The sequence below is a fragment of the Hibiscus syriacus genome, unplaced genomic scaffold (assembly GCF_006381635.1).
Source record: "Hibiscus syriacus cultivar Baekdansim isolate YM2019G1 unplaced genomic scaffold, ASM638163v2 tig00110299_pilon, whole genome shotgun sequence".
In the NCBI taxonomy this organism is placed as follows: domain Eukaryota; kingdom Viridiplantae; phylum Streptophyta; class Magnoliopsida; order Malvales; family Malvaceae; genus Hibiscus; species Hibiscus syriacus.
Window position 1 is genome coordinate 2,785,710 of NW_024062668.1, and position 144,179 is coordinate 2,929,888.

At 35.4% G+C, this 144,179-nt stretch overlaps 3 protein-coding genes, 2 long non-coding RNA genes and 3 pseudogenes across 5 annotated transcripts; 5 read left to right on the top strand and 3 right to left on the bottom strand.

Annotated features, from left to right (window-relative positions):
• Window positions 1-23,908: 23,908 nt before the first annotated feature.
• Window positions 23,909-26,879, top strand: LOC120116627 (histone H2A variant 1-like). Its single transcript, XM_039137052.1, has 2 exons — window positions 23,909-24,004; window positions 26,583-26,879. Exons 1-2 carry the CDS (start codon window positions 23,909-23,911, stop codon window positions 26,877-26,879), a joined length of 393 nt encoding a protein of 130 aa, XP_038992983.1.
• A 1,265-nt stretch (window positions 26,880-28,144) lies between these two features.
• LOC120116549 lies at window positions 28,145-33,121 on the top strand (annotated as a pseudogene).
• LOC120116553 lies at window positions 28,579-39,411 on the bottom strand. The gene is made up of 3 exons (XR_005515567.1): window positions 39,130-39,411; window positions 36,626-36,635; window positions 28,579-28,589 (listed from the first exon to the last, which is right to left on the bottom strand). It is a non-coding gene; the product is annotated as an uncharacterized LOC120116553 (long non-coding RNA).
• On the top strand, window positions 33,173-33,772 carry LOC120116552. Its single transcript, XR_005515566.1, has 2 exons — window positions 33,173-33,272; window positions 33,631-33,772. It is a non-coding gene; the product is annotated as an uncharacterized LOC120116552 (long non-coding RNA).
• LOC120116550 (AT-hook motif nuclear-localized protein 17-like) lies at window positions 35,518-36,420 on the top strand. Its single transcript, XM_039137014.1, has one exon. It carries the CDS (start codon window positions 35,518-35,520, stop codon window positions 36,418-36,420), a length of 903 nt encoding a protein of 300 aa, XP_038992945.1.
• Window positions 37,119-38,460, bottom strand: LOC120116551 (annotated as a pseudogene).
• A 20,698-nt stretch (window positions 39,412-60,109) lies between the features above and the next one.
• Window positions 60,110-65,223, bottom strand: LOC120116628 (annotated as a pseudogene).
• A 32,646-nt stretch (window positions 65,224-97,869) lies between these two features.
• Window positions 97,870-102,658, top strand: LOC120116563 (cysteine desulfurase 1, chloroplastic-like). Its single transcript, XM_039137018.1, has 10 exons — window positions 97,870-98,116; window positions 98,188-98,321; window positions 98,782-98,941; window positions 99,047-99,233; window positions 99,820-99,965; window positions 100,042-100,114; window positions 100,250-100,313; window positions 100,918-101,017; window positions 101,569-101,727; window positions 102,338-102,658. The coding sequence occupies exons 1-10, from the start codon at window positions 97,922-97,924 to the stop codon at window positions 102,506-102,508; spliced, it is 1,389 nt and encodes a 462-aa protein (XP_038992949.1). The 5' UTR covers window positions 97,870-97,921; the 3' UTR covers window positions 102,509-102,658.
• Window positions 102,659-144,179: the final 41,521 nt, after the last annotated feature.

Here is a 144,179-nt window from a genome sequence, read left to right on the forward strand (position 1 = left end):
AATAAAATCCTGACTGAAGCACTTTTGTTGTTGTTCTCATCCCACCAAAATGCCCTCCATATGGTGACGAGTGGCATTGGAGTAGGATATCTTACTGCTCTTCTTCTGGAATGCACCTTTGGATTATTTGGTCTCCGCACAGCTTGAATAGAAATGGTTTGTCCTAGTAGTAGTGTCGCACATCGTGTCGAAATTTCCGTTTGCCCTGGCTAGATAAATCAAGAGGAACAATACCACTAACAAGAAAATTAACGATGTCAGTATACCACGGTGCAGCCGTGACAAATAATATTTTTTCATCAGGGAAATCCTCTTTAATATATGTAATGTCAGAACAATCAGGTTTGTTATCTAGCCTAGATAAATGGTCTGCTACTTGATTTTCTTTACCTTTTCTATCCTTGATATCTAAATCAAATTCCTGCAGTAATAATATCCACCGAATTAGTCTAAACTTTGCATCTTTTTTATTAATCAGATATTTAATAGCTGAGTGATCTGTGTGCATAATTACCTTAGTGCCTATTAGATATGGCCTAAACTTATCGAATGTAAATACTACTGCTAAGAGTTCCTTTTCAGTGGTGGTGGTATAGTTCACTTGAGCATCATTAAGCGTTCGGCTTGCATAGTAGATAACATGAAAAATTTTAATTTTTCGTTGCCCTAGCACTGCTCCGACTGTATAATCACTAGCGTTGCACATAAGCTCAAATGGTTCGTTCCAGTCTGGTGGGATAACTATTGGCGCTGCTGAAAGCTTTTTCTTCAAATCTGTGAAGGCATTCAAACAATCATTAGTAAACTTAAATGGTTGATTTTGTTGAAGCAAAAGACATAAGGGTTTAGAGATTTGAGAAAATTCTTTTATCAATCGCCTATAGAATTCTGCATGTCCAAGGAAACTGCATACACCTCGCACATTAGTGGGTGGGAGAAGATTTGTAATTACATGCACCTTGTCTTTGTCGACTTCGATGCCATGGCATGAAATTTTGTGTCCCAACACTATTCCTTCAGTTACCATAAAATGGCATTTTCCCAATTCAGTACTAGGTTGGCTTCTTCACAACTTTTCAACACCTTGGATAAATTGTCGAGGAATCGGTCAAAGTCATCACTCGAAACGGAGACGCCATCGATAAATATTTCCATGCACTCTTTCACTATTTCTGAAAAGATTGCCATCATGTATCATTGGAATGTAGCTAGAGCATTAAACAGTCCAAACGGTATTCGCCTAAATACATAGGTATCATACGGCATGTGAATGCTGTTTTCTCTTGGTCTTCGGGTGCTATGGAAATTTGATTATACCCGAGTATCTATCGAGGAAGTAATAAAATGCCTTTGCTGCTAATATATCCAACATTTGATCGATGAAACGGAGGGGAAAATGATCATTCTTTATGGCTTTTTTGAGCTTCCTATAATCCATGCATATGCGCCAGCTCGTGATTGTTCTCGTGGTGATTGACTCATCATGCTCGCTTTTAACCAAGGTTACACCACCTTTCTTTGGCACGCATTGTACTGCGATGCTGTGCAAAATTGTTGAGATGGTTTTACAACATCCATTGAATCATCAGGTGAAGAATGGAGAACCTTCTAGAATGTGTAGCTAGAACAAGTCAGCTATCAAGGGAACTAAAAGCACCTGAAATGTGGAGAAAAATCATTAGTTGAGGGTCCATTTTTGCAACCTAGAAATAGAAATGTTTTCTTCGCCACTGGATCATCAATTTCTTCATTTCTAATATTTTTCTCAACCTTTTCTCTGTGATGGTAGCCTAATCCATTTGTTGGGAGTGCACCAACAACATTTGAGAAGATGTGTAGTAGTGGTGGTCGATTGGGGTTCAATATTTCATTTGTGATATGAACGTGAGAGGGGAAATACACTTTGCTATGTTGAATGATTGATTTTTCTATTTTATTTAGTACCAAACATAATGTGTTCGGTTAAATTCTTGGATGATGATTCCTTCTATAAAAATTATTTTATGAGTTGCATTCTTAATAGATGTTTTATTAGAGATAATAACATCTTATAATATGTTGTCTTGATTATTATTATAGATAAGCGTAATTAAGATTGCATGATATCTATGCCCCATCATTGGTGTTTTATGTGAGTAAACAATTTCATAGAGAGATATAGGAAACCAATGTTATGCCTAATGATAGTTAAAAATGATTAGGTCGAGTGTTACTTGTTGCATAACTCATAACATATAGTGCTACAGCATGATCATTTTTAGCAGCCAAGTAGAAAAGCATCATAGGTCCATCGGTCTAATTGCTCCTTCGTTTATTGCAGCATTCCCCTACTTTCATCATCATGATATTCTTATTTTTCTACTTAATTGTTAATCTTCAAATTTATCTTTTTCTTACACCTAGACTATATTGTAACAAGTTTTTATCTTTGTGGGTTTCGACACTCGTAACATTATTGTTACCATTTTATTACTTGGACGATAATATATGCTTGAACTTTTGCTATATCATTTACTTAGCATCAAGTGTCAAACAATGGTAGTTTTATGTCATCCTAGATGTTATTTTTTCTAACTGTTCTAACTTTATTATTGTTCACACTTGAGTTTTATTTCATGGCATTCTGGTGTTATTGGTTCCCTCAAAACTATCCCTTAAAACTCTTGGGTTTCTTACACAAAACAATTTGTGGGTACCGATACTACTGACTTATTGAAGACTGATAACAAAAGGCTGGTATAGATACTCTAGTTTGAGTATCGATACTTTCCTAAGTATTGGTATCAAATTTGGCTTTGATGTTTTGAAAAATACCTAAGTAACGGTACCCCTATTGGGGAGTAATAATACTATACCCTTAGTATCAATATTCCCATGAGTATTGAAACCAAAAATGGCTATTGGAATCTACTAAGTTAAGTCCATACCAATACCACCCTACGAGTATTGATACCTTATCTATAGTATCGATACCCATTGTATGAGTACTGATACTTCTAGCCCAAAAACCATTTTTTTTAGTATCTAAAAAAAATTATATCAGTACTATTCTTTCTGTACCAATACTAGTCCCATAAATACCTTATTTTGGGCAAAAAAATGCATCTCTTCAACATTCCCAAACATCCTACTGAGGTCCCCCAAATGTTATTAGAGTGATAAGTCTGATAATAGGGATCATAATAGGTTCGTAAACATGTTGAAAAACTCCAAACATTGAATTCTACCATGGACATGTTTCATGACTCATGCAAGCTAACAAAATCACCTAGTGATCTACATTACAGTAGAGTTGAGTTAGATGTGAGTTACCTTGAGTCCTAAGTTGCTGAGAGTTCTTTCAAATCAACCAAGGGTGAGCTTTTCAATTCCATTGCACTTGGAGCTTTCTTTAACTTATTTCATTAAGAAATAAATCAAAACAAGGGTTACTAATGTTGTTGGGAAGCTTAAGGAAAAGTTTGGAACATCGTTTGAGCTCAAATCCTTCCGAAAACATGATGAAACACCACGGGTTTCTATACCCCCACTAAAACCCATGTATGGCCACTATCACCAAAACTTGTTCTTGAAGGATAGAATCGAAGCACTAAGAGAGGTGATTTTGTTTCTTAACTTATCTAAACTAAACTAGAATTGTAGACCAACAAAGCTTCCACATTTGTTCAAGTTTCTAAGGGAATGAGATGAAGTTTGAAGGAAGAATAAAATGACAAAGGAGAGTTGAGAAATATCATCATTCATCAAAGGATTTCATCTTTTTAAAATAAAAAAGATATAATTACTCCCTTGGTTACTCTAGCTTTGCCCAATATTTAAAAATGCCCTTTTTATCCTAGTTGGGCGAAAACAAAGCCCAACCCAATTCCCAATTGGGCCAAGCTTTCCAATAAGGTTTTTAGGTTAATTTAAAAACTTCCAATTTAACCTGAAACTACTAACCCATAATTTGGGGCATTACAAAGTTCGGAAAAAAAACTCCACCACATGTATGATTAATGTAACTAAATGAGACTAAATGAACTTAAATGGCCTTTGAAAACAAAAAATAACCTAAGTAAAAAATGTATAAAATATAGCCTTTTACGAGGTTATCATGCATCCTAACAACTTAAATCGCACAAGCATAACTACCCCACCCATGATTTAGAGCTTGCAGTCATGGTCTTTGCACTAAAGATTTAGAGACAATACCTGTTCAGAGAGAAGCGTTACATCTACATAGACCACATAAGCCTTAAGTATTTGTTTACCCATAAAAAATTGAATTTGAGACAACATCATTGGGTCAATCTACTAAAAGATTATGATTGTGTTATGACTACCGTCCGAGTAAAGCTAATGTAGTGTCCGACGCTTTGAATCACAAGTTAATGACTTCATATGAAGGGCTGATAGCAGAATTACGAGTTGAATCAGAGATAGTTAAGGAAGTAAAAGAGTTGAAATGGACCTATGGGAACTTTATGGCTAGAAAAGAATGAGTTCATCAAGGCGAGTTACCTGAATTTGAGTTAAAGGATGAAAGTATGTTGTATTTTCAAAATCGATTATGTGTGTTGGCCAGTGGGGAATTAAGGGAAAAAATACTTGGTGTGGCCCATTTTAGTCCACTCTTAGTGCATAACATGAGTGAAAAAAATACTTGGGGAATTATATGTTAGTCAGATATGAAGAAGAAGGTATCTGAATTTGTATCTAAGTGTCTGGTGTTCCAACAGGTTAAGGCAGAACACCAAGTCTCCTGAGTTTACTTCAACCAATTTAGATACCATAATAAAAATGGGATAGGATGACCATGAACTTTTTGATGAGTTTACCAATGATGTGCCAGAGATATGATGTTGTTTGGGTAGTAGTGCATCAACTTACCAAGACAGCCTATTTTCTACCTGTACAAATGAATTTCACCTAGGAAAAGCTAGCTCAGTTATACATTAGAGAGATTGTAAGACTTCATGAACTACCCACATCGATCATTTTCGACATATTTTTGTGGTTCACTTCCAAGTTTTAAAATGTGTTGGACGAAGCTTTGGGCACTCCGTTACATTTTATTACCACCTTTCACCCACAGACGGATGATAAATCTAAGAGAGTGATTTAGATTCTTGAGGAAATGCTTCAATTTTACATCATTGATTTCATTGGCAGTTGGGAGAATTATCTCCCATTAGTTGAATTTGTTTAGAAAAATATCTACCAAACTAGTATTCAGATTGCTCCCTTTGAGGCGTTTTATGGGTAAAAATGTAGGAATCCCTTGTGTTGGATAGAACTTAGTGAGAGAAAGTTACTTGGGCCGAATTTGATCTAAGTGGAAGAAGATAAGGTTCACTTGATTCAAAGTCAGTTAAAGCAAGCATTCGATAGGTAGAGGTCTTATGCTAATCTGATGCAGAAAGACATAGAGTTCATTGTGGGTGACAAGGTGTTCCTTAAGGTGTCTCAATGGAGGCAAGTTATCTGATTTGGAAAAAAAAGGAAAATTGACCCTGTGTTTTATTGGACATTATGAAATTCTTAAGAATGTTGGTCCCGATGCTTACCAACTAGCTTTATCATCTAACATGGAATGCATCCACAATGTATTCTATATGTCTACCCTTAGGAGATATTGTTCTGACCCATCTTATGTCATTCTGCTAGAACATATTCAAGTTATTCAGATTTTTCCAACGTTGAAAAATTGTTAAGGATTTTTTCTCATGAGGCCAAGGAGCTACAAAATAAGAGGATTAAGTTGGCTAAGGTTCTATGGAGAAATCATTACGTCGAGGAAGCAATGTGAGAAATCAATGAAGTTATACAAATGTGTACCCTTACTTATTTGGATAAAGTAAATTTCAAGGATGAAATTCTTTTTCAAATTGGAGAGTTATAAAACCCCAAAAATCGAGTTAGTATTTTCAAGTAAACCTTTTTGGAGTTGTAAAACCCAAAAAATTTCGGTTAGCCACTATAGTGGTCCTGTGTGACATCATGATCCAGCGATCTTTGGGTTCAACTGGATTAGGGTGTTACATTTAATGGTATCAAAATGTTAGGTTTATTTATTCCTAGTACCCGTGGATTAGAGTCAGTCGGCTTCTATAAATGTACATGCCTTTAGAGAGTCAAAAGTACTTTAAAGACTAGAATGACAATAATAACCTCCATTTATTTCTAATTTCAGAGTAAACTCATGGTAGACGATCCAACATATAGTTAAGAATGTAGGGATGAGAGTCATACATTCTCAGTAGCTGACACTAGTGATGAATTTGTCTCGAATATAGACCAATAAGAGGTACCCATAGACACAAGGGTTGATGAGGCGACTTTCTTTAGGGACCTTATCTCTTCCTTTAGGAAGATGTTCAAGTCTATACCCAGAACCTCAACTGTACCACCTCCCCCATCAGCACCTCCAGTCCAACCTGCACTAACGCATTAAGAGTCCCTAGTAGAGAGACTTTATAGATACAAGACCATTAATTTCCACGATTCAATGGATTATGATCCCATCACAGTAGACTAGTGGCTCTAGGAGACTCTTTACACCCTCTGACAGCTACACCTTACCCTTAATGGTAAGCTCGAGTGTGTCACTACTCTACTCAAAGGTGACGCTATAGATTGGTGGGAAACCATAGAGTTGGCTCTAAAGCTGGAGAGGTCATCTTGGTAGTAGTTCCTAGTAGAGTTTCATCATAAATAAATCGATGAGGCTCACACTGATGTCTTGAGGGAAAAGTTCCTACACTTGACTTAGGGGAAAAGGAATGTGATGGAGTACGAGAGAGATTTCCTCAAGTTGAGTAGATACGTCCCCGTAGTTAGTATCGATCGAAGTGCACCAGTGTCGTAGGTTTATAGAGGACATGTGCCTCAATATTCTTTCTTACGTTGCAACCATCCCTCCTAGGGCCTTTGTCTAATTGTATCAGTAAGAAAAAGCATAGAGAGAGTCCTGAGAAAGAGGTCTCAATAGTCGAGCAAGGTTGTTGGACAATCTAAGAGGGTTACCAAGCCAACGAGGCCATCTCAGACTCTGGACAAGAAGGCCAGAAATAGTCAGGGTTCATGGAGGCACCCAATAATGTAGTCAATGAGAGTTTGGTAGAATTAGAATCAAGGAGGAATATTCGAGTATAGGAGGAGACCTCTGAATTTAGTCTCTAGAGCTAGTTCCAGTGATTCAACGATAGTCTTCACTCATCATATTTGAATCAGTATAGGATAAGACACTTGAGGCTATTCCATCAGGGATCTAGGGTTGTTTTAATTACGGGACTTTAGACCACTTCATCTGAGACTATCCAGGGACTCAGGGAGTAACTCCAACGGTGACTCAGAGGTCAACACCGTACGTGTAGAGAGGTTGGTGACTGATGAGAGGTGGTTGTACTACATCTAAATAGTAAAGCAGAGGGACAACTAGATTAGTAGTTGGTACAGAGCTGATGGTAGCCTCTAGATATCACACAGTGAGAACCCACGAGGAGTGTGATATAGTCGACGTGATCTTAAGTACTTTCATAGTATTTTCCCTTGCAATTACTACTTTGATAGATCCTAGTTCCACCCACTCCTATATCTGCTTTGACCTAGTTTAAGAGATAGAAATCCAACAAAAGACTTAGAGGTATGAGTTGGAGTATCAAGCCCTCTAGGTTTTGATGTTCTAGTAGACAAAATTTATAGACGATTCCTAGTAGAAATTCAGGGCCAGATATTCCTAGCAGACTGAATGGAGTTATCCTTTTAAGAGTTCAACATGATGTGTTCCCAGAGGAGTTATCGGGTTTACCTCCCAATTGTGAACTAGAGCTTGGCATTGAGTTAATTTCGGGTATAGCTTTAGTGTCCATTTCTCCCTACTGCATCACACTGACAGAATTGAAATAGTTAAAGGCTCAGATTCAGGAGTTACTAGAGAAAGTCTTTATTTGACCGAGCATCTCTCCATGGGGAGCATCGGACTTGTTTTTCAAGAATAAATAAGGGTCAATAAGGTTGTACATCAACTACAAAAAGTTGAAAATGTTTACCATAAAGAATTTTTACCCACTTCCTAGAATATATTACCTCTTTGACCAGCTGAAGAGAGCGTGTGCGTTCTCCAAGATTAACTTATAGTAAGGTTATTATCAGTTGAAGGTAAAAGATATTGATGTAGAGAAGAAAGCTTTTATAACAAGATATGGTCATTATGAGTTCTTGATAATGCCGTTTGGATTCACCAAGGCCCGGTGGTATTCATGGACTTGACGAACTAAGTCTTTCATCCCTACTTAGATCAATTTGTAGTGGTGTTTATAATCGATATCCTAGTGTCCTCTAGATCAGAGGAAAAACATGATCAGCACCTCTGCATCATCCTTGAGACACTCCGAGATCAAAATTTGTATGCTAAATTTGGGAAATATATGTTTTATTTGTCAGAGGTTTCATTTCTAGGTCATGTCTTGTTAGCAAACGGCATCCAAGTCGACCCTCAAAAGATTCAAACCATAATTGAGTGGGATCCACCTAAAAATGTGTCAGATGTAGGAAGTTTCCTAGGTTTAGGGTACTATCATCGATTCGTTCAGGCCTTCTTGATGATAGTTACCCCCACTGACCAAGTTACTTCAGAAGGGAGTTCCCTTTTGTGGGATGAGAAGCGATAGAAGAGCTTCAAACACCTAAATATCATTCTAAATCATGCCCTAGTATTGACACAATCAGATTCGGGTAAAGACTTCATAATTTTTAATGACGCTTCGTTGAATGGTATTGGAGGCATCTTAATGTAAAAAGGTAAGGTCATAGTTCATGCTTCTCGCTAGCTTAAACCTCATGAGTGTAATTACTCCACCCATAATCCTGAGCTAGTAGCACTGGTGTTTACCTTAAAGATTTGATAGCATTACCTATTCGATGAGAAATGTCACATCTTTACAGATCACAAAAGTCGTAAGTATCTACTCACTCTTAAACAGTTGAACTTGAGGCAACATAGGTGGGTAGAGTTGCTGAAGGACTATGACTATGTGATAGCTATTATTCGGGTAAAGTTAATATTATCGTAGACGACTTGAGAAGAAAGTTGATGTCAGAGTTGTGAGCTCTCCTAGCATGGTTGAGCTTATTAATAAAGGTGGGTTGTTAGCTGAGTTACAGATTGAGCCAGAGTTAGTAGGTAAGACAAAAAGGTTATAGAGTTTAGATGATCATTTAAAGGCTCGGGTTGAGCAGGTTCACCTAGGCGAAGCACCGAGTTTTGAGTTACCTAGGCAAAGTACCTAGGTTGAGCATGGATGTACTGTATTTTAGGGGTCGATTGTGTGTACTAAAAAATGCTCGGTTGTGTAGTAAGATCTTTTATGTGGTACATTGTAGTCCACTCTTAGTTCATCCAAGAAGTAACATGATATATTAGGAGCTCTGCCAGTTGTACTAATGGCTGAGCATGAAAAGGGAAGTGTCAGAGTTTGTCGCTATATGTTTAGTGTGACAATAGGTTAAAGCAGAACACCAGTTTCCTTCAGGTTTACTTCAGCCCATTCAGATTCCTTAGTGGAAATGGAATATGGTAACCATGGATTTCGTGATCGGGTTACCTATGACTAGAAAGAGACATGATGTTGTTTAGGTCATAGTTGACCATTTAACCAAATCAACCCATTTTCTCCCAGTTAAGATGGATTATACCATAGACATGTTATCTCAATTATACATCTGTGAGATAGTGAGGTTGTACGATTTATTGATTTTCTTCATATCCAATAGAGATCCTCGATTCAATTCCCAATTTTAGAAAGCCCTTCATGAATCTCAAGGCACTAAACTCAACTTCAGTATCGCTTTCTACCCTCAGACATATAGCCAATCAGAATATGTCATCCAGATCTTAAAGGGCATGCTTAGGTGCACCATCATAAATTATAAGGGTAATTGGGAGACCATCTGCCATTAGTGGAGTTTGCATACAATAATAGTTACCAGTCAAGCATTCAGATGGCTCCGTATGAGGTCTCATATGGGTGCAAGTGTAGAACTCCACTATGTTGGATAGAGCGCAGTTAGGGTAAGATGTAGGTTCAGACTTGTTAAAGAAATCTAGGAAAATTATGATTGATTCAGATTCGGTTGAAGGAAGCTTCGGTTAGACAGAGATCCTATGTGATTTTAAAATACAAAGATGTAAAGTTTACAGTGAGGGACAAAGTGTTCCTCAAGGTTTCCCCATGGAAGAAAGTACTTCACTTTGGGAGCAAAGAAAAGTTGACCCCATGCTTCATAAGGCCTTACAAGGTACTAAAGAGAGTTGGACTAGTAGCTTATTGGTTACCTTTACTGCCATAATTAGAGGGCATCCACAATGTGTTCCATGTATCCATGCTCAGAAGATATTGTTCTGATTCTTCTCAAGTCATACCCCAAGAACAGATTGAGGTGATCCCAAACATGACCTATGATGAAGAATAGATCATAATCTTAGCTAGTGATGTAAAGGAGCTAAAGAACAAGAGGATTCCTTTAGTAAATGTACTATGGAGGATAACATGTAGCTTTAGTACGCTTACCTCTTCTATCTAGGTAAATTTTGAGCATGAAATTTCTTTCTAGGAGATGAAAGTTGTAATGTCCTAAATCCCAGGTTAGGAGTTTTTGGGTTAACCTGAGTGGGCCTTAAAATAAATCTATAAACATTTTAAGAAGCCTTGGACTAAGTGGGCATTGGTTTGGGTTTATTTGGGCCGAATAGTTGGGAAAATGGGTGTTTTTAAACTACAACCAAAGCTAGAGTGGCCAAGGGAGTAATTATACCATTTAGAAATTCAAAGACTAAAAATCCTTAATGGTTGATGATATCATGTTGTCTCTCATTCCCCTTTTTTCTCATTCTCCCTTGTCTTCTTCCTTCTCCTCATTCTTCCTCTCCAAGAACCAAGAAAATGTTAGAACTTGTTAGCCAGTAATTTGATTCCATCCCATTGAAGGTAAGAATTCTAACTAGCACCTTTAGAGCTTCCATTTGAGACCACAAGATCAAGTTTTGTTCATGGTGTCCAAAAATGGGTTTTATGGTGGATTATGGAAGTTGAGTATTTTAATCTGCTTTTTAGAGTTTTAGCCTTAGGAATAATTCTTAAACCCTTTTCAACCTTTAAAATCAAACTAGTAACTCAAGTGTTTGATTTCTTAGTTAGTGAGAGAAGTTGGATAAAGCTCCAAGAACAAAGGGAAAGAGAGGTTGACTCATAGGTGAGTTTTTGGTGCTCCAACAGCTTAGGAAAATCAAGGTAACTCACTTCTAACTCAACTCTAGCACATGTAGATCACTAGGTTTATTTTTGTAGGTTGCATGAGTTATGAAGCATGTCCATGGTGGATTTCATCTTTTGATGTTTTCAGTATGTTTAAAGACCTATTATAATCTCTTTTAACACACATAACATTTTAATAACATTTAGGAACCTCAATAGGATATTTTGGAGTGTTGGGGAGACACTTTCATTACCAAATTAATAAGTTCATAATTCACAAAGCATAACATAGGCATCTTATATCTCTATATAGATATGTTACTCTCGTAATCACATATGTTGTAACAAAGCTAGCATGCAATCCTAATAAATTTTATCTCTAAAAATAACAAACAAATCACATACATAAGATGTTATTATCTCTAATCAACACCATATTAAAACCACAACTTATAAATATAGTTCCAACAAAAAAACCATCATACAAGTATTTAATCGAACACTTTATGTTCGATACCCAATAAAACAATATTTAAACATTTACCATTCACAATGATGTTTTTCCCTTTCTAAATTTTGAAACAGAAAAGCTAAGTTAAACTAAAATCAGACACTGATGCACACGGCTGCTCTAATGCTACTACTGCATTCCCCGACAAATGGATTAGGCTTCCATGAATGGTGAAGAAAATATATAAGATGAAGAAAATTCTCTAAAAAGTTTGAATGGAGACCCTATTTATAAGCCCACAAGGTCAAAGGATCCTCAAATAGAAAAATATGATTTTTTCCTATATTTTCCAATCATTTAACAATTGTATTGGACAATTTTCTTAATCCAAAATATTCAATAACTACATACCGAGTCAGCAGTTGCTACAAGTTCTGTTCAGCAATTCGGTGCAGCATCACAGCACGACATCACCTGCAGCTTCAAGCAATGCCACAACATTAGCATACCTATTTTCAAAAAAAAAACATTAAAATCAACCCAAATTCCACCAACTTACTCTCATGATGCAAATGAAGTAACTTATGATAAAATAGACCTAAAATGATCCTAATATGATCCTAATGATGCTAAACTTCAAGCTCAACCTAGGTAAAAAATATTAAATAATAAATTTTTTGGAGAGTTATCATACCCCCAAACCTAAGTGTTTGCTTGTCCTCAAGCAACTACATGCATGACTGCTAAAACTAAAAGCAATGCCATAGAAAAACATATCATTAAACCAAATGGCAATTTTCTATAATTTCATTTTTTATCCCTCAGAGAACAACAGTTGCAGCAGTGCATATAGCATATATGATCTTAAATTAAGAAAAGCAATTTCAACTTAGTAAATTCAGAATTCACAAAGTGCAGTAGTGTGCATACTAGGTGTATCCAATCAAAACTTAGCTAAGTTAGAAAAAAATATTCCTACTCAGTTTATGATTTTCAATGCTATAATAATCTATCTTGATCTATGTTGGAGCTATTACCAGCTTTTCCAACTTATTCCTATTTTTTTTCTTTTTTCTTTGAACAAAAATCACTGCAGCATCTAATAAAGATATAGGATTTAAAGTTCAAAATTTTCTAACATCTCCAAGTATTGAGAACATACACCTAAAGTGTTGCAAATTTTCTATGAACTTTAATTCTACTAAGTCTTTATAGCATTCTCTCAACATTTCACAGTACAAGATTTTTCATCATTAAGCATCATCAAAATTTACTAAAATAAAATAAATATCATTGATTTCCTAATATTAATCTTTCAACATCACAAATGCATTTCCTATATGCAATAACAAAATACTGAAAACATGTAATTAAAACTAGACAATATGCATTCCTAATCATAAAAAGAAACAAAACACAAACTAGACAACACACCCCCAAACCTAAGGGATTATTTTTCGCAATGCATGCATAAAATAAGAAAAGAAAAGTCATGAGAAAGGGAGAATGAAACTCCCCTAAGTTGGCTTGCTCAAGCTTTTGCGGGGGTTGATTGTACTTTGACAACTCTTAAAAATTACCCTCCTCCGGTTTTCTAATACTGCTAATATCGGTAAAGATGTTATGCAATAATGAAAGTATGGAATTTAGGAAGATGATGGGTAGCAATGGTTGTTTTTAAATCCAACTCATGCTGTGAAGCAAAGGTAGCATTTTGACGACTGATGGTATGATGATTGATGTGAGAACCTGACTTTAAAAGAAAAACAATCTCAAGCGTAAATTGTTAAATAAAACTAATATAATGTCATAAATGACTTATTGAAAGCAAGTAGAAAAATGATTTCACATAGTGAAATGGAAGTTTGCGGTAACTTCGCCTGGGTCCTAATAAAATGATTCTCCATTATATTTGTTGATGGTTGTTGAGGCCTCATCACAATACCCTAGGTTCTTTAGGCTTTTGGGATAGCAACATTGTTCACAGTAAAACTCTTTCTTGCTAGAATCAGTCATGAAGTGCACTTCTTCATTGCCACCATAGAGTTATTGTAGCTTTACGGGGTGAAATTTTAGAGACGAGCTTCCATATTTAAAGCCTTATAAGATTTTCCTTGTTGCCTTCATTGATGTTGTATCATTATGCACTATAGTAGCATTTACAGTTTTCCTTAGGTGCTCATGTTGTGGCTTTGTAGTCGGTATTTGCGATGCATAACTACTGTTGATGTCATGATCAATGTGGAAGCATTGGTTCCTCTCTAGGTCATCTGATTTTTCTTTTGTCGCAATAATATTAAAAAGTCCTTCAATGCTCCCACATTCATCTAATTGTTCTTGTACTATTGCTTTAACAATGTCAACAACATGACATTTGTCTTCTTCATTGTACGATAATGGGTTGAATATATTAAATGTAATTTGTTTTTCATTAAGACGCAATGTGTGTTTCCTTTTTCAACATCAATCAATGTTCGTCCAGTAGAAAGGAATGGTCTCCCAAGTATTATAGGTAACTTTTTTTAGATTCGCAGTCTAAGACAATAAAATCTACTAGATAGATACAATTTTCCACTCGTATTAGCACATTATCAATGTTACCTTCGAAATAGACGGTGGGTTTATCAGCAAGTTGAAGTGTAACCGTTGTGGGTTGTGCTTTACCAATCCCAAGTTTCCTGAAAATGGACAAGGGCATTAAGTTAATGTTAGAGCCTAAGTCACAATTCTTTTCCTATAAAACTATCATCAATAACACAAGGAATAGTGAAACTTCCTGAATCTTTGAGTTTTGGTGGTAATATACTCGTGGTCATGGCATTACATCCTTAGTAAGAGAAACGATCTCAAAATCACCAATTCTACATTTCTTAGAAAGCACCTCCTTTATAAATTTAACATAGTTTGGTATTTACTCAAATGCTTCCAGCAATGGTATATTAACGCGCAATTTTTGTAGCATATCAATGAATTTTCTAAATTTTTGGTCCTCCTTACTTTTTTGGAATCGTTAAGTAAATGGAGATGAAGGTATTGGATTATGTTGTGGCACCATTGGATGGATCACAGACGGCATTGCTATAGGTATTGTTGCTGGAAATGGTTTTGAATTATTGTATTGTCCTCTTTCCCTTGTTGTGACATTAACAGTGGGCGTATTAAGGTTGACTTCCATGATTTATCCCTTGTCCTATTTTTTAACTCCCTCATCAACAATCCTCTTAGGGTCTTCAACATATTTCCCAATATGGAGACCACTTTGATTAGTAATGGCCTTGGAATGCTCATTATATTGAGCTTTCCTTTACTGCTTTGGATTCTCTGTATTACTGGGTAACGTCCCTTGTAGTTTATTGCTCAAAGCATTTTTCATTTGGCCTATTTGATTCTCCAAAGCCCTTAATGATGTTGATTGACTTGCCATGTACTCTCTCATTAAGTTTTCGATAGATGACAGATTGGACATTTTAGTTAAAGATTGTCATTGATAGTTTTGCCTTTACTGGGGTTTTGTGTCTGATGTTGTAACAGAGGTTATGGCCTCGTCTATTGCTGATTATACTGTTGTAGTTGATTTTAGTGTTGTTTTTATGGATTGACAACATTTTGGCTCCTCAAAGAAAAATTAGGATGGTTACAGAAGCTGACATTGTAAGTGTTGTCATAGGAATTATCATTCCTATTGTAATTATTCACATAGTAGACGGAGATAGGATTTTGAGGGCATTTCTCATAGTTATGGTCATCTCCACGATAGACACATGAGATAGGGATGGCAAGCGGGTACAATTTCATGGATTCCGCACCGTATCCGCTCCAATTGGGGCGGGGATGGGTATAATTTTAGTGGGTAGTGGGCGAGTGTGGATTTAGAAAGTGGTACCCGTCGCGGGTAGTGGGCGGGTAATGGGTTTGAGACCTTACCCGCCCCGCATCCGTACCACATCCACCCGCCTTGCATCCGCCCTCCCCACATCCGCCCGCCCAACTAAATATCCATTAAATTTTGGACCATTCTGAATTTAGGTGTAATTTTAAGAGACTAATTTATAAATCCTAATATTGTATAAGATATAACTTGTAATTTAACCAAGTATTAGGGATAAGTTTATGCATAAATTTTTTTCTTTCAAACCTCTTGTCTTCACTCTCCAGCTTATTCATGTATGTTTCTTCCCTTTTTACTTGAAATTTAATTTTTGTAAGAGTCATTTCCGTAGTCATTTCGTTTTAAGCTCCTCTGCATTTAGTTTTAAGAGTTTAATTTTTATTTGCTCGTACTGATTTTTAATTATTTTTTAGATTCATCTTAATGTTTGTTTTAAGCTTAATTTCTTAATGTTCTACAAATCAATATCTTGTGACTGAGCACCCACGTTTTTGGCTAACAGAGTCAGATAGTTGCTTCTCAAATCTCTATTTTTAACGCCACTGAATAGAATTAAGTGTTTCACATGTGCTTCACAAACCTCCATTTTTAACGCCATTGAAATTGACTTTTTCAAATTCAAATTTCAACCGAGTATTTTGCAATACTGGTGTTTTATTATGGTGTTTTATGAGAATGATGATTGTAATACTGGAGTATCAGATGTCACAAGTATTGCTTGAAATTTTAGAATGTTGTGCCAAAGAACAAAAACATTATGTGTTTGTCATTTATGTTTCTAGACTTTAATTATGTCTTTTATTATGATGTTTTATGTACTTTAAGATCTATATTAACACTTAACTCAGATAATCATTAGTTTATTTTATTATGTTTCTTAATAGATGTGTTTGTTTTATGTTTGTTGCTTATGTATAACTTAAGTTTGTTGTCAGGCGAGTCTAGCCGGGTACTTCTCCAGTGGGTAGTGGGTGTGGGGATGGATTTAAGAATGTACCCGCGTGGGTGGGTGTGGATTTGAAAATTTTTACCCATCATGGGTGGTGGGCGGGTGGTGGATTGAAAAATATTAGGTGGGTATGGGGATGGGGGAGGGGGTATCCTCACCCAACCCGCTCGTTTGCCATCCCTAACATGAGAAATGGGATGTTTTATTTACCTTGTACATACCTCCTGACTTTTTAGCTTCTTCACCATGTCCGTCAATGTTGTATTTTGGGAAGCCATGGATTTGAAAGCACAGAATCCACTACTACAGCATTACGTCTACCAAACATGTTCCTCGTGTTGTGGTATTGATAATCATTATTTGATATTCTTTCCAAAATATCATATGCCTCATTATATTTCTTTTCCAACAATGTTCTATTTGCTGAAGTATCAACTCCAATATGAGTATGCATGTTCAACCCATTATATAACATTTTCATTTACGTCCAATGTAGAAATCCATGCATTGGATATTTTCACAGCAGATCCTTAAATCTTTCCCATGCATCATACAAAATCTTTTCGCAGCGAATGAAGTAAGTCGTTTCACAGCTTTACATTCATATTTGGTGGATTGAATCACAACAAAAACTTTGGTGCTAGCTCGTCCCAAGACCAAGTGGCAGCGATGTCAACCATACTCTAGCTTTATCTCGTAAATAATAAAATGAATAGCTTCAGCTTTAATGCCTCTTTAAGAATTCCTTGTTGAACAAATGAATCGCATACTTCTATAAAAGCTCAAAGATGTGCTCACGGATCTTCGGTAAATGACCCACAATATTATACATGGACTACAACATTTGAAACATCACCAATTTCAGCTCAAAGTTGGCAACATGTATTACTGGTCATACAAGGTTAGGATATAGATCGTCAAGTGTTGGCACTACATTCTCTCAGATAGGTTGATTGCGATCATCTATATTGTAGAATTGTTGTGGCCCAGCTCCATTGCTAACTGGGAATTCATCATCATATTTATGTTGTAGCGGAGGTAGAACAACATTCCCTCATCCAATAATAGTTGTTCGGTTCTTTGCAGCTTCGCAAAAAAGTCTCCTAAAAGTATTTTCAATCTCTGGATCAAACGACTTTAATTCATCGTCACTGTAGGGGATAAACTAATAGAAATAAAAACTAAAAAGTATCTACGAAATAAAATAAAAAATGATTAAATTAAAGAAAACTCTAAATCAAATCAATACTCAACCGATAATGGCGCCAAAAACTTGATGCTATGAAAATACTACAGCAAAGTGCAACCATACACTAGCAAACAAGTAATAAAATGGTAGCAAAGAATGCTACGATGTCAAACTCACAGGGAGCAAATGTTTACAGTAGAGTTCAAGTTTAGAAAAGAAGAGTTGGAGTTGGTGATTAACAAACACAAAATAAAAAGAGAAAAATCAATATTAATATAATAAAGAAGTGTTACAGCAAACAAAGGGGCATTCAGACTGACAGACCTAAGAAGTTGTCATACTAGGCTGCTATAGCATAATGACCATGTTGTAGCACTATGTTTCATGAGTCATGCAATGATTAATTTACAACCTATTAATTTCAAACTTTCATTACCAAATTAATAAGTTCATAATTAACAAAGCATAACATAAGCATCTTATATCTCTATACGAATATGTTACTCTCATAATCACATATGTTATAACAAAGCTAGCATGCAATCCTAATTAATTTTATTTCTAAAATTAACCAAAAATCACATGCATAAGGTGTTTTTATCTCTAATCAACATCATATTAAAACCAAAGCTCATAGACATAGTTCAAACAGCAAAACCATCATTCAAGCATTTAATCGAATATTTTATGTTTGATACCCAGTAAAACAATATTTAAACATTTAACATTCACAATGATGTTTTCCCTTTCTCAAGTTCGAAACATAAAAGCTAAGTTGAACCCCAATCGAACACCGCTACTCAGGGTTACTCTGATGATGATGTTGCACTCCCTCACATATAGATTAGGCATCCATCAATAGTGGAGAAAATATAAGAGATGAAGAAAAACTTCTAAAACGTGTGAATGGAGACCATATTTATAAGCCCACAAGGTCAAAGCATCCTTTAATAGAAAAAAACATTTCCTATATTTTTCAGCCATTTTAAAGTTATATTAGACAGCTATCTGAATCTAGAAAGTTCTATAACTACCTACTAAGTCACTAGTTGTTGCAGGTTTTGTTCAGTAATTCGACACAGCACGACATCACATGTAGCTTCAAGTAATGCCACAACATCAGCGTACCAGTTTTTAGCATAAAACATTAAAATCAACCCAAAATCCACCAATTTACTCTCATGATGCAAATGATGTAAAATATGATAGAATGGACCTAAAATGATCCTAATATGATCCTATTGATGCTAAAGTTCAAACTCAACCTAGGTAAAAAGATCCTAAATAATAACTTTTTTGGAGAGTTATCAGTAGCCAAATTTGTATCGATGCTTATGGGAGTATCGATACCAAGGGTATAGTACCAATACTCCACAATAAGGGTATCAATACTTAGATCATTTTCAAAAAATAAAAGCCAAATTTGGTATCAATACTCAGGAAATTATCAATACCCCAAACCAAAAGTATCGATACTCTAACTAGAGTATCGATACTAGCCCTGTGTTATCAACCTTCAATAAGTCAATAGTTTTGATACCCAGAGGTTAGTATTGATACCCAGAGGCTAGTATCGATACTAAGGAGCTTAATATCGATACCCACGAACAGTTTTGGGTGAGAACCCAAGGGTTTAAGGGTTAGAATTAAGGGACCTAATAACTCCAGGATAAATTCAGGACACTCGAGTTACTTTAGCATATACAATCGTACAATTGAATATCACAGTCAGTACCAAGGCACTTAGCCGCCAGTTGGGCACAGATGCCCTAAGACTCGACGGAGTAAGTTGACTAGGTCTACGTTTTGATGCAGCTCTGGATCACACCTAAATACCAAGATTATTTTAGAAAGTCTAAAGGGGTGTGTGAGCTCTGAGATGCAGAACCCTTAGCCATAACATGATTTCTATATAAACATGTTAGATCAACATTTTTATGTTTTTATGCATATTCCAATAGCATGCACATGTAGTGATTACATTTAGTATATTATAGTTATTAGTGAGGTACTGAGCTCATAAGCTCAACGTTTGGAATGTGTTTCCGTGCGTAGGTTCTTAGGAGAATGTCCGAGGAGCGTTATCGTTACCAGATATTCCATTATAGCCGAGGCACTAGAGAACGTCTTGATTTAGTTTAAAGGGCATGTACTATTGTAGACCTTTTGTATTCAGATGTAACTCTATTTTGATTTTAAACTTAGTGTATTAATTTTGGATGATTTGGGAGCTCCCCATATATTGTAAACTTTGAATTATCACGTTTTATTTTATTTTGATTGGGATGGACTTTATATGGTATTTTATAGTTGTTTTAAAGAAAAATTTTGGGTTAGCTACTTTGGTGGTACCGTGTGACATCATGATCTAATGATCTTCGGGCCAGACTAGATTAAGGTGTTACAGATTTGGTTGAACAAGTATCGAGCTAATCTCGATTATGAGACCAAGAGAGTTGTTTTGAAGACTCTTCATGACAGGAAAATAATGATGATTGAGGAATGTCGTGGGTTCCTAAAGAATGTTATGTATGCTTTGGTAGTTGAAAAGAAGATTAAAAAAAGTTCCAAGGCATTTCTTACTTATATTCTAGATAACAAAGGTTCTAGATCTGACATAGAGACAATCTAGATCATTAAGGAATTTCCTGATGCCTTCCCCGAGAAGTTGTTTGGTTACCACTAGCTAGAGAAGTTGAGTTTGAGATTAAAGTCTATTTTAATTTGACACCAGTTACGATGGCTTCTTATCGTACAGCCTCTAAGGAGCTTAAAGAACTAAAAGTCCAACTCTATGAGTTATTGGATATGGGATCCATTTGACCAAGTATTTCGCTGTATGGAGCTCCAGTTCTCTTTACCAAGAATAAATATAGGACATTGAGACTTTTTATTAACTATCAGAAGTTGAACAAGCTCACAATCAAAAAAAATATCCCCTACCCAAAATCGATGATATGTTTGACCAGTTTCGATGGGTTACAATCTTTTATTCGATAGACTTAAGGTTTGGTTAATACCAACTCAATGTGGAAGATTTTGACATCCCAAAGACTACTTTTTGTACTCGATATGGGCATTACGAGTTTCTAGTGATGTCATTTGGGTTAACTAATGCCCCTGTTGTATTTATGGATATGATGAATTGGGTGTTTCGACCCAATCTAGATCAATTTATGGTTGTGTTCATTAACGATATATTGGCGTAATCTCAAAATGAAATAAAACTCGATGAGCATTTGAGGACCATCTTGTAGACATTAAAAGAGCACAAGTTGTATGACAAATTGAGAAAATGTGAGTTCTGGCTCAATGAGGTGGCTTTTCTGTGGCAAAGCATATTTGATGAGGGTATTAAGGTAGACCCAAGTAAAGTGGAGATTATTCTGAATTGGAAGCAACAAAAGAACGTCTTAGAGATTCATAGCTTCTTGGGCTTAATTGGATAATATCATAGTTTTGTTGAGGGTTTCTCCATCATTATAACTCCTTTGACAAAGCTCTTGAGGAAGGATACTCCGTTTTCTGGTCTAAGGATCAGTAATCTAGTTTTAAGAAACTGAAGACTTTTCTAACAGAATCCCCAATATTGATTGCGCCTGAGTCTAGGAAGGATTTTTCTGTATACAGAGATGCTTCACATTTTAAACAAGGATGTATTCTGATGCAGGATAAAAAGGTTGTAGCTTATGCATCCTTCTAGTTAAAGTCACATGAGCATAATTATCCCACCCACGATATGGAGTTAGTTACAGTGGTCTTTACTGTAAAGATTTGGAGACATTATCTCTATGGAGAGAAGTGTTATATTTATATCGACCATAATAGTCTAAGTATATGCTTACTTTGAAATAGTTGAATCTGAGACAACGTTATTGGTTAGAGATTCTGAAGGGTTATGATTTTGAGATAACGTATCATCCGGGCTAAGCCAATGTTGTGGCCAATGCCTTAAGCCGTAAGGCAGTATCTTATCTGAGAGCATTGTTTGTTAGGCTTAATTTTTATGATTATGGTAGTTTTTTGGTATAGTTACAGGTAAAATCGACCTTAGCTGAGGAGATCAATGTCAAACAGCTTCTAGATAGCTCATTGGTTTCCATTATTGAGCAGGTTGAGTAGGTATCGAGCTCAAGTTATACTTTTGATCGGGATGATATTTTATACTTTCATGGTCGCTATTGCATTCCTATAGAATATGAATTAAAGTAGACTATTCTTTAAGAGGCCCATAGTAGTCCTTACGCCATGCATCCTCAATGGTTAATTCTATAAAATTGTTACAACATTCAGCGTAAGTGCATGTGTCTTATATCAAGTAATAAAGTGAAAACTAAAAGAGTTTCGGATGTTGAACCCACAAAGAGCAAGGAATTACAACTTAGAATTGTTGATTCTTTGCAAAAGATAAGTTTGGAATGAAATACTGATAGATTTATAGCAAAAGAAAAAATTCATAATATTAAAGGCAAGGAATGCAGTAGTAATTAGGAGAGCAAATAGACCACTCGACCAATGAATGTTGTTGTCATTTGGAAATTGACAGTATGATTATGTTGTGGTAATATTTTTATGCATCATGTGATGATTATCACATTAATCCCCTTTTAAAGATTAAACACTTAACCAATGAGAATTAATTTTCACCAACTCCATCAATCAAGTAGTTAACAAAGCAACAATAATCGATAGCATATATCTTCATATACTTAAACTCACTTTCGCAAATACCGATGTTGTACATAAGTAACATGCAACCTCAATGATTTTTATCTCTAAAAATAACCAAGATTGACATAGATAAAGATATTTTTATTTCTAAAAATATCAAATGAAGTTCCAACACATAAAAGTATCATTTCAAGAAAAGATCATAAAACAAACATTTCATCAAACACTTTATGTTTGAATCCAAACAACACCATAAAAATAAATCATTCAAACGTAACAAAGTTCTTATCTTTTTCAAGTAAAAGCACTATAGAAAGATTGAACCCCCAAATGGTCACCGCTACTATGATAACGTTGATGCACCAGCTGCTGCTACACTCCTCGGTGGATTCAAACCTCTATGGTTGGTAGAGGAAAGAAGAAAATAAAATGGAAATGAAGAAAGGTTGAGGAAGAGTGAGAAAAGTGTGAAGGGAGGCCTTATTTATAATCCACAAAGGTCAAAGCATCTATCAATAAGAAAAATATGATTTTTCCTATATTTTCCAATCATTTCACAAGAATCTTAAAAGAGCATTAATATTGGGTTGGTATGAAGAATGATATTTTTATTATGTGGCGAGATGTCTGACTTGTCAGCAAGTCAAGGTAGAACATCAAAATCCGTCTGGTTTGTTACAGTCTATTAAGATTCCTAAGTGGAAGTGGGAGTGCAATATGATGGATTTAGTTACTGATTTACCTTTGACTCCTTCTAAAAAGGATTTTATCTGAGTGATTGTTGACAGACTCACCAAGTCAACTCACTTTATTCCAGTGAGAGTTAATTATTCTCTAGACAAGCTGGCTAGGTTGTATATCTTTGAGATCGTTAGACTTAATGGTGTTTCATTGTCTATCATTTCTAACTGAAATTCGAGATTCACTTCTAGACTTTGGAAGAATCTCATAAGGATCTAGGTACCCGTCTGAACTTTAGTATGATTTTACATCTGTAGATTGATGGTTAGTCAGAACGAGTAATTCCAATTCTGGAGGACATGTTAAGGGGTTGTGTGATTGAATTTTGTGGTAGTTGGGAAGATTTCATGCACTTAGCCAAGTTCTCTTACAATAACAACTATCATGCTAGCATCTGCATGGCACCGTATGAGGCATTGTATAGAGGGAAATGTCGTCTCCTATCTGTTTGAATAAGTTGCATGATAAGAAGACTTTGGAATTAGAGTTAGTCCGAAGGACTGAGGATACTATCAGACTGATTCGTGATCGCCTAAGAGATGCATTTGATAAACAAAAATCATATGATGATTAGAGAATGAAGGATATTGATTCTGAAGTTATGGATCATGTTTTTTTGAAGGTATCTCCGTGAAATAAGGTGTAGAGATTTATACGCAAGGGTAAATTGAGTCTGAGATTTATTGGGTCGTATCATATTTTGAAGAGAGTCAGACATATTGTGTATCAACTTGAGTTACCTCCTCATCTTAGTCATATTCATGACATTTTTCATGTATCTATGCTGAGGCAACACCATCTGGATCTGAGTCACATCATTTATATTGAGGATGTGGATTTGAGGCTTGATTTGTCTTATAAGGAGAAACTTGTTCAGGTTTTATCGGAATAAGAGAGTTCTTCAAAATAAGCAGATTCTGATGATCAAGGTTCTGTGGAGTAACAACAGTCCCGCATAAGCTACTGGGAGACATTAGAGTCAATGGAAAACTCAGTTTTGGCATCTATTCAGACCAAGTAAATTTTAATGAAGAAATTTCTTTTAAGGGGCTAGAGTTGTCACACCCTAATTTAGGGGCTAATTTTTTCTTAAACTAATTTTGGGGATTAAGTTGAACTTTTATTTAAATTTGAAGACCAAAGTGAACTTTTAATTAAACTTGGATCAGATTTAGAAAGCATTACAAATTGAATGACCTAAAGAGAAATGTTCCCATTTTTTAATACGATTGGCTTTAAACCCCTAACCTAAAACTTTCCATTTTTGGGAAGTCCAAATCTCTCTCTCTTAAAGTTTCCTCTTTTAGAAACTTTTTATCCAAGAAGCTTTGAACGATGTTTTGTCACCAATCGTAACTCTGTTTAGTGCATTGCCCATACCATTGTAATCCTTATGTCACCCCTAGTCTATAGGTGTCCGCTTTGTAGCTATTGTTGTTGGCATATGGAGGGGGTGAGGAATAACAAGTTTCTGACGAGTCGATTTGAGCTCTCCGTTGTTCACCGTTGTAAACCGGACTAGGAAAATGTCTCAAAACACCTTAAAATGAATTGTATATTTTTTTAACTTTTTTGACCTCAAAATCCATCGCACGTGCCCCTACGCAGCATCGCTGCACGTGGGACTTGTCCACCGCTTACTAGACCTTGTAGAAATAGGTCAACCCGATCCTGTGACCCATCTAACTTTACCTAACTGATCGTTCAGCCCATTTCCTTCGAGCTAAAAACTCGCTCGGTCTTATTCCCTTCGGCCCAAATTGACCCGACCAGACAGGCATAATTAAACCAGACCAAACTGATCTAATCGAGCCGAGTCGATTCGAGCCAAACCAAGTCACCATTGATTGTCACCGTTTACCGTTTACTGCCTCCATTAACCATTGACCGAAATTAACTTTTCTCTGAAACCATACCTCTTGATATTTTTCGACATCATGAGTTTTTTTTTCAAACAATTTTACCAAATTTTGACTCGAATACTATGAAATAAGCCCATTAACCTGAAAATCTTAGTATTTTTAACATTTATGCATGATTAATTGGGTATTGAATATAGAATTGATTTGTGAATATATTTTTGTGATCGTACCTGAGTTTACCCTAGTGAGAGTCGACTAGCTCAAGTGTTTCCCGTCCAGAATATTCGTACAGTCCACATTCTTCGAGAGCTACTAGTAGGTTTTCGTTATTTTTTTAAGTGTAGTTTATTATTTATTATATTAGGATTTTGATATAGTTCTTCCTATTCATAGGATCTAGCACTATGCTAACCATGATAGGTAGGCCCAACAGTAGGCTACCCTATCAGGGTTCTCAAACCAATACAAGTGTGTTGAATTACCTATCTGAATTGTATTGAAATTATGATGATATCAAATATTTTATTTTCATGATATTTGATTTACCGTATACTTCTAACATATCTCTGGTTATCGTAGTTTTGTATCTGATTTTAGAATATTGTATCTTTTCATGTTTTAATGAATTAAACTATCATTTTTTCACTCAAATACATGTATATTTACTATCATTGGGGGTATGATTGGAGGAAGAATCTCAGGCTTGGTCTATGACTTGTAAAACTTTACTGCATGACCCTCTACTTTGTGAACATGGTAAGTCCTTACCGCAGGTCCTTATGCTATAAGTATAAGGTCCTTACCGGGTGTTTAGGTAGGTGTATGGTTTAGGGAACCTACACATTCTGGTATTCGGATGGGGTAATGTTCATGTTTTAAAAACATGTTTTATAAATATTTTTTATCGAAGTATTTATCTGAATGTTTTTATACATTGCAAGGAGCAAACTGGGTTTTTTAGCTCACTCTTTAATTTTTAAGTTTTCAAATGTTACCAGACAGTGGGCTAGCAGACTTGACATCGAGAGGGTAGACTGTTCTCCTTTTTTGTACCACTGTGAATTTCTATATGCTCATTTTTGTTATATTTTGGTAACATTGTTTTTACTATTGTCTTTATGTATTTGTATTACCGATATTTTGTTGATAAGAGTAGCTGATACTGGGTTATGATTTTTGCTTCCAAGAAGAAGATGAAGCTCTTACTATGATTCTTGATAGCAATTTAGAACAACAAGATAATAATCATCATTATATGCATGCAAATTGGAACTCAGTCTTGTTGTTCTTCTTTATTCTTCAGATTCTTGCTTCTTTTGGGTTATGAAAGCACGTTCATCCATAAAAAATTGATGCAACTTAGTCAGCGAAGTATCTATACCTATGGTGTAGTTTTTAATCTTTAACCAGTTCAAATTGTTTCTTTATTATGAGTTAAACAAATTTATCAGGATTCTATGTCCTAGGTTCAATCTGTTTATAATTGTAGTCTTTGTTGTTTGCCTAGTAAGACCATATAAAAATGAGGGTTTTCTTTCCACCTGGTATTTGTCATATGGTTCCTCAGTATGCTTCAGTGTTTCTTATTATTAGTTCCCAGTGGGTCGTATCCACCGTCATCTTAAGTCTAGGGCTTCTGCAAATGGGAGAGTTGGGGCAACAGCTGCTGTTTACTTGGCCTCAATCCTTGAAAACCTGACCGTTGAGGTTCTCGAGTTGGCCAGAAACGCGAGCAAGGATCTGAAAGTGAAAAGAATCACCCCAAGGCATCTGCAGCTGGCTATTAGGGGAGACGAAGAGCTTGACACCCTTATCAAGGGCACCATTGCTGGAGGTGGTGTGATCCCTCACATTCACAAGTCTCTCATCAACAAGACCACCAAAGAATAGTAATACCTGATTTCAACTAGGTTTGGCTTTCCAGTACTTTAATCTGTTGTGTCTTCAGTGTTATTTGTAGGCTTTGTTTAATCTGTCTAGAACATCTGATTAGCATATATGATGGTAGTAACTCTCAAGGTTTGTTCCTTTGAACTTATGAATTATGATCTTTGTTAGAGTATGAGAGGTTCCTATTGGGTACTTTTAACTACTGTTTCCTTGGAAATCTGGCTCTAAAGTTCTAATATGCTCATTTGACAAGATTTATGGTAAAATATAAATATATTAAAGATTTTGAATAAAAATAAACAAATGAATAAATTTATATTAATTAGTTATAAAGAAATCGGGCCCGTTCTTATCCAATTTGAAGTGCTGCTTGTCTTTACTCCTTGAAGAGGTATAAGCATTCAGCCGGCTTGCATTCTTTACCAAGATTCCACATTTGCCATTGGTCTTTTTTAAAGTTTATAAATTTAAAATTAATTAAAATTTTAAATATGAATTTAAATTAACTCAAATAATTCTAACAATTTAAATTTAACTATAATTTAAAAAAATACTTGTATTAGTGGTGGCTTTATTGACTACAATATACTTTAAATAATGTTATTAGCCTAACATTAACAGGCAATTGATTTGGCTAGGTGGTTAGACATTAAGATTTTTATCCCTTGGACCTAGGTTTAAATCCCATATGTTGCAAAATTTTGTGGAGGTTTAATCCTTCCTTTTTTTTAATTTAATAAAAAATTTATGTGCCACATGACAACATCTTATTCGTTGTTATTAATTTAATAAAAAATAATTATTTACTATTAATTTTTTTTAAAAAAAATTGTTGACATAGAATCACACGTGGACATGTAACGTCAGCATTTAGTCTACGTGGATCTGTCACGTCATCATCTACTATGATATGGACATGCCACATCAACATCTCCCTCTACATATTCTTACTAAGTCAGTTTCAGGCGTTGACCGTTAATTGACTAACGATTTTCATCTAACGAAGATATTTTTTGACCTAAAATGAAACGTAGTAATCAAATGTTAAAAAAAACAATAGGGGGAAAATTATATATATTATCAAACTTTAGAGGTATTTGTTTCCCTTTTTCTTTTGGGATTTAAATTTAAATCCCAAAAAAAACACACACACACAACGATAATTGAAACGGCAACGTTCGCAGATCAATTCTCTGAGCAGTTAACGGTTGATCAAGAAACAAATTAAATATATATATATATATATAATTGAAATTGAAAATGTTGAAATTCAAGCCTCAACCCAAGTTAGACCAAAATCAATACAATCTCTCTTCTTCATCTACTACCAAACCCTAATCATCAACTCTTTTATTTCTCTTTAATTCTTTTAGTGATGATTTAGTTTGGGGTTTCTCTTCAGATCCGATCAACCTCAGGTGAGTTCCCCCTTTTTTCCTTTTCATTTTATTTTGATTTTTATATTATTTTTCCATTCCATTTTTCTGGTGTCTTTGGGGAATTGATCGACGCAATTTTAGTAGTCATCTTGTTTGGTGATCAGTTCTGTTTATTTTTCCCTTTTTTGGTTAAGTAATCTATTTTTGTGTAATTAATGTAATTTTGTTTGGGATTTTCCCCAGATAGAATGGAAAGAAGACCAAAAAAATGTAAATATACCTCCGAAATTGATTTGAGATAATGAGAGAGGGGATGATTTTCCCTTGTTTTCTCGGTCCAAGGGGAGCTTAACTATTAGAAATACTATGCTTCTGAGGATTTTTAATTATTTCATGTGTATTTAGTTAGTGTTTGAATATTGTTGATCCTTTAATGATCTGTAAAATGTTTGGGGCTGCTAATTATTTTGAAGTACAGAAACAATGTCTGGTTTTGCTATTGTGTTTTTAGTATATTAGGCTTGGGCTAATATTAATTCTAGGATGTTATTTCCATTCGGAAGAAGCTCCGGTACTACCTTAGATTTTGCAATAATTAAATAACAATCTTTAATTGATCATGACTTCATGAGAGGATCAGCAAAGCATGGTTTTGGAAGGAAATTAAATTTTTGTGTGTTTTTGGATTGAATGAAGCACTTTGAAGTTTATTCAAGGAAGACATTCTAGTTTAAGAGATTTAATTGTACTTTTTAGAGGACTGTTATGTTTTGCAAGAGTTTACTCTAAATTCTTTGATGATTTTGTCAATATTTGTCTGGATGCCTTTTTATTTGAGATGCACTCTGATCCTCTTCTTATTTATATCCTGGCTCTTAGAAATTTAAACCTATGGTTGATATGATAATCTTCTTTAATTTTCATCTTATTGGTGTTGCAGTTTGATGAATATAGTAACTTATCGTAATTTTGGAAGATTAGTTTCTTTCCCTGCCACCTATCATTATAAGTTATAATTTATTGTAATTAATTGAATTTTGTGTCCAATAACATATGTTTTAGTTTGTATTCCTGGTGATGTGTGCATTGTGCAGATTTAATGCATTTTCACGAAGTACCTCACATGGATGATGATAGTTGAGATGGATAAAATGTCTGCTCCTTCATCAAGAGAGCGCACACAGCGTCTTTATGAGAAGGTATATGTTTTATTATTTAGAAATGAGGTTCCATTTTAGATTCTTGTCATGATGTTATTTGGTACTCTCTGCAGAATATAGAGTTGGAAAATAATCGTAGGAGATCAGCTCGGGCACGAGTGCCTTCAGATCCTAACGCCTGGTAGCAGATGTGTGAGAACTATGAGGCTATAATTCTTGAGGACCATGCTTTTTCTGAGCAGCATAATATTGAATATGCTTTGTGGCTGTTACATTACAAGCGGATTGAGGAACTACGGGCACATTATAGTGCTGTACTAGCTTCTGGAGGATCCGACGCATCTCAGGGTGTGAAAGTTCCTCCACGACCTGACCGACTTGCAAAGATAAGACTACAATTTAAGACTTCCCTTTCAGAGGCGACAGAATTTTATCATGATCTAATTTTGAAAATCAGTGCACAATATGGACTTCCATTTGGATACTTCTCTGATGATTCAGAAAGCCAAATTGTTATGGACAAAGATGGGAAGAAATCCACTGACATAATAAAAGGTTTGGTGTCTTGTCACCGTTGTTTGATATACTTGGGAGACCTAGCTCGTTACAAAGGATTATATGGAGATGGAGACTCTAAATCATGCGAGTATGCAGCGGCTTCGAGTTACTACTTGCAAGCTGCATCAATTTGGCCGTCCAGTGGGAATCCACGACATCGGGTTTTTCTTTATTTTCCTTCGCTGTTAATTGGTTATCCTTGACTTTTATGCTCCAGTAATCTTTTTGCAAGTGCCTTAATTTTTTTCTTTTAAACTATATTCTGGTTTCTAATATGGACTATGATCTCTTTATTCAGCTAGCTATATTGGCTTCATATTCTGGAGATGAGCTAGTGGCTGTTTATCGATACTTCCGGAGTTTGGCACTGGATAATCCCTTTACTACTTCAAGGGATAACTTGATTGTGGCCTTTGAGAAGGTATGCGAGCAGATTTTAGTTTATATTTTGCAAGGGATAACTTGATCGTGGCCTTACATTCCATGGTTGTATGGATCTGTATTGTGATTGGTTAATGTATGTTTTTGCATCTGGCTATGACATTAAGTTGCTGGATTAGTTGAACACTTAGGTGTTTGTATTACCATCTTAAGCATTATTTTATAGTTCTCAGATGATCTTCTGCTAAGGTGCTCATTCATGCTGTGTATTGATTAGCTAAACCTACAATGTGAAATAATGTCAAACAGTTACCTTACAAGATTTATTGAGCATATCCAGTTTCTGACACGGTAATACAACATTGAAATTTACTACTCTTGATCTCATTAGAGCTCTGCAATTTTTGTCAAGAGTGTGATTAGTAATTTTATATTGAATGTTACCTTCTTGAAAGCAGCGTTGTTAGTGGATTTATAATTTATATGCTAGTGTTTATGTATATAACTATAGAGAATTTGTTAAATATGTACACTTTTCTTTGCAGAACCGTCATAATTACTCACAACTTCCTGGGGATTTGAAAGCTCCCCTGGTCAAGGAGCCCACTGTACAGTTATCAAGAAAAGGTAGAGGGGAAATGGAAGCAAAACTTTCACCCAGAGATACCAACATGGAAATGAACACTGCTAGGGAGAAAGTATCTGGTGTCCAGGATACTTCTAGTCCTTTTGCACTCGATTTGTCCGTCTAAATGGCATTCTTTTTACACGCACAAGGTATACTTTCTCAGAAGTTTGTTCTCTTTTGTTGATGATCAAGTTTTGTTGGTTTCTGTTTTTATTGAAGCTTACTTTGTGCAGCCTGGAGACTTTTGCTGATGTTCTCTCTCTAGTTAGTTGTGATTTATGTGAACTTCTCTCATCTGGGCCAGAAGAGGAACTTAAGTTTGGCGCAGGTGCTGCTCAAAATGCACTTTTCCTTGTTAGGCTTGTTTCCATTCTCATATTTACAGTTCACAATCTGAAAAGGGAGAGTGATGGTCAAACATATGCTGAAATTGTGCAACGCGCTGCCCTACTTCAAAATGCATTTACTGCATTTTTTGAGTTGATGCGACATGTAGTAGAGAGATGTTCACAGTTCCAGGATGTTTCTTCAAGCTACACCTTACCTGCTATTCTTGTTTTTGTAGAATGGCTTGCTTGCTGCCTAGATGTTGCAGTTGTTGGCAGTGATGAGGATGAGAAACAGTCGATTACTATATCACTTTTCTGGGAGCAATGCATATCATTTCTGAATAAGATATTGTCAATTACCCCAACGGGCATTGATGATGGTGAAGATGAGACCTGCTTTTCAAATATGAGCAGGTATGAAGAAGGCGAAACTGAAAACTGTCTTGCATCGTGGGAAGACTTTGAGTTGCGAGGGTTGTTGCCACTTGTTCCAGCACACTCTATTTTGGACTTCTCAAAAAAACTTTCCTTTTTAAGTGATGGGGACAAGGAAAAGAAAGCCCGTGTCAAGAGAGTATTAGCAGCTGGGAAGGCTCTAGCTAATGTCATAAGAGTTGATCAGAAAAATGTTTGTTTTGATTCAAAAGCCAAGAAATTTCTTATTGGTGCTGAGGCTTCCAAAAATGTAACAGTCAGCTCTTCTACGTCTCTGTCAACAAATGTTGTGGGGCATGAAACCCCTTCTGAAAAGACGATTAATGTTGGAAATATGCAGCCAATCCCACAACCTAGAATGATTGAAGAGGACGATGATGATGATGAATTGATTGTTTTCCAGCCAGCTGTGAGCGCAAAGAGAAATGAAGTGATTGGTCCAAACCAGCCACTCTCTGACTCTTTGAAGCTTGTTCAAAGTGGCTCTGCTGACGATGTCAAATTTTATGGCAGTTCCATGTCTGCTTCTCTTGCTAATCTTCATCAGCATAATACATTTGAGGCTAGTTCTCTGCTGACTGTATCTGTTGGTAGTATTGCCCCGCAGCTTCCCCAGGCTGTTCAGATGCAACCATCTAGGTTGTCAGTGTGAGAAGCTACTTCTCTGGTTAATAGCTTCAAAGGTTTGACAATGGAGAATGGTCATTTAACAGAACATGGTATGCAAGATAATCCAATCCTTTCACATCCTGCTGCATATTCAGTCGGTATCCAAAAACTACACATCGGTGCCGGTGCTGGCAGTATGTACTACAGTCAAACGAAAGTGGCAGATACTGTGCTGACATCCAGAATTGATGCTGTTGTGTCATCTGGAGTTACTGCTGATCCTTTAGATGCTAAAACTTCCTCTGCTTTGCAAGTTGGAACATGGAAGAACCCGGTTAGCCGCCCAGTTAGGCATCTTGGACCTCCACCTGGTTTTAGCCATGTTCCTTCAAAGCCACTGAGTGAATCTGTTTCTACTTCACAATTGGAGAACCCCTTGATGGATGATTATAGTTGGTTGGATGGATATCAGTTAGCTTCATCATTGAAAAACTCTGGGCTTGATAATTCCCTCAATCATGCTGATGTGCAGAATGGAACTGTAAGTTTTCCTTACCCTGGGAAACAGGGTCCAGTAGTGCAGTTTCAAATGGAAATGCAGAAAGGCTGGCAGGATTACCATATGCTTGAGCATCTGAAAAATCGACATGAACCGAAGTTACAGCCACAGCAACTCATGAATGGAAACCAGCAGTTTACCGTATAGCCCGAACAGTATCAAGGACAATCGGTCTGGAATGGTCGTTATTTTGTGTGAGATCAATCGGGTAACTACACTTTTTTACACATTTTCTGCCTCCTGATTTTATAAATTATTTTATTTATTGCTAAACATCTTTGAAGCATTTTCGGTATTGAGTTTTTGTTGGAGCATGGCTGGCCTTGGCTTCGAGTGGCCACTTGCTGCTAAACAAGTGATTACGCACTCTGCTACTTTCTTTGATCATTTACCAATTATTCTCCTCTCCTTTTTGTTTCTGTTCATATGTAGTCAAGTATTTTTCGTAGATGGTATCTCTCTCTCGATCTCATGTTTGTGTATACATTGAGCACTTAGTGACAATAATGATCTTAAGCCGTTCCTAACAGTAATGCACAGAGAAATATCTGTCTGCATCCACTTGGTTACAATCCATTCTATATAGAATTTCCTTCTTGACAGATTTGATGCACACATTGATACCATGGAAAGAAATAGGGTGCTATAGAGATGCATACATGTTTTCCTGTTTATCTCAATAGAAGTGGTTCTTAAAGTTGATTGTTTTGCAGATTTCAGGGAAGCTTAAGGAAACCATATCTTTGATGCAAAACTTGTGAGGAGTAAATGCCTTAAATGGTTACTTGGGACGGAGATAAATCGTATTAATAAGATCATCTATCAGTTTTGGGGCTATATCTTGCGTTAGTTGGAGGGAAAAAAACTTGGTTTACTATCCTATTAACTATCCAATGCTCTCTGCCTCTACCGCTGTTAAAAGTCGGCAACCAGAAGTTGAGACTAAGCATGTGATGTCTGCACGACCCGGTTAGAGGATGAACCTCAGAGGTGTCTGTGGGTTGTGCCTTGTGTATTTTCTGTATACAGTCGTTGGACATTTGGATTGGGGTTTGGATTGTTGGTGGTGCTTTTGAGTGGCAGAATGTGCAATCTATGCATGTTTGATAAATACATACATACATATATATACTATGTGTTTATGGATGGGAGATATTTAGGTTCATCGTATTCATAGTGATATTAAGAATTTGTTGGCTTGGTATGAATGGTGGTGGAACACATGCTATTGTCTTCCCCCCTTAGGGTTTCACACTCTACTTTCAATGTAACGAATAAATCTATGAAGAATTTGTTACTTAATAATGATTGGGGTTTTTTATTGTCTCAATCCTGATATAAAAATATGATTTATGAACAGGTAAAATATCGGTATTAAGTCATACAAACATTCACTTAACAGTGAATTTTTATGGAAGACTATTAAAATATCTACTTAATAATTCAACATGGGTAGGTTGGATTTCTTTGTCATCTAGGTGGTTAAAAGAATAGTTATTTTTTTTAGAGGGATAAGTAAACTACAGCATATAGTAAGTAATTAAACATTTATTATCAAATAATTGAGAATATTTAGAAAATATTTTAACTTAATGAAAAAAATATGAAATTCATACATATATTCACTTAACAATGAATTTTTATGGAAGAAAATAGTAAAATATCCACTTAATAGTCCGTTGGAATGGTAACGGACGAGGTAGGTTGGATCTGAATCCTGATATAAAAATATGATTTAGTAACAAATAAAAGGTAACCTCATTTAAGATTAAACTTGTCAAAAACAAAAAACAGCATGGAGTATAAATGTTTTTAATGAGAGGAGAGGAGAGGAGAGGAGGGCCACATCAAAAGTTTCAAATAAGGAAATAATGGACAACCAAATATGTATTTATACATATTATACCAATTATAGAGAATACGTTAATATCAAAGAAAAAAGCCGACCGGATCGAGTCGTTAAATCGGCTTAGTGTAAAAATAGAGGTTTCATCGGTTTGGTACGAGTCGAAAAAACTAATGGATTATCAAAAAAATATTACATATTAAATTGAACAAGATTAAATTTATAAAAGTATATTTTAGAGTTTAAAGTTTAAAATTTATGATTTAAGGTCTAATGCTTAAGATTAAAATATAGCGATCGTACAAAATAAATAATCTTACACACATCTACATACATGTCAGATAATAACCCTTAAAATGTTAACCTCTTTAGGCTATATTTTAATGAATAATAAACAGCACTATACTAATGAAAACAAATTCATAGTTTCATCAAATAACTATTATATGTAATGATTAATATAATTCTATTTTAACTAAACAAACCGAATCAATCAATTCGTTTCAAGGTTGAGCCGATATAAACCGATTCACTTCCTGGTTCGGTTTCTTAATCATTAATTAAAACAGAATTTTCAAACATTCTTCGAAATTGTGGACCCACAAAATCCCAAAGTCAGTCAAAGCCAAGGCCCCACACACATGTGGACCCACCAATACTATGGTGTTTGCCCATATTCAGATGGGTCCCACTGTAATTTTTACCTTCATTGTCTATAAATATGAAAACTTTGGTAAGGCGTTACCCAATTCAAATGGCGGATAATAGCGGTGTTGTCTCTCTTTCTCAAGCTCCCACCGCCAAGAATGACTCGTCGGAGCACACCCTTCTGAGTATCCCAACACTCTCCGCCTCCGAAAGTGGAGGTGGCGGTGGCTCTTCCAAGTCTAATACTCTCATATATAATCAATATCGTCAACAACACCTATTACTTCCTCCGTCTTGGGGAACCCCCGCTAGGAAGCTCAGAGGAAGACCTCCGGGATCGAAGAACAAGCCCAGGCCACCGATGGTGATAACCAGAGACAGTGACTCGGTTATGAAGACGGTGATTCTAAAGATATCCGCTGGCTGTGACATTATCGATACCATTACCAACTTTGCTCGAAGACACCATGTTGGTGTTACGATAATCAGTGCCACCGGCTCAGTATCAAACGTTACGCTCCAGAATCCTGTTCCTCACCCGCCGTCGATCTTTCTCTCTGGATCCTATGAGCTACTCTCTTTATCCGGTTCGTTCATTGCCTCTATCCCTAGTCTCTCTTCTGGCAGAACACCCCAACCATCTTTGTCTTGTTCTGTTGGGGTAACGCTTGCCGGGGCGCAAGGGCAAGTGTTTGGAGGGATAGTGGGTGGGAAAGTAATGGTGGCGACGGAGGCGACTCTGGTGGCGGCTACTTTCGTAAACCCTTCTTTCCACCGTCTGCCATGTGAAGTTGCTGATAACCAAGTTCATCGTCAAGAAACCACGCCTAGTGGTTTTCATGCTAACAATGGCGGTGGAAATAGCGGAGGTGGAGGTGGTGGAATCGAATCTTGCTCTTTTACCGGCGTGTCTATGCCTGCTTATGGTGTCGCAGTACCTGCACCGCTTAATTATCAAACATCTCCCGATGTTATGAAATGGGGTCCTCCTTCCCCTCGTCCTTATTGAGTACATGTGTAAAACATGTTGAAATTTCCAATACACCTTACCTATAAATTATCCTCATTCAACTTTGAGGCTAGTTTTCATATCTAGTTTATCTCATCATAAAAGTTAATGTTTCATCAATGAATGACTTGTACTTTTTTTCTTCTTTTAGTTCCTTTGTTACTTTATTTTTGTTTTAATTTAACTTAGAAAGTTTCAGTATAACTCATTTAAAACTACAGCATAACCCGTTTAATAAAAATATGAAAAATTTGATGAGATAATAATTTTTAAAAAAAATTGAATGGAATATTAGATAAATTATATTTTTAATTAGAATAGAATAAACAGTGCATAAGGAAAGACGCCAAATTACTTGGTGCTGTTAAGTTCTTATAAAATACCAATTCAGAAAACGTTGTTAATAGAATACCAATTCAGAAATCGTTACGTCTTCTTCAAGATGTCAAGTGATTCAACTGTCTTTTTCTCAAAGACTGTTCATTCCCTAGTTGAAATAATAATTTCCCCTATACCCCATATAAGTCATTTTTTCTCACCGGAATTTTGCCGAAGAAATGTACAATCTACCATTTCATAAAAATAGTGAGTACTTTAGATCATTACAAATCATGTAGTGAATTTCATGTCTCAGTTCTCATTTTAAGTTTTTTCACGCAATGCAAATGAAATGCTCAACATACTTCAAAGTCAACAGAACAGAAATAAAAGTAATTTATTTTATATATGAACGTAAACTTTTTGGCTGAAATGCTATACAAGACTTAGAATGTAATTTGTCAGTAACTAAGTTATCAAATCTACAAACAAATCCTCCCCTAGAAGTCACCAAGGATACAAGACAATGATCAGAAATAAGGGAAGAAATTACAATGCCGAGAATGAATCTCCGATTTACCTTTACCCAATGTCACCTCTCAGAGATGACTTACATAAATCAACAGATTCGGACCCAACAATGTCGTTATTTTGTTGCAGAGAAAGAAAAGGGATATTGTACAATAAGACACCCATATACAGGGCTTCTGGTTTATCATGTACCTTCTTTGGTGTTAAGGCTTTATTAAAACACTTTTATGTCAGAAGAAAGTCACTTAGGCGTCCTACTCATCAAATGCTCTTGATGTTTTTCTGCAGCAGCCTTATTGGCGGCCTCACGCTTGAGTTTCCTCTTTGCCCGTCTCCCCATTGTGCTTTTCACGGCTTCTTTCTTTTTAGGCTCACGTGAGGACCCGGCACCTGTGTCCTGGAAGTTGGATCGTTGAACAGGCCTGGCTTCTTGGCGCCCTGACCTTACATATCCACTATCACCCCATCTCCTATTGCCGATACAAAGACTTGGAGAATAGGTGTAATAAACTTCATCCTCTTCATCATCCTCATCTTCGTATGGATAATAATCATAATAAACTTCCAGATTATCATACATCTCTTCCCGATCCTCCATGCGATACTCCGATCAATTGTTTAAACCATGTGGCTCTAAGAAGCAGGCAGACACTTTCCTCAAACATGTAGTCATGGATCCTGATAGAGTGAAAGCTGAAAAGTCAACTACTGGTATATGGGATGACAACCATAAATGAACCGAACTTCCTTTCTACTACCTCCAAGTAGAGAGCATATCGCTTGTGAAAAAGGGGGGAAGATAGAGGATTTGAAATTACCTGCCATCGAGCAAAAGATGAACATTGAGGAACTCAAATGGATGTTTACACTGAGGGCATGTAGGCATCTGATTGTATGTTGCCCATTGTAGGATGCACATCACGCTGCAAGAACACATGCAAATACAAATAAGAGCTAAAATCCCATCCCGATCCACTGTAATATAGAATATGTTAAGCATGCCGAATGTGAAGCACACTGCAACGCATAAAGACAAGAAAAGAAATAAATTGCCAACTTGATCCTGCACCCAATTGGTTAATCTACAAACCATAATAACCCATAATTTCAAACATCAATACTCTTGAGAAATTGAGAACAGAGCTCCACAAATGAAAAGAAAAATTATGATAGCATGTTTGCAATCAGAGAAAGAAAACCCAGATCTCATCCACATTGAATAAGTAGAATGATTACCAAGGATCGGCTTTGATAAGTAAATGAATGACAACAACTCGAATTTTCTAACCAAATAGTGAAGGCTCCAAGGTATAAAAGAAGCATGGAAACAGAAATAAATCAAGAAAAAAACAAAAAAGCAGTAATTATGAATATTGGAAAGAGATAGGATGGAGAAACCAGTGAGCATGCCGCAACCTTTAACGAGTGCAGTTTCCTGAAGCTATCTAAATAATCCACTGTGAATTTCGCAGCTATCCTCGGCAACAACTCCTTTGATAATTAAAGCAATAGATCCAATAAAAATCGAGGTCTCACAAGAAAACTTGTATTAAATTACCAAAAATATCATGGTAAAATTACATATACATATTTTTAAAAAGTTCCATAAGCAATCAAATGGAACAACAACAAAAGGATCAAATTACTACACAGTTAAATAACCATCGCAAAAATAAAATTACCTATCGTAAAAAAGTTACATAAGCAATCAAATGAAAACTTCTATTTTTCTTTCAGTTTTCTCAGCAACCAAACAACAAAATTAGGTTGGGGAAAAATCTTAACCTATCGTAGAACGTAAAATCCAAAATAGATCTGATTCCAAACCTATAAAAAAGGATGAGGAAGAAGAAAAAGTACCTGATCTTGAATCGATAGATTGGGAAGAGCGTGAACAAGGTGTTCACCGTCGATCTTGACGATTGAAGTCATGATTTTGATTTTGAATTTTGTTTTTCTATTTTGCTTCTGAACTAATCTATGACTTTGCTACAAATTTACAGTAAGCTAAGCTAACAAATGAATTTTTAGTTTTATACGACAACAAATAGTAAGAAAAAAGAAGAAAAAAAGTTTTGAGATGCCGAAGAATTATTCTTCTGATTCCAGCCAGAGAGAGAGAGAGAATCCTCTTTGGAGGAAAGTATTAAGCTGTTTATTATAATAAAGATAAAATAACCTCACTGTCCAAAAATACCTTATAATATATAATTTTAATAAAAAAAATTAGATTTGTTAAAATGACCAACTAAATCGTAATGCGATCTATAATTCGTAACGCGATCTCCGGTATCGCAAATCAGTTTCCAGATTCGTAACGCGATTCTGACTATCGCATTGCGATTTTCCAAATTCGTATTGCGATTTTTCGACTATCGCAATGCGAATATGTAAATCGCAATGCGAGTATGACTATCGCAACGCGATTCTGACTATCGCAACGCGATTCTGACTATCGCAACGAGATTCTGACTATCGCAACGCGATTCTGACTGTCGCAACGCGATTCTGACTGTCGCAACGCGATTCTGACTGTCGCAACGCGATACTGACTATCGCAATGCGATTTTCAAAGCGTCATTATTATCGCAACGCGTATTTTTTTCAAATTCCAAACACGAATATTAATATATCGGAACACTGAATCGTCCACAGTATATCCCGTAATCGTAACTCATAACCTAAAACCCTAAATCACAACTCAATCTCATCTCCATCTCTCACTCTCTAATGCGACATCCGTCCCCATCTCCGACGAAATCAGTCTCCTTCTCCGGCGAAATCCGTCTATCTCCATCTCTCAGAGCCACCCTCACAATCATTCACGGTCAGAAATGGAAAATCAACCAAATCAACCACCGAGGGTTAGTTTTTTAAATTATTTTTATTTTAAAATTTTTACATTATTATTAGGTTTTTCATATTGAAATTGATGATAAGTTTACTGGTAATTTCAATAATAGATTAATCATTTCATTTAGATTGCTTATTAAATTCATTCGATTGCTGCCAATACTGCTAAATTGTTTAATCTTTAAACTCTGTGAATTTAGTATTTGTTTTTGTTTTATCTTTTGGTTGAAGTAATGCAATTCATTCAAGTTTCAATTTTAGTATTTGAAACCGAGAATCGCAACGCGAAATGAAAATCGCAACGACGGAATCGCAATGCGATTTTAGTTTCGCGTTGCAATTTTCATTTCGCGTTGCGATTCTTGCATTGCGATAGTCAAATTCGCGTTGCGATAGTCATTTTCGTGTTGCAATTTTCTTTTTCGTGTTGCGATTTTAAGTTTCAGAAACTATTCTTCTTCTGCAAATTGAAACTTGAATGAATTGCATTACTTCAACAAAAAAACAAAGACAAATACTAAATTCACAATGTTGCAAATTTAAGTTTGAAGAATAAACTACTACTTTTTATGTTTATTGTTCTTGGTATATCTTCACAGTGTAGTTTTTGGTATATCTAACTTGGTATGTTTATTGTTTTTGTAGAACTTTTATTCGTCTCAATTGACCTTAAGAAATAAATTAAGCCTGGCCAAAATAATTGTGTCGAAGCTTTCACCTGCACAAAGAAAAATATTTGAGGATACTTGCTTCGGGCCATGGCTGAAAGTACAGCATCTGGGTGGAGATGCTATGTTGACCCATCTGTTTCTTCAAACCATGACTAGCGATCTACCAGAGATTATACAACGTCGTGATGAAGAGATATGGTTTGATTTTTCACCGGCGTATACGTGTTTTGGGCGGGAGGAGTTTTGCTTAATCACCGGTCTACGCTTCGGACACGATGATGTAAGTCGGTACACTAGACATATTACCCGCCTATCATGGTTATCCCGGGTTTTTCCTGAGCTGTCAATGGAGAAGTCGAATTTACACGTGGAAGACTTGACGAGATTATTGAATAAGAAATATGGTTTTACTCGGATGGATGACGTCGATGTTGTCCGAGTATGCCTTCTAATACTTTTACATGCCGGCTTTTTAGGCAGAGAGGTCAGACAACCTATTCCTAATGATCTAATTAAATTGGTAGAGGACCTAAATGCATGGACACTATTTCCGTGGGGTTCGTGTCTATGGAAAGCTACATAGAATAAGTTGTCGTCTTCCTTTGATGATAGAAAAAAGTTTGCGTGGCGATGGTTCCAAATGCACTTTGTCAGGCTTTATTTGGGCCTTTAAGGTAAGAATTTTTATATAATGTTTCTAAAATTATAATTAATTATTATTTAACAATTACTAATGTTTGTTATTATATTATTTGTAGATTTGGATATTTGAGGCCTTTCCCGCCATACAGACATATGCATTAAAAACTTCTAATGATATTCCTAGGGCTATTTCCTGGAAGAGGAAACGGACCTTGCAGCAATGAGAAGATTTACTACCGTATACGACAATAAATAATGTAAGTTAACACAAATACTACCATATGTTTATAAACAAGTTATTACTAGTACACGTTTAACTTTGTTTGAGCTTTTATATTGTTAGGAGTCCAACACTCCATTACAGAGGCTGACACCCACGGAAGCTGAGCTTGCCACTGATTAGTGGCAAGCTAGTAAGCATTTTTTTGATGGCACGGATGATGAGCAGCCTCCACTTCGAGAGCCATCACCTCACCCAGAGCCATCACCTGATCGACCCGACTATATACCTCCACAACGAGAGCCATCACCTATTCTGTCACATCATCGAGCCTCTTCTCCACCATCACCTCATGATAGGCGACTGACAAAGATGCCACGACGTTTATCTCCCTGTTCTCCACCTCCACCTCCAAGGGATGAGTTAGGGGAGTTACATGATGAGGTCAATGCCTTGCGTGAGGAGGTCGGTACTTTACGCGATGACAATGGTGCATGGCGTGTTGAGGTGTCTACTTTACGTGGTGAGGTAGCCGCTCTATGTGAGATGGTAGCATCGTTGCAGAATGAGGTTCACACTCTACGCAACGAGGTAAGTTTAATATTTTTCATATTTAACTTGATGATAAATTTACTCGTAATTTCACTTAGATTAACCATTTCACTTAGATTGCTTAGTAAATTCATTCGGTTGCTGCCAATACTGCTAAACTGTTTATTCTTTAACCCTGTGAAGTTAGTATTTATTTTTGGTTGTCTTTTGGTTGAAGTAATGCAATCCATTCAAGTTTCAATTTGCAGAAAAATAATAGTTTACTTTCGCAACGCGAAAATGACTATCGCAATGCGAAAATGACTATCGCAACGCGAATTTGACTATCGCAACGAGAGAATCGCAATGCGAAATGAAAATCGCATTGCGATTCTCTCATTGCGATAGTCATTTTCGCGTTGCGATAGTCATTTTCGGGTTGCGATAGTCATTCGTGTTGCGATTTTAAGTTTCAGATTCTATTCTTCTTCTGCAAATTGAAACTTGAATGAATTGCATTACTTCAACTAAAAGACAAAGACAAATAATAACTTCACAGTGTTGAAAATTTAAGTTTCAAGAATAAACTACTACTCTTTATGTTGTCATTGAACCTTCACTAAACCTATATGTTGTCCTTTTAAATGTTTATATAAGTGATTACTTCAGGAATGTTATCTGATGCATTTTGTGAACAATGATAGAATAATGACTTGGGTGAATACCGTGCAAGTTTGAAATATATTTGTCTTTGTTTTCACTGTTTAATATCATGTATGTTTATTTACTGATTTATGTATTAATTTATTTTTAGCGGCCCACTAAGGTGGATGCTCTACGTCAGGTTTTTCTTGCAAGATGGAGTTCACGCATCAGACGGCGTGCACATGCCATTAAGTCTCCGTTCACCCCAATAGTGTGAAGAATCCGTAAGAAAAAGCCCGACTCACCTGTCATCGTTCAAGAGGCCTCCCCTATCGTTCAAGAGGCCTCCCCTATCGTTCAAGAGGCCCCTATCATCCCTCAAGAGTCCCCTCCCACCGTTCAAGAGGCCACTGTCATCGTTGAAGAGGTCCCTCCCAACATTCTAGAGCCCGATTCACACGACATAATATATCGAATTATTGAGAAACCCCCTCACATATCGGACATGATGGATGACTGTTGGCTTTCGTATAAGTTGCCGGCCAGTACCATTCCGGTAGATGAAATGGAGAGGAAACAACTACCGGAAACAATTCTGGATAATACCCTTTGGGCTAAGACCACAGTTGATTTTTATCTACATGAGCGGAGCCAAGGGTGTTACGCTGACATATACAAACTCAACGATAATATGCATTTGTTGATTGAACGGTCTTGGTGGGGTGTGTTATTAGGGGTTGAAGACAATGGCTATTTCGATGGGGGGTAAGTCTTATATTTCTTCTTATATTTCATTTTGATTAATTTTTTTTAAAATTTATGTAATTCACTAATATATGTCTTTTTTTGTAAAACATCATATTGATGCATGGGTGTCACATCTTCTAATAGTAAGGGTTTTGAAGAAAAAAAAATATGTGATATACAATTATGCCGACGTCTTTTCACGTAGTTCACTTGAAGAATCAACGACAGGAATCATATGTGTTGGCTAATGGACAAGCTAAACTTTATCCTGCATGGTGGGAGGTCGATAAGGTTAGTATTTATTTTTTTAAATATTTTAAAGGTGTTCATAAATAAGTGCGCAATTTGAATTATTACTTATGATTGCAGGTGTTTATCCCTGTTTTGGAACGTACTCATTGGCTTCTCGTCGAGCTTCAGCTCCCATCCTTGAAGACAATAGTATATGACAGCATGATAAATTACATATCATTGTCTGATTTGAGAGATATTATTAAGGGATGGAGCTCTCATTTGGCTAAATTCTTGGATGCGATTAATTATTGGACTTATTCTGGAAACAAGAAGCCAAAGAAGTTCAATGTTACAGTTATCAGAGACATCGCGCCACAACAAATACCGGAAGCCATAGGGGATTGTGGTCCTCTCGTATGCATGTGCTTGGAGCGTTTGACGACAAGAAGTACACAGTTTCTACCTCCCACCGATAGAGATAGAGGTGCAGTAGGCTTGTGGTTTCGGTATTTTATGGCTAGAGCGATATATTCGAGACGCTGCCTACCTGCATCCGCGTTATGAAAGTGTCCATAAACAATTTGTAAGTCAAATGCAAGTGTTGTTAAGTACCTAGAATTCAATAATAATTTCTTGTTTGTTGGTTTTAGATATGTAGAAAGTGTTATTTGAGCAAATGTTTGGTTTCTGCAGGTTAATCCTGAAGTGAGCTGCGTGAAATTGATGTATGGGTGCATAAACAACTGTCTGGGGTACACTTTTTTTGATTGTTTAATTGTTTCTTAAAAGTTTGATTTGTTTAATTGATGAGGAAAATAAGAATTATTATAATTTTTTGCTTGTTTAATTGATTTATAAAAGCTGATTTGTAAAAGTTGATTTGTTTAATATTGATGTGTAAATAATTATTATTTGTGCTTGTTTAATTGATTGAAATGTAAAAGTTGATTTGTTGATTTCAATCTGCATCATATTGAAGGCAAAAGACATGTTGGAGGTACACTTTCGCAACACTAAACTCAAAATCGCAATGCGAAAGACAAAATCACAACGTGAAAGTCAATTCACGTTGCGATAGTCTAATACGCTTTGCGATTTTCTCGTTGAGATAGTCAAATACCCGTTACGATAATCAAATTCGCGTTGCGATACTCAAATTCGCGTTGCGATAGTAAAATTCGCGTTGCGATTTTATCATTGTGATAGTCAAATAGCCGTTGCGATAGTCAAATTCGCGTTGCGATAGACAAATTCGCGTTGCGATTTTTGCGTTGCGATAGTCATATTCGTGTTGCGATAGTCAAATTCGCGTTGCGATTTTTGAGTTGCGATAATCAAATTCGCGTTGTGATAGTCAAATTCGCGTTGCGATATTCAAATGAATGTGTAATAAGTGATAACAACTGAACATATCATAGCAATGTTCAAACTCAAGTTACTAATACATTCCTAACTGAAAATGTTAAAAGTTTACACATAAAATACACATAATAGTCAAATTCGCGTTGCGATATTCAAATGAATGTGTAATAAGTGATAACAACTGAACAGATCATAGCAATGTTCAAACTCAAGTTACTAATGCATGCCTAACTGAAAATGTTAAAAGTTTACACATAATACAACGTTTGCATTTAAAAATCACCTAAGTTAATAGTCCCAAAAGGTAAAGCCGGTTGTGATTGGGATTTTGATTTTGATTGCGATTTTGATTGTCTTTTTCTTGACACCATATGAGATTTTGATTTTGATAAGGATCCATATTTTGGTAAAGGAAAAGATGATTGTGATGGCACTGGTGATCCGCATGTCAACCTTGTATGACCACTTTCCTTGCACCGACTACATGTCGATCTCTTCTTCTCTTCACCCTTAGATGGTATACGATCGTGACTTTTTGGTCGGCCAGGTAGCCTTCTGTCCATGGCTAGTGGCAAAACTGTTTGTAAGTCATCTGGTATGTCCCACTCAGAAGGATGTGGAATAGGGTAGATAATCTCGGCATAAGTCTGTCGATATACTTCTGTAGTGTAGCAATCCATAGCGTATGCGCTTGAATCATCTTGGTTTAGATGAAGAGAAACTTTTATAACATGCCCACACGGATAACCAGATGTTTGCCATTTCATACAACTACACGTCTTTGCATTTAGATTGACAAGCCCATTTAAGTTATTATCCAGTACTTCAAACAAAGTGTTTGAACATGGTTCAACTCTCCATGACGTTGACTTCACAACACGTTTCGTTATCTTTTTTTCAGTCCATGGTGTAACACGATGTTCCAATGTTCCTGTAAATTTAAATAAATAATACTTAGTAAAATATATGATAAGTTACGAATTTAAAGAAATAATACATGCATGATTTCTTTTCTTGTAGTACCACTGTTGAATAGAGGCTCGAAAAAACTCCATTAACATAGTAATGGGTAATTTCCGGGAATGACGACTTAGAGCGTTGATTGATTCTGCACTATTAGACGTCATGAAACCATATCTTACTCCAAGTTGATGTACTCTTGACCATCTTTCAAACCCGACATCTTCTAGTGTTTGAGCACACTGAGGCAAAACACGTCTTAAACAATTTATATGCTTATTAAAATCCACTTCCCGATAAGCTTTTACAGCCTTCCAGTATGTCCATTTGTGATTTTTTATACCATCAGACCTTGATTTTAGATTTCTATATAAATGAACACCACAAAGTCCATGGAAAGCATCTGGGAAACACCTTCTAACATCGTTGTCAATTGAGTTTGCCCTATCGGATATGATTGTCAGATTGCTAATAGGACCTATGCAATCCCTAAGATGCCCCATAAACCATGTCCATGAATCAGAGGTTTCAGATTTGCCAACCCCGTAAGCTATTGGCAGTATCCCATTGTTAGCATCCATGGCTACTGCTAATAAGTTTACTCCAAGGTATCGACCTTTTAAATGTGCTCCGTCAACTATAATAACTGGGCGCATGCAAGTAATAAACGAACGAATCTACAAAATCATATACACAAGAAATATAATCATTTAAATGTGAAATACATGTAACTAACAAAAACGAGTCAACAAAATTATATTGATTTACTAATCGCAGCACCAATGGCTATAAACAGCAACTCAAAGCGTCCATCTCTATCTGTTTTGATATGAGTTACCGACCCAGGAGTTTTCAGCTTTAAATTGTGACAATAAGCCGGCAGTTGGGCAAACGATGCTTCTGGCGACCCCCTCAACAATTCCAAGGCATAACATTTGGCTCTCCAAGCTTGAGAATATGAGATACTAATCTTGAACCGAGTATTCATGTCAGTCATAATTTTATGTCCCCGATATACCCTGCCATTTAAAAACATTAACTCAACCAGAAAACCACCCAACACCTTTTTGTTTGCCTGTCTATGGTGAGGAAAAACTTGGGTTCTTGAACATGTATGTTTATCAATAAAATTCCTAACTTGAAACATTTGGCAATCTTTTATCCTCTTTGCAATCATACACCACGTACAGTTTTTGTCAATCATACACCTTGTTTCGAAACGATCTTTGCTTGATTTGTTAACTTTTAGTTGATAGCCATCTTCCACACATTTCGTATACAAAGTTATCTTCAAGTCTTCCTTTGTATCAAAACAATCATCTTTCTTGATACGAATAATTTTTGTGTAACAATCAACTGCTATTTTTACCAACTCTTCTTCCGGTATCTGAAGTAATTCTGGCATATTCCAGTTATACTCCCGTGGCATTTTCTTCGGTGACTTTTCTTCGGGGATTTCTTCTTATTCTTTTTCTTATTCAGGGTTATATGAATTACAGAATGGATGTTCAACATGTTCATTCACAGTCGTAACTTCCTCCTCATTATCATCAACAACATCTTCCTCGGCAACGGCTGTTTCATCATCAAAATTCGGGTATTGATCAATATCAAAATCATTACACGTAGGGTCTGTTTCTTCTTCTGAAACATCATCAAAATCTGAGTATTGACCAAGATCAAAGTCCGGGTATTGACCAAGATCAAATTTTGAATACCGACTAGTACTCACAATTTTTTCTGTTGGCTCATCATCGTCTAACTGGTTAATATGAAAATCGGAATTTGGTGCTGAAAGTTTATTGGGATTTGGATTAGGGAAAGGTTGTGGGTTTTGAGATTGTGTTTGGTATTGGAAATGTGGTGAAACAAAATTTGCTTGGTGATGAAATTGTGGTAAAACCATTAAATTTTGAGCACCATAAACTGGGGTTGAAAAACTTAGTTGATTACTACCCGCTACTGACCCAACTTCACTACTTCTAGGTTCAACAACATACAATGTAACATCATCTTGCGAAACACTAATGTAAGCAATGAATCGTTCAACATCTTCATTGTCGGTTAACAAATAAACTTTACTTTTTCTCTGATAAGATAGCCTAAATCCACTTAAAGGCTCTAAATTCAATTTATTTGCAACACGTAACATTAGAGTTTCATAAGTTAACTTTTTTAATGACAGTTTTAGTTGAAGATTCATAGGTAAAGGCATATATTGTAAAACACCATGAACATTCTCCCATGACCCTCCAAAACACAAATATATCCAAACATGATCAACATTAGATGATTTCATTATTGTAAATTAATTTACTAAACAAACGAGCTGAGAAACTAAAACCTGTTGCCGGATGGGGAAGGATGTCGTTGGATATAAGAACGGATGTCGCCGGAGAGAGTGATAGATGAAGATGGAATGAGTTGCGATTTAGGGATTTAGGTTATGAGTTGCTTCTACTGTGTAGTTATATACCCAAAACATTTGTGTTGCGAATTTGAAATTCAGTGTTGCGAATTTGAAATTCAGTGTTGCGACAGTCAAAATCGCGTTGCGATAGTCATAATCGCATTGCGATTTACATATTCGCATTGCGATTTACATACTCGCATTGCGATTTACATATTCCCATTGCGATAGTCAGAAAATCGCAACGCGAATTTAGAAAATCGTAATGCGATAGTTAGAATCGCGTTGCGAATCTGGAAACTGATTTGCGATACCGAAGATCGCGTTACGAATTATCGATCGCATTGCGATTTAGTTGGTCATTTTGGCAAATCCAAAAAAATTTGATTAAAATCATATATTATAAGACATTTTTGGTCACTGAAGTTATTTTCTCTATAATAAATAACATCCAGGTAATATTTAATGCCTAAATTATTTTTTTAATATTTTTTTATTTTAAAATTATATATAATATTATATTTTAGTTTTACTTTCATCACCAACTATTTTTTAAAATTAAATTTAATATTATATTTTATTTTTATTTTGATATTTAACTATATTTTTAAAACATATTTAACATTATATTTTGATTTTATTTTTATCATATTATTAAAAAAATTAATAAATTATTAATGTTACCTTTAAAATAATTTATTGATGATGTGACATTAAATTACGATGATATATTAATATTATTGTAATTTATTTGATAATATATTAATATCATTGTTAATTTCTTTAATAATAAAATAATTAAAATAAAACAAAAGCGAAACCTTATATCATTTATTATATTGCATGATGTAGAGCAAATACTCTATCTGTAGACACCCGTTTTTGTCATGATCTATAAAAATATTTTATTTTATTTTATTTATTATATTATTTATTTATTATTATTATTTACTATTATTATTATTATTATTATTTATTATTATTTTTATTGTTTTTTTCAAGTCCCACATTCAACCCCACTATCCCACATTCCCTTTTGATTAAAAGATACGTCCTTGGCAAAGCCCTTGAACTGTGCAACCTAGTCTGGATTCTATGCGAATCGTTGCTTACATGCCTTTGTGGTTCTGTGATTCCCGGGCCGTGGATGAACGTGTTGTCCACCGGAACTATTGGAACTGCTTTATATGCAACTATATGTATCAAGTGGAAGGGGGGAACACAACTGGAAATTAATCCATTTTACCAGTAGTTTATATAAAAAAAAAAATTTATTCTTTAACTCCACCATGAATGCTCCCTGGCTTCCTGGACACCTTTTCCTTTGTTTTGGGTTACCCTTCTCTCTCTCTTGCTGCCCATCATTTGTAATTTTAAACAAAATTGACCTACAGAAACGTGGTTCACCACCATTGTTTTAAAAGCAGAACTTCAGCCCTTTTTTCTCTTCAGTTTTTGAAAATAAACAAAATCCAAATTTCAGTTCCATTTTAACGATCCAAATGTGTCAAGTTCCGGTTCAACAAGAACATGAAACCATTCCAAGTTTTGATCTTTGCTCGAGGTTCAAGCGTTTCAAACTCCTCGAGCCATCGTGGGTGTTCTCGGCTTCTTCCTTCGTTTCCGTTTGTGTGATTTGTTGCTTCTTCTACTTGGATTATAGGACTGGACAGCAGATCTTGGTTCTTACATGGCAAACATCAAGCCTTGTTTTTCTTTTTCTCGTGAAATGCTTGTTTCGAGCATGGTGAACATCAGAACTGAGCACAAAGAAGCATCTTAGACAAGGCTTGTGAGCTTCTCTAACATCTCCTCAGCGCCATCGCCTCAACCTGCAACGCCAAGGTAATTCTCCTACTTTCTTTGCTTCTTACAACCACCCATTATAAGACCATTTTCACCTCTAATAACAACATCTGCCCATGCCTGTGGCTGTGCATGTAAATAACGAGCATCAAAATTGTCCTTCACGGATGAGGAGGGCGAAGCTTGCCACCACACAGGATGAATTACCGAGGAAGACCTGATTCTAACGTTAGCAGCAATGAAGTCTCTGCACTGAAATCGAATTAAGGCTGGGCGTTCTGACTCCGGTTCTTTTCGCTGTTGATCCTGTGCTCCATACCCTAACTTACGAGTACGTGGAAGGGTCTTCCATCAAAGACGTTTTCCTCGGATTCGGGTCAAACGGCGTTGTTCAAGAATGTTTACCGATATAGCCACCCAAATTGGCGACACAATAGGCAAACTCCACGACTGTGGACTTGTTCACGGTGACCTCACCACGTCAAACATGTAAATCAGAGATGGAACTAATAAGCTCGTCCTTATCGACTTTGGTCTTAGCTTTACATCAACGCTCCCAGAAGACGAAGCAATCGACTTGTACGTGTTAGAGCGAGCTTTGTTTTCAATGCATTCTTCGTGTGGGAACGTGGAAACCAAATAAACACAATGGTTTAGAATTTTGGGTAAATTCATCATATGGTCTTTCATCTATTATGGGTTTTTTTATTTATTTCAATTATTTTATTACTTTTGTTTTATTTTATTACTTTTTTTTTTCTTTCCCTATTGATTTATTAAATATTTTTTTATTTTTTTATTTTATTTTATTATTATTATTATTATTATTTTCATTTATTTAATTATTATTTCTTAACTAACATTTTTGTTTTTATCGGAATTTTAATCAATCAAATGTAAGTAATTTGAATTGAATTTTTAAATTTTGATTTAAATTTTAATTTTCGCAATAAAGACAACCGGCAAATTAATTGGAACCGAAAGGGCGGTTCAAGAGTGTTAATCCTTCCTTGACCGTAACCGACTCCTGAACCCAATATATTTATGGTAAAACGCATATTAGGTAAAATCGAGGTATCCGATCAACTCGTTTTATTTTTAAAATAAATTATCGGTGGCGACTCCTAATCCATTTTCCTAAGTCGAAGCCCAATTCTGGGCCCACCCGAAAGACAGTTCCGGCAGCTTGGCGACTCCGCTGGGGACAGGTAAGTGAGTCAGGCTAAGGTAATTTCCAGTTGTCTTTTTAATAAAAAGGGTAAATTTAAATTTTAAGGTAATATTTCGATCCTTATTGCTTACTTTTGATTATTTTTTTCAAACAAATAGTTGTACTTACATTTTTAATGATTTCAGATTTTTCAAAGTTTTCATCTCTAGCTCTATACCCGAGCTCCAAACCCTTTTAAGTGGGGGCGAAAGCGACGCCTTCGTAGGAGTTTATTCTTCGTATGGGACTAGCAAGTAACCTTCGAGATTCATATACCTTATATCTTCGTGTGAATTTATTCTCCGTATGGGCATAAGGGAATGTATCCTCTTGAGTTTAACTTAGTCCACATAAGCTTGTAATGGGCTTAAGACTAAGGGTCTGACAGGCCCAAGGGGGCACCAGCAAGGAGAACTCGAATACCTTTTTAGAACCTAAACCGGGAGAGTACAGGGAATTAGAGCTCACCCCAAAACCTCATTCCAAACGCTAGGCTGCTTTGATTTTATTTCCTGCTTTACTTTCTGTTCAAAGCATGCGAACTAGACAAATGTGTGGTTTAGGACTTGTTTGAAATTAGCATGCGGGATAGAGATCATACCCGAGTAAGAACAATAAGAATGTGAGGTAGATAGCATGTGAGGTAGATATCATGTGAGGTAGGACTTTTATTTTCATGATTATTTTTTATTATTTTTACCTCACTAACCTTTTTCATTTTTGTTCTCTTTTATTTTATTTTCATCTTTTGCATTATTCATTCAAAAAAGGTGTTGATCCGCCAAAAATGTGTTTGTTAAACATAAATAATCTACATTAATGGACAAAGGGGTTATAATACAAGAGATGAAAAGCTCAGAAGTCCAGCTATGGTCAAAAAAGACTCGGAATGGACAGAGTTTCCACCAAGCTCGTCAAAAGTCAACTTTTCTAAAATGGGATGGCGAAAGTTGTAGGGGCATGACAAGAAAAAGGTCACTGACCCAGAGAGTCCTTTTGAAGATTAAGAGAACAAGATGGCGAAACCTTAGCTGAGCTGAAGGCCACTATTGACAAGTTCAATAAGAGATAGTTCCTATCGAAGGAGGACTCCAATGGCGCTTTCGTTAGGAATGAGCTCAGAAGAGAGTGAAAGCCGGAGATATAGTTTAGCCAAAGGAGCCGGAACGGTTCGAAATGATACTCAACCGGTGACAGAAAAAAGATGGAAGAAGAATCAACTTGTCAGAGGTTATTCGGGATCTATACCATCAAAATGTTTTTTGTCTCCTCAAACGTAACACTTTTGTCCCCAATGAGGATTGTTTATAGTAACAAACACGTTTTTGGATCAATGTCTCGAACATTTCATGCATCATGCATTCTTACATATTTCGCATAATTTTTCTTTTTTTCATTGCATCTACACGAACTAACAAAATATTTTCATAAACAAAGGGGTACAAACACTGGACGTACCTCCACAAGCTTCGGACACGTGTCATCCTCACAACACTCGCGCAAAGGAAAATGGAAGCCAAGATTGCTCAACTTGAAGAGAACATGCTAAGATTACAGAAGGAACTTGAAGAAAATAAATCAAAATCAACAAAGTACCTTGGATTCCATCACTAGGAACCAAGACTTATTGGTTGACGAGATTATTTCAAGGTTGTCTGGCTTGAATCAAATGAATTCTCCTTGGGCAAGTGGGGCATACTAATGAGGATTTATTCCAATTTGCAGTGTCCTGTTTGGACTTGTTTTTGAACCTTTTCATATTTCTTTTTGAAACATGCTTTTGAACTTTGACATATTTCTTTTTATGAGGACATTTCAATGAATTTACACTGAGCATTGAATTAAATTTACAACTTGAAATTCTTTGAATATCAGCTAAATTAAAAAAATTTGTAAATGATTCAGAGTTACAGATCTTTGACAAAGTAACAAAACAAAGGACTTTGACCTTACCCAGAATATACACTCAAACACCATATCCTTTATTGCAAATAACCAATATAACATTCTCCTTTCATAAGGCTTGGTATTTAGATGTGCATATGTACGGACAACATGGGGCATCTTTTGCATATGACAATTACTATACTTTTTGTTTAAGACGTTCAGTGATGATCAAGATCTTTACAGATGGAATAGTCGAGTAAGTGAAACTAGTGTAGGTTAGTTGCTTGGAAATTGAACTCTAAAGATGAAATTTTTGACTTTCAACAACACATAGACTATAATAGGTTCTTCTTGACAATCTTAAGAAATTAAATCCGCAAAACTGAGCTATTCCACTAAGACAATTAGTTATAGAGGAAACTTGAAAGCCCTGGCCTTATGAATAGATTACATTCAAACCATGACATTGCTCGAACACTTGGTAATTCGGTGTTTACTCCACTACTATTGTCCGGCCGAAGACTTTGTGATGAGATGAACCATTCAGTTAACTTGATTATAATGTTAAAATATCCCTCTAAAGTAATTGGTTAAACACCACGGCTTTATGGATTCAACTAGCCATATAACGAAAAATTAAATCAAATTTATCTAAGAAAAAAATTTCGGTAATGATGGACTAAGGGAGTTAAGGAACACCTGTTATAGTCAAATTCACACAAGCACTCAAGAATTTCATTTTTATACGGATATTTCTAAACTACCTTTGTTATAGGAGCTTACAAAACTTGAACAAATGGAAGATTTCTGAGAATCGAAATAGAAGGTCTAGTAATTGATTATGCTAATTGCGTCATTTTGTCTGCATCCAATTAAAATGTCAAACCAAGAAATAGGGGCATGTTGCAATATTCAAAAGGAACGAGAAAGAAACAACATTTTGGTGGCCAAAACCTTAGAAAATAGGAAGCCAACCTGAAACCAACTCATCAATTTTGGATATTTGTCAAAGAGCTATAACTCTGAGAGCGATAAAGAGCAATTGATTCTTTTGATATTCTTTGAACTCATGTTTATGATTTGATTCGCCTGGATTAAGGGGCAACGTTTTACAAAATTCTTACATTTTTATATCTTTTTCCCTTCTAAAATAAGAGAAAGGAAAAAACATTTTCAAATAGGACTATCTCAAATATGAAAAGTCTTGGAAGCTGTTGAGGCTCATTTTGCCTCCATTAAAGAAAGAACAAACAATACTCTTGAAAACAATCAGTTCGAGAGACAAGATAGAACTTGTGACATCGTTAACATCCTGAAAAGAAAATGGGGCATGATCGATTTCATGGGTCAAGATCGGCAGGAAAAGCACAGGACTTCGTCCAAGATTAATTCATGTTGCATGCATCTTAGACATACTTAAGAGCATCACATTGATCATTTTAGCATACATAATTTTTTGCAGCTTTTAGAGTCAAGTTTCAACTTCAAAACGAAATATACTCGATTCAAAAGCACATTCAAAAGTTGATGGTGGTTGCTCGACCTCACAGTGAAGGGGCGACTGTCTGACGACAAAATAACTTTCCGAGTCTCGTTCAGATTCAAATTCAACTTCACAATGAAAGATATTGAACTCAAAGCGACACAATTTGTTTGAAACATGATTTCAACTCCACTCAAAACCAACTTTCTCGAGATTGGATTTCAACTTCACGACGAAGGATATCCAACTCAAAGCAACATACAACACTTGGATTTCAACTTCATGATGAAGGATATTCAAGTCAAGTCTCAACTTCACGACGAATGGGCCATCCACGATTTTAACTCCACGACGGAGGATATCATGCCCACAGATCCACGATTTCAACTTCACGGTGAAGGATATCATGCCCATCTACACAAGATTGGATTTCAACTTCACGACGAAGGATATCTAATTCAGAGCTCAACTTCACGATGAAGGGGCTTCCCAATTTCATTTAGAGCCAATTTCAGCTTCACGGCGAAGGATATTGGACTCGAAACAATACGAGCTTGGATTTCAACTTCACGATGAAGGATATTCAAGTCAAGGCTCAACTTCACGACGAAAGGGCCATCCACGGTTTCAACTTCACGACGAAGGGAATCGTGCTCACCAGCAACATTCATTGGATTTCAACTTCACGACGAAGAATATCCAATTCAAGGCTCAACTTCACAACGAAGGGGCCATCCATGTTTTCAACTTCACGACGAAGGGAATCGTGCTCATAGCAAACATGTCATCCACAGATTTGACTTCCTTAAGTCAACGATTAGAGCTTCTGAAAGGATTTCTTTAACATGCAGGAACAAGCAGATTATCGATCGCCTTTGAGATTGTTTCTCTCGAAACATGGGGTCCTCTCGCTTGAGACTAATTTAATCAAAATAAAGTTTTGTCTCTCTTGAGACAGTTTCCCTTGAAACAAATTTTGTCTCTCTTGAGACAGTTTCCCTTGAAACAAAATCTTTGAATATGTTTTCCTTGAAACAAATTTCGTCTCTCTTGAGACAGTTTCTCTTGAAACAAATTTTGTCTCTCTTGAGACAGTTTCCCTTGAAACAAATTTTGTCTCTTTTGATACAGTTTCCCTTGAAACAAAGTTTTGTCTCTCTTGAGACAGTTTCTCTTGAAACACAAAAAAAAAACCTTTGAAATCGTTTCTTTTGAAACACAAAAGAAACCTTTGAAATCGTTTCTCTTGAAACACAAAATAAACCTATGAAAATGTTTCTCTTGAAACACAAAGACCTTCGAGTTCGATTACACATAGCTCCGAGGAGCATCATTTACAGCATGGCTTACGGTAAGAAGGGCTATATGTCAACAAAATTATCGAGTTCGATTCTATTCAGCTTGATGACACATCAATCACACTACTTTCCGGTCACACCCAAGTCTTTAAATCGAGAAGAAGACCAAGATCGGCCAAGATTGGCAACAAAGGTCGAGAAGATGAACGTGTTGTCCACCAGAACCATTGGAACTGCTTTATATGCAGCTATATGCGTCAAGTGGAAGGGGGGAACACAACTGGAAATTAATCCATTTTACCAGTAGTTTATATAATAATTTTTTTTATTCTTTAACTCCACCATGAATGCTCCCTGGCTTCCTGGACACCTTTTCCTTTGTTTTGGGTTACCCTTCTCTCTCTCTTGCTGCCCATCATTTGTAATTTTAAACAAAATTGCCCTACAGAAACGTGGTTCACCACCATTATTTTAAAAGCACACCATCAGCCCTTTTTTCTCTTCAGTTTTTGAAAATAAACAAAATCCAAATTTCAGTTCCATTTTAACGATCCAAATGTGTCAAGTTCCGGTTCAACAAGAACATGAAACCATGCCAAGTTTTGATCTTTGCTCGAGGTTCAAGCGTTTCAAACTCCTCGAGCCATCCGTGGGTGTTCTCGGCTTCTTCCTCGTTTCCGTTTGTATGATTTGTTGCTTCTTCTACTTGGATTATAGGATTGGGCAACAGCTCTTGGTTCTTACATGGAAAACATCAAGCCTTGTTTTTCTTTTTCTCGTGAAATGCTTGTTTCGAACATGGTGAACATCAGAACTGAGCACAAAGAAGCATCTTGGACAAGGCTTGTGAGCTTCTCTAACAACTCCTCAGCGCCATCGCCTCAACCTAAAATGCCAAGGTAATTCTCCTACTTTCTTCACTTCTTACAACCACCCATTATAAGACCATTTTCACCTCTAATAACAACATATACCCATGCCATGGCTGTGCATGTTAATAACGAGAATCAAAATTTTCCTTCACGGATGTGGAGGGCGAAGCTTGCCACCAAACAGGATGAATTACCGAGGGAGACCTGATTCTAACGTTAGCAGCAGTGAAGTCTCTGCACTGAAATCAAATTAAGGATGGGCGTTCTGACTCCGGTTCTTTACGCTGTCGATCCTGTGCTCCATACCCTGACTTACAAGTACGTGGAAGGGCCTTCCGCTCGGATTCGGGTCAAACGACGTTGTTCAAGAATGTTTAGCCGATATAGCCACCCAAATTGGCGACGCAATAGGCAAACTCCACGACTGTGGACTTGTTCACGGTGACCTCACCACGTCAAACATGTTAATCAGAGATGGAATTAATAAGCTCGTCCTTATTGACTTCGGTCTTAGCTTTACATCAACGCTCCCAGAAGACAAAGCAATCGACTTGTACGTGATGGAGCGAGCTTTGTTTTCAATGCATTCTTCGTGTGGGAACATGGAAACCAAAAAAACACAATGGTTTAGAAATTTGGGTAAATTCATCATATGGTCCTTCATCTATTATGGGTTTTTATTTATTTATTTCATTTATTTTATTACTTTTGTTTTATTTTATTACTTTTTTTCTTTCCCTATTGATTTATTAAATATTTTTATTTATTTATTTTATTTATTATTATTATTATTATTTTCATTTATTTAATTATTATTTCTTAACTAACATTTTCGTTTTTTTACCGGAATTTTAATCGATCAAAGGTAAGTAATTTGAATTGAATTTTTAAATTTTGATTTAAATTTTAATTTTCGCAATAAAGACAACCGATAAATTAATTGGTACCGAAAGGGCGGTTCAAGGGTGTTAATCATTCCTTGACCGTAACTGACTCCCGAACCCAACATATTTATGGTAAAACGCAGATCAGGTGAAAATCGAGGTATCCGATCAACCCGTTTTATTTTTAAAATAAATTATAGGTGATGACTCCTAATCCATTTTCCTAAGTCGAAGCCAAATTCCGAACTCACTCGAAAGACGATTCCGATACTATCATTGCGGATAAAACTCTTGGATCCTCCTTTACAAGGGAGCTTTTAGTTGAACTGCAATATAACATATTCCAACTATAGCTTTTGACATTGCTGCTTGAAATGTCTCATTCTTATGCTTTCTAATAGCATTAAGTGTCCTTTGTTTATGGTCAAGGATACATGGAAGAAATAAAACGAAATAAGTGACTTCAATTGTAAATAAATTATTATTTCTTTTTAGGTTTTGGGTTTGAGCACCAGGAATGTCAGCAGTGTGAGTGTTCAATGTTAAATGATTGAGAATTATCTTTAAACAAATACTGTATTATACTTACTCTATATTATTAAAAAAAATACATGGAAGTATATCAAACCTGTCCAATTAGAAGCTATATCAATAGTATCCATGAGAAACTCATATTTAACCAGCTCGATGTCATCTTCTTTGCAAGAATAAGTTATTCAAATATGTCATTCTCATTTTAATGGCCTTGTAGTTGTAGGTAGACGTACATAATTCCAGGATTAGCTCTCAGGATTCTCATATGGAGGTTCCCAAACCTAATACTGTGCATGGGACAGAAAATCTCATCATCAATTAAAACATAAGTCTTGTTTAGATATCTACAACTGCACTGCCCAAAAAATTACTCTTAAGTGATTGCAAACCAACTACAACGAGCTCAAAGCTTGCCGTTGAAAGAACAGGATGAGATTCTTTTTCTAACCATCCCAGCCCCTAAGGTATGAGATTTAAAATTATCATATATTTTAGAATTATTTTATGTATTTTCTATTGAAAATATATTTTCGTCCCTCTAGAATTTTATAACTTCAAGTTCGCTCCTTAAAATTTTATAAGTTCATATTTTTCCTCTAACATAAAATCATACATCCGTCCATGAGATTCATACCTAAAAGGTCCTAAGGAATGAAAACCTATCTACAGCTTCAAATTCAATACCTGGGTACTGTGAGTCCCTGTGTACTGAGAGGGGGTCATCTGCAAGGACTGCAATTGGCAAAGGTTTCATATTGTGGTTTATTTCTGCTTACTGTAACTTTACACGAGAAGTAAATATTATGATAAAAACACTCATGAATAACTGTCGATTTAATAGTGTAGTATGAATGGTTTTTAGGTAATGGGGAGCCCGGTAACGAAGGGAACCTATAAGTATGGCATTCATTTCTGTAAAGTTAATACAAACTGTAGGCCTAAAGCCATACCGTATAGATGAAACTATTTTATATCTCGTATGGATCTTCCATGGCCATACCCTCTAGCTTCAGTGAGGATGAAACTGCAGAAATTGATTTGTCCTCGGATGGACATGATTAATGACACATATGCTTGATGGATCGTACAGTGAGGCTTAATGGGTTATCGTTCGACTCCTCAGGTCAATACCCAGATTAAAGTCTATATGTTTGCTTTAGTAGAGTTTGAGAAGAGATTGTCTTCCATGGTGTACCGACTGGAAAAGACTGGTAGGAACATTGAGCCTCTTTGTTCATTGTACATTGTCGTTTAAAAAGGTGTTGTTCCCCTATTAATATATATGTGAAAAATTGAAGGATGAAATGTTATACAAATGATCCAAATCTTAAACCTCGAGACATCAACACAACTTTTACTATTTGCTCATTCAAATTATTGGCGGGCTGTTTACTTTATGCATAATATATATCAATTGCTGTGTTTACTTCATGCATGTAAGGTTAAAATGTCGAATCCGTGCAGATAGAGATAAAAGAACAGAGTATTCCGGTACTTCCTTCTCTTTTTCCCACAAAAATGATATTCACCAGTAACACATCAGCATCACAAGAAACAAACACAATCCACAGGCAGGCAATTTACTTCGTTCTTTCTTGCATTTTTATATCATAAAATCTTTTTGCCCCACAACCCTAGAGTGATAGAGGAGAAACAAGTTGTCTGGGTAAGCTAAATAGATCTTTCCCTTCAAATGGGGAAGTCCACTCATGTGAACCTGCAGCTGAAATTTTGGCCATAGCCACTCTGCTGTCCGGTAATCCCACAATGGGTACACCCTTCCCACTTGGTGTCAATCTCATTGCTGGTATTAAGATAATACATGTGAATGCTCTTCATTGGAGATGTTGATGGTCCCAGCCAGATTTCCCCAGGCCTTGGAGAAGAAGACAACCCCCGGTCCAAGCTCCAAATATTGGTATAGTCCAACCGGGTCATTGAGCTACCACTGCTCCAGTCAACTGAGGACGTGGCTCCTGAAGACGTGGCTCCTGAAGAAGTGGTGGAACCCAAACCAGTGAAGAGCCCAAGCGAAGATGCAGCTGCAAGCATTGGAGATGCACCAGTTCTGCTCCATAAACCATTTCCTTGGCTTGTTCCTGGGGAATCTCCTAGAACACTGCTGGATCTAAAGTGCTGTTGTTGCTGATGATAAAGCTGGTGATGCATCTGACTTGAACTCAAATTGTTGGAATTAAGGCTTCTAGAACTTGGAATCTGGGGTATGAAGCCATTAGACTTCGCAATTTCAATACGAGCAGAGGTTTCCAGAGGAGATGTGCCTATACTTGTAGCCAGAACCTGCCTTGTATTTAGGGATTGAGATTGCTGCATCATTATAGCTGATTCCCTAATTGATGGAAGAATGTTCCTAAAATCAATTCCAACAGCCAAATGATGGCTTTCTGTCTTTGTTGGTGGAGGTGAAGCCTGAAAAGGTGATGCCAAGGAATAAGAAACAGAAGGATTTGATCCTGTACTTGGCCACCTTTCTCAGCTGGTACCTCACTTTTTTGGCATTTTGCCCATTCCAACTTTGGTTGTAAAGGCTGGAAACTTTTAGTCACAGATTCCAAAGAATCTCCCATTGTAACTGTAGATTTTGAATGGTTTAAATCATTCTCGTCTCTTCTTTGCAGTGTTGCAGTAAACAGATTTTGTTTCAGTTGTGGCCTTGCAGATAAGTTTTGGCTACCTGTCACCTCCACCTTAGTGGAACTAGAAGTCGAAGGATCACAAGTTGCTTCAGGCTTTGATGGAGAATGTGGGTCCTGCTTTAAAGTTCTTAAGGATTCAGCTGCTTTCTCAAGATCACCATTTGCAATAACAACTGCTCTTTCAACCTCTTGTCGTGTACACTTGTACCTGATTTCCATATTCACAATTTATACAAGCTCTTCTGATATGTCAATTTTCAGAATCCCACCAGTTGATTTCTTATGCTTAACCCCTTCTTCACCTCCTTCAAAAAGCCATGCCACAGATTCCTCAACTTTGCCATCATTCAATATAAGGGCCATTTCGTGAGAAAATCCCATTGCTACAAGCTTCTGAGCAAGAGCTTCAAGCTTCTTGACATGAGATAGCCATTGCATCGCTCATGCAACTCCAGAGCTCGCCTCTCCTTTTGTCGCTGATGTTTCCTCTCATTCTTTTGACGAATCTTTTGTCGCTTATCATTGTCAGCTCCATGTATTATTTCCTTCCATAATGGATGATTAGATGTTTTCTCTTTGTGATCTTCAGACTCAACAGACCAGCTACCATTATTAGAAGGAGAATCATATTCAAAACCACCACCGGGTGATCCCCCCAAATGTTCATCTGTCTCATCTATGTTTTGATAACAACCATTGTTTTGAAGAGCTGAGGCCGGCAATGAGGTGCTGTTTCAACATCATGGACCGCTCCCAAAAGTGGATTATATGCACTAGCTGCAACACTACTACCTGCATTAGCAGAACCAGAATGTTTTGAAGAAGCCTTCTGAGTTTCCTTGCTAGTTTTCTTGTTCTTAGACCTAGACTTAGATGCGCCAAATATAGTCCTGAAGTGGTTAGAACAATAATTTAATAAGTCAATGACACCTAAAATAGACTCAAGCAAGCAAAAACCCATCAATGGTATCAGCAGTGGACATTTGTCTTTTTTCTCCCCTCAGGAATGTGACTAGAACAGGCTAGAAGTGAAGGGGGGAAAAAGGGGGGGGGGGGATAGACTTCTCAAATATGCTTATCAAAGGCAGAAACCTAAAATGTTTTTACAAAAATAAAAGGTATTGGAATCTAAAAAGTTCCATAAGAACCTAGCTCACCCAAATTCATATATTACATTCTTGGATTTGCGATAGAAGGAAAAACTACAAGAAGTTGCTCATTTTGCGTTGAGACTGCATTCAGAAGCAGCTGAAGGAAGCTATATCACTTTTCCATTATTGATGAACAAAAACTACTTAACTAACAGATAATAAACAAGAGCACAAATGACAGACATGTTCAAGCTTCTCAAGGAAGCTCTTTCTCTTCCCCACTTTACTTTACAACAACGAAGAAAAGGAATTTGGCCCCCATATTATTTAATGCGATCCTAAGTTCCTCAGAGACTAAATACACATTAAAATTGGCTTCTGTATATTCTTGAAACATACTTTCCAGCATTTCTCACTTTCGTAAATCCCTCAAGCAGATAATAAAACGCGGCCAATTACTGCACGTAAAGTACCCTAAATTGATTGTAAATTCTCTAATCATTTTTTCCTTTTTCTATGTGCGCAGGAGCGGGGGTGATTACGCTAAAGCGAAAATTCATGAAATCGAAAGGAAATCATAGATAAAAATCAATTGCAAACTAACACCTCATGTTTTGTCATTTCTGAATTCTGATCACAAAGAAACCTATTTCGCCCCAATCATATTCACGATTAAAAAGATTATAGCAAATGCTTCCGAGTTTTCAAAAACATATATCTAATAAAATCGAACTTTGGGTCAAGTACGAATTTTTCGGTTTTCAATTTTCCTGAATTGATAATCCATGCATCTATAAAATATACTTCGACTTAGGTTAACAATCCAATTCGATCTGGAAAAACTCGAGATTCATTGAACAGAACAATGCAGATTCGATGAAAATTAAGAAACGGAAACTACTGAAGGATTCGACCAACTAATCAATCAAACTAAACTTTGTACATAAAAAAATGAATTCCAAAAATAATTAAAAAAGAGAAGAAAATAAAATTAAAAGGAGCAATCGAAGAGGGAAGTGAGAAAAATTAGATACCTGGGCAGAATGTAAAGGGGAGATGAACCGAACCAACGAGATTGAAGGGTCGATGGTTGAGAAAAATCCGGGGTTTGTTGTTTCTATTTAGGGTAAACTATAAAATGGTCACTGAAATTTTAATAATTTTATTCTGACCATTGAAATAAAAAAATATTTGAATTATTATCATTAATGAAAAATTTTTATTTCAGTTATTAGATCTTAAAATTCTTATAAACAGAGTTGGCATGCTTATATATCAATAATAAGTGATTTTATTGAATTAACTTAATGATTAAAAAAATGTTATTTTTTTAAAGTCTCAAGTTTAAGAATTTGTATCGGTAAAGTATGACATTTCTAATAATTAAGAAAGATTATGAATATATATTACATTATTATTGTCTCGAACTACTAAAAAATTAATGAGATATTATGCTTATATATTATTTCTTATTAGATGGTATTAGTTTATTTTTAAAAAATATATATGAATTAATTTATAATTGTTAATGATACGAGAGAATATCATATATATTTTGTTGCTAATAGTTTAACAACCTAATAATGCACGAACCAATTTACCTCAGTGGTTAAAAGAAATGTTGTTATTTATTATCAAATGATTGAGAGTATTTACAGTAGATTTTACTTTGTAATCACCTTAACTTAATAAAAAATAATCTAATGAATAAAATAAAAACTTTTCCTAAAAATAATGAATCAAATATATTTTTAAAAATTTTGGCAACAAATTAAAAATACTCAAACTTTTGTCTGTTTGTTTGAGGAAATTCATTTTTCTAAAAACACTTTTCTCCAATGCTATTAAAATCGGACCGGATCGACCGGTTAAACCGTAAATCGGTGGTCTGTCCGATCCGATTAACTCCCAAAATCGGATGAGCACAGAACCGGTAAAGAACTGGAAGAATCGGCTGAGAACCGACAAAATCAGGGTGAACCGGCTGAAAATCGGCAAAACCAGTGTAAACCGCCGGTTCTCTTTTTTCTTAAAAAAATTAAACCAAATGACGTCATTTGTTAAACGAGCCGAGTCGAACTCGAGTACTGTTGAGCTCGACTCAAACTAGAAAACTTTAAAAGTAAGCTCAACTCGACTAAAAAACTCACGAGCTAAAAATTATTAAGTTCAACTCGAACTCGAAATATAATATTGAAACTTGAACTCGAAAAGGCTCGAACTAAAAAAAAATTAGAAGCTCAATTGAAGCCTGAAATTCGAGCTCAATTGAAGCGAAAGAATAGTTCGCTCTGTGCTCACCAAAAGGCTCCATGATTTTGAATGTCAAATTACCTCTAGTATTTATAGAAGTTAGTTGGGATGTTCTTCTATGTTTCTTAGCTATGTGAGATTGTTTTCTTAAAAAAATTAAACCAAACGACATCGTTTGTTATCATTTTTTTCAGCCCCAAAATTATTTTTTGATTATAGTTATATAATTATATTTATTATTTAATATATTTTACCTTAAATATTATGTTGTAGTTGATTTGAATCATTTTGTTTCACTTGATTTTATGTTTTTTAACTTATATATGTTATGATTTGTTATATTTTTATACCTTTTAATATTGTAAACTTAAAAAAAAAAGTGTTATATATATTAATATTGCTTTGAATATTATATAAAATTTAAAAAAAATATTATTTTATATAAATCCGATTGAACCGTGGTTAAACCCGATTGAATCAGTGAACCAATATCTTCATCGGTTCAAAATTTGGTCCGATTTTAAAAACATTACTTTTCTCCTTTTCAGATGTTTGGTTAGGGAAAACCAATTACAATCAATGGAAAGTAAACTATAGTCAAAGGAAAAATAAACTCAAATTCCGTAAAACAACTTACCAAAAATTATCGGTAGGTCATTTTTCCATCTTACCTTAGACCAACGCAGTTCACCATCTTCTACCATTCATGTCAATCTCCATTTTTCACTGGCTCATATAATTAGCTCTTCTCATGGCTTTCTTCCCTTGACAGTTGTCTTCCTCTCATAAAATCTTTCTGACTATCACTGGCACTCCAACATCTTCAGCAAAGGTAAGTTTCACATATTTTTTTGAGCTCTTAATCTTTTTGAATGTAAATCTTTAGTTTTTTCCCTCTAATTCATTATTTTTCTATGCTTAAAGAGATTTTGATTCCTAACCTTAAAAAATTTACTCAAACTTTAAATATGATCATATTATGCTATTTTTAGATTTATATAAAGTATTAATTAAGTTAATTCTTCATTGTTACAAGTTATTTTGTTTAAACATGTTTCTTTGTGTATTCTAAATAAAATTGTAAGTTTTTGTTTGACCTTTTAATTTTAAAATGTGTTCATAACTTAACTGGTTATTGTTGATTCTTATGCTACAAACATAACTTGATTGATTATTGTTGATTCTTTGAACTTTATAATCTAAAGTAACCAAAATGCAAAGAAATATAATAATAAGAAAGTGAAAATAAAGAATACATTATTTATCATAAATTAGAGAATGTAATATCCCAAACATCGGGTTAGTGTCCAATTTGTAAAATTTTAGAATTCAGTGACTAAATTAGATAAATTAAAAAATTAAGGACTTAAGTGAAATATTTTATGTAGGATTGGATATCAAAAAAGGATGAAGGGAAGAGCAAAATGGTTATTTGACCAGTAAATGAAATAAAAGAATTGCTATGGTGATATTATATACCACGTGGAGCTAGGGAAAAAGGGAAAAGAGAGATTTCGAGAGATATCTTTATTCTTCTTCCTTTTCTCAGTGTGAGTTCCATAATCTAAGGTGAGTTTAGTTTTTAGTTGGTTTATTCTTGCAATTCATGAGTGGTTTTGATTGATGAAACATTAGGAAAGTTTATGGAAACTTAAAGGGATGTAGAAACTCAAAGAATTGTAAGTTATATTAAATATAAGAGGGTTATAAGTGAAATTGTGAATAAGAGAAAATAAATGGATTTGGAAGTTGGAATTGACTTGTCATTAGTTAGAATAAGAAGTAATAAGTGTTAGAAATGAATTTAGAACATGTTGAAAATTTAGTAAGATTCTTAGTTTAAAGAATTATGGTGAGATATTGAAGATGATGAGGTGTTAGAATGATAAAAGATAGTTAAAGTGAATATAGTTGAGTTTGATGGTATGAAAGGAACTCTAAAATTGGAATTTAGGTGAAGTGTTGATAATTTTCAAGATAGGAGTATGTTTTGGGTTGATAGTATAGGTATTGGATGAGTAAGTACTGATACTACAAAGCCATAATAGGTGATAATATTTTGTAGGTATCAATATTGCATGAACAGTATCGATACCATAAGGTCAATGTTTACAAATTCTTCATGAGGTATCGATACCGAAGGGGTAGTATCGATACCAAGGGTACCGATACCATTATGTAAGTATCGATACCATTTTGGAAATAGAATTCTAGAATAGGAAAAGGGTATCGATACTCAAGCACAATATCGATACCATTGTAAAGGAAGTATCGGTATTGTACCTTGGGTACCAATACTACTTAAAAGGAAAATGTGAATTAAGTAATTATGTTAACTTAGGTTATTGAAAATTGATTCATAATGTTTAGGATTCTGATATTTGCATTGAAATTACATTCATGTAGATATCGAACATAAACAAATTCTGGAAAAGTTGACGAGTAAGATATATCGAGCAAAAAAAGATATATATATGTGTTGCTTGGACTAGCGAGGCTAAGATGAGTGCATACTTTTAGAACATATGTATTCTGTTTCCGACATATTGAATACATGATTTCATGAGTAGAAGCATAATTATGATTTGCATTGTGTAAATATATCTTGGCTGTATTATATGATATGAAATGTGACATGAACTTATATGATATGCATTATAAGATAATGATCTAAGTGAACATATGGGAATGTTACATTAACTATGTGATAAGAAGCTACGAGATTATCCTTCAATATGATATAAGTCATATGAATTGTGATAAAGCCCATGTTATGTAATATGAGAGTTGAGGGTATAATTGGCATGCCAAGAGTCGAGGGTTCTACGTGGTCCTTCAGGATATATATGTTGTCCTTCGGGACATATATGTGATCCTTTAGAACATATATGTGATCCTTTTTTTACATATATTTGGTCCTTTGGAACATATATGTGGTCCTACGGGACAATTCTATGGGGTCCTACAGGATATATATGTGGTCCTTCAGGATATTTTATATGGCACTTCGGTGCATTTCTACGCGGCACTTCGGTGCATTTTATACGAGCTGTGGTGACAACATTTGTGCACAACCTCAATGCACTCACATACCTTAAGTTCTCAGTACTGTACCATGGGCTAATAAAAGATATAATATGAAATAACATTGAAGAATGTGATAGGCTATTATGTGTTAAATGCATGTCCATGTATGTTGTATTGAATAAATATATGATTGTATGTTAGAAAATTTCATTATAGCATTATTATACATTATGCCTCACTAAGTCGATGACTTAGCTTGTGAGTGTTTCACACGTAGGATCAAAGAAGTCATAAGAGCAAGGATAGGCAGTTGCGATAGCACAACTCCTTCAGATATCAGATCAGAAGCAACTTAAACAGTAGGTTCTTTTGTTATATTAACCAGTGTTGACATGTACTTAAAGGTTTAAGTTGTATATGCTCTGATCAGTTTGTAAACTTTTTGTATTGAATTTATGTAACTTATTCAGTTTATTTGATATAAGTTTAAATTTTCCATTATTTTGTATAAGTACATGGATTTGAAAAGTCAATGTGACACCTCGGACTTGTATCCGGGTCAGGTTCGGGTTGGGGTGTTACAGAGAACACAAACAATCATATATATATTGTCATATTTAGACTCTTAATTTCTTGAACAATTTGTTTCTTTAAAAGTTCTTGATCTGAGAGAAGAGATAAATATATAATAATATTGAAGGGACAATTCAATAGTAAGATACAAATTGTATATTCATACATTTATTATTATTTCTTTGTAGATAGATTATAATTTTGTTCATAATGTAATAGTGAGAATCGTTGTTTCAACATTAACTTATGGGGCTCTCTTTATTCAAAGATTAAACTTTAGAAAACAAATAACTCGTGAATGTTAAGTAAACTGAGATTATGAAATAGAAAATTATATCAATAGTATTTTATATCAAGGTGACCATAAATGTGTTGATATAATAATGATGCGACCAATTATTTTTTAGTTTATGATAACCTTACCATGAACAATTTGTTACAGTCTACAATATTGGTAAATGTTAAGGAACAAGTTGTCACATTTTACATATAATTGGTCATAATGTGAGATTTAGAGTGATTGGATCAATATATTATAGATTATTGGAGACAATTCATTGTTACTTTAAGATTGCGTTGAGAGCTATTTTAAAACTATATAAATTAACTAGTCATTAGATTACCCGATAAGTCAACTCTTCCTGAAATAAAAAACAATGCGAAGTTTTACCCATATTTTAAAGATTCTGTGAGAGCATTAAATGGAATTCATGTTCATGCATCTTTTCCACTTCACATTCAAGGAAGATTCCATAGTCGTAAAAGGGGATGACACAGAATGTTTTAGTTGTCATTACCTTTGATATGAAATTTTCTTATGTTCTAGCTGGTTAAGAAGGTAGTGCATATGATTCTCATATTTTAACCAATGCACTTACACATCCAAGAGGATTAATGATACAATGGTTAAAGATTAAGCGATACACACTAGTTCAATTAAATTCATAAGGTTTTAAGTGATAGTAATATTTTATAAATTTGTAGGTAAATATTATCTTACCGATATTATATGCCTTGTTTAGCAATGAGTAATCCTAAATCAAGTAAGGAAGGAGACACGTCAAATCATTTTAGATGGACAAAACCAATGAAAAAATATTTTCCTAGAAATATTGACAGAAGAGGCTTAAAAAGAAAATAAAGCATTTAATATGTTTAGTGTAGCTTCTATAAAACGAGTTGTTGTAACTATTTTTGAAAAATTCATGTTTAGTGTGACACAAAACATGTGAAAATCCATTTGCGGACAGTCAAAACACATGAAAATTATTTATAAAATTCGTGAAGAAAATGGTTTCGAATGGGACGACAACATAAAAATGATAATATGTGATAGAGTGACATATGATGTCGCAGTGATGGTAATCTTTATATATTTTTATTTTAAATTTATTTACTTTAATTTTTTTTAGCTAGTAATATTTACTTTCATCTAAAATGCATATTGTCTGATAGTTAATGATATGCCAATATTTAAAAAGTGATTTATATTATTTAGCACATAATGATAAATTACATAGAAAAAAGAATGTTCAAATTTAATGCTTTGCTGCTTCTGAAACATAGATTATCATTTTTTAATATGATATATTTTTTCTTATTTATAGTTTGATGAAACATTCATTTAACTAATAATTTTGTGTAAATCTATCAGGCACAACCGAAGTATGTATCATTTCTGAACAAAAAATTGATTCTTCTGATGAGATGGCTTTGGTTGTCGGTCAAGATATGGCAACATGAAGCTTTACCAAAATATTTGCAAATATAAACTTAGATGATACTAATGAAATTCCAATGTTGTTTAACTTCGATACTGAATATATCAATGAGGAAATATCAAAAGTGTCTTCATTTGGTACATCAAAACATAAAAGGAAACTTATCCAAGAAAGTGTTGAGATGATCAAATTTAATTTTGTTGGCTTTTACGTTGCTCTATCGATCAACCAAAATTGTTGCCAAGAGGGGGTGAATTGGTTTTTTGAAAAAATTGGGAATTAAGGAGAAAGGATAAGAAAAATTGCACAATAATTTATAATGGTTCAACTTCCTCAATGAAATCTACATACACTACCTTAGCTCCTCACTATAGATTTCTAATAAATTCACTAATTTGTTCTTTCTTTTTCTAGGCTCAAGAGTAACCCTTACGAATTCTATATCTTTTACAATGTCTAAGATAGAACCAAAATCCCTTTTAGAAAAAGATAAAGAAATATAAACAAGAAAACCTCCAAAAGGTAGGTGTTTACAAATTAAGCTCACAAAAACACTCTATGTACAAGAGAAAAGGGAAAATAAGATTGAAAGAGCTTTTCTCTTGATGTGAATTGCTTGAATAGGTGTTGTAACCTTGTTCAAGTGTCATCGACTTGATTTTATATGTTAGAATGAGTTACTAGCCGTTGAGGATGTTTTGGAGCCGTTGGAAGCCTCAATTTTAAGCATTAGATGCTCACCTACAACATTTGTATCGATATCGGGAAGTTGGTATCGAGACCGAGCATGAAAAACATTAAAAATAATAGTCATTGAAGCATCAACATCGATACTATTTGAACGAGTATCAATACTCACCTTCTAGTAATGATACCACACCATGGTACCGATACCAGAAAAGCCTTACGGAATTTCAATCTCAAGACTGTCATGTTGGTCTTGAGACTGGCTAGGGTTTTTGGAAAATTTCAAGAGTTTTAAGCTTTATAACAATGTTTAAAATTTTGACAAAGTTTAGAAAACATCTAGGACATATTTTTCAAATTAATTTGGACTTTAAATTATTTTTGAATCATTTTAGAAAATTCAATTTAGTCCAAAAATAGTTTTCCCTTATTTGTTATATTGAAATATATGTTCAACAATCTTCCCCTTTTTTGATATAACAAAACATTTGAAAAATAGATTTTGATAAAATCTCCCCCTTATTAAAACAAGAGTTGAATAGGAGAATTAATATGAAAAATATTTAACCTCTCCCTATTTCATTCTTGAAATTGAATTTTTCAAACCAATACTTCTCCCCCTTTTTGTTTTATCAATAATAATTCAAACATTTAGGTTCAAAAATAAAAATGGAAAGCAAGTAGAAATTTTAACATAAAAACCATTTGAAAAATCAAAAGCCCCCTCAACAAATGCATTAAATATTGACTTTAAAAGCATGACACTTAAAAACTATTGAATTTCAACAAAGATGAGCAAACGTGTTAGTAACACATTAAATTCAATAAATCCAAGTATATAATACTTTATGCAATATAAACATTAGACATTAAAGTTTATATGTATTGTAACAACCCAATTATCGGGTCAGTGGCCAAACTGTAAGAACTTCTAAACTCAGTGTTTGAATTAGAATAAATCTGTAAACTCAAGGATTTATAGTGAAATTTGTGTGTAGGGCTTAATAGAAATTTAGGTTTAATGAAGAGGGTAATATGGTCTTTTCTAAGGGGGATTTTATCTTCCTTTTTAAGGAGATTTACACGTGGGGTTAGGGAGGAAACAAAGTAAATTATGGAACCATTTCCTTGCTCTTTCTTCTTCTACGTGAGCTCTATTTCTAAAGGCGAGATTTTGAAATTTATGGTTTTCCTTTAATTTTGGGTTGGTAATGAAAGTTTGGGTATTATTTAAGCTTAAGGAAAGCTTATATAGCATTAAAACAACAAGATGAGTGTTTTAAAGATGGATTTGTAAAATGGGTTTTTAGATTAAATTTTGATATGGAGTAGTTTTTGAAGTTTTAATGAGATATTTGACTTGTCAATAGGTCAATTAAAGGGTTAGGAGTGTTAGAATTGGTTAATAACATGTTTGAAATTTTGGTATGATTTTAATATTTAAGTATTTAAACAGGAATTTGGATGATTAAGAGTGGTAAATGAATACAAATTGGTTTGGAAGTGTAAAGATGAGTTTAAAGGCTTAAGGTATGTGTTTATGAGAGTGTTGAGAGGATTTTTAGGTGATTTTCGGGATGAAAATGGCCATTCTGGGATTCGAGTATCGGTATCCTTATGAACAATACTAATACCTCTTGGGTTGAATATGATTATTTGTAAGGGTTGTATCGATACCTGTTGATAGAGGTATCGATACTGTAAGGGTAGTACCGATACCTGAAGGATGGTATCGATACCCTTAAAACATTGAATGCCAGATTGGTATCAGTACCTTGAGGAGGTATCGATACCCTTGAAACATCGAATGTTATTTCAGTATCGGTACCATAAGGAGGCATCGATACCCTTGTAGGGTAGTATCGGTACCATTAGGGTAGTACCGATACTTCCAAGCATGAAATGGAAATGTAGGGTTTATTGCATCCCAAGTTATTTTGATTCGATATATTTGAGTTAAGGAAAGATATTGATTTTAGATTGTTTTGTGTAGTGATTGAATGTAATTGAATTCTAGTCAACTTGGAATTTTGAGTACTGATTCAAAAGCGTTTGGATTAGACTTTAGTGAGGCAAAGGTGAGTGCAACTTCTCTTTCTTGTAATAGAATTGAGGAAGGCTTGCGATAAGCCAACCTCCGTGTTTTCGATCGAAAACTTTATAATTATTTTATGTTTTATTCAATTTATATTATACAAACTATGTTTTATGATTATATGTTATGGAAATGTGAACTTTGAACCAGTGAATGTGAATGAACTCTATGAGAAATAAACTATGTGAATAAGAAACACTTCGAATAAGGATTAAACAATATTATGTGATTAATATCCCAAAGTATATGTATGAGGATTAGAGGTATAGTTGGCATGCCAAGAGTCGAGGGTCTTATGTGGTCATTTGGAACAAATATGTGGTCCTTCGAGACAAATATGTGACACTTCGGTGCAAACCCATGTGGCACTTTGGTGTAAACCTATGTGGTCCTTCGGGACAATTATGTGGCACTTCGGTGCAAATTATGAGTTGTGGTGACATCATTAGTGCACAACCTCATAGTACTCAGATACCTAGAGTTCTCAGTAATATACCTTGGGCACTTGAAACAAAGACCTATAAAGAGTAACTATTCATAAATAAACTTTTGATATGAAAATAAAGAAAATTCTTTGTAAAACATTTTGAATAAAATAAATAAGATTTCTGTTAATAAGCTAGCACTATTAGTTTTGCCTCACTAAGTCATCGACTTAGTGTGTGTTTTGAGGATAGCATACACTTCCGAAGATCAGATATGAACAAATTAAATGTAGGTTTTTCTCATTTTGTAAACTATTGGCATATATTATATTTTTAATTTGAAACGCTCTGATCGATTTTGTAAACTCTTACTTTTGGATATCTACGTAAATATTAAGATTTTATGTGAAATGATTTTCTATGTAGAATGGTTATATATTCTTTATCTTGATTGGGACAAGAAATTTTAAATTTATTCATATTTGTGAATTTCATATGTTTTGAAAAGTCAAATGTGACACCTTAGATTCGTATTTGGGTCGGTTATGGGTCAGGGGTGTTACATTTAATGGTATCATAGCTATGATTTAAGTGGTTTTAAGTCTGAAATAAAGTCATTTTTGTTTTAAAAAGATTACATGCCAATTTTTAGTAAAAACTTTCTGATCTGATAAGGGATCAATATGTTATCCTTGTTAATTCCTTTAGTAATTTGATCTTAATAGATGTAGAACTTTGAACGCTCCCGAAGTGATGCGGGAGATAGGATGGAGGAAAGTAGTAACTCACCTGCCCCTAGCAGGCAAGGTGAGGAGCAGGCACAGCCTGGAGTGCCTATTCAAGATCAGGGGAAGTTCTTTCAGACGCTGGATGCGATCTTGACGCATTTCCAACCGTATGCCCCCTCAGCCCTTAAGATGAATGTCCCCAAAGAGTTGAGAAGTTTAGGAAAGCCTGAATTTAGGGGAGAAACTAAAGAAGTTTCGGTTCCCTATAACACCCCCAACCCGTACTCGACCCGGATACGAGTCCAAGGTGTCACATTTACCAATCAAAGCATATACTTTATAAAAGAAATCATAGAAAATTTAAAACTTCTATTCTATCAGAAATTCTTTTACATAAACGTGTCAAAAACCTTAACAGACTCCATCAGAGTGTACATATTTAGTGACTTAGTTACATGCCAACATACTAAATTATATGACAAGACGTACTTTACAAAAATATTTCTGATCTGAACTTTGCACGGAGATATGCTGCTTTACGAATCCCAAGCTTGATCTTCTTATTAATCCACACCTACGTGTAAGACACTTACACGCTAAGTCATAGACTTAGTGAGACATGTAAGTATATAAGGTAAATTAACAATTGTATGAACATCTTATATAATACATATTATACTTATACACCTATTGAACTCATCACTAACATGTTTATCCTTACTTATTTCCTTGTCCTTAATTCCATTCCATTATATTAGCATATATTGAACATAAACATATAATATAACTTCAACACACAACAATACATGAGTAAGTACTATGCTCATACCATGCATAACCATATAACATCTCATATCACCATTACACATATGCACTTGTTACCATTACTATCATATGATCCTAACTTATTACTTATACATATCACGTATACCTTTTCACGAGAAACACACATATCATTATATCAAATTATATTTCTTTTCAAAGCCCATACACACTATTGAGAACTTAAGGTATGTGAGTACATAGAGGTTGACCTGAAGGACCACGTAGATGTCTCGAAGGACCACATATAACACATATGTCCCGAAGGACCACTATGTCCCGAAGGACCGCGTAGACCCTCGAATCTTGGCATGCCAACTATACCTATAGCTCTCATAACACATGACATGGGCATTATCTTTTACCTCATTACACATTCACATATTCATATCACATAGTTCTTTATCACATTTCATATGATCAAATAGTCACGTAGTTTACTTTCACGTAGCATTTTCCATGAAATTCACATTATTCATCCGTTTCACACATGGTCACATCACATACACCTTTTTCTCATAGGCATATAACATATTATTTCTTATCTTTTAACTTATATTACATATGCATGTAATCTTATATCTTATTATCAATATCTCATAGATCACTATTATACAACACATGTTCGCATATACATGTTCTCATACAATCCCTTCATTCAATTATAACATCTAATCTATCTTATTATACTAACATGTATTCATGTCATTCATTTCATATATATAACATATCATATAGCATTTTAATAGAAGCACATATGAGTCATATTATTTTCATATATATTTTATCATATATCTCATGATCACATGACCTATTATCATAATACAGACATTTACATAGTTCACACATAAAAATGTATTCAACAATTAAACATGTGCATTTACTCATATACCATATATTTAACACCATATCACTAAATGTTTATGCTTTAGTACATATATCATATAATATCGGAATTGGACTCGTCGTAAGTCTTAATTTCTTAACATAACATACACTTACTATCATGTACTCACCTGGTCTCAATGAACCCTCTTAAACTATTATTTCTGTTGCGTATCTTACTCTGTCGACCTATCCAAACTTTGCTTTCGATCGATGTCTACACAATCATATATATATATATATATATATATATATATGTTATCAGTATCCAATTAATATACTTTAATCTATCATTTCTTAGACTGAATAATGATTTATTTTATTTCCCATTGAAGTGCATCGGTGCATTCTACAGTGCATCGATGCATTCTTTAACAGGTGCATCGATGCACTACCATGCATCGATACACAATTTACATTCGATGTTTCCATTGTAAGGGGATGCATCGATGCACTCCTCATGCATCGATGCACCAACTGTACTCGATGTTTGTTTATTTGAGAGTGAATCGATGCACATTGAAGATGCATCGATGCACACAACCCATAAATTACATTTTGAGCCCGAAAATTCTCACTTTGACCTTAAATTCTACTTATTATCCCCTCTTTATGCCTTAAAACTTATCTATACATGTATAAACCTTCTTATAACACTATAACACTTCATTATCTCATATAATTCACCATAGTTCTTGAATCAAAGAATTTCATCTAATTTTTACATGTGTTCTTAATTTAATTCTATCCCCTCTAACTTCTTAATTAACCCTTTGACAAGTCAAATCCATCTTTAGAACTTCAAAAACCTTTCCATAACAAAAGTTCATTTATCAACCCTTAATCAAATATCCTTTCTAATTATCTCCTTTTGGTGTTTTAAGCTTATATAAGCTTTATTTAAGCTTGTATAACACTCAAAGAATAAAACATAACTCAAATATTCAAGAATTAACCATCAAAATTAAAACTCACCTTTGAGGCTTAAGCATGAACACACGGGAAGAAGAAAGAAAGAAGAAAAAGAAGAGTTCGCGATAACTCTCCAAACCCACGTGTTTCATTCTTATAAAAGGGAGAAAATATCTTTTAAGCTAACATTACCATAATACCCTTATAATCCTTTCATATTTACCCTTCATCCAATAATGAAATATTCCTATTAAAATTCTTGAGCTTTCAATTTTTCCTAAATTAATCCCTAAATTTTAAAAATTCTTATTTTTGTCACTAACCCTGATTTTTGGATATTACATTCCCTCTTATATGTGGCTTAATGATTTGAAAGTGATGCTAGAGAATCTCTATTGTTCTGAAATGAAGAAATTGGATGGTGTAATTTTGTTATTAAGAGGTCAATCTAGAATTTGGTGGTCAAATGTGACGATGAGAGCTTCAAGGGATCAGGTGACTTTGTCCTTCTTTCTAGAAGAGTTTAAGAACAAATACATAGGAGATCAGTTCATCCGGCAGATGAAGTAGGAATTCATGAATTTAAAGAAAGCGAATCGCACGGTGTATGAGTTTGAGTGCGAATTCAACAAGTTGAGTAGATTTACTGCCGAGTTAGTTCCTACGAAGAAGGACTCCTGTGATTGGTTTGTTAAGGGTTTACGACCTCAACTTAAAGAATTATTGTTGGCACTTAACCTCTATTCCTTCCAAGATGTTGTGAACCGAGCTAAAGCTCTGGAGCGAGCTCAAAATGAAAGATTTGCGGAGCAAATGATGTAATGGAATAAAAGATCTGGTACATCGTCCGATTCTTCGTAATCCATGAAGAGTAGAGGTTCAAGTTCTAAACCTCAGACCAGAGCAGAATCTACAGTATCCTCTGGTAGAGGATCTAATTCGAGAAGAGCAAGACAAGCTTATTCAGTGAAATCCGGAGTGGACAAGCCGAAATAATGTTAGCATTATGGGAAGAACCATAATAGAGTATGTAGACGGGTCTCCGGAGCTTGTTTTAAATGTGGAGAGGCAGAGCATTTTATTCGAGACTGCCCAATGATGACTGGAGAGCATGCCCAAATAGAGAGATCCACAGCTGCACCGATAAGAGGAAGAGGTCAATGAAGAGGAATGAATTAATCTGAGTATACTGCTAAACCTGAAGTGTGTTCTACCGCTCGGGTTTACAATCTGAAGACGAGTGAAGATTGTGATGATCCATAAATCATTGTAGGTACTTTTCAGATAGCTGGTAAATCTGTTTTAGTTTTGATTGATTCGAGATTGAATTATTCTTATGTCAGTAGTTAATTGGTTAAAGAGTTGAACCTTCCGTTAGAGCTTATTCCTAGTGAGATGATTGTGACGAATCTAATAGGAAATATTACTCGGGTGAGACAAGTTTGTAAAGGGTGTCCCATAAGGATTCAGGGAATTGAATTCCTTGCTAATCTAATGAAATTACCCTTTGATAAATTTAAGGTTATTCTGGGGATGGATTAACTTTATCATTATTATGCTAACTTGGATTGCCAACTTAAGCAAGTGTAGTTAACAAGTCTTGAGGGATTGGAAGTTAGTGTGGTCAGCGAAAGAATCCATCCTTTAGCTAATGTGATATCGATGATGTCGGCTCAGAAGTTGATGCTGCAAGGATGCCAAGCGTACATTACTAATGTAATCGATACAAAAGTTAAAGAAATGAAGCTTGAAGATATTCCGACAGTTAGAGAGTTTCCAGAAGTATTTCTGGATGATTTGTCGGGGTCACCTCCAAATAGGGAGGTTGAGTTTTAGATTGAAGTGATGTCTAGATTAGCACCGATTTCAATGGCTCCTTACAGGATGACCCCAAAGGAATTAAAAGAGTTAAAAGCTCAGTTGCAAGAACTTTTAGATAAAGGATTCATTAGACCTAGTGTGTCTCTTTAGGGTACTCCAGTGTTATTCGTAAAGAAGAAAGATGGTTCGATACGCCTCTGTATAGATTATCGTTAGCTTAACAAAGTGACTATAAAGAACAAGTATCCTCTTCTAAGGATAGATGATTTATTTGATCAACTCAAGGGAGCGACCGTGTTTTCAAAGATCGATTTACGCTTAGGGTATCATCAGCTGAAAATTCAAGAAAAAGATGTTCCTAAAATGGCGTTTAAGACTCGGTATGGTCATTATGAGTTTGTTGTAATGTCATTTAGGTTAACTAATGCACCTGCATCATTTATGGACTTGATGAATAAATTTTTCCAATCGTACCTTGATCAATTCGTGGTCGTCTTTATTGATGACATCTTAGTGTATTCTAAGTCGAAAGAGGAGCATAATGTCTATCTTCGTGTAGTTCTACAAACGTTGCGAGAAAAGAAGCTTTATGAAAAGTTCTCCAAATGTGAGTTTGGGTTATCGGAACTGGTGTTTTTGGGGCATGTGGTTTCTGTAGAGGGTATTCGGGTAGACCCACAAAAAGTTAGAGTTGTGTTATAATGGGAGATTCATAAAATATGTCGAAAGTTTGAAGTTTCTTGGGTATCGTAGGTTATTATCGAAGGTTTGTCAAAACTTTTTGATGATATCTCTGCCTTTAACCAAATTGTTAAGGAAAGACGTACATTTTGAATGGACTCCTGATTGCCAGAAGATCTTTGAAACATTGAAGAAAATTCTGACCGAAGCTCAGGTGTTGGTGCAACCGGAATCAAACAAGGATTTCACAATTTTCAACGATGCTTCCCATAATGGTTTGGGATGTGTCCTAATGCAAGATGAGAAAGTAGTTACTTATGCTTCTAGACAGCTGAAGCCTCATGAAAAAAATTATCTGATGCATGATTTGGAGTTAGCAGCTGTGGTCTTTGTATTGAAAATTTGGCAGCACTATTTGTATATTGAGCGTTGCTACATCTTCACCGATCACAAGAGTTTGAAGTATTTGTTAATGCAAAAAGAGTTAAATTTGAGGCAAAGAAGGTGGATGAAATTTCTGAAAGATTATGATGCAATCATTGACTATTATCCCAGGAAAGCCAATGTCGTAGTGGACGCCCTTAGTCGTAAGACTTTTACAGCTTTGCGTAGTTTGGATGCTCTAATGGTGTTAAAAAAAAATTATGCATTGATAGTTGGGTTAAGGTTGAAACCATTATTGTTAGATCGGATCAAGGAGTTGCAAAAGAAAGATGATAAGTGTTTAGGTTGGTTTGATTGAGTAGAGAAAGGTGGAATGGAGGACTTCGAGATTAAGTCTTATGGGTGTTTATATTTCAAAAGTCATGTGTATATCCCTAATAATTGTGACCTGAGACGAGATATATTGTATGAAGCACATTGTAGTCCTTTAATGATACATCCAGGGGGAAACAAGATGTATCAAGATTTGAAAGAGCGTTTTTGGTGGCCAGGCATGAAGAAATATATTGCGGAATTTGTAGCAAAGTGCTTAAATTGTCAACAAGTAAAAGCTGAGCATCAGGTGCCTTCGGGTTCATTGCAACCCATCTCAATTCCTCAGTGGAAATGGGAAAACATTGTGATGGACTTCGTAACGGGTTTGCCTTTATCTCTAGGGAAAAAAGGATTCGATTTGGGTAATTATTGATTGCCTTACAAAGACGACGATTTCATCCCGGTGTGAACGAATTTTTCTATGGAGAAGCATACGAAATTGTATATCAAGGAGATAGTGTAACTGCATGGTGTTCTAATTTCAATAGTTTCTGATAGAGATCCCAAATTCACTTCAATATTTTGGAAATCTTTGCAAGGAGATTTGGGTACCCGATTGAATTTTAGTACTACGTTCCATCCTCAAACTGATAGTTAATCAGAACGAACAATTCAGACTCTGAAAGATATGTTGAGAGTGTGCGTGATTGATTTTGTTGGATCATGGGAAAGATATTTGCCTCTTATTGAATTTTCTTATAATAACAGTTACCAATCCAGCATCAAGATGGCACCTTATGAAGCGTTGTATGGGAGAAAGTGCAGAACCCCACTCAATTGGTATGAATTAAGGGATCGAGAAGTTCATGGTCCAGATTTGATTAAAGAAGTGGAAGAAAAGGTTCAGATGATTCAACATAATTTGAAAGTGGCCTCGGACAGACAAAAGTTGTACACCGATTTGAAAAGAAAATAGATTGAATTTCAAGTAGGCGATAAGGTGTTTTTGAAAGTATCTCCTTAAAAGAAAGTGTTTCGCTTCGGGCTTAAAGGAAAACTAAGTCCTAGATTCATTGGACCTTATGAAATTCTGAAAAGAGTTAGATCTGTAGCTTATCAGTTAGCGTTGCCACCAGAGATGGAAAAGATTCACAATATTCTCCATGTGTCTATGCTTCGGCGGTATCGATCTGATCCTGCACATATCATATCTCTAGATAAAATAGAAGTTCAATATAATTTGACATATGAGGAAGAACCGGTTCAGATTCTAGCTTTTGAAACCAAGCAGTTGCAGAATAAGATGATTCCACTAGTTCAAGTCCTTTGGAGAAATCATAAAGTAGAAGAAACTACGTGGGAACGTGAACATGATATGAGGAAGCAATATTCCCACCTTTTTGTGCAATGAAAATTCGAGGAAAAATTTTCTTAAGGGGGAGATTTGTAACAACCCAATTATCGGGTCAGTGACCAAACTGTAAGAACTTCTAAACTCAGTGTTTAAATTAGAATAAATATGTAAACTCAAGGATTTATAGTGAAATTTGTGTGTAGGGCTTAATTGAAATTTGGGTTTAATGAATAGGGAAATATGGTCTTTTCTAAGGGAGATTTTATCTTCCTTTTTAAGGAGATTTATATGTGGGGTTAGGAAGGAAACAAAGTAAATTCTAGAACCATTTCCTTGCTTTTTCTTCTTCTACGTGAACTCCATTTCTAAAGTGAGATTATGAAATTTATGGTTTTCCTTTAATTTTTGGGTTGGTAATGAAAGTTTGGGTATTATATAAGCTTAAGGAAAGCTTATATAGCATTAAAACAACAAGATGAGTGTTTTAAAGATGGATTTTTAAAATGGGTTTTTAGATGAAATTTTGATATGGAGTAGTTTTTGAAGTTTTAATGAGATATTTGACTTGTCAATAGGTCAATTAAAGGGTTAAGAGTGTTAGAATTGGTTAATAACATGTTTGAAATTTTGGTATGATTTTATTATTTAAGTGTTCAAACGGGAATTTGGATGATTAAGAGTGGTAAATGAATACAAATTGGTTTGGAAGTGTAAAGGTAAGTTTAAAGGCTTAAGGTATATGTTTATGAGAGTGTTGAGAGGATTTTTAGGTGATTTTCGGGATGAAAATGGCCATTCTGGGATTTGAGTATCGGTACCCTTATGAACAGTACCGATACCTCTTGGGTTGAATATGATTATTTGTAAGGGTTGTATCGATACCTGTTGATAGTGGTATCGATATTGTAAGGGTAGTACCGGTACCTGAAGGATGGTATCGATACCCTTAAAACATTGAATGCCAAATTGGTATCAGTACCTTGAGGAGGTATCGAATGTTATTTCAGTATCGATACCATAAGGAGGTATTGATACCCTTGTAGGGTAGTATCGGTACCATTAGGGTAGTACCGATACTTCCAAGCATAAAATGGAAATGTAGGGTTTCTTGCATCCCAAGTTATTTTGATTCGATATACTTGAGTTAAGGAAATATATTGATTTTAGATTGTTTTGTGTAGTGATTGAATGTAATTGAATTCTAGTTAACTTGGCATTTTGAGTTTCGATTCGAAAGGGTTTGGATTAGACTTTAGTGAGGTAAAGGTGAGTGCAACTTCTCTTTCTTGTAATAGAATTGAGGAAGGCTTGCGATAAGCCAACCTCCGTGTTTTCGATCGAAAACTTTATAATTATTTTATGTTATATTTTAATGTTTTATTTAATTTATATTATACAAACTATGTTTTATGATTATATGTTATGGAAATGTGAACTTTGAACCAGTGAATGTGAATGAACTTTATGAGAAAGTATATGTATGAAGGTTAGAGGTATAGTTGGCATGCCAAGAGTCAAGGGTCTTATGTAGTCCTTCAAAACAAATATGTGGTCATCCAGGACAAATATGTGGCACTTCGGTGCAAACCCATATGGCACTTCGGTGCAAGCCCATGTGGCACTTCGGTGCAAGCCCATGTGGCACTTCGGTGCAAACCTATGTGGTCATTCGAGACAATTATGTGGCACTTTAGTGCAAATTACGAGCTATGGTGATAACATTAGTGCACAACCTCATAGTACTCAGATACCTAGAGTTCTGAGTAGTATACCTTGGGCACTTGAAACAAAGACCTATAAAGAGTAACTATTCATAAATATACTTTTGATATGAAAATAAAGAAAATTATTTGCAAAACATTATGAATAAAATAAATAAGATTTTTGTTAATAAGCTAGCACTATTAATTTTGCCTCACTAAGTCATCGACTTAGCTTGTGTTTTCTCTTGCATGGGTTTGAAGAAAGCTAAAGTTATCGGAACTGGTGTTTTTGGGGCATGTGGTTTCTGTAGAGGGTATTCGGGTAGACCCACAAAAAGTTAGAGTTGTGTTATAATGGGAGATTCATAAAATATGTCGAAAGTTTGAAGTTTCTTGGGTATCGTAGGTTATTATCGAAGGTTTGTCAAAACTTTTTGATGATATCTCTGCCTTTAACCAAATTGTTAAGGAAAGACGTACATTTTGAATGGACTCCTGATTGCCAGAAGATCTTTGAAACATTGAAGAAAATTCTGACCGAAGCTCAGGTGTTGGTGCAACCGGAATCAAACAAGGATTTCACAATTTTCAACGATGCTTCCCATAATGGTTTGGGATGTGTCCTAATGCAAGATGGGAAAGTAGTTACTTATGCTTCTAGACAGCTGAAGCCTCATGAAAAAAATTATCTGATGCATGATTTGGAGTTAGCAGTTGTGGTCTTTGTATTGAAAATTTGGCAGCACTATTTGTATATTGAGCGTTGCTACATCTTCACCGATCACAAGAGTTTGAAGTATTTGTTAATGCAAAAAGAGTTAAATTTGAGGCAAAGAAGGTGGATGAAATTTCTGAAAGATTATGATGCAATCATTGACTATTATCCCAGGAAAGCCAATGTCGTAGTGGACGCCCTTAGTCGTAAGACTTTTACAGCTTTGCGTAGTTTGGATGCTCTAATGGTGTTAAAAAAATTATGCATTGATAGTTGGGTTAAGGTTGAAACCATTATTGTTAGATCGGATCAAGGAGTTGCAAAAGAAAGATGATAAGTGTTTAGGTTGGTTTGATTGAGTAGAGAAAGGTGGAATGGAGGACTTCGAGATTAAGTCTTATGGGTGTTTATATTTCAAAAGTCATGTGTATGTCCCTAATAATTGTGACCTGAGACGAGATATATTGTATGAAGCACATTGTAGTCCTTTAATGATACATCCAGGGGGAAACAAGATGTATCAAGATTTGAAAGAGTGTTTTTGGTGGCCAGGCATGAAGAAATATATTGCGGAATTTGTAGCAAAGTGCTTAAATTGTCAACAAGTAAAAGCTGAGCATCAGGTGCCTTCGGGTTCGTTGCAACCCATCTCAATTCCTCAGTGGAAATGGGAAAACATTGTGATGGACTTCGTAACGGGTTTGCCTTTATCTCTAGGGAAAAAAGGATTCGATTTGGGTAATTATTGATTGCCTTACAAAGACGGCGATTTCATCCCGGTGTGAACGAATTTTTCTATGGAGAAGCATACGGAATTGTATATCAAGGAGATAGTGTAACTGCATGGTGTTCTAATTTCAATAGTTTCTTATAGAGATCCCAAATTCACTTCAAGATTTTGGAAATCTTTGCAAGGAGATTTGGGTACCCGATTGAATTTTAGTACTACGTTCCATCCTCAAACTGATAGTTAATCAGAACGAACAATTCAGACTCTGAAAGATATGTTGAGAGTGTGCGTGATTGATTTTGTTGGATCATGGGAAAGATATTTGCCTCTTATTGAATTTTCTTATAATAACAGTTACCAATCCAGCATCAAGATGGCACCTTATGAAGCGTTGTATGGGAGAAAGTGCAGAACCCCACTCAATTGGTATGAATTAAGGGATCGAGAAGTTCATGGTCCAGATTTGATTAAAGAAGTGGAAGAAAAGGTTCAGATGATTCAACATAATTTGAAAGTGGCCTCGGACAGACAAAAGTTGTACACCGATTTGAAAAGAAAATAGATTGAATTTCAAGTAGGCGATAAGGTGTTTTTGAAAGTATCTCCTTAAAAGAAAGTGTTTCGCTTCGGGCTTAAAGGAAAACTAAGTCCTAGATTCATTGGACCTTATGAAATTCTGAAAAGAGTTAGATCTGTAGCTTATCAGTTAGCGTTGCCACCAGAGATGGAAAAGATTCACAATATTTTCCATGTGTCTATGCTTCGGCGGTATCGATCTGATCCTGCACATATCATATCTCTAGATAAAATAGAAGTTCAATATAATTTGACATATGAGGAAGAACCGGTTCAGATTCTAGCTTTTGAAACCAAGCAGTTGCAGAATAAGATGATTCCACTAGTTCAAGTCCTTTGGAGAAATCATAAAGTAGAAGAAACTACGTGGGAACGTGAACATGATATGAGGAAGCAATATTCCCACCTTTTTGTGCAATGAAAATTCGAGGAAAAATTTTCTTAAGGGGGAGATTTGTAACAACCCAATTATCGGGTCAGTGACCAAACTGTAAGAACTTCTAAACTCAGTGTTTAAATTAGAATAAATATGTAAACTCAAGGATTTATAGTGAAATTTGTGTGTAGGGCTTAATTGAAATTTGGGTTTAATGAATAGGGAAATATGGTCTTTTCTAAGGGAGATTTTATCTTCCTTTTTAAGGAGATTTATATGTGGGGTTAGGAAGGAAACAAAGTAAATTCTAGAACCATTTCCTTGCTTTTTCTTCTTCTACGTGAACTCCATTTCTAAAGTGAGATTATGAAATTTATGGTTTTCCTTTAATTTTTGGGTTGGTAATGAAAGTTTGGGTATTATATAAGCTTAAGGAAAGCTTATATAGCATTAAAACAACAAGATGAGTGTTTTAAAGATGGATTTTTAAAATGGGTTTTTAGATGAAATTTTGATATGGAGTAGTTTTTGAAGTTTTAATGAGATATTTGACTTGTCAATAGGTCAATTAAAGGGTTAAGAGTGTTAGAATTGGTTAATAACATGTTTGAAATTTTGGTATGATTTTATTATTTAAGTGTTCAAACGGGAATTTGGATGATTAAGAGTGGTAAATGAATACAAATTGGTTTGGAAGTGTAAAGGTAAGTTTAAAGGCTTAAGGTATATGTTTATGAGAGTGTTGAGAGGATTTTTAGGTGATTTTCGGGATGAAAATGGCCATTCTGGGATTTGAGTATCGGTACCCTTATGAACAGTACCGATACCTCTTGGGTTGAATATGATTATTTGTAAGGGTTGTATCGATACCTGTTGATAGTGGTATCGATATTGTAAGGGTAGTACCGGTACCTGAAGGATGGTATCGATACCCTTAAAACATTGAATGCCAAATTGGTATCAGTACCTTGAGGAGGTATCGAATGTTATTTCAGTATCGATACCATAAGGAGGTATTGATACCCTTGTAGGGTAGTATCGGTACCATTAGGGTAGTACCGATACTTCCAAGCATAAAATGGAAATGTAGGGTTTCTTGCATCCCAAGTTATTTTGATTCGATATACTTGAGTTAAGGAAATATATTGATTTTAGATTGTTTTGTGTAGTGATTGAATGTAATTGAATTCTAGTTAACTTGGCATTTTGAGTTTCGATTCGAAAGGGTTTGGATTAGACTTTAGTGAGGTAAAGGTGAGCGCAACTTCTCTTTCTTGTAATAGAATTGAGGAAGGCTTGCGATAAGCCAACCTCCGTGTTTTCGATCGAAAACTTTATAATTATTTTATGTTATATTTTAATGTTTTATTCAATTTATATTATACAAACTATGTTTTATGATTATATGTTATGGAAATGTGAACTTTGAACCAGTGAATGTGAATGAACTTTATGAGAAAGTATATGTATGAAGGTTAGAGGTATAGTTGGCATGCCAAGAGTCAAGGGTCTTATGTAGTCCTTCAAAACAAATATGTGGTCATCCAGGACAAATATGTGGCACTTCGGTGCAAACCCATATGGCACTTCGGTGCAAGCCCATGTGGCACTTCGGTGCAAACCTATGTGGTCATTCGAGACAATTATGTGGCACTTTAGTGCAAATTACGAGCTGTGGTGATAACATTAGTGCACAACCTCATAGTACTCAGATACCTAGAGTTCTGAGTAGTATACCTTGGGCACTTGAAACAAAGACCTATAAAGAGTAACTATTCATAAATATACTTTTGATATGAAAATAAAGAAAATTATTTGCAAAACATTATGAATAAAATAAATAAGATTTTTGTTAATAAGCTAGCACTATTAATTTTGCCTCACTAAGTCATCGACTTAGCTTGTGTTTTCTCTTGCATGGGTTTGAAGAAAGCTAAAGATTGATTTGGGTTGAGGATAACATACACTTCCGAAGATCATATCAGAACAAATTAAATGTAGGTTTTTGTTTATTTTGTAAACTGTTGGCATGTATTATACTTTTAATTGGGACAAGATTTTATGTGAAATGATTTTCTATGTAGAATGGTTATATATTCTTTATCTTGATTGGGACAAGAAATTTTAAATTTATTCCTATTTGTGAATTTTGTATGTTTTGAAAAGTCAAATGTGACACCTCGGATTCGTATCTGGGTCGGGTGCGGGTCAGGGGTGTTACATGTATAAAGTTATCCAAAAATGTTATGCATTTGAAAAATTGATAACGATTGTTAGAGAGACATCATTTGCAATAAAACCACATCTATAAACATTTAAATTTAAGGTCAAAAATAAATTTTTGTAAAAAACAAAACATTAAAAAAAATTGACCAAAATCATTATGATGAACTAAAATTTGATAAAAAAAATCATTGAAACTTTAAAATGTAACACATTTTAACATACATAAGAAGAAAAACAACATATAATCATTTATGCTCAAAACTCATGCATGAATAAAACAAAATAGGCAACCAATTATGCTAAATAAAAAGAATTAAGTTTATAGGTCACCTATTCCACATTTTGTGTGGCTAGAACATTTGAATTTCTTCACTTGTGACGCCATTGCTCCTACACATCTACAAAAAATATTTATATAGCTTTGAGTATCCAAATTGCTTTGGATCCTTGAATGTTAGTGCAAAAGTCTCTTGTTCCCTTAGGAACCCATACTTGTCTAATTTTAAAATGTTTTCTAAGTTTTAAAGGACAAGTATGTTCCATGCGACCATGAAAATGACAATGTGAGCATTTTATCATTTTTAAACATGATAAATTATTTTGAGAAATTAATTCTTTTTCTTTTGTTAAGCTTTCAAGATTAACTTTCAAATCAAAATTTTCTTTTTCCAATCATTGATTTTGATTTTTGAAAGCTCAAAATCGTTTTTCAAAATTTCATTTTGTTTTTCAAAATCAAATTTTGCTTTCAAAATCAAATCATTTTCAACTTTAAATTTTGAAATTAATTTCTTATATTTGGAATTTATGGTCTCAAATTCCAAATACAACTCATCATAAGCATCTTGTAACTCTTTAAATGAATAAGAATTTAAATCATTAAAGTTATAAGTTACCCTTAAATCTTCTTTGATGACCATGAGACATAGGTTGACGACTCTATCTTCATCATTGGAGTTTTCTTCATCACTCCAACCTGCCACAAATACATTCTTTTTGCTTGATCTCTTCCTCTTTAAGAGGGGATATTTATATTTGATATGTCCCATTCTTTAGCACTCAAAACACACCAGAGGACCTTTCTTTTTACTCAATTCATGCCTCATTTCTTTTCTTTTGAATGACATGAATTTAGTGAGTCTTTTGAAGAGCTTGGTCATCTCTTCATCCATATCCACCTCTTCATTTGAGTCTTGATTACTCTCATCAATGGATTTGAAGGCGATTCTCACCTCATTTTTTTCTTGTTATTCTCTTTTTGTTCTTCCTTCTTCTTTTGAAGTTTCACCTCATAAGTAAGTAAAGAACCGATGGTTCATCAATGGTGTACGACTCTAAATCCTTGGCTTTTTCGATGCCCTCCCAAGATGTAGGAAATGAGGTAAACATCTTTCTCACTATTTCTTCATTGGGATAAACCTTCCCAAAGTTCTTTAACTCATTGATGATTGCATTAAATCAATCATACATCGTCTTTATGTCTTCGTCGGGATTTATCTTGAAGTTTTAGTAGTTGAGAGTAAGAATGCCAATCTTGGACTTCTTCACTTGGTTTGTTCCTTCATAGGTCACCTCCAACTTGTCTCAAATCTCCTTAGCATTAGAGCATGAATATACTCTACAATATTTTTCCGGACCAAGAGTACAAAAGAGGATATTCATGACTTTGACATTGAGTTGGGAAAGCTTCTCATCTTCATCGATTCCTTAGAGGGGTGGGAGAACATTCAACGATGGAATACCAAACCACAAAGTCGATGGCTTGGATGAATAACATCATTCTATTCTTCCAATAGGAGTAATTTGCTCTATTAAAGCAAGGAGGCCTATGGATGGAATGAGAGTCCTCAAGGTAGTAAGCACTAGATGTCGAAGTTATCTTCTCAGTTGTGTCAGGAATTGATAGAGATCCTTTAGAGATCTTCACAAGGTTATTAGACTTTCGATATATGAATCGCTTTGATACCAATTGTTGGCTTTTACGTTGCTCTATCGATAAACCAAAATTGTTGCCAAGAGGGGTGAAATGGCTTTTTTGGAAAAAATTGGGAATTAAGGAAAATGAAATTTATTTAAAATTAATTAATTAATTTTCCAAACTAAACTACAAATTTTTAAAACTTCTGAGCTAAATTCAAAAGTTTGGGAAATCCAAGGACCAATCTTGTAATTTACCCATACTCATCTGATAATAAAAATAAAAAAAGGGAGTTAAGGGGCTGGCCAAGCTTGAACCCATGACCTAGGGTATGGCCGGCCATGCCCTTACTGACCGGCCTAGGTCATTTTTTTTATTTAAAATAATAAATCGTATATTTTATTTGTTTTATTTTCAGGTTTTAAATTACCCAAACTAGAAAACCCCTCGGTTCGTGAATCAACCCTAAATTTAACCTAACCATCATTACCCTTCCTCGATCCGTCTGATCCGACCGTCGTCAGTGTGTGCTGTCACCACCAACGTGAAAGACGACCTCCTGTGACCAAAACCCCTAGGTTAATTCATCGAAAGTCACCATCGTTCACCGTGGAAAATCCAAGAAAGCCTCATCGAAAACCCCCATCGCCGTGTATATTTTCGTCGATTCTGGCCACCTCGAACGTCAGCTAGCCTCACCGCCTACTTCGTTAGCTTCCTCGTTGCCACATACTCAAAACTCGACTGAAACCATCGTCTACCATTGTTGTTTTCCTCATCGCTGGCGTGGGTAAGCTCGGGTTATACTTGGTTAATTTTTTCTGGTTTTTGTATGATTTTGGTTGATTTTCGGCTAGATATTGAATGTAATTGGTTGATCGAGGTTGTGGGAGTAATTGGTCACCGACCAGACCCCTTTTTTACCAGTTCATGCATCGCCATGTATGCGTGAGGCTTATCCACAGCTTTGGGAGCCTTCTAGAATCGATTCATGTGGATCGAATCGGTCCGAATAGGTTTGAACCGGTCCGAGTAGACTCGAACCGAACCGAGTTAACCCGAATCCAATCGGTCTGACCCGTTGACTTTGACCCGACCCGTTGACTTGACCCGACCTGTTGACTTTGACATGACCCGTTAACTTTGACTAGAGTTGACCGTTGACTTTAACTTTAACCAAAAAGTCAATTTTTCTAAAAAGTCATATTTTATGTTTTTAATCATCCTGAGTCCAAATTCAAACCTGAAAGCCTTTAAATTAACCGTTAAACCCGAATGTGCATTTTTAAATTAAATATTTATTTTAGTGCATCAATTTTAACTGAATGATCAATGACTAATTATGTTATTGAATATTTAAGGTACTCGTGGATCTCCTGACCGTTTACCTGCTCGACCCTGTTCTTCCCGATCCGCTCGTCCAAGAGAGCCCGTGAATACTCGTATAGTTTTATAACCAATTTAGTATATTTACATCGATTATAAACATGTTCTGATATAACCTAGGTTCTTGTTCAATATAAGAGTGTAGTGAAGCCAGTGCTCGTTAGATCTACCGGACTGCTTCATTTTGCGAGGTGTATTCCTTGTGTGCCATATACTTGTTTTAAATATTTGCTTGAAAAATTATGTGCACATGACTGTTTTATCTTCTTTGCAATGTGACTATTTGTTTGACTTGATTTCGTATGATTTATCTGATTTAAAGTCTGATTTTTTATTTACTAAAGTTTAAGCCTGATTGTCTGATTCCTGTTATCTGATTATTGTTTTTTATGATAAATAAAAAGGTAAGAACTTTGTTTTCCTGCTACCATTGATTATTTTCTGAAAACTATTTTTCTCCTTGGTGCTCTGGATCTAGTATGAAGTCTCTGCAAGTTTAGCTCTGTCAAATTGGTAATTCCTTATATAGGTTCAGACTGATCGAGTTGGTAATTCCTTATGGACCTAAGGCGACTCTTGGGTGGGCTCCTAGGCCTAATGGGCCTTGTGGTAAGACCTTATAGACCCTAAGGTACTCCTTTAGGGTGGCACCTATGCCATGTGCATTGGGTAAGTCCTTATGGGCCTGAGGGCACTCCCCTCAGGTGGTCACCTACACTTTGGCTAGGGTAATACTTTATGGACCCAAGGTGCTCCCTTAGGTTGGCACTTACGCCCTTTGAGCCTAGGGAAAGTCCTTATGAATATAGTTCTGGGGAGCTGCATATGGTATTCGGTTGGAAGGCGATACTAAAATTTTAAACTAAAAACTCTTCTGACGTTTTAATAACTGTGATTTGAACTGATTTAAAAAACTTAAATGTATGTTTTATTTCTACACTGTTGGAACACACTGAGCTCCCTAGCTCATTCCCTCAAATTTCTCTCTTTGAGATACTTTTTGATAAGTGACTTATACCTGACACTTAGAGGATCGACACATTCATACTATACCTTTTGTTGTAATATATTTATCTTCCGAAATGCATTTATTTTGGGTGACATGTGCCTATATTCTGAAAATAATGTTTTTGTTAATGATGATATATTTTCTTCGATACTGATTTTGAAATATTTTATTTAGTTTTTATGACTTTAATTTATTGAATTTAAACTTTGATACTATTGATTATATTTTTAAAGATTTTTAATTATAATTTGGATTTTAAGTTATTTAAGAATGTTTTTTAAACTTTTTATCATAATCCGCTAGATCTGGTTATAACGCATAAGTCGGATCTATAGGGTTACAAATTTTGGTATCAGAGCTTTCGGTTTTTAAAACCTCGGGCTGTGAGTGGTCTAAACTAAAAATACAGTTAAAATGTTTTACAAAATAAGTCATGAATGCCATGTCACCAAGTTTTTACGAGTTTAACTGTGTACGGACTCCAAGTGCCAATCTAATCTTAGGCTTTATCTCTTTATAGTGAACCTCGAGATCCACTGAGATAAGTGCTAGACGTTGTCGTCGACTTGGCCAAGGATGAGGTCGATCGATTAGGTTTGCAAACTCTATAGATGAGATGTGTATAGATCCCCCACCTCCGGTAGATAATTCTGCTTCTACGACCCCGATGGATCTACCTCCTGACCCGAGTATAGGTTTGATGACTCCAATTAGATGAGCGACCATTTCTGATACCGAGCCTACTAGAGTAGTGCTAGATGAGAATCTCGATAGACAATTTCTACAGTTGATTCAGAGAGCGGTCAGAGTTGTAGGCGTTATACATGAGGTTCCTATTTCTTATACTCTGATTGCTAATGGAGTTAAGACCTTGGAGGCCCTACTGGTGGAGCTCCGACTAAGGCCTAGGACTGGCTCTACGATACTTAGTGAACTATGGACCAGTTAGATTTAGACCCAGATTGGCGTTATTTGGGAGCTGTCTCCATGTTGGACGAGAATGCCCACACCTGGTAGGAGTATGTTGTGAGCAGCGTTCTGATCGATCGCTTGACCTGGGACTTCTTCAGAGAGCGTTTTAGGAGTAGTTTTCTAGGAGAGCGTCATATCACGCAGAGCTGACAACAATTCCAGGATCTGGTTCAAGGAGATATGACTGTTTCTAAGTATGAGATAGAGTTTCTGAAGTTGCTGAAGTATGATTCCAGTTTTGTACCTACCGAGAGGGATATGTGTTGAAAGTTTGCTTAGGGACTGAGATATGAGTTGCGTCGTCAAGTAGTTACTCACCAGGATGAGGTGTTTGATGTTGTGGTAAGGAGAGAAAATGACGCTAAAAAAGTCGAGGCTTCTACTCTTGATAAAGATATGGTAGATCGAGATCACTCTAGGAGGTCTTCCGGTCAGTCTGAGCCTTCTGCACTCCCTGATAAGAGGATTCGCATTGCTGCTCATCAGAGGAGTCATTTTGGTTCGAGGCTTGTATCACCTCCACTTCTATCAGTTAGTCGAGAATATTCTTCAAGTTTCACTCCGATACCAAGTTGCTTGCACTGTGGAAATCGACATGAGGAGAGTGTCGTAAGAAAATGGGTACCTATTATCGTTATGGATCCAATTAGCACTTTCTGAGAAATTATCCACATCCATCCTTTGTCGATCGGACCCCCGCTCATACTCCTGTACGTTCTCAAGTATCTGTTTAGACTCCAACTAGAAGTCAAAGTCAGGGTAAGACTTCCAGATCTGTTTCTAGGGTCAACAATAGAGTTCGATCGCAAAGTAGAGGACCAATTATTTCTGAGGCTCGACAGCCTACCCTTATCTACGCTACTCAATGTTCTGGTGATTGAGATGAGCCAAGGACTTCTGCATGTATATTTATTGCTATTTCTGTTTCTTTCCATGCATCTCTAATAACGCCCTTTCAATACGTGATATTCGTATCTTGAAACCCCTCAGACTTTTGATTTAAGGCACTGAGACCCTTGTTTCTGCTTTAAGTCTAACAAGTTTCTCTATTATTATCAATAGAGTAATTAACCTTTATTCTCTTGAAGAACTATTAGAGATCTAGTTTCTGTTTTCTGTCTAACTCTGGTGAATTTTGAGGATGAAATTCTTTTAAGGGGAGGAGAATTGTCAAACCCCAAAATTTATTAAAATTTATTTAAAATTAATTAATTGTTTTTCTGGACTAAACTGTAAATTTTTAAAACTTCTGAGCTAAATTTGAAAGTTTGGAAAATCCAGTAACCAGTCCTGTAATTTACCCATACTCATCTGACAACAAAAAAAAATAAAGGGAGTTAGAGGGCTGGCCAGGCTTGAACTTGTGACCTAGGGTATAACGGGTCATAACCCTACCAACTGGCCTAAGTCCATATTTGTGTTTAAAAAAATAAGATGTATATTTTATTTGTTTTATTTTTGGGTTTTAAATTACCCAAAATAGACCCCTAGTTCGTAAATCAACAACAATTAACCCCCAAATTTAATCTAGTTGTCACCGCCCTTCTTCGATCCGGCCATTGTCAGCATGCATTGTCACCACCAACGTGATCGATGACCTCCCGTGACCAAAACCCCTCGGTTAATTCATCGAAAATCGTTGCCGTTCTCCGTGGAAGAGCCAAGAAAACCTCTTCGAAAACCCCCATCACTGCGTATATTTTCATCGATTCCGGCCACATCAGACTTTAGCTAGCCTAACTGCCTACTTCGTAAGCTTCCTCACCATCGTGCGCTCAAAACCTGACCGAATTCGTTGTCCACCATCGCTATTTTCCTCATCGCCGGTGTGGGTAAGCTCGGGTTATATTTTGTTCTGATTTTGACATGATTTTGGTTAATTTTTGGCTATATATTGAATGTAATTGGTTGATCGAGGCTGTGGGAGTATCGACCATCGACCAAACCCCTTTTTGGCCAATTCACGCGTCACCATGTGTGCGTGGGGCTTGCCACAGCTCTGGAGCGTTCTAGAACCGGTTCATGTGAACCAAACTGGTTTGAACCGATTTGAGTCAACTCGGACCGAAATGAGTCAACCGAACCGATCTGACCCATTAACTTTCTGTCCCATTGACTTGACTAACCCGTTGATTTTGACCTGACCCTTTGACTTTAACTAGAGTTGAACGTTGACTTTGACCAAAAAGTCATATTTTATATTTTTCGACGTCCTGAGTCTGAATCCGAAGTGTGTTTTGCCAAATTCGAATCCGAAAGCCTCTGAATTGACCGTTAAACCTGAATGTGCATTTGTAAATTAAGTATTTATTTCAGTGCATCAATTTTAACTAAAGGATCAAAGACTAATTTATGTTATCGAATATTTAAGGTATTCGTGGATCTTCGATTATTTACCTACTCGACTTGGTTCCTCCCGATTTGCTCGTCCGCAAGAGCCCGTAAATACTCGTACAGTTCTGTAACCCTGTTAAATATTAAGTTTAGTATATTTACTTCGATTATAATCATGTTATGATATAACCTAGGTTCTCGTTCAGCAAAAGAGCGTAGCGAAGCGATGCTCGTTAGATCTACTAGACTGTTTCATTTTGCGAGGTGTGTTCCTTGTGTGCCAAATACCTGACACATGGAGGATCGCCGACACATTTGTATTGTACCATTTGTTATAATGTATTTATCTTCCGAGCTGCATTTATTTTGGGTGACATGTATCTATATTCTGAAAATACTGCTTTTGTTACTGATGATAAATTTGTTTTGATACTGATTTTAAAATATTTTATTTAGTTTTTACGACTTTAATTTACTGAATTTAAACTTTGATGCTATTGATTATATTTTTAAAATTGTTTAATTATAATTTGGATTTTATATTATCGAATAATTCTTTTTTTTTTGAAAATTTTTACCGTAATCCGCTTGATTTGGTCGTAATGTATAGGTCGGTCTAGGGGGTTACAGGATAAGAAAAATGTACAATGATTTATAGTGGTTCAACTTACTCAATGAAGTCTACATCCACTACCTTAGCTCCTCACTAAAGATTTCTAACAAATTTACTAATTTGTTATTTCTTTTTCTAGGCTCAAGAGCAACCTTTACAAATTCTCTATCTTTTATAATGGCTAAGATAGAACCAAAAACCCTTTTAGAAAAGTATAAAGAAATATAAACAAGAAAATCTCCAAAAGGTAGATGTTTACAAATTAAACTCACTAAAACACTCTATGTACAAGAGAAAAGGAAAAATAAGATTGAAAGAGTTTTTATCTTGATATGGATTGCTTGGATAGGTGTTGTAACCTTGTTCAAGTGTCCTCAACTGAATTTTATATGTTGAAATGAGTTACTAATCATTTCTAGCCGTTAGGGATGTTTTGGAGTCATTCGAAGCCTTAATTTTGAACATTAAATGCTCACCTGCAACTTTGGTATCGATACCGGGAAGTTGGAATCTCGACCGAGTATGAAAAACATTCAAAATTATAGCCGTTGAAGCCTCAATATCGATACTATTTGAAGGAGTATCGATACTCACCTTCTAGTATCGATACCACACCATGTACCGATACCAGAAAAGCCTTCTGGAATTTCGGTCTCGAGAATGCCATGTTGGTCTAGAGACTGGATAGGGTTTTTGGCAAAATTCAAGAGTTTTGAGCTTTAGAACAATGTTTAAAATTTTGACAAAGTTTAGAAAACATCTAGGACATATTTTTCAAATTAATTTGGACTTTGAATTATTTTTGAATCATTTAAGAAAATTTAATTTAATCCAAAAATATTTTGCCCTTATTTGTTATATCAAAATATAGGTTCAACAAATTTGTAAGTGAGAAACTTGGTGAAATTGCTGAAGCCTTAAAAAAATTTACCGAGGATAAAACACTACATCTTTATAGAGAAGTGATGTCGATGAAAAATGAAGGATTTGACATTGAATTTCTTTGCAATGCTTTAGATTTTTTTTTTGCAAAAAAAGAGTTTGAGGCCAAAGCTTTCTTAACTAAAAAACAAAGCATAGAAAAAAATTTGACTTCAAAAGTTTACCCAAGGTTAAAGCTTTGTGCTTTAATGTGATGTTTAATAATTATTATGCACTTAGATAATGTTGTTGTTTTAGTGTGTTGTAGTATTAAATATGTAATCTCGAACTTGTGTCGGTTAAATGTATTGCACTACTAATTATGTAGTTGGATGATTAAATGTGTTGTACTATTAATTATGTAGTTGGATATTATCTTCTTATTATGATGTATCACTAATTATGCACATGGATAATATTATTGTTTGAAGGTTAAATGTATTGTACTATTAATTATGTAGTTGGATGATTAAATGTGTTGTACTATTAATTATGTAGTTGGATACTATTTTCTTATTATATTGTTTCACTAAGTATAAAAATAACGTTAAAAATTATTGAATAAAATAATAAGTGATATTAGATTTTAATTTGATTTATTTATAAAAATGAAATGTTATAATATATATAATTTTGTAAAAATAATTTTATAAAAATTAATTAAATAATAAATATGTGATTAAATAATTACATTGTTTGTTTATTTCATTGAAAAAAATTAAAAAATATTTTAAATAAAAATTAGCAAACAACGTAAAATGAATTACACAAAATCCTCCAAATGTCATAAAATACTTTTTAGAACTCATTTTTCATAAATTATAATTCATTTTTTAGAATTTATTTTTCAAAAAACCAATCACAATAAAACAAACCGACCCTAAGATAAAATTTCTATTGTACATTTCGCATGCTTTAATAAAATTAAAGACACATTTGATTAATAATATTTCTTACGATATATGAAATTAACCGTACAGTTGATATATATGCTATGAAAAAGTATTATCTAAAAATAATCTAAAAATAAGTATTATTTTGATAATTAATTAATTATAGTGATATTTGTTTACTTAATCGGTATTTAATATGATAATTTCTGCTTCATTCTTTCAAAGATAGTATTATTTTTGTAATTATTAAAAAATATTTATTTATTATTTTTTATTAACCTTGATGCCACTTAAAGGAGACTCTAAACCTTTTAATTTTAACTAATATTTATGATGTTCGAATTTAGGTATTTAAAAATATTTATTTTTCTAAATAACTGATATTTTAATATATCAATATATAAAATGAAACCCTCTATTTTGTCCAATGAGCAAAAGAGGAAGGAGAAATACAAAAGCAGGCTCAATGGCTTGAGTTAAATAAGCCCAAGAATTGATAGCCGCCATTTATTTCACCGGGTAAAAGATTGGAATATATAAACACAAAGATAAGCAATGACAGCCATCGATAAAGATTCGCACTTGTCCTGAATTTCTTTGATGAGAAAAACAATGACGGAAGGCGTAGTTGTAAACCTCCCTTCTTTCCCATTTTTATTCCATACTGTTTCACCTTCTTCCTCGAATTGTCGTCTAGGTTTCCGTCGCTTCTCCGCTTCGCTTTCCACCGCCGTTAAAGAAGGCTCTGTCTCATTAGGCCACTCAACCCGACCCGACTTCCCCATACTCCACCAGGTCCTCAATTTCCCTTCTCTTTTTTTTCTTGGTTGATTTCAGCTGATTAAGTTTTTTCTTAAATTTGGCAGGAAGTAAATGGATCGAAACTTGTTTATTTAGACAATGCGGCAACCTCTCAGAAACCAACGGCAGTGTTAAGAGCTTTGCAGAATTATTATGAAGCTTACAATTCAAATGTTCACAGAGGAATCCATTACTTGAGGTACTCCCTTTTCCCCTCTTGTAAATTCTTTCCGGAAATTATTCCAGGGAGCAAGTGAATAGGATATGGCGCTTTTGAGGTTACTCGATGAGGTTTTGCTAATGAGTGCCCTTTCGGTGTTAGTTAATATGCTTATGTATAGCTCTAACATTGCACTAACTGCAGTAATTTAGAGTTTACTTTATTGTTTTCAAATGCATCTTTAGAAAGTACCCAACGGCACTCTTTTACAAAATCATATTATATAAACTAATACAAAATTAATATTTTGTAGCATATGATTAGCTGTAAACTAATACATCTTATTTTAAAGACAACGATTTTGTTAGAACTTTTTTGCATCTTAGTTATATATGTCCTCTTGTAAGACTAGTTTATTGCTTTTTAGCAACATCATAGGAAGCAAAGAGCTAAATATATGTATCTTTTTTCCTTTGTTTTACGATGAATATAAATACAGTGCCAAGGCTACTGATGAGTACGAGTTGGCACGGAAGAAAGTGGCAACTTTTATTAATGCATCAGACTCTACTGAGATTGTATTCACAAGAAATGCTACCGAGGCTATTAATTTAGTGGCTTATTCTTGGGGTTTGTCCAATCTAAAGCCTGGGGATGAGGTTGTGTTGATTGATCATTCTTTTAAAACATATAGTTGCTCCTTTTTTTATGTAGGGTAGTTTAGTGTTCAATGAATCATGATGTTTGGTAATTTATGTTTGCAGATTATACTTACTATTGCTGAACACCCTAGTGCTATCGTTCCTTGGCAAATTGTAGCACAAAAAACGGGTGCTATTTTGAAATTTGTAAATTTAGATGAGAATGAGGTTCCAGATATGGAAGAGCTGAAAGAGATGATCTCTGAAAGAACCAAACTTTTAGTTGTTCAGCATGTGTCTAATGTGCTTGGTAGGTTTCTGTTGACATCCGCTGTTCCTGTTTTGCGTGTGAATACTTTTAAAGAAGACATTAATCTTCTTCTTCCTCTCATTTTTTTGAGTCATTGACATTAATTTATATTTTCTTTTGTGAATTGGACTTGGCAAAATTTCAATTTTGAGTCTAGCCTTACTGGGATATACACATGAAGGTTCTCCATTTCCCCTTCCTGTTTGAGAACTCTCAATTGGATCAAGTTAATATGTATTTTTAGTTGAGAGTTGGAATACTAGTTTATGACAATGCAGCTAATTAGAGGTGCCTTTTTTGGCCCAGAAATAGAGGTGCTTCTAGTTTCCATCTAATCATTTTTTATTGGTCAATATCCCCAAATAACCCACATGACGCCATATTGCCACCCTTTCCGCTGGAAAAAATAAGATTGGAATTAACAGAAAAAAGCAGGTTATTGTATAATAAATCATCTGATCATACTTTGTTCTTATGAAGTTATTGATGGATGATCTCCCCTTTCATTAATATTGACAGTCTTCTAAGCATGGGATTATAATTAGCATTATTATATTTATTGGACCAAAGTTTGATTTTCTTGCAGGCTCAGTTCTTCCTATTGAAGACATCGTGATTTGGGCTCATACAGTTGGAGCAAAAGTGCTTGTAGATGCTTGTCAAAGTGTTCCCCACATGGTGGTTGATGTCCAGGATCTTGATGCTGACTTTCTCGTTGCTTCTTCTCACAAGGTTTTTCTGTGGCCTTATGTATGATACAAGCCATATATGTACAAGTATACATAGTTAAGGAATAAACATGCTTCAGATGTGTGGGCCTACAGGCATTGGATTCTTATTTGGAAAGAGCAATCTCTTGTTAACCATGCCTCCATTCTTAGGTATGCCTATACTTTCTTTTCCATTTATATTCAGTTCATATCTGTAATTGTAATAGCTGTTTATCTAAATATATGAGAATAGAGTCATGGAAGCAGTGTAAAGCCGATCCTGAATGTTTTTTTTTCTCTTTTTAGGTGGTGGAGAAATGATCTCTGACGTATTTTTAGATCATTCAACATATGCAGAACCCCCATCCAGGTTAGTGATCTTATTCTCATTCTTAAAAGTATGCTTTTATAAAGAGTTCAAGGATGAGATGGACCTTAGCGGTTTTTAATTTGTTTTAAGTTGTGTATGTGTGATTAAGTTGGCTTTTTGAATAGCAGAATTTGAGTACAAGGTATGAGTTATTCTCACTTTAAACTGCCCGAATTTTTTCTTTCTACTTTCCACATTGTAATGAACCCTCTAGGTTGCTCCAACTGGTAAGATTAAGATCCCATTATGGTGAAAGAACTTTACATGTAACTTTAAAGAGATCAAGGATTATGAGCTTACCATATTATCAAGAGACTAACGTAATGCAACATATATATGATAGCTCAAAGTTGAAAGTATTCTGGGTTTTGTAAATGATTGCCAATATATCTTGACCTGTGAACATTTTTTTTTAAATTCCAGTTATTGAAATAAATTTTTCCAAACTGAAAGAAAGAAAGAAGACAAAATTGTCCAGACAAGACACTCCACAGAAAAAAGAAACAGAAAAATGGAAAATAACTATTCAAGGTTGTCAGCCTAAGTATTTTATATTTTACTTAATATAATGGCTTATTATGTTCTTGCACTTCAACCTGATTAGATTTGAGGCTGGGACACCTGCAATCGGTGAGGCAATTGGATTAGGGGCTGCAATTGATTACTTGTCTGGGATTGGCATGCAGAAGATTCATGACTATGAGGTGAGTTACAATTTTTGCTGTCTGCACGTTTTGTTCCTTCATCATAAAGGAAAAACCATTCATATACGCTTACGTGTTAGATTACTGATTAATGCAGCATGGACAAATAAATTGCCCACCATATTTGTTGGCTTTATGAATTAAAAGGAAGAAACGGTACAAACTATTTGCTTACAAATATTTGAGTAAGCCTTTATTAGGTTATGCTATGGTTGTTAATCTATCTTTGAGATTTTTGTTGACTAAGTTTATGGTGTGGAATGGTTGAAACCATTCATCCCTTTAAAATACTAACGAAGTCTCTGAATACATCTCTTAAATAAGCATTTATACTTTTATTTTCGTATACTAGTCTGTCCCTAGATAAAGGGGTAAAATTCAAGGGTTTTTTTTATTAATTTATGGGATTTATTGGAACGATACATTATCTAATTGGATGGTATATATTTTTTAGTTTATTTTGGGAAACAAGAGGCTAGATCAATTTAAAAGCCACTTTCTGATAAGTTGTACAATTTTTTGATTCATACAATGTAATTTTGATTTTGTAGATGGAGCTGGCCAATTATTTATATGAAAAACTTTGTTCTGCTCCGAATATTCGGATTTATGGTCCAAAGCCTTCTGATAACATTCACCGTGCTGCTCTCTGTTCTTTCAACGTCGAGAATATTCACCCTACAGATCTTGCAACTTTTCTTGACCAACAGGTAGGATAATAAATAAATAATAGTAGTGTAATACTATCTAGTTTTTTTCCCTCATATATGTTTTGTTAAGCTTGGTTTGGCATTTGTGGTTAGTTCCGAAAACTGCCAATGAAATATTATGATTTGGGACTGGTTAGTTTCGAAAACTGCCGATGAAATATTATGATTCGGGACAATGATTGAAGCCACTTAAATAACTTGTAGAGTAAGAATTTATGGCTCAAACGAAACTTTGGGATGCAAATTCGGTAATAGGTTGTAGTCTAAATGAGTAGTTCCCAAAAGGATTTTTTTTATATTGAATTCTGTTGGAGTTAATGATCCAAATTCTGTTTTGGTTTTGTCCGAAAAATTCACTGTGCAACACTCCTGGTACTCAAGGAATTAACCCTACAAATGAGATAGAGATTAGTTGTTTAAGGTGTTCGCATAGAGACAAATGGTGAGGTGGTTTATGCTACTACAAATCCTCTTGTATTTTGTTATTTTCGACATTTAGCGAATTTTCTCCTCTACCCGCTATTTTTCTACATAAATTAGTTTAATTTTATGTTGCTATTTTATTGCCGTTATATTCCTAAAAAAATCAACTTATTTTGTTGAATCCCAGCATGGGGTGGCTATCAGATCAGGTCACCATTGTGCTCAGCCTCTCCATCGCCACCTCGGAGTCAACGCGAGCGCACGGGCAAGCCTTTATTTCTACAATACGAAAGAAGATGTCGTTGAGTTCATCCGATCGCTCAATGACACGGTCAGCTTCTTTTATGCATTCAAGTAGTCAAGTTGTTTTCCACATAGTATCGTGTACATCTTACACGGTTAATCAAATGTACAAGTGTTTGGTCTGTTTGGTGTTTGACAAATTAATTTGTAACAAGTCGGTCGACACATGCCCAGAATCTATACATTTTCTTCAACAAAAAAAAAAAAAATAAATCGGTTTGATATGGAAAAGCTCAATGTAAGAATTGGTTGTCTATGTTATTTGAACTCGTTTTCAGATGCCTAAATTTAATTTTGGGTCAATTGTATTTCGTGTCTAAACTATATGTTTTAGTATGTTTTAATACTTAAATTTTCAAATTTTTTAAAATCATATAATGCTTAGTTTTCATTTTATTTTAGTACTATTCTGTTAAAAATTTAACATGTTTAGTACTTAAACTATTAGTTTTGGTCTATTTTAGTACTTAAATTTTCAATCTTTTTAAAATTTAATGTTAAATTTTGAAAGAGGGTATTAAAATGAAACGAAAACTAAAGTATTTAACAACGGGTTATTAAAATGAAATAAAAATTAAACTTTAAGTATAAAGTATTTAATAACGGGGTATTAAAATAATATAAAAAATAAACTTTAAGTTTTGAAAAAAAATTAAAGTTTAGGTATTAAAGTAGATTAAAATTAATAGTTTAGATATTAAATGTGTAATTTACCCTTTATTTTTTCAAAAGTTTATAATTACAGATAGGTCGAGAAAGGCTATCATATTGTTTTATTTTATTAAACTAATGAATAGTTTGATTATATAAAAATAAAATGCAATATGGGTATAGAATTTTATAAAAACATGATATTGTATTTTTAAAAAATATAATATCAAAAAATTACACCAACATGATATGATATATATATAAATATTCAAGATTTGTACAATGTGCAGCTAATTAGGGGTGTTCAAATTAATCATTATCGTTAATTGTAACCATTATTCGATCCGAACTGTTAAGATTAAACAGTTTCGGTTAATCGAACCGTTAAAAATATCAATTAACGGTTACGATTAATAAATTTTAATAAATGGTTAACCATTGATTAACTGTTAATAAATTATAATTAATTAATTATATTTTTTTAGAGAATATAATTAAAAATAAAATCAAAATGATTCCTCTTATTCTTTTAGCTATCATGTTTATGTCACGCCTTTTGAGATTCCAACTTCAGAGCTTGCGGCCTTATACGCCTCTTGATGCTACTTGATTGGTTCTGTGCCTAAGTCAGCCTTAAACCAAGCCTTATGAGCAAGCAAACTCAACAAAGGCCGAAACCAAGCCCTCAAGGCTTCGATGGATACAAAATCTTTAAAACAAGCGTGATCACTCAAGCCACCAAGATTGGATACTCATACGGAAATGTAAACACCACGGGGCTACTTTTAGCCATCTAGAGAGGAAGCAAGCACAAAGAGAACGACTTAGAACAACTGAAAGAACAAGAGAAATAGAGTAAATACCTCATAGCTTTATTACTCTCTCTAAAGAGAATGAATGGAATGAGATGATACAAATGAGGAGGGGAGACTTTTTGTTTATAATTGTGCTCCTTCATAATCAATGGCTTAGATCTATTTACATCAGTTATTAAGATGAACCCAATTTATTACAAATCCCCAATCTAAGGAAAGTTAATCCCACCATTATATCAATTAGTCTCCTTCTTTCCTTGGATGGGTGTTCACACTTGATATGGTAAGAATCTTTCACAATCTTTCCTGATTTGTTGTCTCTTGTCATATCTACCAAGCTCTTATGATCATCCTTCGATATGATGTCACTTTCCATATTTGAACTTGTAGTGTGAACAAGCTCTCTAGCATTTTCCAAGTGATGGGTCAAGTTTGGTGGTCTTTGCAAGTCCGATACTCTAAATTGAACATCTTTGGCAGACTCTAACGCCAATGTCCTGAGCTCGATCTCACGGCCCATGACATCCTCCCCCACCGAACTTAGCGACGTCCTCGTCACTGCACTCGAATGATCCTAGGCTCCCTCACCTTGGATGATTCTCGTTGCCTCAGCTAGATGTGGTTCTCCCATAAAAACAATTTGCCTTGGTTTATGCCGCAATGTAACATCGTGATCCCTCGTGCCATTCCTTAAATGAAATAAGTTGCTTTTGGGTACATTTCCCTCATAGGAGCCTTCTCCTAGCAACTTTGACTCGCCGTGGCTCAAACCCCCTCGATCATTCGATAAATACTTGGATGTCTCATCCAATCCTTTGACCTCTCCACTCGGATGGTTAGATCTCTCCCAACCTATACACATCAATGACGGTAAATCAACCATATAAACATTAGAATTGTGTTCGAGATGTACCTCCTTCTCGGTTGCTCTAGCATTCACTCTAAAATGTGTCAGCACTTCTTTCTCCACAAAGTCTGGTACCCCATGCATCGAAATTTATTCATTGAAGTTCTTTGCTTCACTATGCATCGACCCTTCTTCCTTGAAGTTCAGTACCTCTCGTCGCATCCGCCCTTCTAACTCGAAGTTTGTTGCTCCCTTCTCGCATTGGTTATTCCTATTTGCAGTACATTTATTTCCCTTACGTTGACACTTCTTCCTCAAAGTCCTTCACTTCCTTCTCACCTCTCTTATTGGTGGTTCTACGGTTGCCTTGTCCCCCCTTGGCTTAGCTTCCTTTGACCCTACTATAATTGTGGTCTTTAAAGCCCTGTTCTCCACTCGAACATGCTCGGTGAGCTCCCTAGCTCCCTTGGACATGCCTTCCACTCTTTTCACTTTGTTTCTATCATCCTCGATAGAACTCATCACTATTGCACCAAGTCTTGTAGGCTCATTATACTTGACCTTGTCCTTCTCCTTGGATTACTTGCCTCGATATGGACACCATTGCAACTTGTGAGGCCCCTTACAATGGTAACACTTCAGTTGCTCCATGTTTACCCTCAGCTTAAAGGTTTTCTCATCCTTTCTCGTACCGTTCCCTTTCCCATGCTTGGTCGCTTTGCTCTTTGCAATTGCATCAAGTCTCGCTACTCCTCCTTTTGACTGGTCTATCCTTTTGACGATTATAGCAAGGCGACTCTTCTTGGGACATCCCTTCATCACATGAGGACCATTACAGAAGTAGCACTTGATCTCCTTTTTGCTCACATCCTTCTTCACCATGAACTCAGCCTTGTTATTCTTCTTTGATGGCTTCCATTGGCTATGATTACTCGGTGACCCTCCTCAGCCACTCGAAGAGCTTTCTTCGCCATCTCCCCGCTGCACCTCTATTTGGGCTCTCCCACTATTATTGTATTCCTTCGGTTTGGGTTCATACATCTCTTTTCTTGTCAACTTGGCCCCTCCAAGATCGATTATCTTTTTTTACTACAACTATGACCTCGAAAAGTCTCTGGGCACCATACTCATCTGCGAGCTTCACCCCTGGTCTAAGTCTCTCCATAAAGTCTTGAGTTCACTCATTGCACTCTTTCAAATGAGCACCTCCTTGAGCTCATTCACCTCGTTTCTCAATGCTTTTACCTCGACATCACGGGCTTTACTCCCTCAAATCGTCTCCAACTCATTGAGAACTCATTGCACATCTTCTTTGAATCGGTCCTCCATGGACTCGAACTTGTCAATATGAAACTCCACAACACCCTAGGTTACATTGGCTTCCTCCACAGATTCATCAAGTATATCAACCCTCTATATCAATGTTGTCGACATCACATTTAGATCATTTATCCAATCTTTGCACATTTTGCTCCGATCGTACAATTCATCCATGTAATACTGGAGCGAATACACTCTTGTCTCCTCTTAACCATTAAGACTCCTCATCTTCACGTGTGAAAGAACCGTCTTGCTAGAACATGCCTTGAACTCCACCCTCGAGCTCTTCTCCCATGAGATCCACCTCCTCTTGGTGTGCTTTCTCCACTTCAAGGCTTTCTTGAGATCTTACTATGGCATCCTTACCTTTGGAAACTCCTTTTCTTTTGTACCCTATCTCTCAATCACCCTTTTCCACGAACTAGCTCAATCACCCTTGACTAGGTTAAAAATAAAGCCTTGTCACACTTAACAGAATCCTAAGTTTTGTTAAACAGTAAGTAAATTCAATTTACATGGTTTACCACTTCCCACCAAGAACGATCGAACGCTCGTTGTCTCGTCACAATGACTAGCACTGATACCACTTGTCACGTCCTTGGAGATTCCAACTCTGGAGTGCGCTGCCTAAGACGCCTCTTGATGATACTTGATCGGTTCTATAGCCCACGTGACTAAGCCCGGATCATGCGCGCTAAAGTCCACGACAGAGATTCTAAAGGGAATTTTGGACGTGACCAATCCGTCAGACTTGGCCCAAAACGTAGAGAGTGGTAAAGGACCCGAGCCTATTTACACTGATCGTACAGACAAAGAAAATGACATCTTATCAAATTGTGTCCACATAGGCAGCTTAGATATGGAAAGAGACAATAAATCAAAAGATATTGTGGGGGAATCTTACCATATCAAGTGTGAACAACCATCCAAGGAAAGAATCAGAATAATTGATGTCATAAGAGTTACAGCTTGGTTATATTCCCTTAAAAAGGGGATTTGATTATATGGTGATTGATGCAGTTTCCTTAGATATAGAGATTTGTAATTAATAGGGTTCATCTTAACCATTGATCTAGTTTGATCTTAGTCGTCCATTGTAAAGAGATTCAATTATAAATTGAGGCCTCCCCACTTCATTTTTACACACTACACTTTTTACTTCATATGAGTAATAAAGAACATTCACTCAATTCTCTTTTCTTTATCTTTGAGAGCCATCTCCTTTCTATTATTTGTGCTTCTACATTTTTACGAAGTGTTCTTACTTAGTGTTTTTAGGCGAACTTAGCAGCCAAACTGACCAAAAAGCGTTCTAAGAAGACTAAGGTCACGCGCTCCGGAGTTGGAATCTCCAAGGGTATGACAAGTGGCATCATAGCTAGGTTTGTTGCGATAACAATAAGCATTTCCAAGCTAGTTTTGGGAAAGATGGCACCACAAAACTAAGAAGAGGTCTCAGTTATTGTGGAGGGAGTCGAGACCCGTGCAATTGCAGAGAAGAAGCAAGGGTGATCGAGAGATGTAGTGGCATCCATTGAGAGGAGACTCAACGAGTTGGAAGGCTATCAGGACAAAATCATAGAGAATGTGAAAGAAGTCCTTTATGACTATGGTAAGAAGAAGAAAGATTGGTATGATGCTGTGAGAGGTGAGGTGTTGGGTTTAAGGAATGAGTTCAATGAAGTCCAAAAAGTTCTTAAGGTAGCTGAATCTCGCCTAACCACGTTGGAATCCTTGAAGGAATGACTCAAGAAGGAGACCCAAGAACTCATCAATAGGGTGAGTGCATCGTTCAATGAATAGACTAGGGGCCTTGAGAATTTGTACTTGGCCATGAGGACGAATGTGCTGAAGGAGTTAAAAGAGTTCAAGAGTAAATTGATTGGTTACGGGGAGACCATTGTGAATGGGGCGCTAGGAGTAGCACCCACGAGTAGGCTCAATATCGATGTTCCGGTGTCGAAAAAGTTTAAGGGGATACAATCGGCACGTGAAGTTGAGAACATTATTTTGTGCATGGAGCAATATTCTCGAGGTGTGGGAGTCGAGGATGACTTCACTAAGGTAAATGTTGCTTCAAATTATTGGATCGGTGATGCTCTTTTGTGGTGACAACATAGATACTCGGAAGAAATTCCCATTGGGAAGTGGAGTGAGTTCAAGGCTGAATTCAAGGGAAAATTATTCCCCATGAATGCCAAATTGGAGGCACGAAAGAAGATTAAGGAACTTAGGCATGATGGTCTAATTTGAGAGTATGTGAGTCGATATATGGAGCTCAAGTTGCAAATCCCAACCATGAGTGAAGATGAGGGATATTATGCCTTCTTGGGAAGACTACAACGATGAGTTAGTATCTAAGTGTGCAGATGAACGTAAAGGACCTTTCAAATGCCATAGCCTTAGCTGAGTCCATAACAGAATTTGAAATCATAAAGCTGAAGAATAAGGGCAATGGTAGGGGAAACATAGAGAAATCATCCAAGGATGAATCCGGAGAGCATCAAAAGGGCGAGGAGAAGCCACAAAAGGGAAGAGTCAACCTATTTCAAGAACCGAGACCAAAGAGTTATCTTAAGTGTTACACTTATGAGTGTAACCACATGGTGATGGATTTCCCATACAATGGCAAGGTGGTCTCTATCTTGGGTCAAGAAGATGAGCCACAAGCAGAGGTAGTTAAACTTGGCACAATTATAAGCACCAAGGCTAGCAAGTTGAGGGTAGAAGCGGCAACCAAAGTACCACCGAGGAGAAGTGTCACAAGGTTGCGAGATTGGAATGATCGAGCGAAGAAGTCCAAGGGAGATGACAAGACTAAAGGCGATGAGGTCATGCGGCTTGAAGCTATGGTCATGGGTTCTGTCAAGGCAAATTGAGTCGACAGACAGAACAGGTTGATGTACACGGACATCATCATTGTGGGAAAACTAAAGAGTGTTCTTGATGTAAGCCTATCCACGACCTTCAATGGAGAAGATAATAGATAGCCTTATTATATTATCTCGATCTAGAAAATGATAACAAATATTTCTCCTGAACTTATAAGTATGGCTGCAAATACAAAAAGATAGAAATGAGATTAGAATATGTAAAATAATGAAAATAAGTAAATAGAAATGAAATAGATTAGAGATAGAAATAGAGTTGTTGCGGAAGTTGATAGTTGTAATGGTGGTCTTCAATGGATGTTGATGATGAAAATGACTTGATGTTGTTGTATAAATGGCAATAGAATATGGTTGAAGGAATGATATTGGAATATGATAAAGGGATAATATCTTAATTAAGTTAAAGAAGAAACTATACTAAAGAGTTTAGCCCTAGCCTTTATAAACTTAATAAAGGGGTGATGAGAAGGACTTAAACCCACTACATATATAATCTAGGAATTATAAGTATCAAGGTGAAGTGAGTGACGCCACAAGTATAAAAAATATACTTGCTTAATTGATATAGTTCTCAAAGAACTTTGAAGAGAGATTTAACTCACAAATAAAGTTTATAAATAAAATGATATGTTACAAATGATGAAGCCTTTCCTATTTATAGGAAATGAAAGGCTTGGCCGAATAAACAACTAATGTTTCAGCTAGGTACATTTTTTAAATGAAAATACATAATGATTAAAGTGAATGAACAAGTCATTTAGCCTTCATGTTGGTTCGACTACTCCTTCATAAATGTGCATGATGTTTCAGCTAGAATGTATGAACATCTCCCTTGGTCGAATGGTCTTGTGATGATTCATTGGATGAACATCTCCCTTGGCCGAATGGTCTTGTGATGAATCATTTTAGCACCAAGTATTAAGCATGTGCCTAGTGTATTCACATGGTGTGGCCGAATAGTCATCAGGCTTGCCTCATACCTCTTCAAGAATTAAGCCTCCTTTTGATGAGATATCTTCACCAATGTGAACCTAAGTGTTATGGCATCTTCATGAACATCAACTTTCACGAAAGATCATAATATTTGGAATGTAACCTTTCATGATTGAGCTAGTTCCAAAGTGATTGAGCTGAAAGTGAGTTGGCCATAAGTGAGTTGTATCATGATGAGTCTTTTGGCAACTCCTTATGAAAAGTCAACTTCTGGAAAGGCACCTCTTCATGAAAATGTATGATTTGTGAAAATTTGACTTAACCCATATTTGAAATATTCTGATAGGTGAAGATGATGATGTAGCTCTCCAGCTGAATTGAGTAGCCTAGCTAGCTCAAAAGTCCAGGTCAAGTCAGCTATGAGCTCGTAGTGCAGCTGATAACTTTTCTCCAAATTGATCTTTAGCTTCCCCAGAGTTGTCCTAGATAAGTTTCCATAGCTTTGGACTCCATTTTCTAGCTTAAGTCAGCTCCCAATATGAGGTCGCCTATGTACCTAAACAAATAAACATAATATAATATAGGTAATTGAAAGAATAAGCATATAATATAAAAATGTGGACTATAGGTTATAATAATAACTCATGCATCATATGATAATGAATTAATATGATTATCATAACTATAAATATAACATATATAAATAAATATATACATGTTATAACAAATGAAATATGAATCATATATTATGAAAATAGTCATCATAAACATAATGTAGAAAAAGAATAAGTTAGAGAAAATCTCCCTTTGAATTTTATGAAAGGTTGGAGATGAAGGATGAATATGATGCTGAATCGGTTCACATCATCCTCCCCTTCTTTTAAGCGATTTTCCTCAAATCGAAAGGTGACTTCTCCAAAGTGTCCTTCCATTAAAATGTTGTTGATTTGTCTTCAAAATTTACCCCTTAACAGCAACTTGTACAAGACATCTCTCTTTAAAAAGACGTTCCTTCAAATGCCTTTCTTTGGATAGCAACATATCAATAGGTACATTTATGGAAATATTCTTTTCAAAAGTCATATCATTTGAATAAGTACCTTGAACGTCCTGGTCCTGAAAAGAAAAGAAACTTTCATAAGCAAGGACATTATTAATTATAAGTAAATCAAAGATATACTTCATATTCACATCTTCTGGACGGCTATTATTTATGTCCTTTGAATCACAAAACATGTTGTTTTGAATGATCATTTCTTTTAGCAATCCAAAAGACATGTTCTTTGGTTCTCCAAGGGTCACGTCCTTTGTATCATGAAGAGTCACAACTTTTGACACTTGAATGGACAAAGCCATTAAGCCTTCATAGATCACGCCTCTTGGTTCCTCCACTTGAAAAATTGGGTCTTTTGGATTGTCCTGCAAATCAAAGAAGAGTTCGACAGTTGTATGGTTAGAAAAGTCATATTCAACTTTCCTTCTTGTTAGAAGGCATTCTTGGGTCAAGCACTTAGTTTAATAAGCACTTGTATTATGAATTGTTTCCTTCTTGATAGATGACGCCTTCTCTTTCTTATGGAATCAACGCTTGTTTCATTTTAAGTTAGTCTTTCTGGACTTGTTTTGGCGTCAAAGGAGTAAGAATGACCTTCTTGCCTCCATGATTGAAGGAATATTGTTTTGTGAAGCAATCGTAAATAGTTCTCTTATCATATTGCCATGGCCTTCCAAGAAGTAAATGACTTGCATGCATTAGAACTACATCACATAAAACCTCATCTTTATACCTTTCAATTGAGAAAGAAACCATCATATGTTTGTTCACGTTCAGTTCTCCCTTTCATTGAGCCATTGTAATTTGTATGGTGTAGGATGTTTCATAGTTTTCAATCCAAGCTTCTCCACAATAATTGTACTTGCAACATTAGTACAACTTCCTCCATCTATGATCATGAAACATACCTTATCTTTCAGATGGCACCGGGTGTGAAATATGTTTTCTCTTTGTGCATTCCTCAACCATTTGTTTATTCAAACTCTTTTTTATCTCTAGAATTTCTCCATCAACGGGAGCTCCAATCTCTTCATGTTCTTCTTTAATGGCTTCATATTTTACTTTTTCTTCTTTATGTTTAGATTCAATGTCGCCATTGCCAAGGAGAAGTATAGTATTCCGGTTAGGACATTGAGTAGATACATTTCCTCTCTCAAGTCATTTAAACCACCGAATGTCTCTTGAACGCTCAGTAGTTTGTTTTCCTCGGTTGTTGTCATTGTTCACTTGTTTTGACTTAGAAGATTTAGCTTGTTTTTTGCTAGGAGTAGGAGTGGACTTCTTCAAATTGTTTTGGCTCTATTTTGAAGTGGTAGGCATGAGATTTCAAAATGTAGCCTTCTCCTGACTTTCCTTTCTATATTCATCGTCATTTGTACCATTTCGTCTATTTCAATGTAATGATATAACTCCAAAGTGTTGGTAATCTTTGGATTAATTCCTGCAAGAAACATATTCATGTTTGTTTCATGATCTTCCTCGATGTTGACTCAAGTCTTTGCCACTTCCATTTTTTTATAGTAGTCATCCACGCTCTTAAGGCCTTGTTTAAGATTCTGCAATTTTTGAAACAAATCTCGATGATAATGAACGGGAATGAAATGTTCTCGTGTTATACCTTTCATTTCATGCCAAGTTGAGATTGGTCTTTCAACATTCCTTCTTCTGCTTATAGAAACTTGATCCCACCATATCAAAGCATAATTTATGAATTCCATGGTTGTTAATCTTACTTTCTTTAATTCTGAATAGTTGTGGCAACTAAAGACATGTTCTACTTTGCTTTCCCAATCAAGATTGGCTTCGAGATCAGTTTTCCCTTGAAATTATGAAATTTTGATCTTGATGTTACTCATGTTGTCGTCAACATTAGCACGCCTGGGTCATTGTAATGTTTCTTGTTCTTCCTCTTTATAATTGTCTAGAATGTCATCTTCCTAGAGAGGTTGTTATCTCCTACGAGCATCATTGTTTTGAGCTTGCTGTAAACCTTGTCATTGATTCATCCTTTCATGAAGAGCATCAAACTCTTCACAAAATATTTGCATAATTTCTCCAATTAATGTTTACATTTGTAAGTTCAGCTGACTTACATTTTCTCTGAGAGGGCTTTGAGACGTTGTTATAAATAATAAATAAATAAAGCCTCATCAGCACACTCACAAAGCCTCACAATCTTCACTCTAAATAAAAGTAGATGATCAATCCACTCACGTTCGTGTTTGCTCTCGGGAATATATGCTTGGATTTTATCAATTTCCCTACTAATCTCACTCGCTCAAATTACCTTTTACCACTTAATCTCTCTTCTTAGGTCCTTTGAAAGTACTAACTCAAGATTAATGCAAGTGATTTTAAACTTGTTATTTCACTGCAATGATGGGTTATGAATAGAAATGTAAATAGAAAATGAAGAACAATAGGGTTTATAAAAGAAAAGATAAAGGAATATAAATAAGGAAAAGTTTGGATAAGAAAAAAAGAAAAGAAAAGGGTGACTTACAAACCAAGAACAATACTTACAACCTTTCCTTTATGAGACACAATAAGGTTATCTCTTCAGTATGGTTGTTTGTTGATAGACTTCCACCGTTCTTTCTTGACTTGTAATGCATTTCACTTTTGTCTTTGTTTGCTAGATTTCTTTTTGGCTTTTTTGTGTGCTTTTCTCTTTTGTTTTGAACTCTTTGATTGATGTAGGAGCATTGTTTTCTTCTTTTTGTTTTGTTTTTATTTTGTATGCCAATGTATTTGCTTGTCACTTCCAACTATGCTCTGAATACCACTTGATGTAAGCCTATCAATGACCTTCAATGTAGAAGATAATAGATAGCCTTGTTATATTTTCCCGATCTATAAAATGATAGCAAGTATTACTCCCTAACCTATAAGTATGGTTGTAAATAAGAAAAGATATAAATGAGATTAGAATATGTAAAATAATGAAAATAAGTAAATGGAAATGAAATAAAATAGAGATACAAATAGAGTTATTGCGGAAGTTGATAGTTTTGATGGTGGTCTTCAATGGATGTTGATGATGAAGATGACTTGATGTTGTTGTATGAACAGAAATGGAAGATGGTTGAAGGAATGATAATGGAAGATGATAAAGGGATAGTATCTTAATTAAGTTAAAGAATAAATTATACTAAAGAGTATAGCCTCAACCTTTATAAACTTAATAAAAGGGTGATGAGAAGGACTTAAACCCACTAGATATATGTTCTAGGAATTATAAGTATCAAGGTGAAGTGAGTGACACCACAAGTATAAAAATTATACTTGCTTAATCGATATAGTTCTCAAAGAACTTTGAAGAGAGATTTAACTCATAAAGAAAGTTTATATATTGAATGATATGTTACAAATAATGAAGTATTTCCTATTTTTAAGAAATGAAAGATTTGGACGAATAGAAACCTATTGTTTCGACTAAATACATGTTTTAAATAAAAATACATCATGATTAAAGTGAATAAACAAGTTCTTTATCCTTAATGTTGGTTCGGCTACTCCTTCATAAATGTGTATGTTGTTTCGGCTAGAATTGATTAATATCTCCCTTGGCAGAATGATCTTGTGATAATTCATTGGAAGAATATCTTTCTTGACCGAATGGTCTTGTGAAAATTCATTTTAGCGCCAAGTATTAAGTATGTACATAGTGTGTTCACATGGTATGGGTGAATAGTCATAAGGCTTGCCTTATACCTCTTCGAAAATTAAGACTCCTTTTGATGAGATCTCTTTACCAACGTGCACATAAGTGTTATAGCATCTTCATGGATAGCAACTTTCATGAAAGTTCATAATGTTTGGAATGTAACATTTCATGATTGTGCTAGTTCCAAAGTGATTGAGGTGAAAGTGAGTTGGCCATAGGTGAGTTGTATCATGATGAGTCTTTTAGCAGCTCTTTGTGAAAAGTCATCTCATGGAAATGCACCTCTTTGCGAAAAGGTACGATTTGTGAAAATTTTATTTGACCTATATTTGAAGTATTCTTATGAGTGATGATGATGGTGCAACTCTCCAACTGAATTGAGTAGCCTAGCTAGATCAAAAGTCAAGCTCAAGTCAGCTATGAGCTCAGAGTATAGCTAATAACTTTTCTCCAAATTGATCTTTAGATTCCCCAGAGTTGTCTTAGTTAAGTTCCCATAGCTTTCGACTTCATTTGCTAGCTTAAGTTAGCTCCCAATATGTGGCTGCCTATGTACCTTAAAAAAGAAACATAATATAAGTTAAGCAATTAAAATAATAAGCATATAATATAAATATGTGGACTATAGGTTATAATAATAACTCATGCATCATATGATAATGAATGAATAAGATTATCATAACTCTAGATATAACATATATAAATAAATATGTCCATGTTATAACAAATGAAATATGAATCATATATTATGAATATAATCATCATAAACATAATGTAGAAAAAGAATAAGTTAGAGAAAATCTCCCTTTGAATTTTATGAAAGGTTTGAAATGCAATGATGAATATGATGTTGAATCGGTTCACATAAGTTCTTAGTGGACACTAGGGAAAATATCTATTAATGTTCAATAAATTTGTGAATGATCTCAATCTCAAAGTGGAGAGGGCGAATGGTTTCATAAAGATTGTTAACTCCAAGGAAGTGCCCATTAATGGAGTGATGAGGATGTTAGAGCTTCAAATTAGCTGGTGGAAAGGCATGAAAGTTTTCAAGGTAATTCCATTGGATGACTCTGATTTTGTTGTTGGGTTAAGTTTCCTTAAACACATTCAAGTTATCATCATTCCTCACAAGGACACCATGCATCTTGCTAATCCGCATTGGCCATGCACCATGCCAATGTATCCAGACAAAGGGAAAGGGGCCAGAGTATTGTCGGCAATCCAATGTGATGGGGATGTTTTGAGGGAGACAAGCATTACTTTGTAGGCAACTGTTGAGGGTACAATTGAGGAGGAGACAAAGGAACCCGAGCTTTCAAAGGAAATTGAGGAACCATTAATGGGTCAAGTAATAAAGGCATCAGACTTCAAGAAGGAAGAACCGATACAACAAGAGGAATTGAACTTCGTGGAGGAAGTGTTGATGTAAGGTAAACCAAGCTTCGAAGAGGAAGCATCGATGCATAGGGCATCAGACTCCAGGGAAAAAGAAGGGTTGATGCATTTTTGGGTGAATGCGACCGATGGAAAAGAGGTACATCTCGAACATAAATTTTGTGTTGTTAAGTGTAATTTACCTTCTTCGATGAGTGTAGGTAAGGAGAGACCTAACTATCAGGTTAAAGGGAAAAGGGTTTGAAGAGACATGTAAGACCTTTCAGAGTTTAAGAGGGCACATCGAGGATATCAAGAATCTGAGAGTTCGACTAAGGGGTCATCCAAGCCTTTTTTGAAGGATCGAGGGGGTCCATACCGAGGTAAATTTAGGCGGGTAGGAAAGGGCTTCTACACTCGAGGTGCATACACGGGGATGAGAGATTATGGATTTACATGGAGAAAAAAACAAGGAAAGAAGTTCACATGGGAGAACTATAACAAGTAAAGGCACCGAGTAAGATTCAAAGTGGCCAAGTCTGAGTATAGTCTGATGCAATGACGAGGGTTCTGCTAGATTTAGTAGAGGAGATCGTCACACCCCCTGTGACCAAGCCTGAATCATGCATGCTAGAGTCTGCGACAGAGGTTCTAAAGGGCATTTTGGGCGTGACCAATCTGTTAGACTTGGCCTAAAACGTGGAGAGTGCAAAAGTACCCGAGCCTATTCACACTAACTGTACAAATAAGGAAAATGGCATCTTATCAGATTATGTTCACATAGGCAGCGTAGATATGTAAAGCAGCAATAAATCAGAAGAGATTATGGGGGAATCTTACCATATCAAGTGTGAATAGACATCCAAGGAATGAATCAAACTAATTGATGTCATAAGAGTGGCAACTTGGGTATATTCCCTTAAAAAGAGGATTTGATTATATGGTGATTCATGGAGTTTCCTTAGATACAGAGATTTGTAATTAATAGTGCTCATCTTAGCTATTGATCTAGTTTGATCTTAGATGTCTATTGTAAGAGGATTCAACTATAAATAGACCCTCATCTCATTTGTACATACTTCACTTTTTACTTCATTTGAGTAATAAAGAGCATTCACTCAATTCTCTCTTCTTGTTCTTTGAGAGCCATATCCTTTCTAGCATCTGTGCTTTGGCATTTTTACTAAGCGTTCCTACTTAGTGTAAACACCACTAGGTTCATCTTATCCGTTGATGTAAATAGATCTAGGCCATTGATTGTGAGGGAGCTCAAGCATAAATAGAGAGCATCGCCTCCTCATTTGTATCATCTCATTCCATTCCTTCTCTTTGGAGCGAGTAATAAAGCTCTAAGGCATTTACTCTATTTTTTTTATTCTTTCAGTTATTCTAAGTTGTTCTCTTTGTGCTTGATTCATCTCTAGGTAGCTAAGAGTAGACCCGTGGTGTTCACACTTCCGCACGAGTATCCAATCTTGGTGGCTTGAGTGGCCACATTTATTATAAAGCTTTTGCATCCATTAGAGCCTTAAGGGCTTGGTTCTGGCCTTTGTTGAGTTTGCTTGTTCATAAAGCTTGGTTTAATTCTGACTTAGGTATATAACCAATCAAGTAATATCAAGAGGTGTCTAAGACCACGTGCTCCGAAGTTAGAATCTCCAAGGGATGACATTTATCTTATATAGGATCACATTATATCAAATATGGATGTAAGAAATACATGATTTTAAATTAAAAAATATAAATATACACATAATATTTTAAACTGTAAATTGTAAAAAATGAATATACCTAATATATATATAAATAAAATGCATTTATAAATAAAGAAGATTTTTACATATATATATATGTTTTCATCATCCTAAATTTACGAAAAATTGAAAATTTTAAGTTGTGTTATGTTTGAAAAAAATTGTAATAGGTTAACAACCATATGTTACCTTATAACCAAACTCTTAATAATGGTTAACCGTTGACGGTTAACCATTTCTTAATGGTTATGTTATGGATAACAAAATTTAATAACCGCTATAATGGTTAACCGACCGTTTAGACTAAACGGTACGAGTAATCGACCCTGAACACCTCTACAACTAATGAGGTTGGCAAAAGTAGAGGCTTTGGTTCTTTGGGTATTTAAGTCAAGGTCTATTATGTGTAAGTTGTTGGCTATATTTATAATAATGTAAAGAAATAAATATTTTTTTTTGAATTTTAAATTTTAAAATAAAGAATTTTAGAGAATTTTTTGCTTTTTTTTCTTTTGACAATTTTACCTAAATGCCTTCATTTTTTAGTTATAAAAGGAAGCCCTCTCTTAAATTTCAACTCACTCCCTTTATCCTCCTCTTTTCTCCTATATTTTCTTTCTTCACCAAGCATGGTGAAGTTTTCCTTTTTCTAGTGGCCCTTGATATTTTTCGATATGATTTACTCTGGATAAAATATTTTCTTTTCTTCCAAAAAAGAGCAACACTATTCAAAGTTCCACTTCCTTATTTTGGGTGTACTGAATTTGAAAAATTGTGTTGTTAATCTTGGGGTAACATCTATTGTTAGGGATTACACCAGTCCAGGCGAAATTACTTCTAAGACAATGACTACATGGCACAGTAAATTTACTTGATCTTCATTTATTTACCTTCTTTATTTTTCCAGTCAATGCTAATCTTTTGTTTTCCATTAAGCTATTTTCCCAACAATTTAGAAGCAATTTTTTACTTATTGCAAACTCATGGTTTTCACAAACAAGTTCATCCTTGATCCATCCAAACTTAAATCGTTGGACAGAACCAAATACCGTCGTTGGTCACAAAGAATGATGATTTTCTTTGAACAATTAGAATTTTATTATGTCTTATGTGATGCCCCCACAATCGGTGAAAATGAAGAAGCTTTTTTCGTTCCTCAAGATGATGCAGCCAAAGCCAAACATGAGAAGGATTACAAACTAGAAAAAGGTCGTATGCTTATTCATATGGCTAACAACCTCTTTGACTTATTTTTTAAAGACAACTCTGCCAAATCCATATGGGATATTCTACAAATGAAGTATGGAGCAGATGATGACAGAATCAAGAAGTATGTCGTTGAAGAATGGTTAAAGTTCCAAATAACCGACGATAAGCCCATCATGGACCAAGTGCATGTCTATGAAAAGCTTGTCTTTGACATCCTAGTAGAAGGGATGAAAATATGTGAGATTCTCCAGGAGAATGTGTTGATCGAAAAGTTACCCAAGTCATGGTCTTACTATCGAAATATTTTGAAGCAAAAGAAGCGAGATATGTCCTTGGAAGAGCTCATCTGCCATATGGAAATTAAGGAATCAAATCGTCTTAAAGATAAGGATTTTGTTCTTATAAATGAATTATTTTTAAGGCTAATATCGTGGAATCTTTCTATGGTGCAAAATATAACAGATTCAAGAATTCTTTCAACCTGAAGAAGAAAAATAACTCACAACCAAGGAAGGCAACTAACTTCAAAAAGAAAGGAACCAAACATAAGTCAAACAACTCGTGATTTGCTACGTATGTGGAAAGCTAGGACACAAAGCATGCCAATGCTTTCTTCATTCTGATCGTCACAAGCATCATAATCAAAATGAGAATAAATCATAAGCAATTTTGATCGAGAATCTAGACAAGGTGATTGTTGTTGTGGTCTCTGAGGTCAATTTAGTGGAAAATCAAATTGAGTGGGTAGTGGACATTAGCGCTTTCAAACACTTTTGTGCCAATAGAGAAATTCTTCACCGAGTTTGAAGATGTAGATAAAGGTGAACAAGTCTACATGGGAAACTCTAGCAGTTTAGAAGTATTCGGTAAAGGAATGATCTTACTTAAACTTACTTTTGGAAAAAACTCTAGCTCCGCATAATGTTTTGTATGTTCTTGCGCTACGTAGAAATCTTATTGGTGGTGAACTTTTAAATAACGTAAGAATTAGATTAGTATTTGAATATGATAAGCTTGTATTATCTCGTAATGATGATTATATGGGAAAAAGGTATTTATGTGGGGGCTCTTTGTGATTGAAAATATGACTAATGTTATGAATAAGACATCTACTTCTGTTTATATTGTTGAGAATTATGATATGTGGCATGGTATATTAGGTCACGTGAACTTTCACTCGTTAAAAAGGTTAAAACAAATTAACATGCTTCCTAATCTAGATGAAACCAACTTTAATAAATGTGAAATATGTGTTGAAGTAAAGCATGCTAAACCTCCCTTTAAATATGTTACTTCTGGACAAACTGAACTTTTAGAATTAGTTCATACAGATTTAGCAAACTTTAGAAATACAAAGAGTAATTGTGGAAAAATATATTATATCACTTTTGTTGATGGTTACTCTAGATTTTCTAAAGTTTATCTCTTAAGGTCTAAAAATGAAGTAGAAAAAGTCTTTTTAGTGTATAAACAAAAAGTAGAGAACCAACTTGATAAAAGAAAAAAATAATTAGATCCGATAAGAGAAGAGAATATATGGCTAATCTTCTTAAAGAAACTTATGAGAAAGAATGCATTATTCATGATCTTTCTGCCCTTACATTCCACAAAAAAATGGCATAGCTAAAAGAAAGAATACAACTTTAAAAGAAATAATTAATGTTCTTTTGCTTAGCTCTGGTTTATTTGATAATATGTGGGGGAGTTCATACTTTCTGTAATCATATTCTTAATAGAGTGTCTCATAAAAATGTTAGATTGTAACCCATATGAGTTGTGGAAAGGTCATACTCCTAATTTAGATTATCTAAAAGCGTGAAGGTGCCTAGCAAAAGTAGGATTGCCCTCTTTTAAAAGAAAAGCAATTGGATCTAAAACTATTGATGTTTTGTTTATTGGTTATGCTTTAAATAATGCTGCTTAAAGATTTATGCTCTTGCATGAATATTCGATATGTGAATCTAAAGATGCAGTATTCTTTGAAAATATTTTTCCTCTTAGAAAGCATAGTAATCATGACTTGAAATTAGATGAGAATATTTCTTCTTCTAAGAAAACTCCTAGAGATGATCAAAATGATGATGAACCTATGAGGAGTAAAAGATAGAAGGTAGCAACTAGTTTTGGACTTAACTTTCTTATTTCTTTCATAATTAATATTAATGATTTTGACTCAATTAATGATTCTATTAAAAAAATACATTTTTAATAGATGAATATCCAAAAACATATAATGAAGTTATTAGTTCAATTGATACTAGTTTTTGGAGAGATGTTATTAAAGATGAATTAGAATCCATTTTACCTAAACATACTTGGAAGTTAGTTGACTTGCCTAAAGGTTATATACCTATAAGTAACAAATGGATCTCTTGAAAGAAGTTTATACCAGGTGGATCTATACAAAGATATAAGGCAAGATTAGTCGTAAAAGGCTTTTGAGAGAAGTTTAGGATTGACTTATTTGATATATATTCTCCTGTTACAGAAATATCCACTATTAGTGTTTTATTTCCTTTAGCTTCTATTAACAACTTGTTGATACATCAGATAGATGTGAAGAGAGACTTTTTGAATGGTAATTTGGATGAGGAGATTTACATGGAGAAACCTCCAAGATTCATGGCACCTGGGAAGGAAAATAAAGTTTGCAGACTCAAAATTTTTTTATATGATCTTAAACAAGCTCCAAAACAATGATATAAGAAATTTCATAAAACTATTCTCAGTTATGGTTTTATAGCTAATGGTGCAGATGCATGTGTGTACTCTAAAATGTTTTGATCTGACTGTGTTATCATAAGTCTATATTTAGATGACTTATTAAATTTTAGTACACACCTAAAATCATTAAAGAATCTAAAGAATTTTTATCCAATAAGTTTAAAATGACTAATTTGGGGAGAAGTTAATGTAATATTAGGGGTAAAAGTGACTAAATCATATAAGGGATATTCGTTAAACCAGTCTCATTACATAGAGAAAGTTTTGAAAAAGTTTAATAGTTTTGATGTAATCCTATAAGTACCCCTTATAATCCTAGCATTCAACTCAAAAAATAATAAATGGAATAGTGTCTCACAATCTGAATATGCAAAGATTATTGGAAGTCTGATGTTTTTAATGAACTATAGTCAACCTGATATTGCCTATGTTGTAAGTAGGTTAAGTAGATATACTCACAATCCTACTGGTGAGTATTGGAATGCTCTTAATCATTTACTTAGATACCTTAAAGGTACAATAAATTATGAACTTAAATTCGTTAGATACCCTGCAGTCCTTGAAGGATATTGTGATGCAAATTGAGTAATTGACAATTGTCCGCTATTTGTGAGTACTATAAATGGGTGCGGATATATGTGCAAGTATACACAATCGAATAAGTAATACAGTGATAAGTGAGTATCGTCTCCATAGGAATTAGAGGAAATTTAATAGGTTCGGTCAAAGCACTTTACTCTGTCTCCTAAGTAAAGTTAGCGATGATATGTACAAATGAGAATGTTGTCACAAAATGAGATGGATGTTGTGGAAATGTAATGATGGTGGTATGGTAGCAAATCGATATGTCGTGGCAAAGTGGATGGAAATGTCTTGGCAAATTTAATTGTATTGAGTGCAAACAAATGGAAATGTCAAGGCAAAATGAAATATAAATATGGGATTTAGTTGATAGGGCTTTGTCTTTCTCACACGACAAGCTACTAAGGGAATGAGTGATAGGAGTCACTAAGGAAAACCTAAGTCTACTTCTCATAATGGTATTCCTTCTATGCCTTGTATGTCCAACAGATTCTACTAAGATTCCCTATGCTATCTCTAGTAAGGGACTCGACAGATTGAAGATGCCCTGGCAAAACCGGTTGGCGTAAACCCCTGCAGTGATCCTATTGGTCCAGATAACAGGATATGTCTCGGCAATACCTTTTTACGGAATCATTAACATCTAACCTATCGTTCATGTACAACTCCTTTTAGTCGAATGAAATCCTAACCTTATCTCTAAGGAGGATTAGGCCTAGTTACTATCTAGAACCCTTGTTTATATGGTTCCTCCCTAGTTTCTCTCGAACACTAAGGATATGTTACCTAGGTATTATCTCGAACCCTAAGAATCTCCTAAGGAATGGCTACTCTCGTAGCTCCTACAACCTTAAGGCGTTAAGCTTCATAAACAAAATAGATTATAGCATATAAAAAGCAACCATTCATTGAAATAAAACTTAAACATCCAAAATGAACTCCCACCAAATAGGATTAGTTCATGGTGGGGTTCGAAATAAGCAAGCACACAGCAAGATTATCCATTCCTTACAACCCAAATAATAAAATATGAAAGCAAAGAGCAAAGGGAATGAGGAAAAGCCTTCAACGTGCACTGTCGGAGCTTCCATCGGCCACCACGAACTGTCCCTAGCAAACTAGATCCTCTCGGATGCCTAGAACGCCACTCCCTCAGGCTTGTCACGGAGAAATGCCATGGAAAATAGGATTGACAAAGAAAAGGATAAGACTTTTTCTCTCTTTATTTAAGCTCAAAACGACGTGGAACCAAAGTCTTCTTCATTGTGGCTTCATCATCTATTTATAGGGGAAGATTAACCCTAGGACTTGGTGTTGAAATTCTTAGGATACCCCAAACCATGCTTAATTCATGTGAGGATCGGGCAGAGCATAGCAGTGATCTAGCCTAGGTTGCTGGTAGAGTACCCGGCATAATCGTGTTGCATAAGTTCAAGGACACACAGGATCTACAACTGGCGATGCGGTCTATAGGATCGGCTGTAGCAGCGTTGATCCCTCCAGGCGGATCTTCGAGGTAGATTTCACGGTCAGATGTCACGTGAAAGTAGGGGACAACTGGCTTCAAAAATATCTTCTTTTCTCATTTTATTCGCTCTCAAAATGCCAATCCAACTCGGTATTTTCATTCTGCTCAGCAATCTCCTTATGTCACGGTATTTCCTTTTCTCTTTTTCTTGCTCTCAATTCTTGCACATCACCAAACAAATACCTTCCCCATAAAGTAGCACCGCTTACAAAAATAAAATATCGCGGCAAACCTAATTCCATCACATGCAACTATATGCTCCTAAATGCACCTACATGGTCCTAAATGAGCTCTTAGACATTCAATAACTTAAGTGAAAAGGTCCCAAAATGTGACCTTTTTATGGAGTTATCACACACCAAACTTAAGCTATTGCTTGTCCTCAAGTAATGGATAGTATTAAGCAAAACAAAAATACCACGACAAGTTCAGAAGCAGAATAGTTATATGGGATAAAATTTTAGCCCTCGGAATATTTGGCTTCAACATGCTAGACTAGTTCGAGAAATCAAGTACTTTCCCCTAGGGCAAGATTCTTTGTGTGGGTGTGTACGTGTTTGTATCCAGTCCATGCTTAACAAATCTAAAAAATTTCTAAACAAGCTTTCTTAATTTGCCATGACATCTACAAATTTTACTCCCACCTTGTTTTCTTTTCTTTCATTAATTCTGCTATGAGGGGAGTCAGCCTATCACACCTACCATCCCATGCTCTAGGTGAAAGGGAGCATACCTTCCGCCCCCAAGCTAGTCAGGTAGATTCATCCCGTGACTACTTTCATTCACTCATATGCGATGGCATATTGGAGTATCCCTCTATAGATATGTTGAGGCATTTATTCATGACTTCATTTTTTTATTATTTTTTATGTGGGGCTTTAATCATTCAAAATTTTATGCCACGACATTTAAGAACCCTCTTATAAAATTTTCTAAGTTTCTCAAGCATGGAAAACATACAATTGTGTATTCAAGGGTTTTAAAGAAACAAGTCCTAAAGTTGGTTCTATCATCCTCAACCAGTCATGTACATTATATCCTAGCCATCAAGAATTCATCATCATCGGGCATCCTTAACTAATTCCATAAAACTATTCAAACACTTACTAATGTCATGGCATATTTATTTTACTAATACTATCATGCAATGATTTGAGAACCCTACATCCCTCAAACTTGAGAGAAGTATTGTCCTCAATGCTTACTAACTAAGGAAAATGAAACTACATGCTATGAAATGCAATGTAATGCAAGGTACCTCGACTTCATGCTTGGGGTGGTTCAACGGTCGTGCGACGTGTACGCTTACGTAGTTTCATGGGGCTGGAGTGTTCAGAGTCAGAGGTTGGTTCAACAGGAGTACTGGGACCTTCTGGGACGGTTGAGAGCTAGGGCTCCATGTGCTTAGATGTCTTCTTCAGTCGGTGACGGCTCCTTCGCAAAGGAACTTACCGTGGCATCTCAGATTGCTCTTCCTTTATTGACTCAGTGGGCTATGGTATTTCGGGAAGCTCCTCCTCCATTGGTGCGGTAGGCTGTGGCATGTCAGGGTGTTCGGCCGCCAGTGGTTCAACAAATAGTGGGGGTTTTGGAACATGTGTGAGTTGGAGGTTGGCTTCTCGATTTTCAGGTGGTGACACAGCATGGAATGAATCAGGGTCAGCTTGCTCATCAGTATCAGTAGGCTGGTTAACATCGTCACTGGCTAGGTTGTGAGCATCTTCACTGGTAGGAAAGGGAACACCTGCAGATGCTTCGGCATTCTCAGTTGGCTGCACAAGCTTTTCAGGGAAGACTGGGATGTTGAAGTTTGTATACAATAGAATCTCTAAGAAAACGTTGGTGAGGAACTCATCTCAACGCTTGGCGTAGGCAAAGTAGGTCATCAGTTTGTCGGACAGCTACCCGACTTGCTCCTGAGTGCGCTTAAGGGCCTCGTCCAGGGCATCTACTTTTGCCCTGGCATGTGGAGTTATAGCAGCAGCGCGAGACGAGGTCTCCTCCTTCTCCTTTCCTTTGGCTTTCTTCAAGCCCAGTAACATAGGGATCTTGGCCTTGGTAATACCAGCTATGCCAAGTAAGATCTCATCAAATTATTCCTCTGACACTTTCTTCTTGCGACATAGAGCCGTGATGAGATTTGGAAATACCAGGGCACTGGCAGGTCACTTCAGGCATAGATGAGCTTGCTCCAAAATGATTTTCCCTACGTCAATGGAACGCCCGAATATAATTGAATGCAATAGAAGCATCTGCTGATATGAGACGGTTGTGTTGTGGGAAGTGAGTAGAAGCTTATGCTTTATAAAGTGATTCCACAACTTGACTTGCGGTAGTAACCTCTCTCGGTCCACCATCCTACAGCTCAGTTACGGGCCATTCTATAGTGTCATAAAGACAAAGGTCTTCCAGAACACCTTAATATGTTTAATTGTCTGCTTCTTGCGCAAAAGTGGTGTGGGGGTCCACAACATCCTGCAATTTAAAATATCGATTAATAGTAGAGGAAGTAAAACGAATGGAAATGCCATGAACCACAATGGCATATTGGCTCGGCTCAATGATGTTGGCGTATAATTCCTTCACCAACGACGCGTTTACGTTCACAGGGTGCTTGGCAAATTTTTTCCACTTGTTGGTATTCACGATGTCGAGCACATCACTACCGAGGTCAGGATCCTCCTCATCGGAGAAGACAAATCCCAACTCGAAGAAGACTCGCCAGTTCTTAATATTTTGGAAATGGTCTCGTGCGGTGTCATCCACGAACGAAGTGGAGATGTAGCAGTGGAGGTAGATGGACAGGATCTCACCACGATTTCAGCACTAAACAAAGAAAGAGTGAGAAATCTTGAAGCTTTGCTTGGCTATGGAGGCTTCGGCCCAAGAGAGGGAAGAAGAAGATGAAAGAAAGTAAAGTGAAAAAGAATAGTGAAAAACTAGGGTAGATAAGAACAAAATAAAGATTTTGGGGGGAATATTTAATGAGATGGTGGGGTATGGGCGGGAAAGAGATAAAAATAAAAGTAAAAATTAAACCCTAAGTCAAAAATAAAAAGATAAAAAAGTGAAAATTTCCCTCCTTTTTCTTTCCTAATTGCCGCCCAATTTTCTCCTTGCTTTCATCATACACCCTCACGTGATGGCTGTGTGGGATGATTCTTGCAACAAAAATAATTACTTAAAAGAAAATATAATAAAATATTAACAAGGTAAAAATTGTTTATGCACATGAGTAAATTTAAAATGTCGTGGCATCCCTAAGATGCTTGGCCCGTATCGACATCGTGCAAGAGAAGTGCGGACTTGTCACGCATGGGCGAGACTCTTTGGTAAGCCTTCAAATGCTGGCCATTGACTTTAAAGATGGACCCATCGTCCATGTTCTTGATATCCACAGCGTCATGAGGGTAAACATGGTGGACTTCAAATGGTCTCGACCATCGCGACTTCAGTTTGCCCGGGAAGAGCTTGAGCCTAGAGTTAAATAAGAGCACTTGCTAGCCCATACGAAAATGTCGTGGAAAAAGCATTCTGTCATGCCACTTTTTCTTTTTTCTTCCTTGTAGAGCTTGGCATTTTCATATGCTTGTGCTCGAAACTCTTCCATTTCATTTAGATCGAGCAACCGTTTTTCCCCAGCTAGTTGAGAGTCGAAGTTCAGCTTCTTGATTGCCCAGTATACCTTATGCTCTAATTCCATTGACAGGTGACAAGCTTTTCCAAATACCATCTTGAAATGTGACATTCCTAGAGGTGTTTTGAATGTCGTCCGATAGGCCCAGAGTGCTTCGTCCAGTTTCAGGGACTAGTCTTTACATCTAGGGTTCACCACCTTCTCCAAGATTTGCTTGATTTCTCAATTGGAGACTTCGGCTTGCCCATTTGTTTGTGGGTAATATGTCGTGGCAATCTTATGTCACACTCCATATTTTTGTAATGCCTTGGCAATTAGCTTGTTATCAAAGTGGGTGCCCTCGTAACTGATGATGGCTCTTGGTACTCCAAATAGCGTAAAGATGTTCTTATGAAGAAACTTGAGCATCGTCTTAGAGTCATTCCTCGGTGTGGCAATTACTTCAACCCACTTAGATACGTAGTCCACTGCAAGCAAGATATACAAGTCTCCAAAAGAATATAGGAATGGTCACATGAAATAAATGCCCCAAACTTCAAAGAGCTCTATCTCCAAAATATTTTGCAATGGCATTTCGTGTCGTCTAGAAATATTTCTAGTGCGCTGGCATCTATCGCATGCTTTGCAAAACTCGTGGGCATCCTTAAACAGTAATGGCCAATAAAAGCTTGATTGGAGAACCTTTGCAGAAATCCTTGCACCTCCTAAATACCCTCCAAATGGTGTTGTGTGGCAATGTTGTAAGATGTCTCGTTGCTCCTCTTTGGGGACGCATCGTCGAATTATTTGATCAGCATATTATTTAAACAAGTATGGCTCGTCCCAAAAATAGAACTTCGCATTATGATAGAACTTCTTCTTACCCTGGTTGTTCAATTCATAAGGAAAAACACCACTAACAAGAAAATTAACAAGGTCTGTGTTCCACAGAATTGTCGTGGCATATAAAATTTTCTCATCAGGGAATTCTTCTTTAATATAAAAATTGTCATAGTATTCTGAAATGTTTTCTAGCCTAGATAAATGATCTCCAACCTGGTTCTCGGTACCTTTCCTATCGATTACCTCTAAGTCAAATTCCTGCAGTAGTAATATCCACCTAATAAGTCTAGGCTTGGCATCTTTTTTATTCACTAAGTATTTTATAGTTGAATGATCGGTGTGAACTATGACTTTGGTTCCTATCAAGTATAGCCTAAACTTGTCAAATGCAAATACCACGGCAAGTAATTCTTCCTCAGTGGTAGTATAGTTCAATTGCGCCTCATTCAAGGTACGTATAGCATAATATATAACATGAAAATTTTTAACTCTACGTTGCCCAAGCATAACTCCCACGGTAAAATCACTTGCATCACACATTAACTCGAACTGTGATCTCCAATCTGGGGAACCACGATCAGTGCAAAGATAAGTCTTCGCTTCAGCTCATTGAATGCGCCATGGCATTTCTGATCGAACACGAACTGTTGGTTCTGTTGTAGCAGGGTGCACAAGGGCTTGGATATCGTGGAGAAGTCCTTGATAAATTGTCTATAAAACCCGACATGTCCAAGGAAACTCTGAATTCCCTTGACAAAAGTTAGTGGGGGTAGCTTCTCAATCACCTCGATCTTGGCCTTGTCCACCTCAATGCCCTTTGCAGAAATTTTATGGCCTAGAACAATGCCTTCGGTCACCATGAAGTGGCATTTTTCCCAGTTCAGCACGAGATCGACCTCCTCACATCGCTTGAGTACCTTTTCCAAATTGCCGAGGCATTTTTAAAAGTCATCGCCGGAAATAAAAAAATCATCCATAAAAATTTCCAGGAAATCCTCAATCATGTCTGAAAATATGGCTTGCATGCAGTGCTGAAAGGTTTTCGGGGGCATTACAGAGTCCAAAAGGCATTCTTCGAAAAGCATAAGTGCCATAGGGACACGGGAACGTGGTATTCTCTTGGTCCTCTGGTACGATGGCAATTTGATTATACCCCGAGTATCCATCCAAGAAACAATAAAATGCCTTGCCAGCTAGTCGATCCAACATTTGATCGATGAATGGAAAAGGGAAGTGATCTTTCTTGGTGGCCTTATTGAGTTTGCGGTAGTCCATGCAGATTCGTCACCCGGTGACAGTGCGTGTAGGTAGCAACTTGTTGTCTTCACTTGTCACCACAGTCGTGTCTCCCTTCTTTGGCACACATTGGACATGACTCACCCAAGAACTATCCGAAATGGGGTAAATCACTCCAGCGTCAAGCCACTTGAGAATCTCTTTCAACACAACTTGCTTCATGATTGGGTTTAATCTTCGTTGTGGTTCTATGGATTTTCCATGGAATTCTTCCAGCAGGATTTTGTGCATGCAAATTGTTGGACTTATTCCCTTCAGATCTGTCATCGCTCATCCTAACGCTCTCTTATGTTGTGACAAAACACTTAACAAACTAGATTCTTGGTTAGGAGTAAGGGCAGAGGAAATAATTACAGGTAAAGTTTCATTACTACCCAGATAAGTATATTTAAGATGTTGTGGCAAGTTCTTTAGCTCTAGGGTAGGTGCATACTGTAATGAGGGCTTAGGAGGAACAAATTCTTCAAAATTAAGAGGATCAAAATGCGTACCTGGGCTAGTTTTGAGGAAGCTAGCCTGTTGTTCCTCGGACGAAAAAATCATTAGGCTCTTCGGCCTTTAAGTCTTCAAGTAGCCTCTCATCAATATCCAGCTGAATGAAATTGTCCTGGAAAAATTGATCTTCTTCTCTTGTGATTACTGTGTCCACTTCAAAATTGCTCTGGCATTCTTCAGAATCATCCATGTACTTGAGAGATCGGAAGACATTCACAATGACGCATTGATCGGCCACTCTCATGGTCAGCTCACCCCTCTCGCAATCGATGAGAATACGACCGGTATCTAGGAAGGGTCTTCCCAAGATTATGGGCGCTGTGGCATCGACCTCACAATCCAAAATCAGAAAGTTGACTGGAAAAACAAATTTGTCAACACGCACAATGAAATCTTCGATTCTCCCTTCGAGACGAACATCTGAACGATCGGCTAATTGCAAAATGACGGATGTGGGTCTCACATTTCCTATCCCAGGCTTCACGAAAATTGACTTAGGAATCAAGTTCATACTTGAGCCAAGGTCACATAGTGCCTTCCCAACAAATTTGTCTCCTATCGAACATGGGATGATAAAGTTTCCCGAATCATGTCTCTTCGGTGGGAGGTCGCTTAAAGAAGAACAAAATTCTTTTTTCGTGGCAATTGTCTCGTACTGCTCATCCTTTCTTTCCTTTGTAACAATCTCCTTGAGGAATTTAGCATATGTAGGCATTTGCTCTATAGCCTCCAGAAAAGAAACATTGATTTGAAGTTGACTCAGAATGTCAACAAACTTCTTGAATTCAATATCCTCGTTATGCTTCTTCAATCTTTGAGGAAAAGGAGGTGGTGGTCTGATTTCCTGTACTGACGTAGTGGGAACAGAATTTGCCTTGGCATTTTTGTTTGCCACCTCAGTCGCTTTTACAAGATGAACCCTCATCCTTATCCTCTTCCACTGGTGCTTCTTCCGGCACTTCTTGCTCAGCTTGCACAGTCACATGGGGTGAATCAGCCTTTGATCTTCCCCCAAACTTGTCTTCAACATTAATTTGTGTACCACTCCGGAGAGTTAGCACACTGTATTGCTCCTTTCCATGAGGTTTTGTGACTTTAGTGTCACTCAGTAAATGTCCTGGTCTTTGTTCTTGTAATGTCGCGGTAATTTGAACAACCTGACTCTCCAATGCCCTCAGTGACGAACTGTGGCTCTGAAGTAGGGTTCCTTGATTTTTGATGGAGGTCACATGGTCTTGCAGCATTGTCTTCGTGGTTTCTATGAACTCTTGCATTGTGGCCTCCAAAGAACTGGTGTTAGATGATAATGGCCCTCCCTTGTGAGAATTATGCCATGGCATATTCAGTTGTAAACCTTGGGAGTCATTAAAATTATGTTGCCGAACTGGTTGATGAGCATTGTTGGTTCCTTGATTTCCCTACGAAATGTTTGGATATTGAAACCATCCAGGATTATATGTGTTAGAATAGGGGTTATTATTACCTCGATTGAAGTTGCCTACATAATTGATGTATTCTTAATTGGTCGGGCAGTCACTCTCATTGTGATTGTCGTGACATAATAAACATGCTGAATTGGCTGCCTTCACTTCTCTCACCTCACTTGGCCTTTGCAAATTCTTCAACGTATTGGTGATAACAACAAGTTGGGCAGACACTAAATCCTTAGAGTCTAGCTCGAAAGCTCCATGTGATTTTCGCCCAAGTCCAAGCCTTGTAGATGAAAATTGGTAATCGTTGGTGGCAATCCTATCCAGAATGTCAAATGCCTCTGCTAGTGATTTGTCAAGTAATGTCCCATTTGTCGAGGCATCTAGCATCATCCTCGTGGGCGCATTAACTCTATTATAGAACATCACCACTTGCATTCAATCTTGAAAACCATGATTTGAACATTTGCGAAGCAATCCTTTATATCGATCCCAACATTCATACATTAACTTGTCATCAGCTTGATGAAAAGAAGCAATGGCGTTCCTCAGTTGGGTGTTCATGTTCGGAGGATTATACCGCAGCAAAATTTTTTTGCACAGATCAGTCCACTACTCCATTGAACCCGCTGGAATGCCACTCAACCAAGCCCTTGCTCGGTCACGCATAGAATATAGAAATAGCTTTAGTTTCAGGACATCTTCGTGCACTCCTTGTTGACGAAAAGAATCGCACACCTCCAAGAAGTTACGAATATGTTGTCCAGAATCTTCATTTGACATGCCTCCAAATTGCCCTATAGAATTCAGCATATTGAACATGACAAGTTTGAGTTCGAAATGGGCTGCCTGAATTTCTGGTGCCATAATTATAGGATTTAAGTCATCCAAAATAGGGTTTAAGTGATGATAAATGGCACGAGGTCTGGTTGTATTCCCCGCATTTGGATTTGCCTTGGAATCCTGATCTTCTTCCTGACCGATGCCTTGATTTTCAATTTGATACATGTTCGCACGTTGAGCACACCTTCTTCTCCTAAAAAGCCTCTCGATCTCAGGTTCAATCGGTTCTAATGGCTCGTCAGGGTGTCTTCCGGTCATACACCAAGAAACACCTAAAAAAGATAAGGAAAATAAAAAGTAAAATTATATATAAAAGAAAAATAAACAAATGAAATAAAAATGCTATGACAAAACAAATTAACTTCCAGTTGCCAATCCCCGACAACGGTACCAAAAACTTGTCCGCTATTTCTGAGTACTATAAGTGGGTGCGGATATATGTGCAAGTATACACAATCGAACAAGTAATACAGTGATAAGTGAGTATCGTCTCCACAGGGATCAGAGGAAATTTAATAGGTTCGGTCAAAGCACTTTACTCTGTCACCAAAGTAAAGTTAGTGATGGTATGTACAAATGAGAATGCAATGGCAAAATGAGATAGATGTTGTGGAAATGGAATGATGGTGGTATGGTTGCAAATGGATATGTCGTGGCAAAGTGGATGGAAATGTCTTGGTAAATTTAATTGTATTGAGTGCAAACAAATGGAAATGTCAAGGAAAAATGAAATATAAATATGGGATTTAATTAATAGGACTTTTTCTTTCTCACACGACAAGCTACTATGGGAATGAGTGATAGGAGTCACTAAGGAAAACCTAAGTCTACTTCTCATAATGGTCTTCCTTTTATGCTTTGTCTGCCCGACAGAGTCTACTAAGGTGCCCTATGCTATCTCTAGTAAGGGACTCTACAGATTGAAGATGCCCTGGCAAAATCGGTTAGCGTAAACCCCTACAGTGATCCTATTGGTCCAGATAACAGGATATGTCTCGGCAATACCTTTTTGCGGTAGCATTAACATCTAACCTATCATTCATGCACAACTCCTTTTAGTCGAATGAAATCCTAACATTATCTCTAAGGAGCATTAGGCCTAGTTACTATATAGAACCTCTTGTTTATGTGGTTCCTCCATAGTTTCTCTCAAACACTAAGGATATGTTACCTAGGTATTCTCTCGAACCCTAAGAATCTCCTAAGAAATGGCTACTCTCGTAGCTCCTATAACCTTAAGGCGCTAAGCTTCATAAACAAAACAGATTGTAGCATATAAAAATAACCATTCATGAAATAGAACTTAAACATCCAAAATGAACTCCCACCAAATAGGATTAGTTCATGGTGGGGTTCAAAATAAGCAAGCACAAAGCAATATTATCCATTCCTTACAACCGAAATGATAAAATATGAAATCAAAGAGCAAAGGGAATGAGGAAAAGCCTTCGACATGCACTGCCAGAGCTTCCCTCGGCCACCACAAACTGCCCCCAGCGAACTAGCTCTTCTCGGACGCCTAAAACGCCACTCCCTTAAGCTTGTCACGGAGAAATGCCACGGTAAATAAGATTGACGGAGAAAAGGAGAAGCCTTTTTCTCTCTCTATTTAACCTCAAAACGGCGTGGAACCAAAGTCTTCTTCATTGTGGCTTCATCCTCTATTTATAGGGGAAGATTAACCCTAAGACTTGGTGTTAAAATTCCTAGGATACCCCAAACCATGCTTAATTCACGTGAGGATTGGGCAGAGCATAGCAGTGATCTACCCTGGGTTGGTGGCAGAGTACCCGGCATAATCCCGCTGCATACGCTCAAGGATAGACAGGATCTGCAACAGGCGGCGCGGTTAGTAGGATCGGCTGTAGCAGCACTGATCCCTCCAGGCAGATCTTCGAGGCAGATTTCACGGTCAGAGGTCACGTGAAAGTAGGGGAAAATTGGCTTCAAAATATCTTCTTTTCTCATTTTGTTCACTCTCAAAATGCCAATCCAACTCGATATTTTCATTATGCTCAGCAATCTCCTTATGTCACATTATTTCCTTTTCTCTTTTCTTGCTCTCAATTCCTGCACATCACCAAACAAATACCTTCCCTATAAAGCAGCACCGCTTACAAAAATAAAATGTCGTGGCAAACCTAATTCCACCACATGCAACTATATGCTCCTAAATACACCTACATGGTCCTAAATGAGCTCTTAGACATTTAAAAACTTAAATGAAAATGTCCCACGATGTGACCTTTTTTTGGAGTTATCAACAATGATGAAGTAAGTCCCACTAGTGGGTAAATTTTTACTTTAGGTGGAACAACTATTTCTTGAAAGTCTTCCAAACAAACGTGTATTGCTCGTTCTACTATGGAGTCAGAGTTCATTTCTCTTGATTTAGTTGGGCAAGAGGTCGAGTGACTTAGGAATCTACTTAGAAAGATTCTTTTATGGAGGAGACCTACACCTCTAGTGTCGTTATTATGTGATTCAAGCTGCAATTTGTGTTTCTTAATAATCAATCTTAAAATGGTAAGAAGAGGCACATCAAGACAAGACACAAATCTATGAGACATTTTATAAATAATGGAGTAATCGCTTTAGAGTACATGAAATCTAAAAGGAACCTGTTGATCCCTTAACTAAAGGGTTATATAGAAAAATGGTTCTTAATTCGTTGAGGAGGATGAGACTTAAGCCCATTGGATGATTAATTCATATCGTTCACTCCTACCAATTCCTATGACGTATCATATACGCTTGAGAAGTTGAGTTTTATACTTTTATTGAATCCATAGCCCAGGATTTTGGTGGTCCTAGTGAGATGAACTTGATGGATACACCAAGTTTTTAGGTGGTCCTAGTAAGACAGACTTGATGAAATCACTGAATATATAAATGAGAGGTTAAGCTTAGTAAAAACTCTTAATGATTTTATAACCCTAATTTGGATGGTATATATTGAGATAGACTTGTTGAAATCACCTACGAAAGTGTAAAGAAGAAGCCACCTTTTATGAAAGATTTTTTGTCGTCTTTGTAGAGCACTTATGAGAACCCTGAGGTATTATTTGGCAAAAATTTTTGAACTATCGCAGAACTCAAATAGATCTGAGGTTAGTCGTGTGTTATGAGTTAACCCTAATCTTAACAAGTTCAAGATTCGTTAATATGTTAAAGAGAAGATTTACTCATTCCACTATGTACTATTTCAAATCTAACAAATACTAGTGCTTAAGTGACTAATTTTGTTATTGCTCTTGTCTTTTAATTATTTTATGGATTTTTATTTCTTTGCATTAGTGGGGATTGTTGGTTATACTTATAATAATGCAAAAAATAAATATACTTATTTGAATTTTAAATTAATTAAAATTCAAATGTTAAAAAGTGTGAGAAGTTGATATTTTTGGAGAATTTTTTTTTTGATTTTTCTCTTGGTAATTTTACCTAAATACCCTCATTTTTTAGCTATAAATGAGACTCTCTCTTTACTTTCAACTCACTCCTTCATCCTTCTCTTTTCTTCTATATTTTATCTCTTCACCAAGCATAGTGAAGTTTTTCTTTTTCCGGCGGTCTTTCATATTTTTTTGGTATGGTTTACTCCGAATAAAATATTTTCCTTTCTTTCAGAAAAGAGCAACATTATTCAGAGTTCCACTTCCTTATTTCAAGTGTACGATATTTGGAAAATTGTGTTAACCTTGGGGGCAACGTCCACTGTTAGGGATTACACCAATCCAGGCGAAATTGCTTCTAAGAAAGTGACTACACGGCACATTAAAATATACTTAGTCCTCTTTAAAAATTAGTGAGATCAAATATTGCCAAAATTATAGTGTGGATGAACCAAAACAAATTTTATTTCTGTAGAAAATAACTTTAAAAAATAAATATGCTTAAATTGAAGTGATTGAAATTGTGTCTATAACAAACGAGCATTAAAAATTACAAACTCCCACTAAAATCGAATATTCTTAAATGATATTACACCCACATGAGTAGTGTGCTCATGAAAGACCTTGGATGACAGTTTTTTAATAAGTGCACAATTATGAGTTTAAACCAACATGCTATATAAACACATAGTCACTCTGAACTTTCTTTAACAAACAAAAACATAATGTCTATGTGCTTAGACTTAAGGTGTTTATGTTATATATGAAATAAAGGACTACAACTTAGTTGTCACAAAATAACTTAAGTTGTATTTCTTATTAATCCATAATTAGCAGTTCATGTGACAAAATTTTTATATCGATATTCCAATAAGTTGGAGTTAATAAACCTGATGATCTCTTACTTACTAGATCTCTGATATGTGAGCATGTAACATTTTTTTTCTTAAATGTATTGTATGAATCAATTTAACTGTTATCCAACTATACATACCTATGTTGCTTAAATATATATTTAATATCCTAAAATCATGTGTTATGTCTGAATGCTTATAAACCTGATTTATTTTATTTTGAAGCATAAGAAATCTTTTTTCATTTCCTTAGTTTCAAAATCATCCTTAGGGCGCTGATCAAGACCAAACTTGTTTTCCTTTATCAATAAGGGCCATCATTTGGTTTACTCCCACTGAATTTGTAGTATATACAATTGTCAATCAAATTCATCTCAAAACCAAATGAAATAATTACTTGATGAAATTTGTTATATAATTAACGAGAGTCATACTTAAACTCATAAATGGATTTCTCTAATTTTTATATCATTAATTTTGTATCATTAGATACAATTTTCTAACTGCACCATATAAAATATTTCATCAATGTTGCCATTGAGAAACACAATTTTGAAATCCAATTTCTGTAACTCAAAATCAAATATGGGAAAAAGTATCATAATTATCTTGAAAGAGTTTTTCAATAAAACCAAAGAGAAAATCTCTACAAAATTAATGCATTCTTAATGAGTATATCCTTTAGATACAAGACATGCCTTATATTTGTAAACATCACATTTTATATACATTTTGGTTTTAAATATCCATTTGCAACCAATTAATTTTGCACCTTCAGGTATTGAGACAAGTTTTTAAACTTTATTATCTTTTATAAAACTTATACTTTACTTCCATGACATTAATCCACTTATGAAAGTTAGAACTTTTATGACATGACAAAACTTAATTAGATCATCCTCCATCATTCCACTGTCATCTTTATTTCTTGGAGAAATACAATATAATAATCTAAATATTATTTTCCCATCTCGTGGATCTTCTTAATGACACTTGTTCTTTGAGGTTGTTAAATTTGTTCTTCATAAATGATTTCCCTTCTTAAAAGGAGAGTTATTCAAAATAACCTTATTTAGATTCTAGATTTACTTCTTGATTAACGACATGTATAAACACATGGATATCATTAAAAGTGATAATTGTAATTGAGTTATAATTCAATTCCTCCTCCTCAAACCTTATTTCTCCCTCCAAACTCAACATCCTCAAAAATAATATCATAGATCTCATTTTAAAAATATTTTTAATTGTGAGATCATAAACTTATAACCATTGGACCGCTCAAAATAAACAAAGTAGTTGTTTACTGCTTTAGAATTTAATTTATCCTCATACGTCCCAACTTAACTTAAAAGAGAACAACCATTTGTAACATATTGTTGTTTCTATTAAGTTGGACCCTTAACAACTACATTATGATTTTATTTTTATTTTTTGCCCTTATTTTTATATGTAATTTTCAAGTGAGTACTTTTAGACTTATTATGTTTCAGCCTTTCTTCCTCTTGCATACAATAAGAAATGAGCTCATTTAGAGTTCATTTCTCCCTTTGAGTTAATTAAACTTTATAGTAAACGATATTGAAATCACAAGAACAAGTAATTCTTCAGAAAAACTCGATCCTAAGTGTCTCAAGTCTTGAAGCAATATGAAACATATCCATAATGTACTCCCTTACATTTCCTTGACCCTTTTACTTTATAGATATCAAACAAGTAAAAATGATGTAATTTAAACCTTATAGTTTTTGGAAAAATATTTCTCAATTTCGTTAAAGAAACCATTAGCCTTAGTAATCTTTTCATATTATGTGTCTTAAAGGCTTCTAAAATGTTGTACTTCATGACCACTAGGCTTATACAATTTAAACAATTTTCGTCTCTCAAAATCTCTTATACCAATTAAGAATGTTATCCCATGAGAGATGGAAATTGTTCCTTCCTTGGCACAAAGTCTATGTTTATACAACCAAAACCTTATGTAAGTGCATTTTTATATTCCTTCATATTTACTTTCCTAAGTGCATTTTTTATAGACCAGAGATTGTGGTAGCAATGAATGAATAAATAATTTGAATATAGAACAAAATATAAATAAAACTAAAGCTCATATCTTAAGTAAACAAATAAATTCAAAATTATGGCTAATTCCCATAACAAGATACCAAACACTGCATCAATATCAAGTCTTTGGACAATAATATTAACAGTAAACGATGTTCTTGTTGTAGTAATCAAACATTGACAATAAGCTATGTCGAACAAAAGACTAATCTTTGGACTAATATAATGCTCACATAAAATAAATACCTTATAATGGGAATGTCTCAGGAATGGCGGGTTAATATACGGCTAATATACGGCGTTACCGGATATATTAAAAGATATTTAACAAATTCGGTTTAGCGCTACCGGAAATGTTTACTAATAATAATGTAGTAGGTCTAAGTCATGAAGAAATATTAAAAAATTGTGCAACCGGCAAACTTCACTTGTCGGTTCGTGTCGATCCAAATTAAAAATGTATCGATCCACAACGATATAACAGGTAAAACTATGACAAAACCAGTATTGAAATGATAAAACCGGTAAAGAGGTACCGAATATATTTAAAGTGTCGGTACTTTAATATAAGGATCGACACTTCGTTAATTTAAAAGAGAAGCAGTTTTAGCGCCTATAAAGTGTCGATACTTTCAAAAAATATATCGATCAACAACGATATAATAGGTAAAAATATGATAAAACTGGTATCAAAATGATGAAACCGCTACTTTATGTCCAGAATGGATGAAAAAAGTGTCGATACCTTTTCAAAAAGTGTCGATTGAAAAAACATCGGAACCCACAATTATAATGTAATAGGTAATTTTTTAATATAACCGGTATAAATATACCGGTTTTATGAGAGAATAGGTCTACAACCTATATCGACACTTTTTAATATTGTGTCCATACTTTTAAGTAACGCGGTTTTTCTTTCTTCATTCAATATTTATATGTACATCTTATACACAATAGGAGAGGAGTCAAGTTTATACTTACGATATATGGAGATCGTTGTCATTCCAATCCTTCTTCGAAAAAATCAGTTGATGTAGGCTGTGTGCTTGTACTCAAACTGAGCTTGACTTGAGGACATATTAGTTTGTTATGTCCCTCACCGTTGCAGTACCCACATCGCCTAATTTTCTTCTCGACCTTGTTCTTCGGCACTTCTTTTCGCTTGCGTTGTTTTCGTTGAGGGTCACGAACATTGTTTACTACAATGCTCTGGTTGACTGAATCATTCAAACCAAACGAGTTTTCTAATTCTTCTATTAGTTTTTTCATCTCATCTTTTGCGGTTTTGAAAGACTCGTCTGTCTTTGATGCAATGTAGCATAACCTACTTGACGTTGAACGTAGAGCAGCGAACCTTGCCATCTGCATCACTTCTGGAGACACATTCATGTCAACATAACTGGGTGCAGAAGAATTCGCATCATTAGTCCACCTACTTTGAATCAAAGTCCCGGGAAAATATGTGTAATCCAAGTGCTTCAAAATGTGAAGTTGATGGCGACACGGAAGTCCAACGGTCTCGAATTTTTTGCAGGAGCAAATTAGAGTTTTCGTACGAGAATCAAAACTAATTTCAAATTTCCTATTTTTTCTGCGTACTTTGACAAAATATAATGTTGACATTCATCTGATAAGGACTTAATCTCTGCCTCAATCCGGTACAATGTCTCCCGTATAAGTTCATCTTGGAACGCACGAAAAGATTCGCGGGTAAAAATCGCAGCGGTATGGCTTTCAAGGTCGACCAGTTTTGTGATCTGGAAGGGCTTCGTATGGGAACTTAAGTAATCCGCTTTCAACTCGTTCATACGCATTCTACTAATTCCATCTTCAATTGCACGAACAACATCTAAATATGTCTTCTTGTGTTTCAGTGCAATCGCTAGTGAAGCATTCATAGACTCACACCTTTGTGTTGAGCGAATATTGACAAAAAAATGACCGGATAGGTATGCTTGTGCCCATAAGTGTCGTGTATTTCCCTTCTCAATCACCCATGGATGCTTTTGGTTGTTGAATTCTGAAACAACCGAACGCAATTGAATATCAAATTCCTCGGTTGTCCACCAGGAAGCCATGCATTTTGAGAATACTGCTATAAACTTTGGGTCACCGATGTTAGCTTGTGCATTGCGAGAAAGATGCCAAGAACATAATATGTGCTTAGCACAAGGGATAACAGATCTGATAGCCCTCTGCATTGCCCTATCCCCATCGATGACAACTGAAATAGGTGATTTATTCATCATGGCTTCTAAAAAATTCTGTAGCACCCACTCGAAAGATTGAAACTTCTCGTCAGCGATTATGGCAGTGGCAAACACAATTGTGTTATGGTGATGATTGACACCAACAATAGGCATAATTGGTCGACCATACAAATTATCTTTGTACGTTGTGTCGAACGCAATTACATCACCGAAGCATGTGTAATCCGATCTCGATGTAGAATCCGACCAAATAAGATTATACAATGCCCCCGATTCATCTACCGAGTATGTCATAAAAAAACCCGGGATCATCATGTTTCTTATAATCAAAGTAGGCAATAAGCGCATTCACATCCCCATCGACGATTTCCTTTTCTTTACCTCTTTGAAGTGCATTGTATAGGTCTTTATGTGTAAATCCAATATTATGATAGCCCCCTGCCTGCTGCGTTAAATAGTTCATTACTTGTGACGTGCCAACACCGACCTCTTTCAATGTTGTTGCCTCATCGATATCAACCTTACTTACAGCTCTATTAGAACGCATTTTGAACATGTTTTGTTGTGCAAGTTCAGTGGTCCCGGAGTTGATGGAGATGTAAGCAAAGGTTCATTTTGAACATGTTTCAGTCGTGCTGCTTTCAATAGAACGTGGTATTGGTAATGGTAGTTAAAGGGTGGGTACAACATTAAATTCACAGTACATATTTAGGTATGTACAATGACTACCTAAATATGTGTCAATACATTTTCTACCTAAACATATTGTTAAATTTAAATTCTAAATAATATTTTATAAAATATCAAAACAATCAAATAATTTTTTGTGTAAATGAAATTATTAAATTAATATTGTTGGTGGAAAACATGAAACACTATTAAAAAAAAATTGAAACATAAATTACACAACTTTAAAAAAAGTATGGATCTTTTTTATAAAAAGTATGGACACTTTCAACATATCAGGTAAATTTTACCTTTTTTAAAAGAGAAGAAGTTATATCATCAATAAAGTGTCGATACTTTATAAAAATGTATCGATCCATAACAATATAACAGGTAAAAATATGACAAAACCGGTCTCAAAATGACAAAACAGGTAAAGCGCTAAAGTGTCGATAATTTATTATACGTATCGACACTTTTGGAATTTAAAAGAGAAGAGTTATAGCGCCAATAAAGTTTCGATACTTTATAAAAATGTATCGATCTATAACAATATAACATGTAAAAATATGACAAAACCGATCTCGAAATGACAAAACAGGTAAAGCGCTATCGGTTATGTTGAAAGTGTCGATAATTTATTATAAGTATCGACTTTTGGAATTAATAAGAGAAGAAGTTATAGCGTCAATAACGTGTCGATACTTTATAAAAATGTATCGATCCATAACAATATAACATGTAAAAATATGACAAAACCGGTCTCGAAATGACAAAACAAGTAAAGCGCTACCAGTTATGTTGAAAGTGTCGATAATTTATTATAAGTATCGAAACTTTTGGAATTCAAAAGAGAAGAAGTTATAGCGCCAATAAAGTGTCTATATTTTATAAAAATGTATCGATCCATAATAATATAACAGGTAAAAATATGACAAAACCGGTCTCGAAATGACAAAACAGGTAAAGTGCTACCGGATATGTTGAAAGTGTCGATAATTTATTATAAGTATCGACACTTTTGGAATTTAAAAGAGAAGAAGTTATAGCGCCAATAAAGTGTCGATACTTTATAAAAATGTATCGATCCATAACAATATAACATGTAAAAATATGACAAAACCGGTCTCAAAATGACAAAACAGGTAAAGCGCTACCAGTTATGTTGAAAGTGTCGATAATTTATTATACGTATCGACACTTTTGGAATTTAAAAGAGAAGAAGTTATAGCGCCAATAAAGTGTCGATACTTTATAAAAATGTATCGATCCATAACAATATAACAGGTAAAAATATGACAAAACCGGTCTCGAAATGACAAAACAGGTAAAGCGCTTCCGGTTATGTTGAAAGTGTCGATAATTTATTATACGTATCGACACTTTTGGAATTTAAAAGAGAAGAGTTATAGCGCCAATAAAGTGTCGATACTTTATAAAAATGTATCGATCCATAACAATATAACATGTAAAAATATGACAAAACCGGTCTCGAAATGACAAAACAGGTAAAGCGCTACCGGTTATGTTAAAAGTGTCGATAATTTATTATAAGTATCGACTTTTGGAATTAATAAGAGAAGAAGTTATAGCGCCAATAACGTGTCGATACTTTATAAAAATGTATCGATCCATAACAATATAACATGTAAAAATATGACAAAACCGGTCTCGAAATGACAAAACAGGTAAAGCGATACCGGTTATGTTGAAAGTGTCGATAATTTGTCATAAGTATCGACACTTTTGGAATTCAAAAGAGAAGAAGTTATAGAGCCAATAAAGTGTCGATACTTTATAAAAATGTATCGATCCATAACAATATAACAGGTAAAAATATGACAAAACCGGTCTCGAAATGACAAAACAGGTAAAGCGCTACCGGATATGTTGAAAGTGTCGATAATTTATTATAAGTTTTGACACTTTTGGAATTTAAAAGAGAAGAAGTTATAGCGCCAATAAAGTGTCGATACTTTATAAAAATGTATCGATCCATAACAATATAACATGTAAAAATATGACAAAACCGGTCTCGAAATGACAAACAGGTAAAGCGCTACCGGTTATGTTGAAAGTGTCGATAATTTATTATACGTATCGACACTTTTGGAATTTAAAATAGAAGAAGTTATAGTGCCAATAAAGTGTCGATACTTTATAAAAATGTATCGATCCATAACAATATAACAGGTAAAAATATGACAAAACCGGTCTCGAAATGACAAAACAGGTAAAGCGCTTCCGGTTATGTTGAAAGTGTCGATAATTTATTATATGTATCGACACTTTTGGAATTTAAAAGAGAAGAGTTATAGCGCCAATAAAGTGTCGATACTTTATAAAAATGTATCGATCCATAACAATATAACATGTAAAAATATGACAAAACCGGTCTCGAAATGACAAAACAGGTAAGGCACTACCGGTTATGTTGAAAGTGTCGATAATTTATTATAAGTATCGACTTTTGGAATTAATAAGAGAAGAAGTTATATCGCCAATAACGTGTCGATACTTTATCAAAATGTATCGATCCATAACAATATAACATGTAAAAATATGACAAAACCGGTCTCGAAATGACAAAACAGGTAAAGCGCTACCGGTTATGTTGAAAGTGTTGATAATTTATTATAAGTATCGACACTTTTGGAATTTA

Bases quoted from the DNA above. Each gene is read 5' to 3' on its own strand.
- LOC120116550 (XM_039137014.1), top strand. From the start codon at position 35,518: ATGGCGGATAATAGCGGTGTTGTCTCTCTTTCTCAAGCTCCCACCGCC.
- LOC120116627 (XM_039137052.1), top strand. From the start codon at position 23,909: ATGCTGAGGCAACACCATCTGGATCTGAGTCACATCATTTATATTGAG. The intron at 24,005-26,582 runs GTTTTATCGGAA...TCTTATTATTAG, and splicing joins ATAAGGAGAAACTTGTTCAG to TTCCCAGTGGGTCGTATCCA.
- LOC120116563 (XM_039137018.1), top strand. From the start codon at position 97,922: ATGAGAAAAACAATGACGGAAGGCGTAGTTGTAAACCTCCCTTCTTTC. The intron at 98,322-98,781 runs GTACTCCCTTTT...ATATAAATACAG, and splicing joins AGAGGAATCCATTACTTGAG to TGCCAAGGCTACTGATGAGT. The intron at 99,234-99,819 runs GTAGGTTTCTGT...ATTTTCTTGCAG, and splicing joins GCATGTGTCTAATGTGCTTG to GCTCAGTTCTTCCTATTGAA.